At 40.9% G+C, this 130,062-nt stretch overlaps 8 protein-coding genes and 2 long non-coding RNA genes across 24 annotated transcripts in view; 6 read left to right on the forward strand and 4 right to left on the reverse strand.

The window, feature by feature from the left end:
- glb1l (galactosidase, beta 1-like) overlaps positions 1-520 on the reverse strand; it is a 13,154-nt gene extending 12,634 nt beyond the window's left edge. Inside the window, exons 1-2 of one of the 3 annotated variants that reach the window (XM_053626073.1) lie at positions 313-520; positions 1-47 (exon numbers count right to left, since the gene is read on the reverse strand). The exon at positions 1-47 is cut by the window's left edge and continues 117 nt beyond it. In XM_053626073.1, coding sequence (XP_053482048.1) covers positions 1-47; positions 313-477 — 212 coding nt within the window. In that variant the 5' untranslated portion in view covers positions 478-520. The remainder of the gene's footprint in view (positions 48-312) is intronic. The other 2 variants (XM_053626072.1, XM_053626074.1) reach the window with 2 other exon arrangements.
- An 8,682-nt stretch (positions 521-9,202) lies between these two features.
- myo10l3 (myosin X, like 3) lies at positions 9,203-58,420 on the forward strand. Of its 2 annotated transcripts, XM_053626076.1 has the most exons (39): positions 9,211-9,445; positions 21,082-21,192; positions 22,094-22,281; positions 23,100-23,234; positions 23,361-23,499; positions 23,830-23,914; positions 24,571-24,677; positions 25,826-25,955; positions 27,138-27,256; positions 27,381-27,527; positions 27,616-27,716; positions 32,005-32,071; positions 32,274-32,366; positions 32,497-32,565; positions 32,701-32,783; positions 32,867-32,975; positions 33,096-33,176; positions 34,799-34,923; positions 35,355-35,472; positions 40,455-40,561; positions 42,060-42,548; positions 44,371-44,404; positions 44,539-45,471; positions 46,055-46,178; positions 46,286-46,529; positions 46,622-46,717; positions 46,846-46,939; positions 48,746-48,801; positions 49,433-49,575; positions 50,616-50,810; positions 51,443-51,600; positions 52,887-53,001; positions 53,277-53,574; positions 54,614-54,821; positions 54,947-55,083; positions 55,272-55,386; positions 55,711-56,154; positions 56,340-56,531; positions 58,284-58,420. In XM_053626076.1, exons 1-39 carry the CDS (start codon positions 9,425-9,427, stop codon positions 58,386-58,388), a joined length of 6,315 nt encoding a protein of 2,104 aa, XP_053482051.1. In that variant the 5' UTR covers positions 9,211-9,424; the 3' UTR covers positions 58,389-58,420. The 2 variants fall into 2 exon arrangements, with proteins under 2 accessions (XP_053482052.1, XP_053482051.1); XM_053626077.1 differs by lacking the exons at positions 54,614-54,821; positions 54,947-55,083; positions 55,272-55,386; ... (1 more) ...; positions 56,340-56,531; positions 58,284-58,420 and adding an exon at positions 54,192-54,493 and having other exon boundaries at positions 9,203-9,445.
- LOC128608417 (uncharacterized) lies at positions 49,532-58,456 on the reverse strand. The gene is made up of 3 exons (XR_008386067.1): positions 58,317-58,456; positions 50,599-50,807; positions 49,532-49,629 (listed from the first exon to the last, which is right to left on the reverse strand). It is a non-coding gene; the product is annotated as an uncharacterized LOC128608417 (long non-coding RNA).
- Positions 58,457-63,956: 5,500 nt separating this feature from the next.
- pttg1ipb (PTTG1 interacting protein b) lies at positions 63,957-66,699 on the forward strand. 2 transcript variants are annotated; one of them, XM_053626079.1, is made up of 7 exons: positions 63,967-64,206; positions 64,858-64,910; positions 65,222-65,330; positions 65,480-65,582; positions 65,749-65,814; positions 65,975-66,021; positions 66,139-66,699. In XM_053626079.1, exons 1-7 carry the CDS (start codon positions 64,128-64,130, stop codon positions 66,180-66,182), a joined length of 501 nt encoding a protein of 166 aa, XP_053482054.1. In that variant the 5' UTR covers positions 63,967-64,127; the 3' UTR covers positions 66,183-66,699. The 2 variants fall into 2 exon arrangements, with proteins under 2 accessions (XP_053482055.1, XP_053482054.1); XM_053626080.1 differs by lacking the exon at positions 65,480-65,582 and having other exon boundaries at positions 63,957-64,206; positions 65,222-65,349.
- Positions 66,700-70,965: 4,266 nt separating this feature from the next.
- Positions 70,966-92,694, forward strand: tspearb (thrombospondin-type laminin G domain and EAR repeats b). 2 transcript variants are annotated; one of them, XM_053626082.1, is made up of 12 exons: positions 70,966-71,380; positions 84,653-84,873; positions 87,894-88,120; positions 88,230-88,320; positions 88,510-88,666; positions 89,051-89,182; positions 89,271-89,503; positions 89,871-90,060; positions 90,474-90,706; positions 91,409-91,587; positions 91,675-91,776; positions 92,436-92,694. In XM_053626082.1, exons 2-12 carry the CDS (start codon positions 84,721-84,723, stop codon positions 92,596-92,598), a joined length of 1,860 nt encoding a protein of 619 aa, XP_053482057.1. In that variant the 5' UTR covers positions 70,966-71,380; positions 84,653-84,720; the 3' UTR covers positions 92,599-92,694. The 2 variants fall into 2 exon arrangements, with proteins under 2 accessions (XP_053482057.1, XP_053482056.1); XM_053626081.1 differs by lacking the exon at positions 70,966-71,380 and adding an exon at positions 78,461-79,713.
- A 1,794-nt stretch (positions 92,695-94,488) lies between these two features.
- Positions 94,489-99,622, forward strand: tra2b (transformer 2 beta homolog). 7 transcript variants are annotated; one of them, XM_053626091.1, is made up of 9 exons: positions 94,493-94,665; positions 95,927-96,319; positions 96,957-97,081; positions 97,518-97,903; positions 98,034-98,222; positions 98,352-98,467; positions 98,541-98,636; positions 98,753-98,820; positions 99,375-99,622. In XM_053626091.1, exons 4-9 carry the CDS (start codon positions 97,559-97,561, stop codon positions 99,383-99,385), a joined length of 825 nt encoding a protein of 274 aa, XP_053482066.1. In that variant the 5' UTR covers positions 94,493-94,665; positions 95,927-96,319; positions 96,957-97,081; positions 97,518-97,558; the 3' UTR covers positions 99,386-99,622. The 7 variants fall into 7 exon arrangements, with proteins under 7 accessions (XP_053482070.1, XP_053482066.1, XP_053482067.1 ...); XM_053626094.1 differs by having other exon boundaries at positions 94,495-94,665; positions 95,927-96,191; positions 97,738-97,903; positions 99,375-99,620; XM_053626096.1 differs by having other exon boundaries at positions 94,496-94,665; positions 95,927-97,081; positions 97,518-97,589; positions 97,738-97,903; positions 99,375-99,618.
- A 503-nt stretch (positions 99,623-100,125) lies between these two features.
- On the reverse strand, positions 100,126-102,786 carry tmem41aa (transmembrane protein 41aa). 2 transcript variants are annotated; one of them, XM_053626087.1, is made up of 5 exons: positions 102,527-102,786; positions 101,929-102,054; positions 101,635-101,796; positions 101,065-101,203; positions 100,126-100,651 (listed from the first exon to the last, which is right to left on the reverse strand). In XM_053626087.1, exons 1-5 carry the CDS (start codon positions 102,725-102,727, stop codon positions 100,452-100,454), a joined length of 828 nt encoding a protein of 275 aa, XP_053482062.1. In that variant the 5' UTR covers positions 102,728-102,786; the 3' UTR covers positions 100,126-100,451. The 2 variants fall into 2 exon arrangements, with proteins under 2 accessions (XP_053482062.1, XP_053482063.1); XM_053626088.1 differs by having other exon boundaries at positions 101,929-102,079; positions 102,527-102,745.
- Positions 102,758-108,497, forward strand: ehhadh (enoyl-CoA, hydratase/3-hydroxyacyl CoA dehydrogenase). 2 transcript variants are annotated; one of them, XM_053626083.1, is made up of 7 exons: positions 102,758-103,416; positions 103,625-103,728; positions 103,891-104,060; positions 104,184-104,295; positions 104,416-104,520; positions 104,592-104,933; positions 105,047-108,497. In XM_053626083.1, exons 1-7 carry the CDS (start codon positions 103,343-103,345, stop codon positions 106,297-106,299), a joined length of 2,160 nt encoding a protein of 719 aa, XP_053482058.1. In that variant the 5' UTR covers positions 102,758-103,342; the 3' UTR covers positions 106,300-108,497. The 2 variants fall into 2 exon arrangements, with proteins under 2 accessions (XP_053482058.1, XP_053482059.1); XM_053626084.1 differs by having other exon boundaries at positions 103,375-103,416; positions 103,625-103,682.
- Positions 108,498-108,567: 70 nt separating this feature from the next.
- Positions 108,568-114,637, forward strand: nup35 (nucleoporin 35). 2 transcript variants are annotated; one of them, XM_053626085.1, is made up of 9 exons: positions 108,568-108,732; positions 110,586-110,753; positions 110,886-111,022; positions 111,127-111,181; positions 111,500-111,638; positions 111,744-111,813; positions 111,922-112,050; positions 112,185-112,331; positions 113,837-114,637. In XM_053626085.1, the coding sequence occupies exons 1-9, from the start codon at positions 108,720-108,722 to the stop codon at positions 113,912-113,914; spliced, it is 936 nt and encodes a 311-aa protein (XP_053482060.1). In that variant the 5' UTR covers positions 108,568-108,719; the 3' UTR covers positions 113,915-114,637. The 2 variants fall into 2 exon arrangements, with proteins under 2 accessions (XP_053482060.1, XP_053482061.1); XM_053626086.1 differs by having other exon boundaries at positions 111,503-111,638.
- Positions 114,557-115,586, reverse strand: LOC128608424 (uncharacterized). The gene is made up of 4 exons (XR_008386068.1): positions 115,478-115,586; positions 115,276-115,328; positions 114,830-114,934; positions 114,557-114,638 (listed from the first exon to the last, which is right to left on the reverse strand). It is a non-coding gene; the product is annotated as an uncharacterized LOC128608424 (long non-coding RNA).
- Between the last annotated feature and the right edge of the window lie 14,476 nt (positions 115,587-130,062).

Below are 130,062 nucleotides of genomic sequence, written 5' to 3' on the forward strand. Positions count from 1 at the left end.
TTCAGGAAGCAGTCGTTACTGTAGTCTATAGAGAACGAGCGCTCTGCCTAAAACATTCAAAATATATTAAATAAAGTTTAAAAACGACAGGAAAATATTATCTCATAAAACAGTTTAAAATGTTTAACTGCACTTATAATTACAATCATTGATATTAATTTAATAATTAATCATGTGATCTGTAAATATTTAATTGAATATTTAGTCTTTTATACTGGTGTATTTAAAATTTCTATGTTAATTATAACAGTAACATTATAAAAAGTTGTAGTATGATGACTGTGTGTGTGTGTGTGTAAAGTCTGCACTTACCGACACACTGATCATTACCGCGGTGATAAACACACACATGCACACACAAAGTGCCTGTTTCGTCATATCTAAGATAAAGCAGTAAATTAATCCTCTGTGACTGACATTAATTAAACGTGTGTGTGTGTGTGTGTGTGTGTGTGTGTATTCAGAGTTGTGCTGCATAAAGCGCTTCTCTTTCACTGACTAAGCCTCAATGCGCTGATCATATGACTGACCTCAGCCCGCCGTCCGCAAGGTCCTAAAGCCCAAATGTTTCTCTGTATAGATACACGTCTCAGTGTGTATATCTGTGTTAAACACACGGGGGCGCCACAGTACAGAAAATCTGTCCACAGATCGCGAATCAGAATAGCACTCAGTTTGCGTTCCAGACAGTACCAGAGCCTCCATCATTTAGATGGAGATTACTGTGGATGGAACCACATACAAACCATAAAGATGGCTGTGGATGTTGTTCCTTGGACCTTAGGACTGCAGTTGTTACGAGCAGTTTATGCCCAATCACTGAATAGTTAATAACATCAACACAATCGACTTAAAGTCAAAACTATAATAAATTCAGAAATGACTCTGATGCTCATATTCACAAGTTGCTCATAAGTTCCTTTTTACACAATTGCACTTTTTGACCATGTAGCACGCAGTTATAGAAGGGATTTATTTATAATATTTATAATTTATAACTGAAACTAACCTGAACCCTTAAAGTAGTTACGAAACTGACTCAAACATTCAGAGTAGTAGTGAAACCTAATACCTAAGCATACCTAATAATTTCTCTCTCTCCCTCTCTCTCTCTCCCTGTCTCTCTCTGTCGAGCTACACATGCTACTCCTGAGATATTACTGATATTAGATATTACACCCCTTCTGCTCTAGCTTTAGCACTACATTTACCACAAACAGTTCTGCACTCAAGTCTCCATCAGTGACCAGTGGAGAAGTTCAACAAAACAGACTTCATGTAGAAACTGTAGAAACTGAAAAAGTTTTCTTTCTTCTCCCGGGTGCATATGATGATTCCTATTCGAGGATCGATCATTTTTTTATAGACAGCACTCTTGATTCTTGTGTAGTTTCTTCTGACTATTTGGGTATTGTAATTTCTGACCATGCGCCTCTACAATTAGATATTCATCTTTCTATTTATAAACGTAGCCCACTGCCTTGGAGATTTAATTCTCTTCTTTTGGCAGACAGTGAATTCTGTGAGTTCATTTCCACTTCTATTGATGACTTTCTTTTCTTCAATCAGAATGACTCCACCTCTTATTCATTGTTATGGGAGACACTTAAATCCTATATCAGAGGGCAGATTATTTCTTACTCCGCTCTCTGTAATAAAAAGCGCACTGCTAGGGTTAATGAACACATATCTGCGATCATTAACCTCGATCAAAGATATGCATTGAACCCCTCTCCAGAACTTCTTAAACAGCGTCTCGACTTAGAGGCAGAATTTAATCTTACTTCGACTAAAGAGGCGGAACGGTTGTTGTTACGTACTCGTGGTTCATATTATGAACATGGCGACGAGCCGAGTCGTTTACTGGCACGTCAGCTACGGCGACAGGCCACTTCCCGTCTCATACCTAGTGTTAAAAACACTTATAATATTGTCACTACAGAGCCCATGGAAATTAATGCTACTTTTAAATCGTTTTACTCCTCGCTTTATAAATCCGAATTTCCCGCAGACGATACTAAAGTGAATGCATTTCTTCAAAACCTTTGTAACCCTTTTATTGATTCGAATACTGCCAAGCATCTGGACTCCCCTCTCTCTCTTGAAGAAATTTTAATTTAAGTTAAAACTATGCAATCTAACAAAGCTCCTGGCCCGGACGGGTTTCCAATTGAATTTTTTAAAACGTTTATTGGAAAATTAGCTCCACTGCTGTTATCTGTGTTCAACGAATCCTTGGAATGTGGGTCTTTGCCTCCGACTCTGACACAAGCCACTATAGCTCTGCTTCTTAAGGAGGGTAAGGATCCAACCTCCTGTGGTTCTTATAGCCCGCTGTCTCTGCTTAATGCAGATGTAAAGGTGTTGGCGAAAGTAATGGCATCTCGTTTAGAGGACGTTATCCCTTATATTATATCTGAAGAGCAGAATGGTTTTATAAAGGGACATCAGATGTTTTTCAATACCCGTACACTCTTTAATATAATTTATTCAAAGCATTCGGCTGAGCTTCCTGAGATTGTGATTTCTTTAGATGCTGAAAAAGCATTTGATAGGGTTGAGTGGGAGTATTTGTTTGCAGTCTTGAGGAAGTTCGGATTCAGGGATAAGTTTATTTCTTGGATTTGCCTCCTTTACTCATCCCATAAAGCCAGGGTTCAGACAAATGATATTTATTCTGAATATTTTGCTCTCGGACGTGGGTGTCGCCAAGGCTGTCCTTTATCCCCTCTGCGCTGTCTATTGCATTAAGATCTTCTCCCTTGTTTAAAGGAATAGTCTGATACGGTGTAGAATACAAATTGTCGCTATATGCTGATGATTTGTTATTGTATGTAACCGATCCTGTTGCCTCTATGCCTGCTATCTTGGGTGTTCTGGAGACCTTCGGTGTTGTCTCTGGTTATAAATTAAATTTGGACAAAAGCGACTGTTTTCCCATCAATACTGCAGCATTTTCTCTCCAACAGTCAGATCTACCGTTTCGATTTAGTCAGTCAGGGTTTAAATACCTAGCTATCAACGTGACACGTTCTTTATCTAATCTTTCATCAGCTAATTTCACTCCCCTTATCTCAAAGGTTAAATCCAACATTCAGATTTGGGTAACCTCCCCCTTTCTCTATTTGGCAGGATCAATGTCGTCAAAATGAATATATTGCCGAAGTTTCTTTTCTTGTTCCAGCAAGTTCCTCTTTTTCTGCAAAAACCATTCTTCGATTCATTGGATAAGATAATTAGTACTTTTATTTGGGGTGGGAAGCCTCCAAGGGTCCGTAAATCTTTATTGCAGAGATGTAGACTTAGTGGAGGACTTGCATTACCCAATTTTCGATTCTATTACTGGGCAGCACACATCCATAAACTCTGCTACTGGGTTAAATCTCCTGGATTTTCTTGGTGTAAATTGGAACTATCTTCTTGTAGGGAATCCTCTTTACCTGCTTTACTCTATTCCTCTCTACCTACAAAACTCTCCCTATATACTGATAATCAAGTTGTCCTCAACATACTTAAGACTTGGTATCAATTTAGACGGCACTTTAAATTTGTAGGTGCATCCTCTTTGGGTCCTTTAGACAACAACCACCTATTTCCTCCATCGTGTTTGGACTCCACATTTTCAGTGTGGTATGACAAGGGCATTAAACAAGTTAGAAATCTGTATGCCGATGGTGTCTTTGATAGCTTTGCCAATCTGTCATCTACTTATGACATCCCTGTGACGCATTTCTCTCGTTATTTTCAAATTCGGAATTTCGTTTCTAGATGTTTTCCTGATTTCCCCTCTGCGCCTCCTGAACAGGCTTGGGAAAGCTTGTTTTCAAACAATCTGCATCAGAGAGGAATGATTTCTAGGATTTATGATTTTATTCTGCCGCTAGGTAGTGAGGCGAGCACCAAAATTAAGAAGCCATGGGAAACGGATTTAGGAGTACAGATAAGTGAGGAGTGTTGGGAACATGCCATAGGGAGGGTACAGTATACCACTTCTTGTGCTCGTCTTGGACTTATCCAGTTCAAAGTTTTACACAGAGTCCATCTGTCCAAGTCGAGACTTTCTGTGATGTATCCGGACGTAGAGGACAAGTGTGATAAATGCCATGGCTCTCCCTGTCATCTTGGCCATATGTTTTTCTTTTGCCCTGATCTCCATGGTTTTTGGTCTGGTTTCTTTACCATCATGTCCACTATTCTCAGGGTAGATTTTAAACCTTGCCCATTGATTGCTGTATTTGGGATTCCTTATGCTTCAGTTCCATTGAGCTCGATACAAAAGGATGTTATCGCTCTCACATCCCTTATAGCAAGACGTTCCCTACTGTTGCATTGGAAGTCTGCTAAATATCCATCCATCTCCCAACGGCTAAAGGACGTGATGTTTTTTTTAAAACTCGAGAAAACAAGGTATATGATGAGGGGTTGTACTGATAAGTTTTTTAAATTTTTTTTTTAATAAATGGCAGCCCTTTATTGCATAATTTATGGAGTTACAGACACTTCCCACTTAAATTTTTATGCCTGTTGTTGGGTTTTACAATATCTATATAACCAGGGATAGTTATTGGTTAGCCATGATGAGCCGGGGTGGGGGTGGGGGGTGGGTAGGTTTGTTTTCGGTGTTTGTACTTTTTAATTTTGTTTTCCTTTGTTAGTATAAAAAGAAAAAAAACTGTGAATGATTGTTGCTCTGTGTCAGTCGGTTTGTTTTTCTTCTCAATAAAACTTTACTGGGAAAAAAAAGAAACTGTAATGAATTTCCTGGTTACGAAACTGCACTATTTGAGCATGTAGTATTGGCACATTTATAGAAGGGGTGTATTTATTTATAATCGCACTATGCGGCATCACCCAGATGAGGACGGGTTCCCTTCTGAGTCTGGTTCCTCTCGAGGTTTCTTCCTCATATCGTCTCAGGGAGCTTTTCCTCACCACCGTACTCTCTGGCTGCTCATTAGGGATAAATACATACATTTAAATTTCATTTATATCCAGAATTAATATATTTCCATAAAGCTACTTTGTGACAATGTCCATTGTTAAAAGCGCTATACAAATATAGAATATAATAATAAATATTATTTCATTTATATAGGAATTTCAACAAATATGAATTTTCAGAAAGTCCTCATTCACATACTGTATTTTAAAGTTAATTAAAATACTAAACACCTCTTTTGCGTCACCAATGATTTTTAATAATTCACTATGAGACAGATATAAGCCAATGTTCTGTTGATTTGCCACATTTCAAGATGTTGTGTAATCGTGGTGTAGCCGCTCACTGCCCCATTTAGCTCCATAGAGGTCACAATGGGAACTGCAACAAGCATTAACAGAGGCAGTAGGCGGAGTGGTGTTGAGGACCAGAAGGAGGTGGAGTGAAGTTGAGGACCTGCAGAAGGTGGAGTTGGGTTGAGGACCAGTTTACTGTGGTGTGAAGATGAGGATCAGCAGAAGGCAGAGTGAAGTTGAGGACCAGAAGAAGGTGGAGTGGTGTTGAGGACCAGTGGAAGGTCTGAAATACTGTGAGGTTCACTGTGGTGTGGTTCTGAAGGATGTTGCTGGTTTTGGTGGTAACTGTGTGATCGTCAGAGAGGTTCAGAGAATAGGAGATGGTGAAGGACAGTGAACATGATGTGATCAGATGTTCTGGAGACAAGGGCGATGACATGAATCTCCACAGTGAGGAAGAAAGTCATCATGGGGCATGGGGGGAGGGGGGGGGGTTGTTTCAAAATGAAGATTCCTAACACTAACCAGGCATGACTCAACTAACCCAAAATCCACCCCCAAACACACACACACACACACACACACACACACACACACACACACACACACACACACAGAGGGTTCTCACAGGTCTCTTCTGGTAAGAATTTACAGCTCACCAAACTTAAAAGAAACAGGATGTAGCTGCTGGGAGTGTGTGTGTGTGTGTGTGTGTGTGTGTGTGTGTGTGTGAGAGAGAGAGAGAGAGAGCGAGAGAGAGAGAGAGAGAGAGAGAGAGGAATATGGATGTGCTGCAGTTAATGATTCAGTAATGTGTGGTAGTGAAACTGCTAAATGCTGACATAGTATCACTGACTGACAGACAGACAGACAGACAGATAAACAGAGAGACAGACAGTGTGACTCACACTCCAGGCATCATGCTGAATTCCTGAAGTCATTTGGGAATGTTACAGTCTACAATCAGTAAAACAACAATGTTCTGAGAAAAGCAGAGTTCCACTGAGACTCCTTATCCTCTGTAGACACGTAGAACATTACATCACATCCTGTAGCCTTATCTGGTTCAGAACACTTTACCAGCAGGCTTCATGGCGCTGTACCAAACACAGGTATTTAGCTGTACATAGTGTTCTTACTACATTTATTAGTGACCTTTACTGTAAACCCAGAGAACCCCAACAGACATGGGGAGAACGTGTGGAACTCCTCACAGACTCTGGGAGAACGTGTGGAACTCCTCACAGACTCTGGGAGAACGTGAGGAACTCCTCAGAGACTCTGGGAGAACGTGTGGAACTCCTCAGAGACTCAGGAAGAATGTGTGGAACTCCTCACAGACTTGGGGAGAACATGTGGGACTCCACACAGACACAAAGAGAGCGTGTGGAACTCCTCACAGACTCAGGGAGAATGTGTGGAACTCCACACAGACATGGGGAGAACATGTGGGACTCCACACAGACTCTGGGAGAACGTGTGGAACTCCACACAAACATGGGGAGAACGTGTGGAACTCCTCACAGACATGGGGAGAACGTGAGGAACTCCTCACAGACTCGGGGAGAACGTGTGGAACGCCATCTCATTACACAGTAGATGAGTGCTCGTGAATTTTCACCTGATTTAAATGTAATAAACTCCTCTCAGTGAAACACAGATATGGATGTTTATGTAATCATTAAAGACTAGGATTTATAGTGCAGCGGCTGTTTAAAGGAAAAACCACACAGAACATTATTATAGTTTTAATTTAAAGTCTATTGTATCAAACTGAATTATTAACTGTTCAATTTGTTCGACTTGAGTGCAAATTGTTCATAGCAACTGCAGTCCTAAAGTTATCCAAGGAAGAACATCCACAGCCATCTTCAGGGTTTCTATGTGGTATCATCCACAGTAATCTCCTTGTGATCTTTAGGCTGTTCCATAACTGTTGGGCTTTGGCTGTGGGGCAGTGTCTAATGTCTTTTACACATTCCTCAACTTTATTAAGCTGGTGTCTGTGTTCAGCTGAAACATACAGTTGTGTATCATCAGCATAACAGTGGCAGATAATTCCATGTTTATGAATAATTTGACCCAGAGGTAGCATATATAAAGAAAAAAGCAGTGGGCCTAAAAGAGAACCTTGTGGAACACAAATATTCTATGTTTTTCTGTATGTCTTTGTTTGATAACTGCACAACACCAAATCAAGCACCGTGTTAACTAATTTTATTATCACACTATATGGCACTATACACTATACACTACACACACACTAATATAAGAATCTGCTTAATGCTGTTCCTTTTATGTTCATGGACGTGGTAGAAGGTGCCGGTACTTTGTGCAGGGCAGCATAGTGAGAAAAACATTAGCGTGCAGTGTACTGACTGTGTGTGTCTGTGTCCATTAGCACTGACTTCCAGTGTTAATGGTATGTACACTGTGACATTGGGGAGAGCAATTATACTACAGAGATAATGTACAGTGTGTGTGTGTGTGTGTGTGTGTTTGGGTGGGGTGTGGGTGGGTGAGTTAGGGGTGTGTTCCTGCACTTCCGGTGTTAGTTTTCTGGGCTGTGTCCCAAATGCCACCATATTCCATATTCCCTACAGTGGAGATTCCCACATACCATCTGGAGCCCTGAGCAACAATCATGTACATCATGTGGGACAAATCCTCATAGCTTAAAACAGTGTGTGTGTGTGTGTGTGTGTGTGTGTGTGTGTGTGTGTGCAGAAGGAGGACTCATCTCTCAGTGTGTGACCTCAGGGAATCAACTAAAAGGCACTAATGGAGTTGTAATTAACCCATTAGCATGATACAGCTAACAGCTCTGAGACTTTCAGTCATTATTACATGTCGATTAACATAATATAATATAATATAATATAATATAATATAATATAATATATTTATGTGTTTGATAACTGCACAACACTAAATTTAGCACAGTGTTAACTAATTTTATTATTTACACAACTGTATATTTCACCACACAGAATACACACACTGGGGCATTTCAGTAAAAACCTTCACTTTACTGTAGAAATAAAAACATTGTGAATTTCTCAGCTACATCCATTAAGAATTTGTCTGTACAGATCATCTCACAGCAGCTCTACAGACATCATCAGTGTAGAGGAGAAACATCTGAAGAAACATCAACAGAAACCAAAGCTCTGCAGGAGGAAAACCTCTGGATCTGGATCCGGAGATCAGGAATTATACTGATAGCAGAAAACTCATTATTCTGGAGTTTATAGGTGTTTTTTTTGTTTGTTTTTTAAGATGGACAATTTATTCATTCATATATGTTTAATCAGTGTTTAGTTTATTAATGCTTTCAATGGTTTATTTAGCCTTTTATATTATTTTTGTTTATTGATTCATCAATTTCACTTTTATTTTTAATTGATTAATTAATTTGTTGAATTTTGTTTGTTTGTTTGTTTCTTTCTTTCTTTCTTTCTTTGTTCGTGTTACGTACAGATTTCACTCAAAAAGTATTTATACCCCCAAACCTTAGGCTTACAAAATTCAGTGACGAGACATTTCAATTTCAAACCAACAACAATCACGTGACTGTGATGTAAAAGACTTTAATTTTGTTTTCCATTCTGTCTGTTTACCATGAATAATTATTCCAGAAATAAACATAATTTTATGAGTCTAATATAATTTACTTCATGTGGCCGTGTTTGGTTTACAGTAAACAGATTTATATAGTGTTTATATTTATATAAGTATATAAGTATAATGTTATATTTCAGCTGTATATTTCACTGAGACATTTCCGTTGTGTTATTGAGTTATTGTGTAATCACTGAATTTGTAGGAAAGTGAATTAGAAAGTCTTTAATGAAAAGAGTATCTCTACCTTTATATCATACTGTTCTCCATCTGCTCCGTGAACGCGCATTTAAACCCCTAACAGGGGTGCTGGTTTATTATTGTTCATATTGGGCGTGGTCTGCGGGTGATTGATGTGTGGGTAAGCCCCGCCCCTCTGAGTTCGCAGCACAAAGCGGCAGCAGCATCTCGGAGCGGTGAAGCGTTTCAGCTCCGCTCATTCACAAAAACCCAATAAAACACAACAAACTGCACGGAATCACAGCGCGTGCACACCGGAAGGAGTTTTCACGCACTCGCCTTCTTATTTCTGTTCATGTGTGAATGGAAATAAGCTTGAAAACTGAAAATGGACACCTTCTTTGTTGAGGTAAGCAGTAACTTATTCATATTAAATTAAACCTACCGGAGCGCTTTAACACCAACAATCACTGCGCGCGCGCCCGTTAATTCCGGTTTGTCTCCTGAAGTGAGAAAATAAATAAGAATAATAAACACTGATGAAAAAATAATATACAAAACACCGGCGTGGTGCTAAAACTGAATGGTCCGGGTCAGTTTCAGTACTACTCTGAGAGTCCGGGTCAGTTTGGGTCGTTTTCAGTACTGGCCCGGGTCAGTTTCAGTACTACTCTGAGGGTTTGAGTCTCAGTTCAGTTCAGTGTTATTTGTACAGCGTGTTTAACAGTGGACATTGTCCCAGAGCAGCTTTACAGAAATATATAAACTCAGGATATAGATGTTAAATGTATGAATTTATTCCTAATGAGCAGTTGTGTAAGCAGGAAATTCATTACAGTTTCTACATGAAGTCTGTTTTGTTGAACTTCTCCACTGGTCACTGATGGAGACTTGAGTCCAGAACTGTTTGTGGTAATTGTAGTGCTAAAGCTAGAGCAGAAAGGGTCAGGATCACTAATATCTCAGGAGTAGCATGTGTAGCTCCACAGAGAGAGAGAGAGAGGGAGAGATTATTAGGTATGCTTAGGTATTAGGTTTCGGTACTACTCTGAAGGTTTGGGTCAGTTTCGGTACTTTAAGGGTTCAGGTTAGTTTCTGAGAGCTCGGTTTAATTTCAGTACCACATTGAGGGTTTGAGACGCGCACACACACACTCACTTCAAAATGTAATCCTGCAGTGGACAATTACTTTTGGCTACTGAAACATCCAACCTCTAAAAATCTCTCAACAACGCCTGAGGAATATGATATCATGTTCAGTCATGCTGTGTGTGACTCTCCCTCTTTCTGTCTCTTTCTCTCTTCCTCTGTGTCTTTTAAGTCCATACAAGGAAAGTGGGCATGTCATTAAGGCTACAGATACAATAGAAGTGTCTCTGAGTAGGCGTGGCTTGGAATGTATATAGTTATATTTGATCAGCAGGAGGAAGTTTGAACTTGTGATTTGATTCACCAGTCAGTGAGTATTTGGATATTCAGATATCACCCAGTAACATGCATCGTGATTGGCTGGTAGAAAAAGAGATGGTAACAGCACTCCATAGCCACACCCACTCTATGCAGTGAGATAAATGAGTCATGTGATGTGTCAGATGTTAATCAGTGTAGTGTACTACTATTTATGGGTCTTATTCAGAGTAGATTGAAGTGCAGTGAGAATTTAATCCTGAAATTACACACATCAGTATTCAGATCTCATGCGTAACTACAGACTTGAGCACTATTCAGAAGTCATGTGAGAGTTACACGAGGGGTGGAGTTTGTCTAAAACAGAGGCATGTCTCAGTTACAGAGATTCGATATTGAACTTCAGCACATTTTTCTTGCGTGAAAAGTCAGGAGCAGTATTAAGTCCAGCGCAACTGTCCGACAGTTTGATGTAACCACAATATACCACAGCACTGTTAAATTCTGGATTATGATTAGCCAGAAGGTGTTGATTATTTCCCAATGCCTCACCTTGAACCAGGCATTGGTGAATTGAGGTTTGGTTACAGCCTGAATCCACCAAAGAGTGGTATGTACCCTTTTGAATACTCGCTGGTATACGGTACGTCGGAGCTCGATCGGGACAGCCTGCTGTGCCTCAGGGACCCGGACCGGCGCTCAACAACCGGATAGTGCAATTATAAATCATTGCACTTCTATAACCGTGTACTATATAATAAAAATGTGCTAATTGTGTAAACAGGAACTTCTGAATTCATTATTTATTCATTTGAATTCAAATTAATCAATTATAGTTTTAACCTAAAGTCTATTATATCAAATTGAAATGATTAACTGATTGAGACTTGGGTGCAAACTGCAATAAGAAACAAGTCAGAACTTTAATAGTTGACACTAGTTATACTAATAATGCAGAGTAAAGGCAATGGAGCTTTACGCCACATGCACCGGGGACAGAGTGTCCGAATGTAGAGCTGTGGTTTTCAGATTTGGGTTGAGAGCAGTAACGCTGTGTACAGCTGTCCTGCTCTGCCAGGCTGCATGTGGAGTTTATTTTACCCAGCGGTGGTGAGAGTTCTTGGTTTTATGTTTAGAGTCCTGAAGGATTTGAAGCTGGATTTAAATTCCTCACTCTGTAACTAGCACGTGGACGTCAGCAGCTGGACACACAGATCTAACCTTAAATGACTTTTGAGCTGATCATAGCTTGTTGCTCAGGATAGATTTAGCATGTTGGAGGAAATCCTGCTGAGACGTGATTCCGGTATAGTTTCTGTTCTATATTGTATAAGTTTCATCCTTTAGATCAGCTCAGACATTCTTACTGATGTTTAACTTTATCAAGCTTTGCTCCCACAATCAGCTTTATTTACACCGGATTTCTTACTCCACTCTTATTATTCTGTCATGGCAAACTGGGAGACACAACTGGGCGTCTGAGACCATTTCCTGCTTTCTCACTTCCTGTTTCCTGCTGTACAGCACCTGCAGGAAAGGAGTGTGTTTTAGACTGTAAAAACCAGCCCTATTAGCAGATTAATAGGGGCAGTGGTGGCTTAGCAGTTAAGGCTCTGGGTTACTGATCGGAAGGTCGGGGGTTCAAGCCCCAGCACTGCCAAACTGCCACTGTTGGGCTCTTGAGCGGGGCCCTTGGCCCTCTCTGCTCCAGGGGCGCTGTATCATGGCTGACCCTGCGCTCTGACCCCAGCTTCCTGACAGGCTGGGGTATGCGAAGAAAAGAATTTCACTGTGCTTTACTGTATATGTGACCAATAAAGACTCATTATCATTATCATTAATGAACTGAGAACACACCAAAAGGCTATAACACTAACCTGTTTTAGCAAAAGAATGGCTAAAGGCTAGTATACTACTTGGAAAAAGACAAGAAGGATAACACAATCCACTCAAACTGACTTCACGTCCTTCCTGTGAGGACGTGACACACCTGTCATTTACCTTCTTATGATCCGATACACACCCACCAGTGATGTGACCCCTGACCCGGGCTGATTCCACACACACTCATCACCACAATGTCCAAAACCTATCTCAGGTTACTGTCTTATAAAAACTTATTATTATTAAATAAATAATAAAACACTCTTTATTTTGTCTAAACTACAAATAAACAATTCCCTCCCTTCTGTCAGAAGCAAAATAAGTTTTTATTGATTTTATTATAGTGAAGAGGTTCTGTGGACAACATGTTGATCATTTCTGATCATGTGACTGATCATGTGATTACCCATAATCCTCTGTTTGTCAGCATGGCCTTGTTTTTCGCAGCACTAGTTTAATATATTGTTTCATTGTGTCTGTGTGTATTGTCGGGGTTTTCTGTATTGTGATCAAGTTGGGATTTGAGAACAGGGTTAAAGGTCACAGGATACAGACGGAATTCCGAGGCCTCATATTGCAGCCCAAAATAATTTCTAAAATTCCCAGCATTCCAGCCGTGTAAGGCTGTGAAGAGTGTGTGGGTTTGAGAAGCTGCACACAGTTAACACACACACACACACACACACACACAGATGGTATTAGTTTATCTGTTTGCAGTATCTGTCCTTTCCGCGCACTGCTGCTGAATTCTGGATTGTGATTGGGTCAGAAGGTGTTGATTAGTTTTCTATAATAGCAGCTCTGACAGTAGCGCAGGTTTATATTAACGCGCTCGTTCTGATACGTTATTGTTTCTATAGTAACCGCTCATTTACAGGGCCGTGTACAGCGGACAGTCGAAGAACGGATTAAAAACCGTGTGTAGACGTTCCATAAGGAGAAATGTGTTTATGTAGCGTGTAAGGAAGGAGTCTCCAGTGTCAGCACTGTGCAACAGTCAGAGGTAAAGCTGTAACTTTACATTTTCCCACATCTTCATCACAGAGGAGTTTACACTTCTCTACTGTTTCTCACGAACATGACAAGCTGCGATTAATTTTCTCTTATTAAGTTGAAGAGTGAGAATAAAGAGAGAGGATAGAGAGAGAGAATAAAGAGAGACTGGTGAGGGAACGAGTGTTTATAGCTGCTATAACGCAAGTGAGAACAGGAACTAACTCGTTTCACTGATGTTCAACAACATTTAATGTAACTATAAATGGATAAAAAGTATCATGTGTCATTCTTTTAATAAATAAAAATGTGGTTGGTAAACTGCTGTGGTATAAGGGGAATAAAACACTTGGGGATATGCTGTTACAGTAAAATAATAAACTTCAGGGTGATAACAGTAACGCACCACCCGCTCGTTGATTATTTTACTGTAACAGCAGCAAACAGTGCGGCCTATTAGTTATTAATCCCAATATAAACTCTGGTGTTTAATCTCATGGTCATGTGACCCTAATCCCACATACTCACTCATTATATAACACTGACAATACAGAACAGCATGCTGTGTGTGTGTGTGTGTGAGTGTGTGTGTTAATAGTTAATGAGGATTGATACGGCTGAGTCGTGGCCGGGCGTTGGGTTTCCTCTCACACTGATCTCTCAGCTCACACAGACTGCTCTTTCATCACTCCGTTCAGCTCTAGCACATTGATGATTAGCACCGATGATGTGTGTGTGTGTGTGTGTGTGTTTGTGTTTGTGTTTGTCTGACAATACAATAACAGGAAATGACCACGCGCCTCATTCCTGTTTTTTTTTTTTTTTTTTACTTGTGTCTCCGGTTGTGCATTCCCAGCGTGTGTGGTGTGTGTGTGTGTGTGTGTGTGTGTGTGTGTGTGTGTGTGTGTGTGTGTGTGTCATAGACACATTAAGAGAGTATTTATTTTAGAATGACAGGAAACAGTGAGTGTGTGTGTGTGTGTGTGTGTGTGTGAGTGAGAGAGAGAGAGAGAGAGAGAGATCAGTGAAAAATGCCTACAGCACTGATTATTAATTAAACATAATTAAACATTAAATTATTTATTTGAATGGTGTACAGAGTTAATAATTCAGTAGAACGTAACTGAGCTGTTTAATAAAATATTACAGAAGTGATGATCAGCTTCACTTTATTCTCTTTTTCTACATTTCCTATAAAACACACTGCTGACTGGTTACTGATTAGCCATTTTGCATAAAACATTAATTATGTACAATTGACGGGTGCTGATTAGCTAGGCTAATCTAAATAAATAAGCTAAATAATTATTTAAATGTGATTTACATCAGTTATTGTGACATCACTACAGTTTATTTAATTTAATTTTTTTTTGCAAATGCCACACATTATACAATAGGTGAGTTAGCTAAGCTAGTTAGCTAGATATCAGTTACATTCTTAGTAATTGTTTCTGTTTAGCTAGTAACCATGCTGATATTAAATTGCTAAAATGTTAATAAATTGGTCCAGTTGTTAGTAAATATTATTTTATACAATTAAATGATTGTAGATTCTTTTGAATATGTGAATTTAACAAATGGTATTTATTATGGTATTATTTATTTTATTAGAAAAGGCTTTCATTAATTTCTTTTATTTAGTCAGTAACCATAGTGATCTTAAACTTATTTAAAAACTCTTATTCGGGTGCTAGTTAGGATGATTGTTTTAGGATTTTTATTAACATTATGATTTTAAGTCTTTCTGTCCGTGTAACGTCACCAGTGTATCGTCGACATTACTGTTTTATTAAATAGAGGCTCCGTGTGTATGTGTGTGTGTATGTGTGTGTGTATGTGTGTGTGTGTGTATGTGTGTGTGTATGTGTGTGTGTATGTGTGTGTGTATGTGTGTGTGTGTGTGTGTGTGTATGTGTGTGTGTATGTGTGTATGTGTGTGTGTATGTGTGTGTGTATGTGTGTGTGTATGTGTGTGTGTATGTGTGTGTGTGTGTGTGTGTGTGTGTGTGTGTATGTGTGTGTGTATGTGTGTGTGTATGTGTGTGTGTATGTGTGTGTGTATGTGTGTGTGTATGTGTGTGTGTATGTGTGTGTGTATGTGTGTATGTGTGTATGTGTCCTGCCTCCGTCGACACGCCCGCTTCTTCCCCGTCTCCAGGTGTGAGCCGCTATAAAAGTGAAGGATGTTGTGTATGCATTCAGACACTGCAGCGGATGGTGAGACTCATGACCGCATTATACGTGATATAAACAAATTATTAAAACTACATGTATTCATTAATATATAGCAGTAGCGGAGGAACGCCACCAAGTGTAGTGAAGTAAAAGTACATTTCTGTGATTAAAAACAAACCTGAGTAAGAGTATAATTATGGCTAGTTAAACTTACTCTTAAAATAATATTTTTTTTTCCCAAAAAGTTACTCAAGTAAATGTAAGGAAGTAAATGTAGAGCGTTAGCACCCACCTCTGGGTATGGCTCTATAGTCCTCATTGGAATCCTACATAAGGCTCTACAGTCCAGAGTGAAAAGGTTCTAGAGTCCTGTTTGTGTTTCTAGAATCTTCATTGCATCTCTACTGTATTTGTTGTGACACTACAATCTACAATATGAAGAATCTGAGATCCTCAGTGGGGCTAGCATTTGCAGTTCAGTGATGGCACTCTCATGGTGTGCTAGAACCCTAAATTTATATTTACATTTACATTTATTCATTTAGCAGACGCTTTTATCCAAAGCGACTTACAAATGAGAAAATACAAGCAAAGCGATATATCAAGCAGAGAACAATATAAGTAGTGTGTAGTGAGTTCTAGAAGAAGCAAAGTGCGCAGAGTAGAGGTGTAAGTGCCAGAGTAAGGTTTATTTTTTATTTTTTATTTTATTTATTTATTTATTTATTTATTTTATGGGTTGGTTAAGTGTTCATGATAGAGGTGGGTCTTTAGCTGTTTTTTGAATATAGTGACAGATTCTGTGGTCCGGATTGAGGGTGGAAGGTCATTCCACCACTGAGGAACAGTTAGTGTGAAGGTTCTTGAAAGGGACCTCGAGCCTGAGTAGGCACTACTAAGCGTCGGTCGCTAATCGATCGCAGATTGCGTGAGGGAACGTAGGCCTTCAGGAGAGAGTTGAGGTAGGAGGGTGCTGTTCCAGACAAGGTCTTGTAGGTGAGCATCAAGGCCTTGAATTTGATGCGGGCGGCTACAGGAAGCCAGTGGAGGGAGATGAAGAGGGGTGTGACATGGGTTCTCTTGGGCTGGTTGAAGACGAGGCGTGCTGCTGCATTCTGAATCATTTGAACGGGTTTGATGGAGCTGGCTGGGAGGCCTGGGAGTAGTGAGTTGCAGTAGTCCAGTTTTGAGATGACAAGAGCCTGGACTAGTAGCTGTGTAGCCTGTTCTGTGAGATAGGGTCTCATCCTTGCTACAGTTCTAGAATCTTTAATGCAGGTCTAGGTTACTCAGTTTTGTCTTAACATCAACAGTGTGTTCCTAGAATATTCTGTATGGCTCTAAAATCCTTGATTGTCGAGTCCTCACTGTGGTTCTAGAATCCTCAGTGCACCTATCCTTCATCAGTTAATTTCAGTGTGGTTCTACTAAAACTAAAATCCCATTTGCATCTCTTTGAATAATCATTGTGGTTCTGGAATGCTTTGTACTGCTCTCAGTTCAGTGGAACCACAATCCTCAGCACGGTTCTTTGTTGTTGCTGCTGTAGTACTTGTGTTGATGTTGTTAGTTCTGAATTCCGCAGTATTTTCCTGCAGTCAGTAACTCTAGAACTCTAGAACTCTGAGACATGCAGTAGTTGAGAAACAAAGTCTGATCATTTCCTTCTGTGTTTCTGGTCTCTGGTTCTGCAGTCTGTAAAAGAACTGATTAACACAGGATATGAGGTGATTGTTCATGTATTCTGTCTTTAATCTGCTGATGTTCGTGATGCTGTAGATAAAAACTGAGTGACACACGACACTGGAAGATCACAGGTGAATGAGATAGGGAGAAATCTAAATCTGTATCCAGATATCTGACAAGCTGATTTGTGACATCTGTTGTTAAAAAGCGCTATATAAATAAAATTCAGATGCATTGTCTTGGTTAAATGGGTGTTTTATATTGTTCTGCAGGAGATTACTGTATAGTTCTACAAATTGCAGTTCACACATTAACGATAAACATCAGAGCAGGATAAGAACCTCGGCACACTGCTCTATTTATTTATTTCCTGCAATAGTGAGAGTGAGGAGTTTAGAGAGAACACTGGGATGGCATGGGACAGTCTCAGGTTCTCCAGTGGAACCTGAAGTGGAGGTGTAGACAGAGACAGAGGTGATGACCACACAATATCAATCACCCTGACTTCATCTGAGGATGGCAGAAATTACGCTAATACGCTCTAGATTTAGATACTGATCTACAGGAAGTATTGTTATTCATCAGCTATAATCAGTGGATTAATATACATTTATAAACTCTCAGAGTGTGAGAAGTTTTTTAATTTGGTAATAGAGCAGCAAATTTACAAGAGCAGTGTTGCCACTTCTTTAAAAACGGGGCTTAGGTCTGTTAAAGAAATACTATACCCTGAATTACAAATTATCTTTGTAATTAAAGCAAGACCTAGATTTATGTCCAAGATTTATTTGTGTTAAAATGTTAAGCTTTCTTAGATGATAGTGTATTTTCACTTTAGTTAACAGTTTCCTCCATTACCCACAATGCCATTCGATTATCTGCTGATAGTGGTGCAGTGGGATTTAGTGCTCGCTTCATCTCTACTTAAAGAGAATGATGCAGCAGTGCTTTAGTTCTGCATTAACTCGGCTGCATTGCATTCTGGGAATTTGAGTCCAGCATTTGCTCTATTGTCACCACTACTTCTTTGCTGGATTTCTCATTAATATGACATGGAATGTCATTGGAAAATAAAGCTCAGTGAGAACAGAAGCTCTTGCTTTTTTTGTTTTTAGGAGGAGACACTTAGGGGTCGCTGCTCAGAAGTTTCTCAGAAATGTTCTGTAGATGTTGAGATGGTCAGGTTTGGTATTGCTGTGTTCTTCTCCACAAGGCTGCCAGAGGTTCCTGCATAAATTTGTAGTGGAGGGTCATGGCCACTAAAAAACACCCGCTATAGGGAGGGGAATGCCTTCCTAAAATGGACAGCACCTGTTTATACAGGATTGTTCACATTACTGAGAGCTCTGTGTGGATTAATATCATCTGTAATTTCAAGCAGAAATACAGAGCTGCTCAGAGGGGTGTGTGTGTGTGTGTGTGTGTGTGTGTGTGTGTGTGTGTGTGTGTGTGTATTCTGAACAAGCACTGGTGTGTTCTCCCCATTGGTGCAGTTCTTTAGTCAGGTGAGAAGACAGCAATCCCACTTCGGTGTGAGAGCGTCCGAGTGCTGAGTGAGGTGGTCTGGGTCCGCTTCCATGTGAAGGGAGAAAGTGACGGGTTCCTCACTTCACTTGGAAAAACACAGATGACTCTCTTTTTTTGCTTTTTGTTTTAATCATGTGCAGTGACCAAACAAAACAGAGAGAAATGAACCAGAAGAAACAGTTTGCCATGATTCAGATTGCACTACTGGATGTGATAGCACTCTCAGACCTAGGATTTACATTGCATAATTTAGGATCATCAGATTTAAGGAGAAGGTGTGGTGTTCAATAGCTAGAAGATGGGATATGGTGCTAATTTATATAAAAAGTGTGCATTGGCGAAGTTAAAAATCTCTGTATTTCCTCATCTTTGTTAGAGGAATGTATAGAAGTCAGCAGCTGAACAGCAGGAGCTTGGTTACTGACTCAACACCCTAACTGGGGGGGGGGTTCAGAAGTGGGGGGGGGGTGGGGTTCAGAAGTGGGGGGGGGTTCAGCTTTCAGAAGTGTGCTGTGAGAGACAGACTCATCGACTGAGTGATGATCATCATTTACACACTTGTGTGGTGGGTATGGGTGGTAATTACAGGTAGTGAATAGGGGGTAGTGAGTAGGGTATGGTGAGTAGGGGTAGTAATTACAGGTAGTGAATAGGGGGTAGTGAGTAGGGTATGGTGGGTGTGGGTAGTAACTACAGGTAGTGAATAGGGGGTAGTGAGTAGGGTATGGTGGGTATGGGTAGTAATTACAGGTAGTGAATAGGGGGTAGTGAATAGGGTATGGTGAGTAGGGGTAGTAATTACAGGTAGTGAATAGGGGGTAGTGAATAGGGGGTAATGAGTAGGGTATGGTGGGTATGGGTAGTAATTACAGGTAGTGAATAGGGGGTAGTGAGTAGGGTATGGTGAGTAGGGGTAGTAATTACAGGTAGTGAATAGGGGGTAGTGAATAGGGGGTAGTGAGTAGGGTATGGTGAGTAGGGGTAGTAATTACAGGTAGTGAATAGGGGGTAGTGAGTAGGGTATGGTGGGTATGGGTAGTAATTACAGGTAGTGAATAGGGGGTAGTGAGTAGGGTATGGTGAGTAGGGGTAGTAATTACAGGTAGTGAATAGGGGGTAGTGAATAGGGGGTAGTGAGTAGGGTATGGTGAGTAGGGGTAGTAATTACAGGTAGTGAGTAGGGTATGGTGAGTAGGGGTGGTGAGTAGGGGTAGTAATTACGGGTAGTGAATAGGGGGTAGTGAGTAGGGTATGGTGAGTAGGGGTAGTAATTACAGGTAGTGAATAGGGGGTAGTGAATAGGGGGTAGTGAGTAGGGTATGGTGAGTAGGGGTAGTAATTACAGGTAGTGAATAGGGGGTAGTGAGTAGGGTATGGTGAGTAGGGGTAGTAATTACAGGTAGTGAGTAGGGTATGGTGAGTAGGGGTGGTGAGTAGGGGTAGTAATTACGGGTAGTAAGTAGGGGGTAGTAAGTAACGTATGGTGAGTAGGGGTTGTAAGCAGGGAACGATTCTGGACACAACTATGGTGACATATGGCCATGTTTGAACATAGAATGATAGCTAGGAAATGATGGAAGATTATTATAGAGCAGAAACAGCTCGATGGAGGAATCAGGAAGGCTGTAGGTGTGTATTTTAAGCTAGTGGAGTGTTTTTGTGTCTTTGTTTATATAAAGTGTTCATTCTCAATTTCTGTAGAATTTAGGAACATCATACTTTCATAATATATGTTGCAAAATCCAAAATGGCATGTGACTGTAAAGTGTCGACCCTATATAACAGCTCCAGTTCTTCTTGTCACACATTCTACAAGTCTGTGGAGCTGTACAGGAGGAGTGGAGAACCACTCTTCCAAAACACATAGAACCAAACCATGCCAGAAACATAAATAAATGCACCCCTCAGGATAACAGCCAGCCATTCGGAGGATCCGTCAGAGACAGACAGATAATGATGAGGACGTGTGTGTGTGTGTGTGTGTGTGTGTGTGTGTGTGTGTGTGTTATCAGATGATTTCCCGTTTGCTCATAAATTGATCAATACCACTTCCTGTTTAGTATATGATGTCATACACACACACACACACACACACACACACACACACACATTAAGAGCTTGCCTAACCACTGATAGGAGCCATTATCAGTCTAATAAATCAGCACACATACACACACACACACACACACAAACACACTAAATTGTTTAGGGAGTCAAACACACTGTAGGTTTTTTTTAGGTACAAAATTACCTAAATGTTAACAGTGTAATGGTTTATTACTCTTATGGCAGTGTTATTACTACTAATAATAGTAATTTTTAAAATAAAATAAAAAATAAACCTCTACCTGTTTTTTGTCCGTCTCTCTGTAGGTGACGTGTGTAAATGCTGATGGAGTTGAAGACTTGTCAACTCTCACTGAGCTCAACACACAGACCATCATGCACAACCTCTACCTCCGTTACCATAAAGACCTCATCTATGTAAGACACAAGCACACACGCAAACACACACACACACACACACACACACACACACACACAAACACACAAGGAAGCTAATGTGAAAAAACCCAGAAAACTCAGAACTAGGATGAGGAACAGACAGAACTCTGGAGTGTAGAAAGTTATACATTCAGTTTTCTGCAAGGACTTGTTATGTGGGTGAACTGTAGACTGTATTGGAAGAAAATGGGGACTGTGACTGCATCAGTGAGAATTCAGTAATAGTAAAACAGATAACTACCAGACTGGAAACTGAGACTTGGTCTGGGGTGAACTCAAGACTGAGACGTAATCTGGAGGAGAACCCCAAATTGAGACTTGACCTTTGGGGTAACCGTAATACTAGGACTTGTTCTGGGATGAACTCTAGCCTGGGACTTGATCTGCTTGTGAAGATGAGACTGGGATTTGATCTGGTTTTGAACTCTAGGCTTGATCTGGGGATGAACCTAAGACTAAGACTTGATCTCACCAAAGACATAAATCATGACCTGAAACGGGCTGGGATTTGATCAGTGGGAAAACTCAGGACGAGATTCACTGTAGTTGTGATGCCTCGATGCAGATTGGGGGTTTCAATTTCAAATATAGATCTTGTGAAAAGTGAAACCCAAAGCTCAGAACAATAGTTATGTCTATAAATACAATACCTAATGTAGTTTCTGTACATTTTGTGGTCAATTAAAATGATATTGCAATGCAGCATAGATTCACTTGAACACATTACACAGGGAATATCGATTAATAACAAAAATAAAACCAGGACGGGAAAATAAATTAGACTCTGAAAGGCAAATATGCAGACTAAAAGTGAGAGCAACGTTCAGTGTTCGATTAGGAACAAGAATTGATGTGTATATATGTGTGTGTGTGTGTTCAGACAAACATTGGCTCCATCCTGGCTGCAGTAAACCCCTATAAGCAGATCCCTGGCCTGTACGATGGTGAGGCTGTACAGCTCTACAGTAAACATCAGCTTGGTGAACTTCCTCCTCACATCTACGCCCTTGCTAACGAGTGCTACCGTTGTCTGTGGAAGAGAGCTGACAGCCAGTGTGTACTCATTAGGTACTGTACCCTACCCCCTACAGAGTGTCCCTACACCCTACAGAGCGTCCCTACACCCTACAGAGCGTCCCTACACCCTACAGAGTCTCCCTACAGAATGTCCCTATACCATGTCCTACACCCTACAGAGTGTCCCTACACCATACAGAGTCTCCCTACACCCTTCAGAGCGTCCCTACACCCTACAGAGTCTCCATACAGAATGTCCCTACACCCTACAGAGTGTCCCTACAGAATGTCCCTATACCATGTCCTACACCCTACAGAGTGTCCCTACACCCTACAGAGTCTCCCTACACCCTACAGAGCGTCCCTACACCCTACAGAGCGTCCCTACACCCTACAGAGTGTCCCTACACCCTACAGAGTGTCCCTACACCCTACAGAGCCTCCCTACACCCTACAGAGTGTCCCTACACCCTACAGAGTCTCTTTAGACCATACAGAGTCTCCCTACAAACTACAGAGTGTCCCTACACCCTACAAAGTGTCCCTATACCCTACAGCAGTGGTGTCTAATCTTACTCACAAAGAGCTGGTGTGGGTGCAGGTTTTCATTTCAATCAAGCAGGAGCTACATCTAATTCCCCATGTTTACTAAGTTGATCTTGACTTACAGGTGTGGCTTGATTGGAATGTAAACCTGCACCCACACTGGCCCTTTCTGGATAAGATTGGACAGCCCTGCCTTACTGAGTTTCCCTACACCTTACAGAGTCACCTTATACCCTAACAGTCCACCCTACATCTCTTACAATCTCTAATTATTTGTGCATACGTGTGTGTGTGTGTGTGTGTGTGTGTGTGTGTGTACGCAGTGGGGAGAGCGGTGCTGGTAAGACCGAGAGTACGAAGCTGCTGTTGAAGTTCCTCTCTGTAATGAGTCAGGGTTCTACAGGAGCCTCAGTGTATGAGAGAACCAACAGAGTGGAACAGGCCATTATACAGAGCAGGTAATACACACAAACACATACTAACCTTTTATTTAAGATATACTTCTATACTTATTCAGTTCTGCAAATTCTATCTGTGTGTGCGTGTGCGCGTGTGTGCGCGCGCGCATGTGTGTGTTCTCTCAGTCCCATAATGGAGGCGTTTGGGAATGCTAAAACAGTGTACAACAACAACTCAAGTCGCTTTGGGAAGTTCATCCAGTTGCACTTCTCTCAGATTGGAAACATTCAGGGAGGCTGCATCGTCCACTACCTCCTCGAGAAGGTTCTTTCTTTCTTTTATTTATTATAAATATTATTTATTTCTCAGTGTACTTTATTCTTCACAAAGTCTGTTCAGTGCAGTAATTGGGTTCTACACAGTAATAATTCCCTCATTTAATTGATTAATAAAGGAATTGTTTTTCACTCAGATAGAGCTGTCATTAGCCCCCTGTACTAGAACTGGGTTCCTCTGGGTCTGATATAGAAAATGAAGGATTTTATTCTGATAGAGCTGCCTGTTCATTAACAGAAAATAGATGTGTCTATTAGTCTAAACATGTAATATTCTGTGATTACTCATTTCCGATGTTCTGGTGGTGTTGGTTTTCAGAACCGGGTCGTTCGTCAGAACCCAGGAGAGAGAAACTATCACATCTTTTACTCACTGTTGTCTGGAGCTGATAAAGAGCAAGGAGGTGAGACTGTTTTAGTGTATGTCAGTATAGGAACAGATGAGTCTTAAAGTAATTGAAAGTAAATAACATGTAATTTTCGGTTGCATATCTCATACTCGCAGTAACTGCATCACTCCTGTGACTCACTGACAGCAAACTGTTGGTTTCTTCTTCTGTGAAGCTTTCCCAGGTTTTTACTGCAGCTTCTTTCAGTAGTTGTTTTTTTTAGGGGATTTCTCCCTTCAGTCTCCTCTTCAGGAGGTGAGATGCTGATCAGTTGGGTTCAATTCAATTAAATTCAGTTAGAGAATCATCATCTCATATTCATCTTTTGATATCAAATCCAAACTTCAATCTATAGCAAAAATAATAGGATTGTATTGTATTTGGAGACTGTATAGTACACCGAAACTTGTCAATTCAAATGTATTTATAAAGCACATTTAAAGACAACAGCAGTTGATCCAAAGTGCTGTACAAAACATTAAAATACATCACATTAAATAACATTATAACACAAAGAATAAAAATAAGTTTTAAGAGAAGATATAAAAGTAGCTAAAGTTGGAGCGTGCCGGGATCTTATTATTAGAGCAGTGCTGCCATCTTGTGGACAAATCTGCTAACTACCAAAATACAATTCAACCAGTATTTGATGTAAATGTGTGTGTTTGTAGATGTGTATCTTCTGCTAGACTCTCCTGAGGATTATCATTACCTCAGACAGTCAGGCTGTGTTCAGGATGGAAGTCTGGATGATAAACAGCTCTTCCTCAGTGTGATGGTAAGCCACATCTTTCCTTTCCTCCATATTCATAACTAATGATCTAAAACAGAAGGATTATGAGATAAAGCAAAACTGAAATTGATGAAAAATCTAAGATACATGAAGAAACATCTACAAGCTTCTAACACAACATTTACTGTAATTTACACCATCTTATCCAGTAGCTGCAATTCAGGTAGTTTCTCATTATATTTGTGATTTATTCTCGTCTTACTTCCGCAACTGCATTTTATTTGTTCTTACACCATGCTGTTGCTGAGTTCTGGATTGTGATTGGCCAGAAAGTTGATTCGTTTTCTATAACAGCAGCTCTTTCAATAGTGCAGGTTTATACTAATGCACTCGTTCTGATTCGTTATCGTTTCCATAGTAACAGCTCGTTCACAGGTGATGTACCATGTATGGAAGGAGTCTCCAGTGTCAGCGCTGTGTAACAGTCAGAGGTGAAGCTGTAACTTTAAGTTTTTCCACATCACAGAGGAGTTTACACTTCGTTGGGGTTTCTCACTAACACAAGCTGCGATTAATTTCTTATTACCGTGAAGAGAGAGAATAAAGAGATAGAATAAAGAGAGAGAATAAAGAGATAGAATAAAGAGAAGCTGGTGAGGGAACGACGGTTTATAGCTGCTATAACGTAAGTGACAACAAGAACTTGCTTCAGTGATGGTTCACAACATTGAATGTAACTATAAATGGGTAAGAAGTATGACGTGGTGTTTTTCAGTAAATAAAGAATTGTTGTAGTATAAGAGGAATCAAACACTTTGGGACATTCTGTTATAGGAAAATAATTAACTTCACAGTGCTAACAGTAACTTTCAATTAATTTTTTTTTTCCAATTTAATTTATTTATAAAGCAGCTTTACAGAAATCTGGATATAGATTTAAATTTAATGAGCAAGTCAGAGGTGATGGTGGCGTGTATATATAATTTTGAGAATGTGTTTAGTTTAAACTATTATGTTTTTAATCACAGCAGAACTAGACCACAACCGTATCAGTCTCCCTCTGATGCTGCTGTCTCACTGGTAAAGCATACTAGGGGAGGAAGATCTATTCTTTTGTTCTTTGTTGTATAATCATATACAATGGTGTGTGTGTGTGTGTGTGTGTGTGTATGAATGGATGTGTGTGTATGCAGGAGGCTCTGAAGGTGATGGAGTTTACAGAGGAGGAAATCCGTGATGTGTTTAAACTGCTTTCTGGAGTATTACACATCGGGAACATTGAGTTCATGACAGCAGGGGGCGCTCAAATCACCTCTAAAGGAGGTCAGTAAATAGTGTGTGTGTGTGTGTGTGTGTGTGTGTGTGTGCGCGCGCGCACTTAGCACCCAGCTACCATGATCAGATTGCAGTAGCTGGTGTGAGTAAGGAGTAGTGAGGACCAACAGGTGGTGCTGTTCTTAACAGTTCCTCCCAGTCAGGACCCAATGTTCTCTACTATTGACTTTGTGTCTGCAGCCCACCCTGAGTCCTACCCCTGATGATCCTGACTAAACCTAATGTCCCACTAAACACATTCCTTCTAACCAGATAAATTGCTTCACAATCTAAAAACGGCTATGCACCACCACCTACATGGAGAACCGAGAAAGAGCTATCAATCTATCGGTCCTTTCAGTGTTTGGGCCGTGCGAGGTTTTCCAGGCCCCACTTCTTCTATTAATTCATTTTAAGTTTCAGAATGCAACCATACTCTCCCCAGAACCCAAAGACTCGTGGTTTCCCTCTCACTGCCTGGAAGGTCAAGAATGATCTTCTTCAAGTGCTCAAGCCAAGAGCAGTGAGTTACTACCCACCAGGCCATGCTGTAATTGAAGACAGCATGCTTCAATACAGGGAGCTGGAAGCGTTATACTCACTGTGAGACACGTCACAGGGGAATTCCTCAAAGTTTTTAGCCACTTTTTAGGCACCTCTTATTGGGTACACACCAATGGGTGTCCAGGAACCCTGACTTCCTGTTATACCACCTGTCTTTAGGGACCAGTGAATCTTCATCTTCCAATTGGCTCCATATCTCCCTCTGCAAACCTCACCATTTGTGCAATAAAGCTGTGTCCGGTCTCTACATTCTGTGGTTCCTTTACCACAGGCAATAATAGCAGGTAGGAGCAGATACATCAGCAGAGTCCTTGCAGGAAGAGAGAAAGGGTGGGACAAAAATCTGCATTGGTCAGATCCATTGATAATAGACAACCATAAAAGGTGGAGAAGATTGGTGAGGATCCCTTAAGAATACACTGTGTGTCACAACCTGACTATCTGAAGTAGTGATAATCCTCAGGAGAATCCAGCAGGAGATACACACACACACACACACACACATTTTCAAATGAATAAACAGTGCATACAGGATAGCTCCTTAAATCAGGGTTATCATCAAATTGCTGTGGTGGAGGAGGGAGTTCTGATGCTTTTTGACCAGGAACGTTTGTGTGTGTGTTACAGTAATCAGCAATGTGTGTGAGCTGTTGGGATTGGACGTGTTTCAGCTGTGTGAAGTTTTGACTCAGCGATCAATCTTTCTGAGAGGAGAGGAGATCTGCTCACCGCTAACTGTGGAACAGGTGAACGAACACACACACACACACACACACACACACACACACACACAATATTTTGCAGCATCCATGATAATGTAGTGTGTGTTGAATATTGAGAGGCATCATGTGTTCATCATGTACTCCTCAGGCGCTCGACTCACGGGACTCGGTTGCTATGGCACTTTATTCTCAGTGTTTTTATTGGATCATAACTCGGATCAATCAGAAGATCAAAGGAAAGGACGATTTCAAATGCATTGGCATCCTGGACATCTTCGGCTTTGAGAACTTTGAGGTGTGTGTGTGTGTGTGTGTGTGTGTGTGTGTGTGTGTGTGTGTACATTTAACTGGAACATGTATTCTAAAACGCTCGTTATTTTCAGGTGAACCGTTTTGAGCAGTTTAACATTAACTATGCTAATGAGAAGCTTCAGGAGTATTTCAATAAACACATCTTCTCTCTGGAGCAGCTGGAGTACAACAGGTCAGTGCAATAAATAAATACTGAACATGCAGGGCTTGTACTCAGAGTTGAGTTAACTGAAGTGTGAGGATTTAATACTAAACTCAGAACTTAGATGTGACTAGAGACTCGAGCGCTATTCAGTTTCAGTTTCACTTTATTGTCATTCCTCTTAGTATTTACATACATCAAGAAACTAAATACAGTTCCTCACCAGCTTATAGCAGTACATAAAAAATACAATAAAACTAATACTAAACAGTCCAACCACACACTTTAGCAACCAAGCTAAGATAAATAACATTTACAAACACACAATGTTAACAGAAGAAGAGTACATTAAAGTCCTTGTAAAGTGCTTTAAAAAAATCACCTTGACAAATTACTTGCCGTCAATGAGCAGTATCAGTTTGTGTGGGGGGGTTTGAAGTGTGTATGTATGTAGGTTTGTGTGTGTATGTAGGTTTGTGTGTTGGGGGTGTGTGTGTGTGTGTGTGTGTGTGTGTGTGTGTGTGTGTGTGTGTGTGTGTGTGTGTGAAGCGTGTGTGTATGTAGGTTTGTGTGTTGGGGGTGTGTGTGTGTGTGTGAAGCGTGTGTGTATGTAGGTTTGTGTGTTGGGGGGGGTGTGTGTGTGTGAAGCGTGTGTGTATGTAGGTTTGTGTGTGTGGGGGTGTGTGTGTGAAGTGTGTGTTTTGTAGGTTTGAATGTGTGTGTGTGTGTGTGTGTGTGTGAAGCGTGTGTGTGTTTTGTAGGTTTGTGAATGTGTTGGGGTGTGTGTGTGTGAAGTGTGTGTGTGTTTTGTAGGTTTGAATGTGTGTGTGGGGTATGTGTGGGTGTGTGTGTGTGAAGCGTGTGTGGTTGTAGGTTTGTGTATGTGTTGGGGGGTATGCGTGTGTGAAGCGTGTGTGTTTGTAGGTTTGAATGTGGTTGGGGGTGTGTGTGTGTGTGTGTGTGTGTGTGTGAAGCGTGTGTATATGTAGGTTTGTGTGTGTGGGGGGGGGGTGTGAAGCATGTGTGTATGTTGGTTTGTGGGGGGTGTGTGTGTGTGAAGCATGTGTGTATGTTGGTGTGTGTGTGTGAAGTGTGTGTGTTTGTAGGTTTGAATGTGTGTGTGGGGTGTGTGTGTGAAGCGTGTGTGTATGTAGGTTTGTGTATGTGTTGGGGGGGGTATGTGTGTGTGAAGCGTGTGTGTTTGTAGGTTTGTGTATGTGTTGGGGGGGGGTATGCGTGTGTGAAGCGTGTGTGTTTGTAGGTTTGAATGTGGTTTGGGGGGTGTGTGTGTGTGTGTGTGTGAAGCGTGTGTATATGTAGGTTTGTGTGTGTGTGGGGGGGGGGTGTGTGAAGCATGTGTGTATGTTGGTTTGGGGGGGTGGGGGGTAGACAATCTGTTCACCATCCTGACCTCTTGTGGGAAGAAGCTGTTCGTCATCCTACTGGATCTGCAGCCGATGCTCCTGTACTTCTTCCCGGATGGCACGAGGGAGAATGTGTCATGAGAAGGGTGGAGAGGTTTCTTTATGATGGAGGTGGTTCTGAGAATGCAGCGCTGTTCATGTATCTCCATCAGGGAGGAGAGAGGGACACCAATGATTTTTCTCGCTGTCTTTACTATCCTGTCGAGCTGCTGTTGTTCTTGGGCCTTGCAGCTCCCAAACCAGGAAGTTTGGGTATTCAGAAGTCATGTGAGAGTAACACACCTATTAGATTTACTTCAGTGCTCACCATCTTCTCATTCATATGTCTTCATATTCTTCTGCCTCACTTTGCCTCCATCATTCTCACCTCCAAGTGGCGTTGCCCAAACCTTCCTATATCCGAACCGTTACCTGTAGGCTACCTGGTTCTAAGTTCTAACCTCCAGACCTTCCGTATATACACAGAACTGTGCACAGTCTTAGGCACACTATTTTATTTTTGGTACAGATTTTGTTATAGATGTTTATTTTGTGAATTCTACATTGAGTCAGTACAAAAATATACTTTATTTATCTAAACTTACTTTTTCAAGAAAAAATTTAATGTTACAGAAAAATGTTGTAACAAAAACAAAAATAAAACTACTAATATGTAAAGACAGAAAATGTGCTTAGTTATAAATAAATCATTTAATATAAAAAATAGATATTATTATAACTTCATAAAATATAAATAAAACGAGAAATGAAATAATGTTTAATTAATGTGTTGCATTTAATATTAATTTGACATTAAGCTTAGTTCACTATCTCCTTAGAAAGCTATTAGCCTTTTTCCTAATATGGATCATGCTTGTTTTAGTTTTAGTCTACTCTTAATTAGGACTCTCTATTGTTTTTAAGATATTTAAAAATAAATATTTTATGCTTGTTTATTTATCAATTATCCAACAGTATTTTTCATTGCTATTATTTTAACTTATTTTAACAGTGACCATGAGCAGAGAGCTTACATTTAACTGTTTATGATAGACTTCCTGATTAAAGTTTAAATAAAAAAGATTGGTATCTGGATCGGTATCGGCTGTAAAAATCCTGATCGGAGCATCAGTAATGAGCACCATTAAACTAAAGCGCTTTGCATCTGACGGGTAAATGAACTCACCCAATCACATCCTATATGAGATTATTCAGATATCTACACAATATACACAGAGCGGTGCGAGAACTGACTCCAGCCCAGAACCATGACAGTGGAAATGTCTAATAGTGTAGCTTTAAATATATTTAAGAGGAGCAGACTTCAAACACTGAACATTGAGGTTTATTGTATTTGTTTACGAGGTAAACAGGTTAACGGTTGTTTTGTGCATACAGTCTGTAAAATGAACTGAAAATATTAAATTTAGTTTATCAGAAGGTAAATTAATGTGTCATGGCTCACATTATGTTCCTAAATTCTGTCATAATTGATCAGCTCAAGTTTTCTCATGCCTACTTGTGTCTTATATTGTGGCATGAGAAAAGTTTATAAATGTGAAAGTGCAATAAAAATATGTTGTCACTAAAATCAATTAAAAATCGTGATAAATAATCGAGATCTCAATATTGATCAAAATAATCGGGATTATCATTTTGGCCATAATCGTGCAGCCCTAGGGATAGGGTTTAGGGATAGGGAATAGGGTATAGGGTTAGGGCTGGGTTAGGGCTGGTTTAGGGATAGGGTTTAGGGTATAGGGATAGGGCTGGGTTAGGGTTTAGGGATAGGACTTAGGTTTAGGGTATAGTTATAGGGCTGGGTTAGGGTTTAGGGTAGGGTATAGGGCTGGGTTAGGGTATAGGGATAGGGTTTAGGGTATAGGGCTGGGTTAGGGTTTAGGGATAGGGTTTAGGGTATAGGGATAGGGCTGGGTTAGGGTTTAGGGATAGGGATTAGGGATAGGGTTTAGGTTTAGGGTATAGGGCTAGGTTAGGCTATAGGGATAGGGCTAGGTTAGGGTTTAGGGATAGGGCTGGGGTAGGGTTTAGGGATAGGGTTTAGGTTTAGGGTATAGGGATAGGGTTTAGGTTTAGGGTATAGGGATAGGGCTGGGTTAGGGTATAGGGATAGGGCTGGGGTAGGGTTTAGGGATAGGGCTGGGTTAGGGTTTAGGGATAGGGTTTAGGGTATAGGGATAGGGCTGGGTTTAGGTTTAGGGATAGGGTTTAGGGTAGGGTATAGGGCTGGGTTAGGGTATAGGGATAGGGTTTAGGGTATAGAGATAGGGTTTAGGGATAGGGTGTTGGGTTAGGGTTTAGGGATAGGGTTTAGGATATAGGGCTGGGTTAGGTTTAGGGTATAGGGCTGGGTTAGGGTTTAGGGTAGGGTATAGGGCTGGGTTAGGGTATAGGGATAGGGTTCAGGGTATAGAGATAGGGTTGGGTTAGGGTTTAGGGATAGGGTTTAGGTTTAGGATATAGGGCTGGGTTAGGTTTAGGGTATAGGGATAGGGCTGGGTTAGGGTTTAGGTTTAGGGATAGGGTTTAGGTTTAGGGTAGGGTATAGGGCTATGTTAGGGTATAGGGATAGGGTTTAGGGTATAGAGATAGGGTTGGTTTAGGGATAGGGTTTAGGTTCAGGATATAGGGCTGGGTTAGGTTTAGGGATGGTGTTTAGGGTATAGGGATAGGGCTGGGTTAGGGTTTAGGGTTTAGGGCTGAATGCTGTAATGTCTGTATCTCTCTGAGGCAGTGTTCTCATCCGCTCTGCCTCAGCAGGGACTGCAGCATCTCCTCCCCAGTGATTTACTATATTTACTGTATGGGGTGTACTGTTTTAGTGTTTTGTAAAGTGATATATTGTTTAGTTCCAGTCACACATCAGTGTTATTGTGTGTGTGTGTGTACTACAGAGAGGGAATACAGTGGGAGGCCATAGACTGGATGGACAATGCTGAATGTCTGGATCTTATTGAAAAGGTATTTAACTCTCCTTTTATAGACTGCAGTATGAATCAGTCTTCATTCTGTAGCACTTTATCATCCTTAATTTAAGTGGTAATGTCTCTAGTGTCCATCACGCTGGTGTTGATTAGTTTAATATTCATCACTGTGGGGTTGTAAGTTAGTGTGGTTAGTGCAGTGTGAGTGTGTTTAATAATGACACTATTCTCTCTTTTAGAAACTGGGTTTATTGGCTCTGATCAATGAGGAAAGTCGATTCCCCAAAGGCAACGACTACACACTGCTGGAGAAACTACACAGCCGACATGCTGTATGTCGCTCTCTCTTTCTCTCTCTCTCTCTCTCTCTTTCTCTAACCCTAAACACACTAAGGTGCACACTACTGTAACTGCTGGAGTAACACGTCTACATGTTTTCAGAACTGTGTTGTTTGTTTGCAGACGAATCCGTACTATGTCAAACCCAGAGTGACAGATCACCAGTTTGGAATCAAACACTATGCTGGAGAAGTAATCTCACACACACGCACACACAGCAGGAATGAGAGAGATAAGGGAGACAAAGATGAGTGTATTTAAAATTTAAACACCAAGTGTCATGCACCCTTATCTGTGTGTGTGTGTGTGTGTGTGTGTGTGTGTAAGGTTCTCTATGATGTGAGAGGTGTTCTGGAGAAGAACCGAGACACTTTCAGAGATGACATTCTCAACATGTTGAAGGACAGCAGGTAAAGTTCTACACACTTCCTTACACAACACACCATAAAACCCTCAGTGCTGATGTGTGTGTGTGTGTGTGTGTGTGTTGCAGGTTGGACTTTATCTATGATCTGTTTGAGTGTGTGGGCAGCAGGAACGGAGACGACACTCTCAAGATGGGAACAAACCGGCGCAAACCAACCGTTAGCTCTCAGTTCAGGGTGTGTATTAAAAAAAACACACACACACACACTTCTGTTCACTGGACTAGCATTTTCATCAACTTCAGGACTGATATAAATAACATAATTTGTGTGTGTATGTGTGTGTGTGTGTTTCAGGACTCTCTTCATGCACTCATGGCTACTTTAAGTGCCTCAAATCCTTTTTTTGTGCGCTGCATTAAACCCAACATGGAGAAGGTGGGACCTCACTTCATCTCTCTTTCACTTCTCACACACTTCCTTTTACACACTTCACACAGTCTTCATTCTCCGCTCGAGCAGGTGGATGTAGGGTCCTTATGTAGGGTTAGTTTGAGGATCACAGATCTTATTTACAACCTTACTGAACTTGAGGATCTATATATAAAAAAAATCTACGGGAACTAGGACTACAACCTCTTAGAGAAACTAGGACAACCAGGAGAAACTAGAGAACTTCAGGAGGACTGTGATGACTTAAGGACTCTGGGGTAAACTAGTGAAGTTCAGGAGAAACTAGGGAACACTCTACAGGCTCTGGTACCAAACCTCTTGTTTGTGTGAAGAACGTATTCAACCTTCTTGGAGGAGGTGGATCAGGTGCCTGTGACGGAACTCCTACTGACTCCATAGCAGAGCAGATGCTCATGTTGGGAATGATGGAGATACTTGGAGCCATGTGATTGGGAGGAACAGCCTCAACAGATCTGAACCTCCTGAGTGGTGAAATGTTATTAGACTGTTAATAACAATCACTTTGTTCACACACAAGGTTGAGTTGAATGAGAGGAACTACACCAGTAACCTTCTTCTGTTCTAATGACGTTACATCAGAAGACTTTAGAGCAGGCTGTAAATCTGAGTGTGAAGTTGCCCGAGCGATCTGGGCTTTTTAATCCAGAACCGCGGAGCTGCAGGAAGAAAACACAGGAGGACCCTGTTACACACCCTTCAGTCTGATAAACAACACAAAGCTCCAAATGTCAGCATTGTGTGTGTGTGTTTGTGTGTGTGTTACATTCTGATGCATGCGTCAGCGTCTGCATGTGAAATGTTCACAATAGCACTCTGCAGTGTGTGCGCGTGTGTGCGCGTGTGTGCGTGCAACAGAGCCTCAGTGTTTCAGCATGTGTTCCAGATTAGTGCCGAGAATGAAGAGGCTTTGTGTGTGATAGAACATTCTTGTAGCACAAACCAAAGGTCAGAGGTCACAGCCGCCCGCTGCTACCACAGCGAGGAGCAGAAAACTCACAAAATCACACACACACACACACACACACAATTCTCCTAAACCTACTAAACTAAATTCATTAAAATACAAACACAAACAGAGAATATTTAAAATACACATGCGGAAGTACCGAAACGTAAAATATGTTTCAAAAATCATGCCTGAACATTAAAACCGAACCAAAAACAGTATTCAGGAAAATGAGTACAGTACAGTGTGATATAGTGAATATATTATATAATATAGTGTAGTATATACACAGTGCCCTCCACTAATATTGGCACCCTTGGTAAATATGATATAGTAATGTGGAGATATATTATAGTATAGTGTTGTATATTACAGTACAGTATACAACACTGTACTATAATATACCACATTATACCATTTAGTATAGTATAAATATGATATATTGTTTTATGGTGTAATGTGAAGAATTAATAGTATTGTGTTGTAGGGTATAATATGGTGGAGTGTAGTATAGAGTAGTATCGTATATCGTACAGTACAGTGTGGTATAGTATACTGTACAGTATACACACACTGCTTAATGTCGTCTCACACTGATAAACACATTCCCGCTGTGTGTGTGTATGTGTGTGTTCTTCAGCATGCTAATGAGTTTGACCCCGAAGTGGTTCTGAACCAGCTGCGGTACTCCGGTATGTTGGAGACTGTGAAGATCCGCAGAGCTGGGTTCCCTGTACGCAGAACCTTCAGTGATTTCCTCCACCGGTGAGACACACACACACACATACACTTCATTTCCCACCACTTTGAGAAGAGACCGGATGAGTGGATGACCGGATGACTCGATGACCGGACTGGACGACTGGACGACTGGATGAGCTGATGACCGGATGAGTGGATGACCGGATGAGTGGATGACCGGATGAGTGGATGAGCTGATGAGTGGATGACCGGATGAGTGGACGACTGGATGAGCTGATGACTGGATGACCGGATGAGTGGATGAGCTGATGAGTGGATGAGCTGATGAGTGGATGAGCTGATGAGTGGATGACCTGATGAGTGGATGACTGGATGAGTGGAACCATCACCAGGATTAATGACTACCAAAAGTCTCGTACTCTGTGTTCTTGTAATTCCTGATTTCCCATATAACATCTTTTGTGTGTGTGTGTGTGTGTGTGTGTGTTTAACAGCTACACTGTGCTTCTGAGAGCTAAAATGATCACAGATGGAGAAGACTGGAGGAAATGTTATGATCTCCTCAGAACATTTGATGCGTCCAGGAAAGAGTGGCAACTGGGCAAGACAAAGGTCACACATACGCGCGCACACACATTTTAAGCATTTAAGTTACTGATATCACCCCGGAGTTGATTATTTTCCTTTAACAGCATGACCTCGCAAACTGCATGAGTGTAATCTGTCCTGAAGCAGTTGGAAATCTTAAAGTGACAGATCAGTAACAGGTTATAGAAAATTCATCAGCAGAGACTTCTACATTAGCTCTTCTCTCTCTCTCTCTCTCTCTCTCTCTCTTTATTCTTCATTATTCAATTCAATTCAATTCAATTCAATTCAATTTTATTTGTATAGCGCTTTTTACAATAGACATTGTCTCAAAGCAGCTTTACAGAAATATCAACACGGTATACAGATATTAAAGGTGCGAATTTATCCCAACTGAGCAAGCCACTGAGTGGCGACGGTGGCAAGGAAAAACTCCCTAAGATGTTTTAAGAGGAAGAAACCTTGAGAGGAACCCGACTCAGAAGGAAACCCATCCTCATCTGGGTAACAACAGATAGTGTGAAAAAGTTCATTATGGATTTATATGAAGTCTGTATGGCCTTAGGAGCAGCCGTAGTCCAGCAGTCTGGAATTAGAGAAGATTTGAGCTCCATCCAGAGGCAGAAAGGATCTGGATCTCTAGTATCTCCATAAATTCATGTGGGGCTCGGCGAAAGGAGAGAGGGAGAAAAAAGATTATTATGACTGCGAAGTAGTAGAACAGAATCTAGTCAGGGTAGGCTTGAGTAAACAAATACGTTTTAAGCCTAGACTTAAACACTGAGACTGTGTCTGAGTCCCGAACACTAATAGGAAGACTGTTCCATAACTGTTGGGCTCTATAAGAGAAAGCTCTTCCCCCTGCTGTAGCCTTCACTATTCGAGGTACCGTCAAATAGCCTGCATCTTTTGATCTAAGTAGGCGTGGCGGATTATATAAAACCAAAAGGTCGCTTAGATATTGTGGCGCGAGACCGTTTAGTGCTTTATAGGTTAATAAAAGTATTTTATAGTTAATGCGAGATTTTACTGGGAGCCAATGCAGTATTGATAATATCGGTGTGATATGGTCGTACCTTCTAGTTCTAGTTAGGACTCTAGCAGCTGCATTCTGGACTAACTGGAGCTTATTTATATTCCTACTGGAACATCCAGACAGTAAGGCATTACAGTAATCTAATCTAGAGGTGACGAAAGCATGAACTAGTATTTCCGCATCATGTAGTGACAATATGTTTCTTATTTTAGAAATATTTCTGAGATGAAAGAAGGCTATCCTAGTAATATTATCTACATGAGCATCAAATGATAGGCTGGAGTCGATAATCACTCCAAGGTCTTTAACTGCTGCACATGATGAAACAGAAAGACCATCCAGAGTAACCATGTGATCAGAAAGATTACTTCTAGCTACACGTGGGCCTAATAAAAGTATTTCTGTTTTATCAGAATTAAGTAGAAGGAAGTTAGTTAACATCCAATGTCTAATGTCCTTTACACAATCCTCAGCTTTACTAAGCTTCTGTCTGTCCTCTGGCTTCGCTGAAACATACAACTGTGTATCATCAGCATAACAGTGGAAGCTAATTCCATGTTTACGAATAATTTGACCTAGGGGTAGCATATATAAAGTAAAGAGCAGTGGGCCTAAAACAGAACCCTGTGGAACACCAAAAGTAACCTCAGTACGCATGGAGAATTCACCATTTACATCTACGAACTGATAACGATCGGTCAGATAAGACCTGAGCCAGGAGAGGACTGTTCCCTTAATACCAACAACATTTTCTAATCTATCAAGGAGAATAGTGTGATCTATAGTATCAAAAGCTGCACTAAGGTCGAGTAACACAAGCAGAGAGACACAACTCTGATCGTAGGTCAGTAGAAGGTCATTTACTACTTTAACTAATGCTGTCTCTGTGCTATGATGAGGTCTAAACCCTGACTGATACATTTCATGAATGTTGTTCCTATCTACATTATCTTTCTTGTTTCTAGCTGTAATGATTTACAGATTAGCCTCCACCATTTGTTTCTTGTCCTCCTTTCCCACTGTGACTCGCCCTTTCTACTGTGGAATAAGGGATTATGAAGTGAGCTGCATGAACGAAGGATAGTTTCAGAGCTTCAGGAATCTGGAAAGTGTTTTGTGGATGTTAGAAAACATCATCAGACATCACTGATTCTCTTGAGCCTTTTCAGTAAAGTTAAGAGGAGAAAAATAATATTTTTATTTAAACGTTATGTGCTTTTAGTCCTACATGTAGCGGAACGAGTTCTGAATGAGCTCCATTTCTGCTCTTACACAGACACACACACAGTTCATTAAATGCCTGATTGTGTGGCTGTAAAATAGGCTCATTGTTTTTCGGGAGGTTCAGGGTCAGTTGAAGATAATTTATTCCTGTTTTTCAGGGAAGGTCCACAGCTAAAGCCTCTTCCACTGCCAACGCTACACTGAGATATACTGCTAATTTTACACTTATACCTGCTAATGCTAACACCTGACTGAGTGAATGGCCATTCAGGAGTGTGTGTGTGTGTGTGTGTGTGTGTGTGTGTGTGTGTTTTTGAAATGATTTCCACAATAATTTCCATATTCAGTATGTTGTGCACTATTTTGAAAGTCAGTCATTTTTTTGTCATGTGTAAGAGCCCAGTGTAGAGCATCTACCATATTCCTGACCGCCCACAATGGACTGCAATATATTAGTGCACATATACTGTGTATAGTTTACCCATAAGGCACTGTGTTGTTTGAAGAAGGTGTACGGCCTATACATAATGAACAGGTCGTTTGCTAGTGCAGTGATAGATAATTTTATCCAGAGTGACTTACAGTTCCAACTGTAAACATAACCTCATGCTATTATAGATAGGTCAGGGTCAAGAGGAGTAGAAAGAAGGGTATAGGGGGTAGGAGTAGAGAGAAGGGGGTAGGAGTAGAGAGAAGGGAGTAGGAGTAGAGAGAAGGGGGTAGGAGTAGAGAGAAGAGCGTAGAGAGTAGAAGTAGAGAGATGGGTGTAGGGAGTAGGAGTAGAGAGAGAAGGGAGTAGGAGTAGAGAGAGAAGGGAGTAGGAGTAGAGAGAAGGGAGTAGGAGTAGAGCGAGAAGGGAGTAGGAGTAGAGAGAAGGGAGTAGGAGTAGAGAGAAGGGGGTAGGAGTAGAGAGAGAAGGGAGTAGGAGTAGAGAGAAGGGAGTAGGAGTAGAGAGAGAAGGGGGTAGGAGTAGAGAGAAGGGAGTAGGAGTAGAGCGAGAAGGGAGTAGGAGTAGAGAGAAGGGAGTAGGAGTAGAGAGAAGGGTGTAGGAGTAGAGAGAAGGGAGTAGGAGTAGAGAGAAGGGAGTAGGAGTAGAGCGAGAAGGGAGTAGGAGTAGAGAGAAGGGAGTAGGAGTAGAGCGAAGGGAGTAGGAGTAGAGAGAAGGGGGTAGGAGTAGAGAGAAGGGAGTAGGAGTAGAGAGAAGGGAGTAGGAGTAGAGAGAAGGGAGTAGGAGTAGAGAGAGAGAAGGGAGTAGGAGTAGAGAGAAGGGAGTAGGAGTAGAGCGAGAAGGGAGTAGGAGTAGAGCGAAGGGGGTAGGAGTAGAGAGAAGGGAGTAGGAGTAGAGCGAGAAGGGAGTAGGAGTAGAGAGAAGGGAGTAGGAGTAGAGAGAAGGGAGTAGGAGTAGAGAGAGAGAAGGGAGTAGGAGTAGAGAGAAGGGAGTAGGAGTAGAGCGAGAAGGGAGTAGGAGTAGAGAGAAGGGAGTAGGAGTAGAGAGAAGGGAGTAGGAGTAGAGAGAGAGAAGGGTGTAATGAGTATGAGTAGAGATAAGGGGGTAGGAGTAGAGAGATAAGGGGGTAGGAGTAGAGAGAGAAGGGAGTAGGAATAGAGAGAGAAGGGAGTAGGAGTAGAGAGAGAAGGGTGTAGGGAGTAGGAGTAGAGAGAAGGCAGTAGGAGTAGAGAGAGAAGGGAGTAGGAGTAGAGAGAGAAGGGTGTAGGGAGTAGGAGTAGAGAGAAGGCAGTAGGAGTAGAGAGAGAAGGGAGTAGGAGTAGAGAGAGAAGGGTGTAGGGAGTAGGAGTAGAGAGAAGGCAGTAGGAGTAGAGAGAGAAGGGAGTAGGAGTAGAGAGAGAAGGGTGTAGGGAGTAGGAGTAGAGAGAAGGCAGTAGGAGTAGAGAGAGAAGGGGGTAGGAGTAGAGAGAAGGCAGTAGGAGTAGAGAGAAGGGAGTAGGAGTAGAGAGAAGGGAGTAGGAATAGAGAGAGAAGGGTGTAGGAGTAGAGAGAAGGGAGTAGGAGTAGAGAGAGAAGGGTGTATTGAGTATGAGTAGAGATAAGGGGGTAGGAGTAGAGAGAAGAGCGTAGAGAGTAGGAGTAGAGAGATGGGTGTAGGGAGTAGGAGTAGAGAGAGAAGGGTGTAGAGAGTAGGGAGTAGGGTAGGGTGTAGGAGTAGAGAGAGAAGGGTGTAGAGAGTAGGGAGTAGGGTAGGGTGTAGGAGTAGAGAGAAGGGAGTAGGAGTAGAGAAAAGGGTGTAGGGAGTAGGAGTAGGGAGTAGGAGTAGAGAGAGAAGGGTGTAGGGAGTAGGAGTAGAGAGAGAAGGGTGTAGAGAGTAGGGAGTAGGGTAGGGTGTAGGAGTAGAGAGAAGGGAGTAGGAGTATAGAAAAGGGAGTAGGAGTAGAGAGAGAAGGGTGTAGGGAGTAGGAGGCATCTGGGACACAGCCTGTGAGCTCTGTCTTTTTTCATTTGGAAATATGAGGCAGGAAAGGGTTAATGAAAGAGCAGGCCTTTATCATTTTCATGCCTACTGCATTTGAATTGGGGGGAGAGAGAGAGAGAGAGAGAGTGGGCGTGGCCTTGTCTCTGGCCGACAGCCAGTCTTTCTGGTAAAGCAGGAAGTCACACTGCACAATGGAAGTTTAGCTTCTTTCTTCACACAATCTCTCTCTCTCTCTCTCTCTCTCTGTCTGCCTCTCTTTATCTGTCTCTCTCTCATCTGTCTGTTTCTCCATGTGTCTCTCTCTCTTTCTATTTCAGGTCTTTGTGAAGGAAGTGTTGGAGCAGAAGCTGGAGCGAGAGCGTGATGAGGTGCGGAGAGTGGCAGGAATGTTGATCCGAGCTCACATATTGAGCTATGTGGCAAGGTCAGTGTGTGCACATGTTTGTGTGCGTGCGTGTGTGTTTATATTTCTAATGTCTCAGTTTTCTTTTTGAACTCTTTAACTGATGTATAAGATCAGTAGTATTTATGCAAAATCCCGATAAGTTTGACTTCATGCATATAAAGAGTTGTTTTTTTTTAAATTGAGTTTTTCTGAAGTATAGACATGCTGTACTGTATCCCCGGATGAATTTTTAGCTCCATTTGACCTTTTGTGAGTGAGCCAGGATCCACTTCAACACCCATCTGTAGGAATCATTTGATATTTTATGAATATGTGACTGTAACTTTATATTGTTGTTGTAACTCTACGCAGTGGTATACAGTGTGCTTAATATGTGATCCATAGTTTTAAACAATATGGGAAAAAAATAGTGTCATAATTGACATGCTTTTTTTTCGTAAATTTCATGATCTGTATTCAGAGTGCAGTGAGTCTTTAATACTGAAATTACACACATCTGTATTCAGAGCTCAGACATCACTACAGACTTAAACGCTATTCAGAAGTTAAGCTGGGGGCGGAGTTTGTCTAAAACAAAGGTGTGTCTCAGTCACGCTGAAATTTATGTTTTGGTTGTATATACACACACACATTATGGAATGTCATTAGAGGTTAATATTAAGTACACAAATATCACACTATTCATTAATTAATAATATTGTCCTATTAAAGTCTGTGAAGTTGTTTTTTTCTACAGAGGACATCTTAATCAGATCTTAATCAGGTGCCTCACTTATCTGGAGAAGTTAATTTTTTCATGACCTCCATTTAATATCTTAAGTTATGAACGAGAAACTGTAGGATCACAATATAGAAAAATAACATTTTAAATAACTGGATCAAGTGCTATTTTATGCGCTGCAAAAAGCCATTTTGGTAAATTAAACCAAATTTGCAGTGATTATCGTGATAATTACAGCTACAGTGGTGCTTGAAAGTTTGTGAACCCTTTAGAATTTTCTATATTTCTGCATTAATATGACCTAGAACATTATCAGATACGCTTTCCACTCACGAATATGTAATATTGGATCATTTTCCTCAGTAAATAAATGACCAAGTATAAATATTTATTTTTATCTTATTTATTTAATCGGGTTCTCTTTATCTACTTTTAGGACTTCTAGGACATCTGATGATGTTTTAGGTCATATTTATGCAGAAATCTAGAAAATTCTAAAGGGTTCATAAACTTTCAAGCACCAGTGTAAGACCATTCATGCAGAAATACACTGGCAATATACTATAATCTTTGTGCTGTTATTACTAGAACCAATAATAATATTTCTAAATGATAGTTTAAGTCTGGATAAAAGTACAGCTGTCTATAGACCAGGGATGGAGTTTTGAAAGTAGAATCCAATCCATGGATAGAGCTGTTAAAGCAGTATCCAATCTAGTGCTGATTTAATGATCTTTTTAAGGAGTACACGTCGATACACAGTGATTATAATCCTGAGTGGGTTTTTTTCGACAGGAAGCACTACAGGAAGATTCGCATCAGCACCATCATCATTCAGAAGAACTACCGAGCTCACTTCTGGAGAAACGTGTTCCTGCGTATGCGCTCAGCCATCATCGTTCTCCAGAAACACCGCCGAGGACAGCTTGCACGGAGACTATATCAACAGCTCTGGGAGGAGAGAGAGAGGGAGGAAGAGGAGAAGAGGATGAGGGAAGAAGAGGAGAGGAGAATAAGAGAGGAAGAGGAGAGGAAGAAGAAGGAGGAAGAGGAAAGGAAAAAAAGGGAGGAAGAACAGAGAATTCTTGAGGAACAGAAGAGAAGAGATGAAGAGGAGAGGCAGAGGAAAGAGGAACATGAACTGGAACTTTTGCAGAAAAAGCAGGAAGAGGAGGATCTCAGGAGGAACATAGAGCAGGAGCAAGAAAGTTTACAGAAACAACAAGAAGAAGAGGAGCTCAGAAAGAAGCAGGACATTGAGGATATATCGTCAGTGTACAGCAGGTACTCTAATTTTTTCTAACTAAATAAAACCTTCTAAGCTTTTCAAGAATTCCCAAAACATATTAAAACTCTTTAAACCTTAGAAATCTCCTTCCAAGTCAGTCAAACTCTTTTATCCAAGAAAACTTCTTAACATCTCCTAATTCTTCAAAAACCTTACCAAAGTCTCTCAGAAACACCATGAACTCTTCCACACCATTCTGAATCTTCAAAGTCTTGGAACTGCAAGGCCAATTCTATTGTGTTTGCTATACACTGAAGACATTTGGGTTTGAGATCAAATGATAGACCAGAATTTCCGCTTTCATTTCTTGATAAATTGGTAAACTGGCAGACAGAATGTTCCTGAAAACTTCTGAATTCATTCTGCTGCTACCATCATGAGTTCCATCATCAATAAAGATTAGTGAGCCTGGCCCAGAAGCAGCCATGGAAGCCCAAGCCATGACACTACCTCCACCATGTTTCACAGATGAGCTTCTTTAGGGCGGCTGTGGATCAGATGGTAGAGCGGGTTGTCCACTAATCGCAGGGTTGGTGGTCCGATTCCTGGCCCATATGCCTCCACACACTGAAGTATCCAGGGGCAAGACACTGAACCCCAAGTTGCTCCTGATGGCAAGTTAGCACCTCGCATGTGTGTGAATGGGTGAATGAGAAACTGCTGAGGTTAAAAAGCACTATATAATGGCAGACCATTTAGCCTCTATGTTTTGGATCATGAGCAGAATTCCAATCTGGATTTCTGATTCTTACTGCTGATGAGGGGTCCGCGTCTTATGGTACAGCCTCTATATTTCTGCTCTCGAAGTCTTCTTTAAACAGTGGATTGTGATACATTCACCCCTGCCCTGTGGAGGTTGTTGGTGATTGTGGAGCCCTCACAATATTTCTGTCATCAGCTGTTGTTTTTTTCCTTGGCCGACCCGTTCCGTGGTTCCTGTCTTTTTCAGGACATTCCAAATTGTTATATTGGTTATACCCAATGTTTGTGAAATGGCTCTGATTGATTTTCCCTCTTTTCTCAGCTTCAAAATGGCTTGCTTTTCTTCCATAGACATCTCTCTGATCTTCATGTTGGTTTATCCTTTTTAACAACAGATACAGTCTTCACCGGTGAAACTGAAGGCTCAAACCAAGAGTAGATGTTCAGAGCTAGTAATTGTTTAAACAATTAATCTAACAGGACCCACCTGGGGAAACAAGATACACCTGTCAATACCATGTTCCAATATTTTTGATTACTTGAAAAAATAGGTGAGTTCAAACAAAAGCTTCCATGTTCTACGTTGTTTAACACGTCTAGATGTAATTGTCAGGAAATTAAGCTGAAATTCTGATCTGTCGGCTCATATTTATCTTTTGATCTCAAACCCAAATATTTTCAGTGTCTAGGAAAAACAAACAAACAAAAGAACTGTTCCAATACTTTCGGAGGGGACTGTGCCCACTTGAACTTTAACAACTGGTTCCATAATGTCCCTAACTGTCTGACCAGCCAACACTTTGCAAAATTTCTCAACACAAACTCTCCCAAGCTTTTGTGAACCACCTAAAATTTAATAAACTAACTTTGGCAAATTCTTCAAACATTCCTAAAAGTTTGTAAACTTAAACATGCCTACAATCTTAAAACTTTCTTGAAATCTTAAAAACCTATCTTTCTTAAACTCTGACAGCCAAACGTTTTTCTCATTTTTCCATACGTTCCTTGATGTCTAGAACTTCACTAGAACCCTTTCTGCCTGCATTTAGAGCAGAATGTCTGTCCTTAATCTGCTCAGAATAAATGGATTTGTTCTCTTTTTGTTTCTTCCTTCAGGAATCAACTGGAAACCAACCATCATTGCTCCAAGGTAAAGCCAGGACAGGATTTACTAACGATATGACTGCTTTAGAAATCTGAAAAGGGAAATGACGTTATGATTTTTTAAATTCTGGAAGTGATTGCGTTCATTCTTATGAAAGTGGTCTCGTGTTTATGTTGCAGTACTCATCCGAAGAAGAGACTCGTCAGATGGAGGAGATATTGCGTCTGGAGCGAGAAATCGAGCGTCTTCAGCAGCAGCGTGATGAAGGAGTGGCGTTGATGAATGAAGGTTCTCGCGAGGAGCTCCGTCAGCGCCGTGATGCTGAAATCTACCGACTGGAGAAGGAGGCATCACGTGTGGCTACAGAGTTCCTGGAAATGCTGGACTTTGGAGGTCTGGAGCCATCGCTGTCCAGTGAAGAGAATCTAAATGAGAGTGTGGCGCCACCGGCTGAGGATGATGAGGATGAAGGGTTTCAGGCTGAGGATGAAGAAGAATGTGTCCCACTTCTAGACTTGCCATCTCCTTCTGCTGCTGAGTTGCTGGATCTGAACGTGTTCTCCTTAATTCCCCCTCCACCAGCAGCATTTGCTCAGGGACTGCTCGAAAGTTCTCCTCTCAGACACAGCAGAATTTTAGAGACATTACAGATTCCTGCTTCACCTCCACCTCCTCCTGCAGCTTTATTCACTCAGGGATCACTCGACACATACACACCAAAATCTGCCCAGAATCCTACTCTGAGATACAGCAGATATTTAGAGACATCTCCTTCACCGTCTTCAACCTCATTCTTTCAGGAGTCATCCAGGACAAAATCCATCTTGAATCCCAGCCTGAAATCCACTTCCTCCCTCAGAAACAGTGGGATTTTAGAGCAGACTCCTGCTCCACCGTCACCACCTCCTGGAGATTACAGTAATGTGCAGAAGGACTTTAGGAATTGGGAAACAGAATTACCAGAGACAGAGTCTGATTATGACCAGGAGGAGTATGAATTAGAGGAGGCGCTGGAGAACCTTACTGATGGACATGTCACTGATGAGGAGGTGCTGAGGAGATCCTGCTGCACCTACAACAGCATGGACTCCTTCAGAGGAAGTGCAGAGTCGGTGAGGAACTGATGATCCATCTTCTTAACACCTTCTCTTATTGGGCTTGTGTTTACATGTTCAAAACACTTTACCTGGAATTTGAACTTCTAGCTGTTACAGTTGGTTCCATTTGCCATAACTCTGTAATTCATTATCGAGTTATCCAAATTTGTTTAATCATTATCAAAATTGGACTCTGGTGATCCTTGGAAGAAACCAACACATTGCTCAACACGTTCCTCAAGGAAGGGATCAAATAAATTGGAAAGTTGTCAAGGAAATACATGTGAAATTGAAAGCAGATTTCTGTATCTGATTATGTCATTGTGTCAAGACATTTGATGTTCTTTAAGACAGTTAAAACCAGAAACTTGCAGACGGTGTAAATGTAAATAAGTCACGTTTAAGATAATATAGATTTATTACATAATATCTTTATATATTAAAAATAAACAGATCAGGCTACTTTGTAGCTCTCTGCAATCTCACTATATCTGTTTTATACTGAGAATGGAGGCACTCTGACTCTACACACACACACACACACACACACACGTATTTAGAGACTGTACACTGAGCTTCAGATGCTTTTCCTCTCCAGCTTATCGACAGCGATGAGGAGAACGATGATAACGCAGATACTGATGAAGAAGTTTCCAACGGAAGAGTCAATCTGCTGAATGGCAGCAATCCTCCATACTTCCACAGTTACCTTTATATGAAGAGTGAGTACACACATACACACTTAATGAAAACAATTATAGTAAGACAATTACTTAATGAGTGAGTAACTCTCTCTCTCTCTCTCTCTCTCTCTCTCTCTCCCCCCCAGGTGGGTTGATGATCCCGTGGCGTAGGCGTTGGTGTGTGTTAAAGGACGAGACGTTCATGTGGTTCCGCTCGAAGCAGGACTCGGTGAAGAGCGGCTGGCTCTATAAGAAAGGCGGAGGATCGAGCACGCTGTCGAGGCGGAACTGGAAAATGCGCTGGTTTGTCCTGCGTGAGAATAAACTGATGTACTTTGATAATGACAGCGAGGAGAAGCTGAAAGGAACCATCGACATCCGCAAGGCCAGGTGAGATGCTCAGGTTTATACACACTGATTACAGCAGGTTGTGTGTGTGTGAGAGAGAGTGTAACAGAACAATCACTTTGTGTTCTTTACAGGGAGATTGTCGATAATCACGAGAAGGAAAACGCACTAAACATCGTAACTGAAGACAGAACATATCACATTTATGCTGAAACACCAGAAGAAGCCAGGTAAATACACACACACACACACACACACACACGCACGCAGGTACACACTGCATTGTCATAGTGTGTGCAGCATTATTTCAACCATTCACTCTGTGTGTGTGTGTGTGTGTGTGTGTGTGTGTGTGTAGCGGTTGGTTCAGCGTGTTAAGTCGTGTACACAGTGCCTCCCCACAGCAGCTGATGGAAATGCAGAATGAACAAGCCAACCCCAAAAATGCAGTGGTGAGTGTCAGAATTAACCTCACGCTAAACTTGATATATTTAACTAGACCGGTATTTCCTGAAGAAAATGTGAGTGGTGCTTGCGGTGGCGAAATAGGGACGGGTGCCAATACTTTCGAGAGCCGACAGCGTAGGGCGCCAATACTTTCGAGAGCCGGACAGATAGGGCGCCAGCATTGTTAGAGCCGGCCGTGTAGTGCGGCAATACTTTTTAGAGCCAACCGTCAAGGGCGCCAGTACTTTTGAGAGCTGGCCGTGTGGGGTGCCAATACTTTTGAGCGCCGGCCGGATAGGGTGTCAAAACTTCTAAGAGCCGAACAGATCGTGCACCAATACATTTTAGAGCCGAATGTGTACGGAGGCAAAACTTTTAGAGCTTTCTCTTTAGAGGGCCAATGTCGATCTCCGACAAATGGTGCGGGACTAGTTACGCGCCGAAAAAAAGTGGAAGAAGGAGAATAATAATTATAATATTATTATTATTATTATTATTATTATTATTATTAAGTATGCAAGAGAACAATAGTAGTGCTTTTCAAGCGCCACTAATTATATTTAAAGTTATAATATTCATATACATCATTATATATTTAAATGTGTTTAAAATGAAATGTATTCATATTTATCATTATATATTTACATATATTTAAAGTTAATAAGATTCAAATACATCATTATATATTTACAAGTATGTTTAAAGCTACACACCAACCATTCTTTATATTTGTATTGAGAAATTTGTCCAAATATAAGGACACTAGCTGCGTTTACATGGACAACAATAATCCACTCTTAACCCGATTAAGACCGTACTCTAATTAAGAAACTAACATGTAAACAGCAATTTTTACTTACCTTAATCTAATTAAGGTCATACTCGAAGTAAACACTAATCTAATTAAGACAGGTGGAGTACTCCTGTTTTAGTCGCATTATGGACGTGTATTACAGACATGTACACACCTGAATCACATTATGAACGTCGTGTGAGAGTTTTCACCGCATTTTGCGACAGGACACGATCACACACGGCAGTTTTACGTTTACGGCGAACAAGAGAGTTCGGCTGCGTCCCAAATCGCATACTTTCCTACTATAGGCCTGTAGTGGGGAAAAATACATGTATCTCGGCTACTATATAGACAGTAAGTACGCGGTTTGGGACGCAGCCCAGGGCTTCAAGCAGTTGTCTATTAGCACGTACAGCATGACAAATAATTAAACCGTTTGTTTAAAAAAAATTAAATAAAAACACCCAAAACTGTACACGGTACCATAACGAAGACGAACTGTATGTTGATACGTGAAATTCTGGAGGGACGTCGGACGGCGTGGCGCGGTGACGTAATGACGCGGGCTGTTAATCTAATTATGTTCTATAACATGTAAAACGGGAACATGACAGGAGTATTCTAAAAGCGACTCATGTAAACACCTTAATCACATTATTATCTTACTCAGAGTAAGCTCAATAATTAGATTACTGCTGTACATGTAAACGTAGTCATTGTGTTTTCCTCAAATCTGTGTGTGCGCGCGTGTGTGTGTGTGAGAGAGAGCTGCTACCTCTGAGATGCACCATCATCTAGAATCAAAATCAATTTCTTAAATGTTTTATCATTTTTGAGTATCATTAAGGATAATAAAATAAAAGTGGGTGTATTAGAGAACCTTGTGGAACAACATGTAAAAAATATTGCACTTTGACTAACCCTGAATAATTATTGACTCACAAACCAGGTTAGAATTGTTTAACTGTTGAATTCTGTTTATTTGATCTTTACTTTTTTTTGTTGATCTTTTTAGGGAACTCTGGACGTTGGGCTCATCGACTCAGTTTGCGCCTCAGACAATCCTGACAGGTAAAAATAATTTAATGTAATAATTAATAATATAGTAAAATTCTGTAATAAAAACTCTTTATCGGCGCGGATGCTACAGTATTGAGGTTTTGTTAGAACACATTCATGTTTTGGGTTTGTTTTTCTTCTCCAAAAGAAAATAAAGTAGAATGATGGTTAAAGCTTTACTGCGGAATGAAGTTAGTAATAAAGTTTCTTAAGTCTGTGTTTACTATAATCTTAATTACTCTAAGATATAAATAAATACTTTTAAAGGTACATGTCAGTGGAATGGCTTTTACACCAATAATACATGGAAAAGTGAAGTTACACATTTAAAACTCTTTAAAGCACATAACTGGACCGTTATAAGTGATGTTATATTGCAATGCTTTATATTATATTTATATTATATTTACACTCAGAAAAATGGGAACTAAACAGTACTGTTCCTTGTTGCTGGGGTGGAACCCTCAAGCATACACCTTTAGTACCCTTAGTGTCTTTTCATTATGGAATTTCCCCTACAGGAGATCAATAAAGGTCCATCTTATCTTATTCATAGTGTTAACAGTAAACAACATGCCCCTTTCTAGGTAAAGGAGCTAAAGTGTTCTCTCTGATGTCTGTGATGTCCTCTCTGTTGTCTCAGGCCGAACTCGTTCGTGATCATCACAGCCAATCGAGTGATCCACTGTAACGCAGACCTGCCTGAGGAGATGCACCACTGGATCGGACTGTTACACAAACCCAGAGGAGAGGCACGCAGTGACGGGCAGGACTTCATCGTCAGAGGTGAGACAGGACCTAAAGCGGACGAGACAGGACCTAAAGCGGACGAGACAGGAACTAAAGCAGTTATGATTGACAGAACTAAAGCGGGCGAGACAGGACTAAAGCAGGCAACACAGGACCTAAAGTGTTCGACACAGGACCTAAAGCGGCCGAGACAGGACTAAAGCGGGCGAGATAGGACCTAAAGCGGGCGAGACAGGACCTAAAGCAGGCGACACAGGACCTAAAGCGGACGAGACAGGACCTAAAGCGGGCGAGACAGGACCTAAAGCGGGCGAGACAGGACCTAAAGCGGGCGAGACAGGAACTAAAGCGGGCGAGATAGGAACTAAAGCGGGCGAGATAGGACCTAAAGCGGGTGAGACAGGAACTAAAGCAGGCAACACAGGACCTAAAGCGTTCGACACAGGACCTAAAGCGGCCGAGACAGGACTAAAGCGGGCGAGATAGGACCTAAAGCGGGCGAGACAGGACCTAAAGCAGGCGACACAGGACCTAAAGCGGACGAGACAGGACCTAAAGCGGGCGAGACAGGACCTAAAGCGGGCGAGACAGGACCTAAAGCGGGCGAGACAGGAACTAAAGCGGGCGAGATAGGACCTAAAGCGGGTGAGACAGGAACTAAAGCAGGCAACACAGGACCTAAAGCGTTCGACACAGGACCTAAAGCGGACGAGACAGGACCCAAAGCGGGTGAGACAGGAACTAAAGCGGGCGAGATAGGACCTAAAGCGGGCGAGACAGGAACTAAAGCAGTTATGATTGACAGAACTAAAGCAGGCAACACAGGACCTAAATCGGGCGAGACAGTACTAAAGCGGACGAGACAGGACTAAAGCAGGCGACACAGGACCTAAAGCGAGCGAGACAGGACTAAAGCGGGTGAGACAGGACCTAAAGCTGGGGCGAGACAGGACCTAAAGTGGTTATGATTGACAGGACTAACTTCTAAGCATTGTGAGAGTTGTGTTTATTGTGAATGACATAATTACAAGGCAGGTCTCCCTGACCTGTCTGTCTGACCTGTCTGTCTCTTTCAGGCTGGCTGCATAAAGAGATGAGGTCGAGTATGAAGAGCTCGTCTCTGAAGCTGAAGAAGCGTTGGTTTGTTCTGACGGTGAACTCTCTGGATTATTATAAATCATCTGAGCGCAGCTCGTCTCGTCTCGGCACTCTGGTGCTCAACAGCCTGTGTTCAGTGGCACAGCCCGACGACCGAGTCTTCAAAGAGACTGGTATAAGGAGAAAATGTTTTAAAATGTTATTTAATATAAATAATCACTTTTCATTCATTTTACTTGTAAGTTTAATCATACAACATGTGCACTGTGTGGAAAAACAAACAATATTCATTATTATTATTTTACCTAACTTTTATTTTTATTTAGCTAACGGTTATGTCTTGATTGACATTATCTTCTTCTTCTTCTTCCATTTTGTCACTATTTAAACAATTTCCTGTAAATTATTGAGCAACGTGCCCTACTCACAGTGCACTAACTAGGACCTGAGCCACTGAACAAATCTACTACCACTAATGTAAGATAAGGGTTAGTACTAAAATCCAAAACGAACTCTAATCACTTCAAAGTGCACTACGTACACACAGGGGCTAGTGACCAAGTCCTAAATATTACCCAACACACTATAAAGTGCACTACAGAACATGCGCTAGTGGCACAAAAGGTGGAAGGGGTTACTGGTTAAGTCTGAGACAATGTTTTTAACCACTACAAAATGCACTACAATAAATCCAGAATGAGGCTGTTTAGGACACAGAGGCTGTTTAAGAAGTCCTTCATGAAGCTGAAACAGTAGAGTCAGACATGTAGAGTTTTGATAGAATTCCTGATTATTCCGTGTGCAGGTTACTGGAAAGTCGTGGTGCATGGCCGGAAGCACTCATACCGTCTTTACACCAAACTCCTGAATGAGGCCATGAGATGGGCTTCGGCCATTCAGAGCGCCATCGATAATAAAACTCCCATCGAGACGCCCACACAGCAGCTCATCCGAGAGATCAAGGTAAACTGGCTCCGAGTGCACCGCATCACCCCAAAACACACCGTCCCCCTTCCCTCTGTGTCTTACGCACTCTCCCCCTACACACTCTGCCACCAGGGGGAGCTGTGAGAACGTTGGGCTTCATGGGGTGCTGTTTCCTCAGGATTGTTCATGAGAAAAGATGTTTGTGACTTTGTCCTTTTCAGTCAGTGGAGCCACGCCCACTTTCTCTCAGGAGTTAACGCTCCAGGGTGGAATGAGGTACAGCGCTGTGTGTCTTCTGCGTGGAACTCTTTTTGCTTTTCTGCAGTGTTTGCTTTTTCATCTTGTGCTGATGTGACCATGTTGATGTTCTTCATGATGATAGTGTCTGAGCAAACTAAAGGTCACACAATTACAGAAGTCCTGAGAACACGTAGGGCCGTTGAGTGTGCCGCGAGGATTTAATACCGAAATTACACCCATCAGTTTTCAGACCTCAGACATAACTACAGACAAACTGCTGCTGTAACCACAGTGTGTCACGCTGAAGTTTACGCTGTAAATACACTCTAAAACACACATGCAATATCATTCGAGGACATTATTAAATATATAATTATGACTCTATTCAGTAATTAATTATATCTTGCCAGGAAAAGGTGTTTTTTTACGTATCGATTTAAAATAATTTAAGGCTCATCTTAATGAGAGACATTGCTTATCTCGAGAAGTGAATCATTTTATGGATAAAATTATGAATGTATTCTCTTTCAAAACGTGGATACAATTTCTTTACAGGAGAGCGCGTCGAATTAACACAAACACTGGCATTATGTTCTGGCTCACATTAACCCATGCTCAGTTTACATTAAAAGTTTGTGTGCAGCTGCTTTTGTTTAGTTCTTGTTTGTTTATCATGTCGTGTCACACGCAGCCAAGTCAAAGCTTTCAGAAAATTCCCAACTGCTAATTACAAGTTTCATGAAGACGTGAATGCTAGCTGTTGTACACACTGTTATTTAGATGACTGGCTGTGTCTCATTCTCTACTGTCCTTTCAGTGTGGACAAACAGCAGTGGGCTAGTCTTTCATTCATACAGCTGTTTGTTTGTTTGTTTGTTTGTTTGTTGTTGATCTGTGTGGAACACACTCACTGTCCTCAATATCACCTGTAAGTTTCTTTACTTCTGTATTTGTGTCTCAAACTCTATAGCATTTGGGATGGAGCCTTAATTCCACAGGTGATGATGTCATTGTATTACTGAAATGTGATTGGTTAAATGTGTGTGTGTGTGTGTGTGTGTGTGTGTGTGTGTGTGTTTCAGGAGAACAGTATGAATCTGGAGGCGGTGGAGCAGATGTACTGGAGAAACCCGATACTGCGATACACACAGCATCCCTTACACTCTCCACTACTGCCTCTGCCCTACGGAGACAGCCGTGAGTCCTCTACACACACACACACACACACACACACACACACACACACACACACACACACACACACACCCTTTATACGTCCTCATAGATGGATTGATAGTGATATTTTAGTGTACTTTACACTTGTAGCATTTGTTAAGGCAGTGTTTGATATCATTAAAATTCCATTTGGAACACAGCCAGTCAGGTGTTCAGAGATGGATGCAGGTGCTTTTTAGGACGTTCTAAAAATGGGTTATACAGTTCTTCCTCTCTGTCTCTCTCTCTGTCTCTAGTCCATAAGGAGAAAGGTTACTCTAGTCTTCAGGATGAAGCGGTGAAGATCTTTAACTCTCTGCAGGAGATGGAGGTCGTGGCTGACCCCATCCCCATCATCCAGGGAATCCTGCAGACCTGTCACGACCTGCGGCCAATCAGAGATGAAGTCTACTGCCAGCTCATCAAACAAACCAATCACGTGCCTCAGCCACACAGCTCTGCAAGCCATGCCCACTGGCACCTCCTCACGTGCATGAGCTGCACCTTCCTTCCAAGCCGAGGCATACTGAGATACCTGAAATTCCACCTGAAGAGGTGATTACTCGGTCTACACACAGACAAACACTCAGGGTGAAGTCTGGGTCATGAGCACCGGTGCTGATGTTGAGGCTGGGTGGATGGGGGTCTGGGCTGTAGGAGAAACAACTTCATTTGACTTTATTTATTCTGTAGGGCTTAGGGTTGCTCCTAAATGATTATTGCCAGAAGGGTCTGTACATGAGGTCCATCTTGGTTTTCCTGGTGAAAGTCATGAGGTAAAGATCAGTATGTCCGTGTGTCCTGATGTTGGTGGGTTTAAAGCTCCAAGCATTTGTTTACTCATAGCAGAACCAAGAGAGCCTTACCTTTATTGGGTTTGGGCAAGGTGCTATATGCTCTCTGGAATCACCAGGTCATCAGGAGCTTGCTCTGACTTTGAGGTCAGGACTGTGGTTGTGGTCCAAGTTGAAGCTGGTGAGGAATGCTTACACGCCACACTGTAGTTCTTGCCTCCACCTTTAACAGATGGTAGAAATGTTGTGGTGCTCAGCAGCGTGTTTTGGGTGAGGTCTCCTCCTCTTCAGACCCATTGTGTCCAGGAAACACTGGAAGAAATGCTATAGCACAGTGGCTGATTTGTTCAGTGTATTTTTGTCTCCTTCTTTTCCCAGCATGCAGCTCTGTTGTCTGACCCAGTGAGCAGTGAGACATGGACCCAGGTGTCACAGGTGCAGATTGGAATTTATTGGAGTGAAACACAAAAACAAAGATTATGACCATGAAACAAAAGAAATGAACTAGATACGCATGGCAAGAAGATGAACACAACGTGGATGAAGCAACATTCGACAACAACAAAAGCTAGACAAAGAGACACACAGAAGCCAGAACTGAAATAGTGGCACTAAGGAGGTGAAACGGGTGCAGGTGATCAGAGAGGCAGTGGCTGGTCATGTGATGTCCTGGGGCTGATGGGTAGTGTAGTTCTGTACTGTATTCGGTGCTGCCATGACAGTCAGATGTGTGTGACACACACTGAATTACTATATAGTTAGTGTAAATATAATGCTGTAAACCTTTCCATTCGTTTCAGGATCAGAGAAAGGTTTCCCAGCACGGAGGTGGAGCGTTACGCTGTCTTCATTACCGACTCACTAAAGAAGACGAAGATGCGTGAGTGTGTACCATCGCAGGAGGAAATCATTGCGCTGAGGACCCGACAGGAAATTACATATACCGTTTACTGTCACGGGGGCGGAGCCTGTAAAATCTCCATTAACTCACACACTACTGCAGGAGAGGTGAGAACAAATACGCACTGAGTACAGATTTGAATCAGTAATGAGTACACTACGTAAACATTGTGTAATTCTGGTAATTGTATGTGTGTGTGTGTGTGTGTGTGTGTGTGTGTGTGTGTGTGTAGGTGGTGGAGAAGCTGATCCGGGGCTTGGCCATGGAGGACAGCAGGAACATGTTTGCTCTGTTTGAACACAGTGGGAGTGTGTATCGCGCTATAGAAAGCCGAGTCATTGTTGCTGATGTTCTGGCCAAGTTTGAGCGGTAAACACACGTGCACGCACGCGCGCGCACACACACACACACACACACGCAAAAGCACACACAGACACACCCACTACATACAATTAGACACGTACTTCATATTACAATCTGATGAATTCATGTGATGGATCATGTTATGTTAGACAGTTCATTCTGAATTGTGTGTGTGTTGTGTGTGCGTTGTCCAGCTTGGCGTCATCAGAGCCCGAGTCCCAGTGGAAGCTGTACTTTAAGCTCTACTGTTTCCTGGATGTAGAGAGCACGCCTAAAGAGGGAGTCGAGTTTGTCTTCATGTTTGAGCAGGTCCGTGATTCTGTATTAGAAAAGTGATAACTCCACCTTTACAACTCCATGTTTACAACTCCAGGTTCACGAATCCCTCTTTACTACTCTGCATTTATGACTCCTGCTTTACAAATCCAGTATTCATGACTCTGTGTTTACAAGTGCACATTTACAACTTCTCTTTAATGACTCCATCTTTCCATGTTTACAGCTCCATGTTTATGATGCCACAATTATGACTCATGTTTATGATTCCATATTTATGACTCTGTTTACGACTCCGTGTTTACGGCTCCGTGTTTATGATGTGGAATGCAAGTGTCTCGTGTTGCTCCTCCTCAGGCTCACGAGTCATTAATCAGCGGTCACTTCCCAGCTCATGAGGACACACTGCGGCATCTGGCTGCTCTTCGTCTGCAGTATCTGCATGGAGACGCGACAGCAGTGATCTGGAGCCTGGAGAGTGTTTACCCTCTGAACCACATCCACAAACGCATCCTTCACTTCACCCGAGGACGAGGAGGAGCAGGAGGAACACTGGAGAAGCACCGTAGCAGCTTTCTGGAGGGCCTGAAGGCAGGAGGATCACTGAGGAAGCAGCGCAACATTCAGGATGAACAGACGATGATGGACATGTGGGTGAAGGAGGAGACGGAGGGGACGCGAGCGAGTATCAGGGAAAAATGGAGCCGGCTGAAGGGACTGGATCAGCAGCAGGCCATGATCAAGTACATGGACATCATCACACAGTGGAGCGGGTACGGATCGGCTCTGTTCGATGTCGAGGTGAGCTACATCATCATCTTTAACCTAGTGTATTAGAATTTGCGGTTTGCTAAGACACTAGAAAACAAACTGACAAGAAAATCTGGAAACTATGATGTTAGGGAAGTAAAAAACAATTGGAGTTATCCAACACCACTATAACTGTGTGTGTGTGTGTGTGTGTGCGTGTGTGTGTGTGTGCACAGTCAAAGTGTGGTGGTTTTCCCTGTGAGCTATGGTTAGGTGTGAGTGCGGAGAGTGTGTCGGTGTATAAGAGAGGAGAAGCGAGGCCACTAGAGACGTTTCCGTATGAACACATTGTGTTTTTCGGAGCGCCGCTACCGAGCACATATAAAATCAGCGTAGACGGACGAGACCTGCTGTTCGAAACACCACAGGTAATACACACAACAGACACTTAACATATGTTTAACACACTAAACACACCATGCACACACCTATACAGTGCTGTGAAAGTATTTGATTTCTTCTGTGTTTGTGTAGATCTCATACTAAATTGTTTCAGAAATTATAAATTGAAGATAAAACAAAGGCAGTCTGGGTAAACAGAAAATGCAGTTTTTAAATGATAATGTTATTTGTTGAAGCAAGAAAGTTATCCAGTACCAACTGGGCCTGTGTGAAAATGTATTTCCCCCCGTAGTTACTAAAATCTATGAAAGTGAATTGATAATGGGGTTCAGCTAGACGAGACACAACCAGGCCTGATTACTGCAAACCCTGTTCAATCAAAACAACACTTTAGAACTTTTTCATCAGCATGGAGTTGGTTAAAAGGTCTTACTCAGTAACACACTACACCAAAGTTGAAAGAAATTCCAGAAATGATGAGGAAGAAGGTGATTGAAATACATCAGTCTGGGAAGGGTTACAAAGCTATTTCAAAGGCTCTGGGACTCCAGAGAACCACAGCGAGAACCATCCATCCATCCATCCATCTTCTATACCGCTTATCCTTTTCAGGGTCACGGTGAACCTGGAGTCTATCCCAGGGAGCATCGGGCACAAGGCGGGGTACACCCTGGACAGGGTGCCAATCCATCGCAGGATTGGCACATTCACACACACACTCACACACCCATTCATACACTGTGGACACTTTGGACACGCCAATCAGCCTACCATGCATGTCTTTGGACTGGGGGAGGAAACCTGAGTACCCGGAGGAAACCCCCACAGCACGGGGAGAACATGCAACGCGCACACACACAGGGCCACGTTGGGAATCGAACCCCGGACCCTGGAGGTGTGAGGCGAACGTGCTAACCGCTAAGCCACCGTGCGCCCAACAGCGAGAACCGTTATCTCCAAATGGAAAAACTCAGTACGGTAGCGAACCTTCCCAGAAGTGTCCGACCTTCCAAAATTCCTTCAAGAGCACAGCGACGACTCATCCAGGAATTCACAAAAGCGCCAAGGACAACATCAAAGGACCTACAAGCCTCTCTTGCATCAGACTATCAGAAAGACACTGGGGGAAAATGGCTCCATGGAAGAGAGGTGAGGTGAAAACCACTGCTAACCCAGAAGAACATTAAAACTCGTCTGAATTTTGCCAAAACACACCTTGATGATCCTCAAACCTTTTGGGAGAATGTTCTGTGGACTGATGAGTGGAAAGTGGAACTGTTTGGAAGACAGGACTCCCTTTACATCTGGCGTAAACCAAACACATAATTCCACAAAATAACATCATACAGTCAAGCATGGTGGAGGAAGTGTGATGGTCTGGGGATGCTCTGCTGCTTCAGGGTCTGGGCATGCTCTGCTGCTTCAGGGTCTGGGCAACTTGCAGTAATTGAGGGAAACATGAATTCTGCTCTCTACCAGAAAATCCTAAAGGAGAATGTCCGGTCTTCAGTCCGTAAATTTAAACTCAAGTGCAGCTGGATTATGCAGCAAGACAACGATCCAAAGCATAGCAGTAAATCCTAGTCCTAGAAGTAAGTGAGAGACTGATCTCCAGGTATCGGAAGAGTTTGGTTGTAGTTATTACTGCTAATGGCGGCACAACCAGATTTTAAGTTTAAAGGGGCAATTAGTTTTTCACATGGGTAATAGGTGTTGGATTTTTTTTTTGCTTCAATAAAATAATAAAAATAATAAAACTGTATTGTGTGTTTATTCAGGTTGGTGAGATCACTAAGATCATGAAGGCTTACATCAACATGATCGTGAAGAAGCGCTGCAGTGTTCGTTCCGCCTCCAGTTATGGGCGGGGCTGGGTCAGGTGACCTCCACTGGCCAATCACAGCCACAGGAAGTCCCAGTGAGGAAAAGCAGGAAGACGTCACACTGGCACACTGTGGGAGACATGTTAGATTAGATTACATTAGATTAGACACATGATAAACTGGACTGGAACACAGCCTGAGGTTAATGATCATGTTCAGGACAAACACTGATGCCTTACTGTCCTGCTGTTTCTCAACACTAATGCTAATGCTAACTTTATTCAGTAGAGTGTGTGAACTGTTTATTTATAATTATTATTATTATTATTATTACTGTGTCAATAATGAAAGTAGCATCAATGCTAATCATCACTGTAACAGATAAACCTGGTCATTAGTCTGCTCAGCTGCTGGCAGCTGCGCTAAAACACACACATTTAGCATGTAGCATTCATGTTAAATCACTTTTTCTTCTTTATGTTAATAAATTATTGTGTTTTATAACAAGTATTGAAAGTGTGTTTTCAAAAGACCGTGAGGTTTAGTTCTGTTACAAAAACAATAAAGTCACACTTTACCTCAGAAAACCTGCTAATTAACTATTAGCATCATCCCTACATCATTATGTTTATTTAATAAGTAATGTAATGGCGTTTATGTGACTGTACGATTAGCATAGCTTATTACTCAAGTAGGGACATGACACCACTCCAGGTTAGCATAGCTTATATATGTCATTGCTAATCACTTAGCTAGCCAGATAAAAGTCAACATTTCCCTTTTAGCATATTTATATATTGACACTAATATTTATTTGTTGTTGTTTTTTTTTTGTTTATAAATGGAAGCTACATTGTGATGTTCCATTATTTGTTGGCATAGTGCATATATTTTATTGCTACTCACAATGATAGAAAACATCTGTATTTTATCAATTTTTACATAAATATTTATTGATTTATTTATTCAGTGTCAGTCAGCAGAAACAGCAATAGTTAAAGTGAATGGACAAACAGGTATTCAGAGGATGAGGCTAAGATCAGATATCCAGAAAACAAACTAGGGTCAAAACCAAGATTAGCAGGTATACACAGTGCTCTCCATTAATATTGGCACCCTTGTAAATATGAGCAAAGAAGGCTGTGAAAAATTGTCTTTATTGTTTGATCTTTTGTTAAAAATAAATTCACAAAAATACTCTGCTCTCATTGACATCAAACAATTGCAAACACAACATGGGTTCATTAAAAGAAAAATCTTCGTTAAATGTAGGTGTGCAACAATTATTGGCACCCTTTTAGTCAATACTTTGCGCTAGCTTCTCCTATAATGCCTGATGAGGTTGGAGAATGCATGGCAAAGGATCTGCTTCATTTTAATATTTTTAACGGACATTGTGTCTGACAGTTTTTGATTTTATCTGAATTTTGAATGTTCAAAAACCAGTATTTACCAGTTAACGGACACTCCGATATCTATATATATACACCACCGTGCTGTAGAATTCTCAATTCTGATTGGCTGACATACGTTCTGAGGGGTGTAATTATTTCCAGTAAATACACAGCTAAAGTAGTTCCAGTCAGGTCTTGACCGCATTACAGTTCCATATCACTTCGCCGGGTTAAATGAGATAACGTGTGTCCATCGCAGCACACACACACCCGCTACAGACAATTTTCCAGAAATAAGTAATAATTGATGACAGGACATTGTTTTTTTGTAATTATGATTGCTCGTCTTTATTATTGTTTAATATTTTTATCTGGCCTTTATTAGATAATTCACTTTTATCCTGTAATTTAACATATTTTATCCTTCTTTTTTCAATTATTCTGTATATATTGAATTTTTGTCCTTGTACATTTATGTATATTATTTGCACTAGTTTATATTTATTCAGTCTAATAGAATTTTATTCAGTTTTATTTTGTTGTCTTTAATTTTTCTTGTTTTTCACGACCCTTCCTTTGTACTTGCGTTAGCAATGCAAATGTACAATTATTGTCATGCTAATAAAGAACATGAGAGAGAGATTGCAGTAACGAGACAGAAAAGCCAGTGAACAAGTATCAATATTTATTTATTTATTCATGCAATAATAAAAAATGTAAAACCCTGTTCACAAGTATCGAAATTTATTTATTTTTATATTATCAGCATGAAACTCTCTCTCACTGCGCATCAGTGGCTCGAACCTCCTTTACTAGCTCTAAAATGGCGGGGCCTTTTATTTACTTTTCTTTTATTAAGCATAAACAAAAGTAAACACACGTTTACAGCTGGAGGTTTGGGATTAGCGGAGGTTTGAGATGGGATGCGCAAATTAGTTCCATACACAAGAGCGTTTAAAGGACAAAAACCTGACAAATAAAAGTTTAGAACAATATATTGAAGTGGTAACTGTGGTATAAACTGAATAATTGACTCCGGTCCATTGTATTAATTTGACTTTTACTTCTAAATTATAAATATAAACTATGCTAACATATAAGGCTAGTTGTTACTATAAAACAAGTTAAAACATGCTAACAAAGCTAATAATGGGTCTGCTGTGGTTTCGCTACGCACCTTCTTCTTCTTCTTGTTTTAATGGCAGTTGGCAAACCAACTAAAGGTGCATTACCGCCACCTATTGGACTGGAGTGTAGGCAGTAGATTGGCAGAAAAATAAAATAAAATGGAAAATAATAATAATAATAATAATAATAATAATAATAATACATAAATAAAAGAAAATAAAGAGATAAATAACTATATACTAGATATTCCTACTAGATTACTAAAGTCTTTCACTTATCCCAGTATTTTTAGATAGTTTATTAGGGGCGGTGCATTTTCCCAGATGTTTTCCCCAGCAAGTTCTCTAGTGTCATGTTTTGTTTTCCAATCTGCATCTCTAGCTGAGTTCTTTCCTCCTCATACCCTTTGCAGTCTAACAGAATGTGTTTCACTGTCTCTTGTGTACTGCAGTGTGTGCAGAGTCCAGTGGGGTGTTTTCCTATTCTGTTTAATGCTAGATTTAAGCCAGCATGACCTATTCTAAGACGCGTAACTATCATCTCTTCCTTTGGGTTTCTGCCCTGCCTCACACTCATGCCCACTTGTTTTTGTATGGTATATAGGTGTCGTCCGGTGTCAGCTGTGTCCCAGTATTCCTGCCGTATTTTATGTGTGTGTCCCTTTATAATGGTTCTGATCTCTGCTCTACTTAATGGTACTTGAATATCAACTGTTTCATTTTTTATCTTTTTTTTTTTTTTGCCAGTACATCCACAGTTTAATTTCCTTACATGTGCATTACCCCTACATGTGCAGGAACCCAGAAGAAGGAAACATTCAGTCCCTTAGCATGGAGTATGAGAAGCAGATAAAGTATTTGGTAAACAATGTCTTGTCTGCATGATGTTTTCCCAGACTGTATGCTTGATAGTGCTGATAGACTGTCATCTTGGTGCTGATGATTTTTTTCCAACCACTACAGTGCCAATAGGACTCCTAATAATTCTACGGTGTACACTGATAAATGATCGGTCGCCCTTTTTTTTTACTGCTGCTTCATACCGAGGAATGAAAAAAGCCGCACCGTTGCGGCCAGTCTCAGGCTGTTTTGACCCGTCTGTATATATGAGTAATTTATCCTGATACTGGTCCATATAGTTTTGAATTATTATCCCTTGTGGTGCTATTTTAGAATTCTCTTTTAATATTTGTTGTAATCTTGTATCTACAGATGGTTTTATGAATCTCCAGGGCGGTACAGTTGGTATCTCCACAATGGGGCTTACTTGTAGCTGACTGAGACCTGCGTTTTGTGCCTTTGCATTTCCTAACCATCCAAAGCTATTAAAGTTGGTCCTATAAAACTCTGAGCATTCTTGTAAGATGGCTTTTGTGGGGTGCACCCTGCTATGCCCTTGTAGATTTACCCAATATGCCAGCATGATCTTAACCCTCCTGATACACAGCGGCATCTCTCCTGTCTCCACCTGTAATGCAGTCACTGGTGATGATTTAAATGCTCTAGTACAGATCCGGAGTGCTTGTTCCACATCAAGCTTTTTAAGATTTGATTGTGTTGAACACATATAAGCTAGGCAGCCATAATCAAAGGCGGCCCTCATAAGAGCCTGATAGATATTTATGAGCGATGCCCTACTTGCTCCCCAGTCTCGCCCTGACAGACATCTCAGAACATTACTAATCTTTTTACATTTGTTCATAATTTTATCAATATGCGGACCCCAGGTCAGCTTCTCATCAAAAATCACTCCTAAAAATCTCACAGCCTTGACCTGTTCAAGATCTAGCCCATATCATTTAAGTGGTACTGTTTTACGACGTTTAGAGAAACATATACCTTGTGATTGTGAAATTGATAGTTTAAATCCACATTCATTTGCCCACTGTTCTACTTTCCCTATTGCATGTTGCATTTTCTTTCTTAAATATTCTATATTCCGACCCCTAACCCAGAGTGCCCCATCATCCGCATAAAGCGACTTACCTGTATTTTCTCTGACCTGATTAAATATGACATTAATCATAATATTAAACAATATTGGGCTACATACACTGCCTTGTGGGGTACCATTTTCGACTGCATACCTCTTTGAGTACTCTGCACCTACTCTAACTTCTATTGCTCATCATGTTCAGGAAGTCTACCCAATACCCAATTATACATCTTACCATTTACTCCTAATTTGTAGAGTTTAATTAGAAGTCCATCCTTCCAAAGCATATCATACGCTTTTTCAACATAAAAAAATACAGCAATTACACTTTCTGTGTTAGTCTGAGCTTTCTTAACTTCTGACTCTAGGCATAATACAGAATCCATTGTCCCCCTCCCTTTATGAAATCCTGACTGATACGGTGAGAGAAGCCCTCTACTTTCTATATAGTGATCTAATCTATCTGTTACCATCCTCTCCATAGTTTTGCCTAGCTGTGACGTTAATGCTATGGGTCTGTAGCTTGCTGGATCTGACGGGTCTTTGCCAGGTTTGAGTATTGGAACTATAACTGCCTGTTTCCATGTTAGTAGGATTTTTCCTGTACTCCATACCATATTGAACATTCTTAATACTACATCAAGTGTGGTGTCTCTCATGTGATCTAACATGCTATAGCATATACCGTCTTTCCCTGGTGTCGTTTGCCGTGCATTTGATATGGCCCTTTTTAATTCAAATAGAGTAAATGGCAAGTCCAACTCTCCCCCTGATGTAGTCCTTCTTTCCACTATCCCTGGATTTTGGGCAAGTGTCTGATCTCTACACTGCTTAGCTGTTGAGGATAGGTTTTCAGTACTGTGTATCTTCACAAAGGTTTTTACCAAAAGTTCTGCTTTTTCTGCATTGCTAATCGCATTTTTATTATTGCTACTGAACACTGGTATTTCTACACTTTCTTATTCTGCTCATTTTCCTAATTGTTCTCCATATGTCTGATAGCTGGGTTTCTCTTCCAATTTTATTGCAGAATTGTCTCCAATATACACGTTTGGCTGATCGAATTTTTTTCCTAACTACTGCTTGTGCCTTTTTATAGTTAATCAAAGTTACCAGTGTATGGTGAGCTTTGAGTTGCCTAAAAGCTTTATTTCTCTTTTTAATTACTATACTACAGCTCTCATTCCACCATGGAACGCTTCGCTACACACCTCCACTTCCTGGAGTGATGTTGTTTCATTGTAGCCAATCACAGTCGAAGGGGGCGTGGTCTAAACTCTGAGGCGGGTTTTCCACACTACAGGCTGTAGTTAGCATGTTAACACCGTTATCCTAGCGCACCATGGGGTCGGTTGGGGTTGTGTTTATGTTTTCTGCGCTGTGTATGGCTTTCAGATGGACGGATATTTCAGCACAGATCAGTAAGAAATGATTCTTTTATTTTTAAATAAGCTATTTGAAGTTAGTTCTTTTTTAATAAGCAAAACACAGCAACAGGTTACACTTTATTTATTTACATAAACTTTTAAACGGTACCAGTCACTGTTCGCTAAATACTTGAAAACTTTTAAACTATAATAATCAGTCACAGTGTATATTTTAGCTGTTATGTCTTTAAAATGATTCATTAAAAATGTTTCATTTCTTAACTTAAACAATCGTTTTTTAGCTTAAAAGCGGTGCATGTATGTTAGCTTAGATAACAAGCTAGCTGTTTAAATTCTGAAGCTGTTTTATATAACATATTAAAGGTGTTGTGTAAGATAATAAACCCAGAGGTTCATGTGAGGTTTTCAGCACTGTAACAGGTTTACAGAACCTGTAAAGGCTTCAGAGGGTGTTAAACTAACATAATTATTATTAATAATAAGTGTTTTATACATGTTTCTGTATTATTACAATGATTAAGATGTTTTAAAGTTTTATGAGAGCGTAATAATCTCTGCGCCTGAGACACACGGGTTTAATCTCGTGATTATCATACGTGTGTCACGTGACTGCCACACGCGCTTATTATGGGAAAAACTAGCAGTGATAATTAATGCTAATCCACATTCTCTGTTTTTTTTTAGATTGCATTATGAAGTCGAACACCAGCTGTGCGGAGTGTGTGTCCAATATCACAGTGAGTCACACACACACACACCTAATACACTGTAACTATAAGAAAACAGGTGAGCTAGCTAGCCAGTATCCTACGTTAACATGTCCGCCATATTGGAAAAGGCCATAATGGTAATGCACGTTTATAGAGATAACTCGTGTGTGTGTGTGTGTGTGTGTGTGTGTGTGTGTGTGTGTGTGTGTGTTCTCAACCAGCTTTCACAAAATGTCAAATTGAAAGACCACATGAGCACTGAACATGAAGTGTGTACTGATTATCACTGTGTGTGTGTGTGTGTGTGTGTGTGTGTGTGTGTGTGTGTGTACACACAGTGTTTATGGTGCAGCAGGACTCAGCAGTGTTTGGATTACCCGGTGCGAACTCTCCTCCCTCCGCACAGTCTGTGTTCCCTTAATGATGCGCGCTGGGGCAACTGCTGGGGTAACAGATACAGACACAGGTTTATCACACTGATAATCTTATTTGCCTTCAGTATCAGACAACTGATCTCTCACTCGCACTGTATGTATAGCAATAGTAAGTATAGACTGTGAATGGGGTGTGTGTATGTATACATATGTGTGTGTTAGTGAACTTCCAGACTCTGATCATTACGATGTGTGTGATTGGTGGTGTGATCATCATCTCTGTGTTCATCTGTTGCTTCTGCTGCTGCAAGTGTGAGAACTTTGGGTGAGTTTAACACACACCCCCCCGTGATAATGCTGATTCGGAGAGAGAGAGAGTGTGTGTGTGTGTGTGTGTGTGTGTGTGTTATATTAACACAGTGTTATTGTGTTAATGCCCACATGCTGTCAGTTTGTTACAGATATTAATATTTGTGTGTGCATGTGCTCAGATCTAAGCGTACAAATGAACATGTGGAGAGAGAGGCTGAGATCAGACGAGTCCGACACGAGGAGAGGTCAGACCCTTACACACTCTCATAGTCCTGATGTTTGTGTGTGTGTCAGGGTTAGTCTGTTTACTACAGACTAACCCTGCTATTATTATTATTATTAGTAGTAGTAGAACAGGGGTTATGTAGAGTGTGATCGCGTTATTGTGTGTTTATGTGACTGCAGGAAAGCAGAGATGAGATCGAGACATGATGAGATCAGGAAGAAATACGGTGAGTCTCTGTCACGTCTCTCTCTCTCTCACTCACTCACTCTCACTCACTCACTCACTCACTCACTCTCACTATCCCCCCCCCCCCCCCGTTCACATGTTTGTTGTCGTGTTCTAGGTCTGATGAAGGAGAACCCGTACTCCAGATTCGAGAACAACTAACACAAACTCACGTGCTTACACACACCTCTACTACTGGCGTGCTAGTGCTAGTGTAAACTCTCTCATATTATTCTATTTAATTTTTCTTGTTGTTGTTATTACAGTTATTGTTTATTATTGTTATTTATGCCATGCAATGTTGCTGCAGTTTGTCTCCTGTACCGTGAAGGTGCCACATTTCTGTCTATATGAGAAATCCTTCTCTCATATTTCAGGACTGAAAGATTATTGAATTAATGATTGAATTAATGATTATTAAAACTAATTATTTTAATTTAGTTTTATCACACACAAAGTGCCATCAAACTGAGGAGCTATTTCATGGGCAATCTGTACACTGAAGCTTTATAAAAGGAGGAAGTTAAATAAGTACATTTCTACAGGCAGTGTGTACTGTCTTTACTGTACTTTAGATCACTTCACTCACCTCACTCCTGCATTTCACTTTAATTTTGTACATAGTTTTGCTGAAAGATTCTTTGATTACTATATGTATTAATATATATTTCTAAATAAACTGAACAGTGTGCTCTGTTTTTATTATTGTTTTGGACAGATAAAAATGAATTGTCAAGATATTCTATTAAAGATAAATATAAAATAAATAAATATATATAGACTATATAAATAAATAGAATATATAATAGTTACATATATAATGCAGACTGAATGATTAAGAAAGATGACTGGATTAAACATTTTATTTATTTAATATTTTTATGCAGAACCATTTCATAGTGTGTATTGGCATCAGATATTATATATATATATATATATATATATATATATATATATATATATATATATATATATATATATATAATGATATAAACCATTTTTATTAAATAAGTAAAAAGAATAAATAATGTAAATAGAGATGATTGGTTTACACTTTTCTATTCTGTTTATTACGTTAGAAATAAAAAATCAAAAAGCTCAAAATGATCAAAGTTAATGTTTATCTTAAGTGCATGAACGTGCATTTTACCACGTGATTTTATTGCGCCCGATCACGGAGCTGCGCATGCGCGTGCCGGTCTGCGCGGAGTAAGGGAAGGTAGTGGAGCGGTTTTGTTTTAAAAATGTCCGACGAGAAGGCCACGGTCAAGTTTAATAAGTTTGATAAATATAAGTGATAAATCCTTATTTTTCTGCCGTAAGATGGATTTTAATGGAAAGTTAAAGAGTCAGTAAAAAAACCTCTAACGGCTTGCTATAACACTACATTAGGACCTGTGCTAAGCTAATTCTATACAATCACTTTGTGTTAGAGAAATTAAACAAAGTTGTGTGGAATTATTATCAATAAAATATTAATCTTTCTATGGTTATACGTTCTAAGTGCTCCAAACAGCGTACTGTGCCGTTTATTAGCCTGAGTTAGCTTACACAGAAGAGGTTTGAGGTAGTGAAATAACCATAGTAACCAAGTATGTGAGAACCTGGCCAACGTTCCATGGCCAGGTTCTCACATACTCCGTTTGCGGTGCGCGTTTTTCCCCGTGTCCATGTTAACACTCACCTGTTAACATGGAGACGGGGAAAAACCCGTAGGAACGGCACAACACCTGGTTCACACATCGTCCAGGTGCAGTGTGAATGCTCTAACCGTTAGAGCATTCAGATGTGTGAACCAGGTGTTATGCAGTTCCTACTAAAATCAAAATGCATTGTGGGTAATCAGTGCCTTTCACAGTGCATAGTGGAGTTTGATATTCTCCACTACAGCCTAACCAGTGCTCGGTGTGGTGTAGGACACTGACAGTGTGGTGTGTCATAGGAGAGTGAGCACATTAACCTGAAGGTGGCGGGGCAGGATGGCTCTGTAGTGCAATTTAAAATAAAGAGACACACACCACTCGCTAAACTGATGAAGGCCTACTGTGACAGACAGGTAAATGGAGGATGAAGACACGATCGATGTGTTCCAGCAGCAGACGGGCGGAGTGTGTTAAACACACACACACACACACACACACACACACACACACACACACACACACACACAGGAGGTTCAGGGACAAACTGATGTATTTAAGTAAATGCAAATGTTACACTTTTTTTAAGTTTATGATGTGTATACTTTATACATGTTGTTGTTATTATTATTATTATTATTATTAACTGAGTTTTATGTATATTTTTGGTGTATTGTAAATATTAATCTTAATCTCTCATGTTCATTACAACCACAAAGTGGAGATTGTGGTGTGTGTGAGAGATGTCTACTAGGTGGTGCTGTTTAAAAACTCTAATCTGATCTCTCCTGACCGTAGCCAGCTTCACAGTTCCAGACTTATAAAAGACTTTATAAAATGTGTAGTTTTTAAAGATTCCAAAAAACAGATATGATATTTTTGGGTGGCTGTGGATCTGGTGGTAGAGCGGGGTGTCCACTCAATCTTTCTCAATCTCAATTCTCAATCTCAAGGGGGTTGTGGGTGAATGAGAAACAGTGTAAAGCGCTTTGTAGAACTGCTAAGGTTTAAAAGCATTATACATGCAGACCATTTACCATATTGTACTCTGTGTGTGTGTGTGTGTGTGTGTGTGTGTGTGTGTTTGTATGTGTTTTCATTAATTTGTTTTTTATTAGAAGTCATTTACACCCCACACACTAACCACACTAAGATTAAAAAAACCTTTTGTGTTTCAGAGATATGGATCAGTTACCATGGCAACTTATTCTCAGAAATGATGTGGGATAAAGTCAGGTTTTAGTGGAGTTAAAGCCGAATCTGTGGTGTTTACACACAGCTCAGTGTTTATTCCATATCAGAAACCTAGTGCTGTTTTTACTAAACATCTCACTCTAGTGATTTATATAAAATAGTTTTATATGGATAATCTAAACATGTAATATTTTACTCCTTTTTTAAATGTCCAGTATTGTAAGTTTTTTTTTAAATATAGCAATATATTTCAGTAAAAATGTAATACTGATTTATAGCTGCAGGTGAAGGACTAATTAACTGCTGTTAGTTGAATTATTAGAAAATAACACACCCCTCGAGGTTTGTCCGTTATCTCAGTTAACCCGGTGAAGTGATATGAAACTAATGCGATCAAGACCTGACTGGAACTACTTTAGCTGTGTATTTACTGGAAATAATTACACACCTCAGGATGTCTGTCAGCCAATCAGAATCGAGAATTCTACAGCGCGGTGGTGTAAATTAGTATAAAGTTATGTGTACAGAAACATTTAACATCTGGACAGTTTAAATAAGTTAAACATAAGAATGTTTTATCAAAATTACATTTACAAAAGTGAATAATGTGGTTTATACTGTTATTTAGCTTTCTACTCCTTACACATGTTTTCCCAGAGCATAAATCAGCCTTTATTCAGTCATTATTTACTGTTTTTAAAGTCATGAAGCGTAGCAGCTCTGAAATAAATACCCTGCTTCAAAATGTGTATATAACTGATATATGTATATAACTATCCAGGAGGACTGGCTTCATTTAGTGCTGTGTACTGTTGTGAAATAAACATGAGGGAGACCGAGTATGAGTAATATGTAATTTTATTGATAATTCACAGGACTGGTGGGTGCGTAATCTTGAGGAGAGCGGTAGGGGGAAGAAAATGGGGTGTGTCCTGGGGACATGGGATAGTCAGCAAAGGTGAAATAAGGAGACCACTGAGAGTACGGCGGACTGACAGGTGAGAAGAGGGAAGAATGGTCAGAGCCCAGATCAGAGAAGGTGACATCTTCCTCAGACTGAAAGCTGGAGGGAGGGTCTGTCTGTGTAGAGGCATCAATACACACATTCACGGGGTGGATTCTGTATCTGAGAGGGGGGGAAAGAAGAGAAGGAAAAATGACGACGGGCTCCTAGACACACAGAAGCGATATTAGGCGGATATTGACGAATTGGATTCACACTTTAAGATCTTTTAAGAGTAACACACTATGGTTTATTAGTCAAAAAGAAGTATAAGAGCTGAGGAGTGCAAACACACACACACACACACACACACACTCTTGTACAGTCAAGGACGGGCATGTAGACATAACACACACACACACACTCTGTCTCTCTCTCTCACACACACATAACATTATAACTTTATAAGAATAATAAAAAGGAGTATTAAGATATTATAAGGGTAATATCTTATAATAATAAAATATATACTCTTTATAAAAAACTCTTTATAAAAATAAAGAGTAGTAGGATATGCAGGATAGTAGAAGGGTAATATAATGATATTATGAAGTAGGAAGTACAGTAAGCCATTTTGCAAGCAGTATAACTATATATAAAATAGAGATATAGAGGAAATATGAAAATAAATTATAAACCAGAAATACAGAAAAATGTAACTTACTCATAATTCAGATGGTGAAGATTCTTGTCTCGCAAGGAAGGCCTTAATTTTAAGAGAAAACCATGAGGAGCCATTTATAAGGGTAGCTGAGTCAAGCTCCCCCCCCCCCCCCCCCCCCGCGAGATAACAGTGAGACCAAGGTCTCTCTAAATTGTTTTGTCTCTCTCCACTTTTGAACCTAATGGTAAATTGGAAAGGTCTCTTTCAGAACCTAATGGTAATGTAGATGAGCTCTTTTTTAACCCTATTGGTATTGATATCATGTAAATACAGTATAAATACTGGAGCTTGAGCTCCGGGTGTCAGATCACTTCTGAGAATTCTCATCGGTGTGGAACTCGTGTGGTGGAACGGAACCAATAAATCTGGACCCTTGCTTCTTCTCACTCACGGCTGGCGTCTTTTTTGTATCTCCAACTGGGTTCGGAGATGTGAGTATTTGCTTCTATGTTGAATTTTAAGTGTTTTTGGGTAATAGGCTAAATTTGGGCCAGCAGTACTCATTTGGTTTAATCCATATTTCTGTTAAACACATTATATTAAACTCCTGATCAGTAATGGTTTCATTAACAATAAGTGCTTTAGATGTAAGAGATCTAATATTTAATAGTGCTAGTTTCAGAAGGTGCCGGCTGTGCATTCAGTATGATCTCATTTTATGTTTATTAGGTTACTAAAACAAATTTTTCTGAAAATTCTACATTTTTGTATTATTCCAATTATCTATAAAGCCCACATTGTTTTCACCACCTGGACATCCAGCAGTTCAGTGACCATAACCTGCTGTAAGCTACATCCCCACACCGCGTTGGGCCGAGTGACTGATTGTTTTGTTAAAACTTTCTGCAGCTGTTAACAGGTCAGTAGTTGAAGTGTGTGCTGGAGATTTACCTGTACAAGTAAGTGTGTGAAGAAACAATGTTTATCTTACAGGTGTGCTTTATGATGTCATGGATCTTGAGGTGACTTCAGTGTGTACTTTGTTGTGTTGAAAGCTCTTTATTATGTGTGTGTGTGTGTGTGTGTGTGTGTGTGTATAATGGCGTTGTAGACTGTGTTTGACTGTAGTTACTGTAATTGTAGTGCTGAAGTCTACAATTTCTGTTTTAGGAATTATGTGTGTGTGTGTGTGTGTGTGTGTGAGAGAGAGAGAGAGCATGAGTGTGAGTTTGTGTATTTTAGGAATTGTATATTCAGGTCACAATGAAATAATAGTGACATTACACACAAAGGATAGGCTTACACAGGTGAGCATAAGAATAAAGGGGCGGAGTCATGACATGAGCTAGACAAACCAGGGAAATTAAATTTCATTTAATAAACGTCACCGTTCCTCTGTATTTGATTGGTCATGTGACACCGTTCCTCTGTATTTGATTGGTCATGTGACACCGTTCCTCTGTATTTGATTGGTCATGTGACACCGTTTTTCTGTATTTGATTGGTCATGTGACACCATTTCTCTTTATTTGGTTGGCCATGTGACACCCTTTCTCTGTATTTGATTGGTCATGTGACACCATTTCTCTTTATTTGGTTGGCCATGTGACACCCTTTCTCTGTATTTGATTGGTCATGTGACACCCTTTCTCTGTATTTGGTTGGTCATGTGACACCCTTTCTCTGTATTTGGTTGGTCATGTGACACCCTTTCTCTGTATTTGATGGGTCATGTGACACCGTTTCGCTGTATTTGATTGGTCATGTGACACCGTTCCTCTGTATTTGATTGGTCATGTGACACCGTTCCTCTGTATTTGATTGGTCACGTGACACCGTTTTTCTGTATTTGATTGGTCATGTGACACCATTTCTCTGTATTTGATGGGTCATGTGACACCGTTTCGCTGTATTTGATTGGTCATGTGACACCGTTCCTCTGTATTTGATTGGTCATGTGACACCATTTCTCTGTATTTGATGGGTCATGTGACACCGTTTCTCTGTATTTGATTGGTCATGTGACACCCTTTCTCTGTATTTGATGGGTCATGTGACACCCTTTCTCTGTATTTGATGGGTCATGTGACACCGTTTCGCTGTATTTTATTGGTCATGTGACACTGTTTCTCTGTATTTGATTGGTCATGTGACACCGTTTCTCTGTACTTGGTTGGTCATGTGACACCATTTCTCTTTATTTGGTTGGCCATGTGACACCCTTTCTCTGTATTTGATTGGTCATGTGACAGCCTTTCTCTGTATTTGGTTGGTCATGTGACACCCTTTCTCTGTATTTGATGGGTCATGTGACACCGTTTCTCTGTATTTGATTGGTCATGTGATACCGTTTCTCTGTATGTGATGGGTCATGTGACCTGTTTCTCTGTAATTGATTGGTCACGTGACACCGTTTCTCTGTATTTGATTGGTCATGTGACACCGTTTCGCTGTATTTTATTGGTCATGTGACACCGTTTCTCTGTATTTGATTGGTCATGTGACAGTTTCTCTGTATTTGATTGGTCATGTGACACCGTTTCTCTGTATTTGATTGGTCATGTGACACTGTTTCTCTGTATTTGATTGATCACGTGTTGTCTTTTCTCAGTAGTTGGTTAGTTCACACAAGCTGTACTTTGACTAGTTACAAGTTATCTTGTTAACATGCTACAGTATTGTTGTGATTAACCTGTTTAGCTCTAGTTTATTGGTTACCATGTTTATTGTAATGCTAGTCATAAATAGATGTGTAAATTTACCCGTATATATATATTTAATGTCACGCAGCATGAGGAATTTGATTATCGTCCCAGCAGGTTATCTGTGTAATGGTGCATAGCAAGTTTGTGACATTGGGGAGTGTAGGAGATGATAAGATACTATAAAACAAGGAAAAGGTTTTTAAGGAAATAAGATGGCACCACTGATTGGGCACTAGTCTGTGTGTGTGTGTGTGTGTGTGTGTGTGTGTGTGTGTGTGTGTGTGTGTGTGTGTGTGTGTGTGTGTGTTCTGGCTCTTTAGAATCCCCTCAAATTTACTGCTCAACATGTCTGTACATGTACCCTGCGTGTGTGTGTGTGTGTGTCTGTGTTCTCAAAAGCATGTTTGATGCTAAAACAGCGAACACACACACACACACACACACACATAGATATAAACAAGACTGTACGTACACATGATATATAAAGATAGTTGCAAGTTCATAAGTTCCTGGTTACACAATATATATATAGTGTATAGACTCTTTATGTACTAACTCTTATAGTATACATAGTTATATTTATAATCGCTCTATCCGGTGTCACCCAGATGAGGATGGGTTCCTTCTGAGTCTGGTTCCTCTCAAGGTTTCTTCCTCATATCGTCTCAGGGAGTTTTTCCTCACCACCGTCACCTCTGGCTGCTCATTAGAGATAAATTCATACATTTAACATCTATATCCTGAATTTATATATTTCTGTAAAGCTGCTTTGTGATGATGTCCACTGTTAAAAGCGCTGTACAAATAAAACTGAATTGAATTGAGATAGTAAGAATTGCAAGAGTATGTAACATATGTGTATATGTATATATAAAGTTTATCATATATAAACACTTAGCTAGCTATCCAAAGCACACTGCATGTTAAATAACAGGTAGAATATCTGGTGTATTATTTTGCCTGATGGTTCTTTTTGTAAATTCATCTTTTAATTAGAGAAATGTTGGCACGGTTGTGTTGTTGAGACGCCTCGTACAGAGCCAGTGTTTGTGGTGAACCACTGAGGTTCTGTCGGGCCGGAGATCAGAGCATGTGGAGGTACTTTAGAGTTCACACCCTGTCTCTGTGAGGAGATGTAAAGAGCGGAAGTGTTGGTCCTTAATGCAGCAGGTGTAAATATGTGAGAGCCCACATCAATCCCAACACTACACACACATGAGCACACACACCCACACTGGGGGGGAGCTGAAATTCCCCTGAGCCATTATTTTCACTAACCTAGTGGTAAACACGGCCAAGCTGTAAAGTGTCCCACCTCGCCAAACTGAGTGCACACAAAAAAACAGAGTGACAAAAAAACAAAACAAAAACAGAACACCTACATGTTTACACAGCTTCAGAGACTGAAAGTGTAAGAGTTAAAAATAAGAGTTTCAGAATGATGACAGTATGACTCGCTTTATTATTCAGTACCTACATTGACAATAATAATAATCAGGGATTGGCTATAAAATATACCAAACATTAAACATAATGTAAAATGATTAAATCCATTATTTACTCACCTCTTTACGTATCCTCTTTACTCGCCCACCAACACAGTGAGTGACTAACGAGGGGATTAGTCAAAGAAACAACCAAGAGGCCAAGGGGAACTCTCAACATGACACTACCACAACCATGCTTCACTCTAAGGATGGTGGTCTGAGGGTGATTAGTGTATAGGGAATGGAGGGCATGTAAACTCAGTAAAGGAGTTCCTCAAAGTGCTCCTTCTATCACTCAACAGTATCTTCAGTAGAGGTCAACACTCCCCACAGTCATCCCCCCCCCTTGAGGTGCTTAATGGTTCGTCAGAACATCTTTGAGGCCATCCCAAAGTCGTTTCTATGTCCTATCCAAACTCCTCCCATTCCCAAGATTTCTGTCCTTCAGCTGCTTTTGAAGTAGCCTTTATGAAACGATCACAAAATTGATCATTATCCATTGACCTAATGTGCTCTGGTACCAAGTACACTTGTGACCAACCTTGTGTTTGAACTGTGCCCCCTAGTGCACAATTTGTTTTGTTATCTCTTTTTGAAGATTTTGCTTCCCCTATATCAATAGGGGTATTAAACTTTATTTATATGGAATTATATTTGTACAGAGACTTTTCAGAATCAGCACCAGTAGTGATGAAGAATTTACAGCTATAACATGCATTTCATCTCACATACTTAGACCTGTTGGCTAAGTTGAGCTGACTACTCTGGAAACGTGGCTGATAAATACACTTCCTGTGTGGGCATGAGAGAGACTTATCAGAGTGAGCTAAAGCTGGAAGGGCCATCAGATACACATGTCTCTTTCTCTCTCTCTTTCAGATAACATCTCATGGCTGAAGGTTGAAGGTGATTAAAAGTGTTTGAAGGCTTTGATGTGTCTAGCTGAGGCGATATTGCTTCCTCTGAATAAAAACACACACATACACACAGATGCAATAGTGAAGATCCTTCTGTATTTTTTCTCTAAAAGATATCCATTTTGTCTCATGCTAAAGAATACAGATTTGGTATGATTACGAGTGTTGCTGAATGATGAGGTGAGCCCATGAGGTTGTGGGTAACAAATCCTCAGTCAGACAACGGAGATCTGGGTGTGTGAACATACAGATAAAATTTCCATCACAGTTTTCCGTGAGACTTCCTCTGGGCATAGGTGTGTGTGTGTGTGAGACTGTCTTTCAACATTAATACAGTCTACATCACACTCACAGTCACCAGCTACATCCAAAACCATATACATCTGCACTAAATAGCTGGCTGAAGCAAAATAGAATGATCGCTGCAGCTGCCTTCCAACCTCCCTACCTCCTTATGGCTCTTAACTAACCCCTAACTTGCCCCCACTCAAAAAAAAAAATCTGCACTTACACAGGCTCTTACACATCTACTCTGCGCACTTTGCTTCTCTAGAACTCAATTATAAATCGTGTACAGTAGCACTACTTGTATTGTTCCCCGCTTGATATATCGCTTTGCTTGTATTTCCTCATGGGTAAGTTGCTTTGGATAAAAGTGTCTGCTAAATGAATAAATGTAAATATATGGCTCTGTCCCAACCTCCATACTTCCCTAGACCTATATCCCAACTTGCCTACTTTCCTGTGGCTCTGTCCTAACCTCCTTGCCTCCATGAGGCTATGTCCCAACCTCCCTGCCACCTCTGTATGACCCTGTCCCAACCTCCCTACCTCCATGTGGCGCTGTCTCAACCTCAACCTCCCTACCCCTCTACGGGTCTTTCTCAACCTCTCTACCTCTCTATGGCTATATCCCAACCTCCCTACCTTCCTTTCATGCTGTCCCAACCTCCCTACCTACCTGTGGCTATGTCCCAATCTCCCTACCTCCCAGTGGCTCTGTCTGTCATCTGGCTCCACTGAAACATACAGTGGTGTGTTATCAGTGTAGCAGTGGAAACTAATACTGTATTTACAAATGTACCCAGAGGTAGTGTATATAGAGAAAAGAGTAGTGGGTCTAGAACAGAGCCTTGTTTATGTGTTAAACTTTACATGTTACCCTGTGGGCATAATCTGTTCATACACTTCTAATTTCAAAGGAACTGAAGTGCAGGTAAATGTGTGTTCGCGTGTGGAGGTCAGATCAGTGGGGTGTGTGTGTGTGTGTGTGTGTGTGTGTGTGTGTTAATGACTGGGTGTAATAGTCAGTAAAGACTGGGGCTGTGTGATTACAGGCCTGCAATGAGAAATAACACAGCCACCTTGGTGTTACAGACAATCTTTGGCTCATTGCACACATTAGCAGTGCAGGGTAACTGAAATTCCTATCGTGTTCCCAACATTGTTTATTAATCTTTGTGTCTTTCAGTTTCCTAAATGTTCTGCTATCAATGTGCGATGTGATTTTTTATTATTTTGGAACCCTAGTACCTAATTGAATGCTAGAAAGCAGAATTAATTATAATTTTTTTTGAGGGAATTTAGTTTAAATTATTGATTATTTTTGATTATTGAGGGAGTTTTCCCCCAATAAAGCTCAGATAGATTCCTCTGTCTTGAAGACTTTTCCTTCAAAAAATGTAAAGCTACAGCTTTAATTCTAACTGATACAAAGCTGACACTGAAGACTCAAGTGAAATCAAGTCAAGTGTTTTTTTTTATTGTTATTCCTCTAAAAATTGGCACAATATGTGTAATGTAAATTGTAATGTACAATGTAAACTATTGTGTAATGTAGCAGCAAAAGTATAGCAGCAATACTGTCAGCAAAACGAGTTCCATAGTATAAAGTGACTGATGCAGTTGTGTAAAGTGCAGGTGTGCTGAGTCTGACTGGGTTAGGTGTGAGCTAGCTCAGGTGAGCTCTGGGAGGCAGCAGGGTGTTGAGTAATCTGACTGCCTCAGGGAAGAAACTGTTGTGGAGTCTGCTGGTGGTGGCACGGATGCTCCTGTACCTTCTGTCAGATGACCGGAGGATGAATAGTCCTTGAGAGGGGTGAGAATGTCATCCACAGTACTGGTGGTTTTGCGGCTGCAGCGGTTGTTGAATGAGGTGTTGATGGTGGGTAGAGACCCTGATGATCTTTTTAGATCCCGTACCACACGGTGAGACAGCTGGTCAGTTTGGCTCTCTTCAGTCTCCGCAGGAAGTGGAAACGCTGCTCTGCCTTCATGGCTGGCAGGTGGTGTTGAGAGTCCAGGAGAGGTACACAGTCAAGTGTACAGCAAGAAACTTGAAGCTTTTGACTCTCTCCACAATTGTTCTGTTGATGTGCAGTGGTGAGTGGTCCACTCGGGTTCTCCTGAAGTTGACAATCATCTCTTTAGTCTTTTCAACATTAAGAGCTGGATTGTTGTCTCTACACCATTCTGCGAGCTGGTTCACCTCCTCCCTGTATGCTGACGCCTCATTGTTGATGATGAAGCCCACGACTGTAGTGTCCTCAGCAAACCTGATGTGATTAGAACTGAACTTTGCAGCACAGTCACAGAACAGCAGAACAGCAGTGGACCAAACACACAGCCCTGGGGTGGGGGGGGGGGGGTGCAACAGAAGTGAGTACACCCCGCTGGCAACAGAAGTGAGTACACCCCTAAGTGAAAATGTCCAAACTGGGCCAAAGTGTCAATATTTTGTAAATATTTTTTCACTTAGGGGTGTACTCACATTTGTTGCCAGCGGTTTAGACATTAATGGCTGTGTGTTGAGTTATTTTGAGGGGACAGCAAATTTACACTGATACACAAGCTGTACACTCACTACTTTACATTGTAGCAAAGTGTCATTTCTTCAGTGCTGTCACATGAAAAGATATAATCAAATATTTACAAAAATGTGAGGGGTGTACTCACTTTTGTGAGATACTGTACATACAGTATAGACACACAAACACTGGGGAATTCCTGCCCACTTCTAAGAGAAAACCATTATAGTTGACAAAGATTGAAGTCCTCTCTCTCTCTCTCTCTCTCTCTCTCTCTCTCTCTGTCTTTCCCTCACTTTCTGATTACTTTCTGATTCAGCGATCTCTCTGTCTCTCTCTCTCTCTCTCACTCTCACTCTCTCTCTCTCTCTAACCCCTCCTATCCACAGCTGTCTTATTCTCAGTGTTAATGCCTCTCACAGGTGAGTTCCTCTCTCTCTCTCTCTCTCTCTCTCTCTCTCTCTCTCACACACACACACAAGATAGACTGAGAGAGAGAGAGTGGTGAGGAAACACCTCCTTCTGCTCTTAGTTGTCTAAATGTCTCTCAGACGTAATGGAACTCGGTGCTGAAACTCTGTTCTATCACAGGGTTCTCCTGACTGGATATTTTTTATGCTACACATTAAGAATCGTAACCTCTGATATGGAGTTCTTCACTAAGGAATGCACATTTTCTCCTCTACATGGACATTTTGTATCTGTATTGTTCTTCTGAATGTTCCTGAAATCTGTGGATGCCACTGAATTTTTCTGAAGATATGGTACCTTGTCTCATGTAGAGTTTCTCCTGGATGTTCGAAATTTCTGAAGATTTCCCAAGATCCTCGATGATTCTGAAATCTATAGGTTCTCTTGGATAATTAATTAGTGTGAAAGTTCTCTTGGATTATGACACAAGAACCACAATGCTCATAAATTTTTAGGAAATCTGAACATGATATGTTCCTGGATGTTCCTCAAATGTGAAGGCATATATGCTTCAGAAATAATAATGATCATTTAGATCATTTAAGATATAAAGCCTCAGCTGGATGTATTTAGCACTCTGGTAATTAATCCAGAATATTGATTAAATCTCAAGAGAACGCTGGACGTAAATGAAATCTGAAAACTCAACCGTAAAAAAGTCCTCCAGATGTTTCTGAAGTGTGGAAGATCTTGTCTTGGAGAAGCTCCACTGTAGTGCAGTGGGCTGTTATGAGGAGACTCAAAGAGGAGTTTAAGACTTGACCTGACTGATTGCGTATGAACGCAGCTCTGATGCTGCTGAAGTTTGTCATCCTTCTCTGCTGTTTCATCAGCAGCTGGTCAGCGCCATGGAGACCATGCACAGGTACACTTCCACACCTAGAACGGCGTAAGTACATCTCCTCACCTAGCACTAGTAAAACGTGCCAGCTAGCACAGATACACCTCTACACCTAGCTCAGGTAAAGCATGTCAGCTAGCACAGATACATCTCTAGGCCTAACTCAGGTAAACCATTTTACCTAGCACAAGGGAAACCTATCAATTACAGAGGTACACCTTCACATCTATCTCAGATACGCCTCACCTCACTATCTCATACGCCTTTCTTAATTACCTCAGGTGAAACTCCTCAACTAGAGCAGGTACAACTTCTCACCTAGCTCAGAAACGCTTCCTCACCCAGAACAGGTACACCTCCACATCTCACTCAGGTATCTACACCTAGAACCACCTAGCTCATGTACATTGTCTTACCTAGCACAGGTGAAACCCTTCACCTAAAGCAGGTACATGTCCACACCCAGCACACGTGAGACCCATCAACTAGGGAAAGAACACAGGTTCTTTTCTCTACACAGGTACTCATCACTCTGCACATATTCACCCATGCACCTAGTACATGTACACCAAATTACCGAAGCTTTCGTAACACAGAAACACCTGCTCACCTAGCACAGGTGCACCTTTTATGTAGAACTTATTCACTGAGTACAGGTGAATCTCCATAGTTAAACAGGTACACCTATTTTCCTGGCTGTACACCAGTTCACCTAGCACAGGTACACTTCCCTACCTGTCCACATCATGTCCTCTGTTTCTAATGCAGTAATTCTGATTTACTACCTGGAGCAGGTAGGAGTGCAGGTGATGGTGATCCTCTAAAGAGTGCTGTTTCATGGCAGCTTCAGTAAGAGCGAGCTGTAACTTGTCCTTTTCATGTCAGCTGTTAGAGGTGGTTTCTCTTTGCACTGTGTCGCTCAAGCTCTGTAATTACTGCAGATTTTCTAGCAGATTGCCAGGAGATTATGAGCTTCAGGTTCTCTAAACCATTTAAGGTGACTAATTATGATATCATTCAAAGGACTGAAAGGAAGGGGAGGAGGACATGGGTGCTTCTGTTCACCTGTATGATCTTTATACCGACTCGCTTTCTGAACAGAATTGACAGCAGCTCCTGAGCTGAGTTCAGTGAGGACTCACTTCAAAACCACGTCAATGGGCCAGACGGAAATACACACTCCTGTGGTTGTCTCTGTAGATGAGATGCATGATTAGATGTGGTCTCCAGGTCTCCAGGTGTTTTGATCAAACATTTAGGCCTTGAGATTTGCACAATGAGAGCAGTTATATGCAACAAGAAGACACTGGAAGACATTTATCTTCATCAATATACATGTTTTATAGGGGATGTATCAGCACAAATTTTTACTAGTCAAACAATAATTCAAAAAAAGTCAACTAATTGTCTTTTCCATAATTAAAGTAAAAACTGTTTCAGGACATCACTAACTGTAGGCTCTTAAATTGTGTAGCAAAGAACACATCAAACCACACTTCAGTTAACATTGTTTAATAAGTAACCAAATAAATAAATAGAAATACATTAAGTTTTTTTAATAACAATTCATATGTTTTATAATAAAATAAGAGTTATATTACTTAAGCATGTCCAAGTTCTTAAAATGCACTCAGGTGGACAAACTGTCAGCTCAGTTGATTCAGGAACATGGCATTTGGCATTTTGACACCCTCATCCAGAGCAACTTCCATTTATCTAATTTCATTCAACTGAGCACTTGAGTGTTAAGGGCCTTGCTCAAGGGCCCAGTAGTAGCAGCTAAGCAGTGCTAGAATTTGAACTCACAACCTTCTGACCAGAAGGTCAATGCCTTAACCACTGGGCTACTACTGTACCACCAGACTCAGCAACATCAACAGCAGGGTCTGGGAGGTTTCATCATGTTCAGTCCTGGCCCAGGAAGCATCCGACAAAACTAGTCTGTATTGAACTCTTTGAACCAGGAAATGCTGCTCAGCTACTCTACATTAGCTGAGTGAGATTGGATACTGATCTTTGGTGACATGTTTTTTTTTTTTAAATCCTTAATGGTTTAAGTAATTGTGCATATGCAGTTTGCTTTGTATTGGTGTTTGTAGGTCTTTAGTTATTTGTGGATCTCTGTGGAGGTAATATGGGTCTCTACAGAACTTTATATATTTCTTTGGGTCTATGGAACTGTTTGAGGTCTCTGTCTGTCTCTGTGGGTGTCCCTATAGAGACTCTGTTCGCTTTCGAGCTGTAGTGATTTTGTGAAATCACCGTGTGGTTCCTGCAACTGTAGGTACATCTGTAGGTACGTACGGGTTCTTCTGGGTGTGAGTGATACTCTTGTGGGTTATTCTGTTAATTTATGTACTTTATTTTTTATCATATGGTTATATACACATTAGTTTCAGTCAGTCTTGTACATTATTTCAGAAATATTTGTTGTATCTGGGTCAGGTTCAGATGTTTGAGTTTCTCATATCATGATGTTTTTAGCTAGTTAAGATGGGCGTACACTGCACGACGTATCTGTTTTCACTTTGTGACAATGTTCATAATGGAAGGTGAATGTCCAGGTGGGAGCTAGGTGGGAGCTAGATGGGAGGCGAGTGTGACCACAGATGATCCGGTGGTGTAAGTAATAATAATACTGTTCCCTTTAGCTGTGTGTACTTATAGATTAAACCTCCTTCCAGGTCTCTCTATGCTCATATGACCTGCATTATATCTCCAATAATGCATTTGTTTTATAACAATAGGAGACCCCGGAGTGCCTCTGTGTGTGCCGTGTGAACCGGCAGCATTCTGAAAAGTGCTGTTTGCTCTCTGAAAAGCTTATTTAGTCTTTGAAATGTGATCTAGTCCATTCTATTACACACGTTTTCTCCATTGCTCTTGTTTTCCTCTTTGATTTTGCCAGGTGAATCCAAACACAGGTAGAAGTCTTGCCCTTTAAAACGGAAGCATTTATTTTAAGCAAACACTATTTTTTTCATAGACATCTGACTGAACCTGTCATCATTTCACAGGACACATAAGTGCAACATAAAACACAAACATGTATGTGAAACTGCCTTATACACTTGGCAGAAGAGAGACCTCCTACACCCCAAAACGTTAAAAAAGATTAATAAATCTCGACAATATTTCTTAGAGCCTCAGTACAGATAACCTGTTTCTTTCTTAAATTTGACCACATGTCCACACGTTTTTGAAATCAGAAATATTTCCTAATTTAGCCAAGTATATTCAATTAAATGCAGTATTATTTGTATAGTACTTTTAACAATGGGCATAGTCATAAAGCAGTTTTACAGAAATCCGGATATAAATTTCAAATTTATAAATTTAACCCTAATGAGCCAGAGGTAATGGTGACATTGAAAAAACTCCCTGAGACATCGGAATGATTTTCAGGTGGCAAAAACTCCAAACAGAAGTAGGACATCAGGATGGATCTGGCAGGTCCAGAGAGAAGAAGGAGTCAGGATCACTGGTAACTGAGAGAGAGAGAGAGAGAGAGAGAGAGATAGATAGATAGATAGATTGATTGATGAACTGGCTCTTCCTGCTCTCAGATATGACTCCTAGATGATCTCCACTGATCCTCTCATGTCTGCTGCTTTGCATCGGCTTTAATTTGCCTCTGTGGATGGATAAAGTTTTTTCCCCCACTGAGCAGAGAAGTAAGAGATGACAGGCACTAATGGGTAATTCCTTCTCATTATGTTAGCCAATGGGAGCTGTGACCTGTTTGGCGTCTTGAGCAAAATGTAACTTTTTGCCTCACTTACAGTGCTGTGAAAAAGTACTTGATTGAAGTACTGATTTATGCACTAAATAGTTTTACATCTTCAACCGAAATACAACATAAAACAAAGGCAACTTGAGTAAACGCACAATACAGTTTTATTATTTTATTTATTTTATTGAAGCAAAAAAGTTATCCAACACCTATCACCCATGTGAAAAACTAATTGCCCCCTTAAACTTAAAATCTGGTTGTGCCGCCTTTAGCAGCAATAACTGCAACCAAACTCTTCCGATAACAGAGATCAGTCTCTCACTTACTTCTAGGACTAGGATTTACTGCTATGCTTTGGATCGTTGTCTTGCTGCATAATCCAGTTGCACTTGAGTTTAAACTTATGGACTGAAGACCGGACATTCTCATTTAGGATTTTCTGGTAGAGAGCAGAATTCATGTTTCCCTCAATTACTGCAAGTTGCCCAGACCCTGAAGCAGCAGAGCATCCCCACACCATCACACTTCCTCCACCATGCTTGACTGTAGGTATGATGTTTATGCCAGATGTAAAGGGAGTCCTGTCTTCCAAACAGTTCCAATTTCAGCTCATCAGTCCACAGAACATTCTCCCAAACGGTTTGAGGATCATCAAGGTGTGTTTTGGCAAAATTCAGATGAACCTAATGTTTTCACCTCACCACTCTTCCATGGATGCCACTTTTGCCCAGTGTCTTTCTGATAGTGGAGTCATGAACACTGACCTTTATTGATGCATGAGAGACCCGTAGTTCCTTTGATGTTGTCCTTGGCTCTTTTGTGACTTCTTGGATAAGTTCTTACTCTTGCTCTTTTGATCTCCAGCACATCAGCTCATATACGTAGATTCATTAGGCTTCTGAAAATGCATATGCTGTTATAAAGACTGGTTCAGATTGATATGGTTAATTTGAAACTTTGTCAAATGATGGCAAGAAAAACATTTCTCCAAAACTTTCCCAATTAAGGGAATATTGTTTGCATCTCCAATTAAGGAAAGTATTCCTGAAATAGGCTCCAGATTTACCTCCACCCTGACCAGGATAAAGTGGTTAACTTGGTGTGCATCCCTCTTTAATGCACCATAGGTCATTGCCAAATATTGTATTAGTTTTGCACTGGACCTATGAGGCTAACTACACACTAAATATCGTGGTTTGATCCTCATTCTGGAGTGAATTTTGTCCACAGATCTGTTACCACTGGACCTGCTGCATCGTGTCCTTCCTGTTGTAGGCAGTCACCAGACTCGGGTCCGGATGGTTCAGTCTCAGGGTTCAAGAGGACTGAAGCTCTCTGGACCTCCACAGTCTCTGAGTTTCCCATCATCACAGATCTTCACCAACTGCAACTTCTTCCCTGCTGAGTTCTCCATCGTGGTCACACTGAAGATCCCCAAACTAAATCCTAATGTAAGAAACACATAAAGAACAGGTTCTCATATTCTGAACACACTCCCCAAACCATCATTCAATGTAAACATGGTGTCATCTTTTATTATAACTTTTACACCTCAGACAAACATATCAAAATGTACAATACCTAGGGTACCGTCTTTTCAGCTACTGGTATTAACAGCGACAACAAAATCTTCTTTATTCTACTGTAAGTTTTAACATCCCTATCTCCCTGTGACTATTCCCAAACCTCTCTACCTCCCTACGGCTCTGTACCAACCTCTCTACCTCCCTACGGCTCTTTACCAACCTCTCTACCTCCCTACGGCTCTGTACCAACCTCTCTACCTCCCTACGGCTCTGTACCAACCTCTCTACCTCCCTACGGCTCTTTACCAACCTCTCTACCTCCCTACGGCTCTGTACCAACCTCTCTACCTCCCTACGGCTCTGTACCAACCTCTCTACCTCCCTACGGCTCTGTACCAACCTCTCTACCTCCCTACGGCTCTGTACCAACCTCTCTACCTCCCTACGGCTCTTTACCAACCTCTCTACCTCCCTACGGCTCTGTACCAACCTCTCTACCTCCCTACGGCTCTGTACCAACCTCTCTACCTCCCTACGGCTCTTTACCAACCTCTCTACCTCCCTACGGCTCTGTACCAACCTCTCTACCTCCCTACGGCTCTGTACCAACCTCTCTACCTCCCTACGGCTCTGTACCAACCTCTCTACCTCCCTACGGCTCTGTACCAACCTCTCTACCTCCCTACGGCTCTGTACCAACCTCTCTACCTCCCTACGGCTCTTTACCAACCTCTCTACCTCCCTACGGCTCTGTACCAACCTCTCTACCTCCCTATGGCTCTTTGCCAACCTCTCTACCTCCCTGTTGCTTTGTTCTAACCTCCCTATGACGTTGTCCTACTTCCCTATCTCCCTCTAGTTCATTGTGTAAAGGAATATGTAAAGGACATTAGACACTGGATGCTTATTAACGTCCTTCTACTTTTTTCTGACAAGACAGAAGTACATGAACTAGGACCAAAAACCTCGTTGTGATTATTGACTGTGTGCTTTCATCTCAGAAATATTGCTAAGATAAGAAATGGGTAATTCCGCTCTAATGGGAGATTACACGTTGCTCAACCATTTTTAATTGTCCTATTTTGTTTTGAGTGATTATTGCTATGTATTGGCATTGCAATACTACCAGTTTTTTATTGTACTTTTAACTATGACTGCCATCTTTGTGTCAAGGCACACAACAAATTTTGGTTATACAGCTCTCTACGGAAACCTCAGTATCTCGGCTCAGGATGGTCCTAGCTCATTGGAGAAAAAAAAACTGATCTCTAGAGCACATTACTAGGTACATGAACATATATAAACATCTTAAACATAGACTTAGAACTTAAGTCCAAACGTAATGCTCAAGATTACTCACAGTTCCTGGGTAAGTATAGTGTGCATGCAGAAAATTTTAACCTTCCTATGGCTATGTCTCAGTTCAATTCAATTAAATTTTATTTGTCTAAAGCTTTTAACACTGGACATTGTCATAAAGCATTTTTCAGAAATCAGGATATACAATTTTCATTTCAATTTATCTCAAGGCAACAGCAAGGAAAACTGTCCCGATGCAAAAAAAGAGAAAGCTTGAGAAGAACCAAACTCAAAAGGGAACTTATCCTCATCTGGGTGACAATGGATATTTATAAATCATTCCACTTCCATAACTGTATAATATAAAATCAAGCAGTGCATTATGTGTGTCAAAAGGACTTGAGTATGAGCATCATTAGAGTTTTAAGTTAAAGTTTCTTGTATCAAACTAAAGTTAGCAACTGTTCAGTAATGGAGACTTGAATGTAAACTGTTCTTAGCAATTGCAGAAAGAACATCCACAACCATTTGAAGGTTGTCTGTGTGGTACCATCCACAGTAAACACAATGTGATCTGTAGACTATCCATGTGGGGCCTTCAGCAGCAGTGTGTGGTTTTCAAGTAAGCCAGGCTCCAAGCAGAAGTGGGGCATCAGTATGGATCAGGCAGATCCAGAGGACGGGAGGAGTCAGATGGGCAGAAGGAGTCAGGATCATTGGTATCTCAGGAGTAACATGTGTGTGTGAGAGAGAGAGTTTGAGAGACAGTGTGAGAGAGATAGAGTGTGTGTGTGAGAGAGAGAGAAAGAGTGTGTGTGTGAGAGAGAGAGAGACTGTGAGAGAGAGAGAGAGAGAGTGAGAGAGAGAGAGAGAGAGAGTGTGAGAGAGAGAGAGAGAGAGAGAGTGTGAGAGCGAGAGAGTGAGAGAGAAAGAGTGTGTGTGTGAGAGAGAGAGAGACTGTGAGAGAGAGAGAGAGTGAGAGAGAGAGAGAGAGAGAGAGAGAGAGAGTGTGAGAGAGAGAGAGAGAGAGTGTGAGAGCGAGAGAGTGAGAGAGAAAGAGTGTGTGTGTGAGAGAGAGAGAGACTGTGAGAGAGAGAGAGAGTGAGAGAGAGAGAGAGAGAGAGAGAGAGTGTGAGAGAGAGAGAGAGAGAGTGTGAGAGCGAGAGAGTGAGAGAGAGAGAGAGAGAGAGAGAGAGAGTGTGAGAGAGAGAGAGAGAGAGTGTGAGAGAGAGAGAGAGAGTGAGAGAGAGAGAGAGAGAGTGTGAGAGAGAGAGAGTGTGAGAGCGAGAGAGTGAGAGAGAGAGAGAGAGAGAGAGAGAGAGAGTGTGAGAGAGAGAGAGAGAGAGTGTGAGAGAGAGAGAGAGAGAGAGAGAGTGTGTGAGAGCGAGAGAGTGAGAGAGAGAGAGAGAGACTCATTATTCTGCCTGCTTGTACATCCTCACCAGTTTAACTCTGTATACTTCTGTCCCAACCTCCCTAACTCTTGGTAGCCACATCCTAACCTCCCCATCTCACAACGACTACATTCTACCCACCCATATTCTCATTGGTGATGTCCCAAATTTTGGGATTCAGCCATAGCAGAAATGGAACAAACTTCTAATGTGTGCTAATGGGCTAATGTGAGTGTTGATTATTTCATGCAGAAAGATGAGTACATATTCACTCTTTTGGATGGAGATTCGGATGAGCTGCTTGTTGGTCTTCGTCTCGCTCATGATAAAGTGCACTTCCTGAGGCGGATAGATGAGAGGACGGAGCGTGTGACCTTCAGACAGGTGAACATGGCGGATGGACACTGGCATACAATGGTGCTTGCACTCAGTGGCCACTATGCTGTACTCACTCTGGACTGTGGCATCCCAGTCGAGCTGTAGGTGAAAAGTTACTCGTTAACAATCTTTTTCCCCATTGATCCTCTCTATCTGTCTGCCTCTCTGTCTGTCTGTTTTTAACTCTCTGAGTGTTATGCTAAACCGTAGGCAGCTGGAGAAGCCATTTCCTGAGCAGTTGTACACAGGTGGCTCCACATTCTTCATTGGGAGCAGGAGGAGATGGAGTGGCCTGTTCTCTGTAAGGAACTCCACCTGTCTCGCTCACCTGTCTCACACTCACTTGTCTCTCACCAGCACGCACCTGTCTCACACCAGTATATTTGTATGTTTGTATGTTTTGCATTCTGTCTTACACTCTGCCTCTCTGTGTGTGTGTCTCTCTCTGTCTCACTTTCTTTCTCATTTTTGCTGTCTTACACTCATTCAGGGTTTGATTAGACAGCTCGTCCTCATGCCTGGATCAGATGCGTCCTCTCATCTGTGTCCCTCGTCTGATCCCACAATGTCTATTCTGTCAGTCCCTCAGATTCTCTTACACCTGCCAGGCAAACCTCCAACCAATCAGCTTCCACTTTACCCCTATGGTGAGAATGAGCACATGCTTACCCCGGCCTCTCCTCAATGCACGTACGCAGTGAAGTGTATAAAGCTACTATGGAGGGTTGTTTTTGGAAATTTGAGACCAACACATGTGTATTTCTTTGAAGTGAAGTATTAAGAGAGTACAGGTAGATTAATACACACACACACACGTTGGCAGAAGCGTGAATGTTATTGTGTTGATGTTGGCATGAAACCAAATCCCTTGATGACAAAACTAGCAAAGGAATGTGTGTGTGATATATTTACATTACTATTCTCTTTTGTCTCTCTCACTCTCATGTCTTTCTCTCCTGTCTCTCTCCACCTCTCCCTGTCTCTGTCTGTCCCCCTCTCTTCCTCTCTCTCCTGCCTCTCTCTCTCTGTAGAGGCGGAGTTGCGTGTTACTCAGCGTGTTCCTCCGGTGTGTGTCAGTGCTGTAGTGGGCCAGGTGTGGTTCAGCATTGAGAAGAGATCGCTGTTCCTGTGTAATGGCACTACATGGATCACCATGCTACATGGTACACACACACACACACACACACACACACACACACACAGAACAATAAAACTCTGCTTTTAATCCTCCACTCTCACTGTTCTACACAGAGAAAGAGAAGTTGGATTATGTTGAAGATCATCAGGATCTCTTCACAGACTCGGAGACATTTGATATTGAGGTTTTTCATCTCCCGTCTCTTGGTGTGTTCATCGCTACGGCGAATCGTGACTCCAGCCAAGGTTCGGTCATTTATAGGTGGACCAATGGCAGATTCGAGCGATTTCAGAACATCAACACATATGATGCACAAGCATGGAAATTCTTCACTGTAGGAAAAAAGGTTTGAGTCTCCACCATCTGTTTCTTGTATAGATTCATTCATTGGGAGGTTGTGACAGATCCATAGGGAGCCAGGGGATATAGGGAACTTGTGACAGATCAAGGTGATGACATCCCATTCCAATGTCTGACCAACCCCCCCATCCCCCCCATCCCCCCCCCCATCCCCCCCATCCCCCCCCCCACACACACACACAGACACACACACACAGACACACACACACATAACATATGTTGTGATGGTCAAGTGTCCCATCACATTTTATCTCAGCTTACAGTGACTCCGTGATGTTTCCCTCTTACTGAACTGGCTGTGTGTGTGTGTGTGTGTGTGTGTGTGTGTGTGTGTGTGTGTGTGTGTGTTTTAGAGGTTCTTGGTCGTAGCAAACTCCAGAAGAATTGATGGTAAAAAATTTGAGCTCTCAGTGATTTATAAATGGAGAATGAAGAAGCAGCGCTTTGTCGAGTATCAGAAGATTCAAACGCACAGTGCTCGTGACTGGGAGGCCTTCTGTATCCAAGACGACAACTTCCTCGCTGTGGCGAATCACAGAGAAGGTGGATTTTTATTCTCTGTATCCCTTAAACTCATACACTATATATATACAGTATCTCACAAAAATGAGTACACCCCTCACATTGTTGTAAATATTTGATTATAACTTTTCATGTGACAACACTGAAGAAATGACACTTTGCTACAATGTAAAGTAGTGAGTGTACAGCTTGTGTAACAGTGTAAATTTGCCGTCCCCTCAAAATAACTCAACATACAGCCATTAATGTCTAAACCGCTGGCAACAAAAGTGAGTACACTTATATACACTTATATATATATATATATATATATATACATACACAAATACACATTGGGACTTATAATTACACAGGCCACTCCTCCTTCACTGGTACTGACAAGTCCAAAGGACCTGATCTTGCTCTCATTCTCACTCCATCACACTTGTGCACAGGTGAGATGAACCACAACATAGACAGCGTGATCTACAGGTGGAACCGACAGACCAGGAAGTTCGAGATTAATCAGACCATCTCAACATCTGGAGCCTATGACTGGGAGTTCTTTACCATCGGACCGTACCACTTCCTGGTGGTAGCCAACACGTTTAATGGCAAATCCACTGACATTAGCTCCACCATCTACATCTGGATAGGGGGAAAGTTCCAGCCATTCCAGTACATCACGGTACACCAGGATACATGGAATACATATAGAAAGCACATTTATATTTTTCAAATATAAGTCTTAAATTGCCAGATGAGTCCTGACTGAGGATCTGTGGACTGTAACTCTACCCTTTAATTAGTGACAGCAGTAATTAGTAATGAGATATAGGTTACTATGTGTGTGTGTGTGTGTGTGTGTGTGTGTGTGTGTGTGTGTGTGTAAGTTTTAGGGACTTTCCAAGGTTTCTGTCTCAGCTATATCAAGACAGAGCGTCACGTAGGGGTTCTAAAAATAGATGTAAAGGTAGGCAGACATATAGTAAGTAGATAGATATTAACAGAATGTTCATAATCCAGAGAGAAAGTTCAAAACAGCTCCAAAAACACACTGAAAGTATCAAGTATTTGACCTCGGCTGGGGACAATTTTAAAGAAATCAAGTGAGAAGAAGTCATCTGCTTGCTTGACAACCTAGGTTGTCTGGTCTAGGGGTCTCTGTAAAGGAGGTCAGTGAGGTCCTGACAAAGTTGTGAAAGTAGCTGGCCAAACTCAGTAAATGTTGCAGTCCCTTAATGTTATTGGTTCTGCCCAGTAGGTTCCTGCATCCACCTTGTGTTTATTTATTTTGTAACCCCCTCACTGCTAATTATATACCTGAGAAAGGAGACACTGGTCTGATGGACAGATGTCTCTGAATGTGACTGAACATTTCTCATTTCAGACATTTGGAGCAATTGATTGGGAGATGTTTCAGATTGATAACAGGTTCTTTCTGGCTGTAGCGAACTCTCAGAAACTCAGTGACTCCAGCACAGTTCTCTACAACATCAACTCCACCATCTATGAACTTAACATGACCTCACAGAGTTTCATTAAGTTCCAGGATATAGCAACAAGCAGGTGAGTAAACGCTGAAGCTCATCGGTTCCTTCATCAACGGCCTGTGATGTGCATTAACACTGAGCATTGTGTTCAATGTGTTCACAGTGCTTTAGATTGGGAATTCTTCACTGTGGGTGACGATAAGTTCCTCGTGGTGGCAAACTCATATGATGGAGCTTCATACTCATTAAACAGTGTTATATATAGGTGAGTGGATCATACCATACTAGTCCACTGCAAGAGCTTTGAAGCTTCTCTGTTGTTCCTTGAGTTTGGACTCACATGAGCTTGAACATCACTGGATCAGTCTTTTAGATTTTAGGATATATTTGTGTGCATTAAAAGTTTACATTTTTTCAAACAAAAATATACCATTTGTAGTTCTCGTTAACTATATACCCACTGTGAAGATGTGGAACATCAACTATCAGTCACTGTAATCACCATAACAATGAAGAAAACATCATAAAAATGAGGAGAAACTGTTGAGAAACAGAACAATGAAATAGCTTTTTAGTTAACAAAGATTGGCTTTTGCTATTGGCTAGCAAATCTTTGAAAAGGAATTGAAAAGCTGTGGGGTTGGGTTAGACCCATCCTCAGTTTCCATGTAACTGGCTCCTTTATGGCTCTCCTAGTGGCACACAAATGAAAATATTACAGCATGTAAAATATTACTGATGTGACCCAGTGACCCGACACTGCCAACACTGAGAATGTGTGCTAGTGTGATAGTTGCTATCTATACTTTATTTATGTATGTCCTCTGCACTGATTAACACTAATCAAGCCACTAAAGATACCTTTAAAATGTCTCAGTGCCCACACCACAGGCCAACCGTGTGTGTGTGTGTGTGTCCCCTCAGGTGGCAGGGTTATGAAGGATTTGTGCCTGTGCACAGACTGAACACACACGGATGCAGAGATTGGGAATTCTTCACTTCCTCTGATGGATCTTACCTCATTTCCTCCAGCGCCAGAGCTCCGTACTCCAAAGTGCTCAAACTGAAAACCTACTTCCAGCGTTGAGTCCTCAAATCCACAACATCAGGACAAACAAATCATTCACAGCACAGCATATATACAGCATTATATCATGTCCTGCTTCCAACACTGACCTGTGTGTGTGAAGTTTGCATGTTCTCCCCGTGCTTCGGGGGTTTCCTCCGGGTAATCTGGTTTCCTCCCCCAGTCCAAAGACATGCATTGTAGGCTGATTGGCATGTCTAAAAGTGTCCGTAGTGTATGTGATTGTGCTCTGTGATGGATTGGCACCCTGTCACCTGCGTCATATGTTCTCGAGCTCGAGCATGACTTTATGGTCTTCTAGTAACTTAAGGTGTAACTTAAACCCCGCCTTCTCTGTGTTTTTATTGGTGGCTGTATTTAACCGATCAGGATTTCTCTGATTGGCTGCTGGCAGCCAGAAAAAAAGAGAGAAACACATTTTTAATGTAGATCAGTTTAGTAAAATAATGATTAGCATAATAAAATTCAGTATGATAAAGTTCCATAAAATTATGTTCTGTGAATAGTTCCATAAAAAGATGCAAAATAAAGTTTGGTCAAATAAAACTGAAGATCATAAAAAAAAATCATTCGCTAAAATAAAGTTAGATAAAGTTTGGTAAGATAATAAAAAAAGATAATAGAGATAGATAATAAAAAATATAATAAAAAGATTAATAAAATAGTGTTTAGTAGAATAAAGAATTATCTGCACTGGAACATTACTGATGCAGTTGATGCTAAACTCTCATCAATATTTAATTTTCAGAATAGTGTTCATAAAACAAATGTTCAAACGTTAAAGCTATAAACGTGTTACAACAGGCAATTATAACCTTAAAAATATTTCATTTATTTTGTAGAGCGAATATTTTTCTTGTGGTAGCTGCAGCGCCCTCTGTTGGACACACAGTATACAGCGTTAAGAATTAATCTTCAAGAACTGTTTTTTTTAAAAAACATGTATTTATATCTAATTTACTCAGCGTTCTATTAAGAACACTTGTTTATCTCATTAACAATTTCACGACTGTTTACAACCACAATTTATCTGTAATTCATTTGCACACAGTGGAGCAGAAAGTCATATTATTATTATTATTATTATTATTATTATTATTATTATTATTGTAGTAATAGTAGTTGTTCTTTGATTCTTAGTTAATGCAAATGAAACTGGCAGCTATCAGAGAAAAGCGTTATGTAGGCCTATATGTATGAAAACAATAACTGTTCATTAAGTACTACATTTGATACTATTTTAATTATATTTTCTAGGATTGTTTGTTATTTAGAATATAGTAAATGTTAACCGTGTTTCAGACATTTATTCTATATAAATAAATTTATTATTATTATTATTATTATTATTATTATTATTGTTGTTTTTACTGTGACGCTGATGTTTTCAGGTTTGGTTGAATCAAATCTGCAGCTGCAATCAACATGGTGCTTTGGGGCTTTTTTAAATTAACTGTTTTATTGACGTTTACTAAAAGTCTAAGAGTTCTCTCTCTCTCTCTCTCTCTCTCACACACACACACACACACACACACACACACACACACACACACACACACACACACACTCTCTCGCTCTCTCAGGCCGGTGTTATAGTTTTAGATGTGAGAAATAAACACTTTAGTAAACATTAAATAATAGAAAAAAGACCATGGTAGTGCTGTGCTGAGTGTTGTAGTGGACTGTGTCTCCCTCTGGTGGCTAACACAGTGCTTTAAATTTAAATTTAGATTTATTGTTACATGTCAGTTCACACAGGGATAAAAGTATGAACTATGAAAGATTCTTAATTTGCATCAACAACGCAGTCAGTTTAATAAAAATAAGTAGAGATATATTTATGTCTGGATCGTCTCCTCGTCGCTGATGGTTCCGCTTGTGTATAATTAGCCACGCCCACCTTCTAGCACTAGCAGGCGCTCGCGCTGCTGAAACACAGGTGAAGCTTTATGCTATGTGCTGTCTCTCTCTCGCTATATAGATATCGAGATATATATATCTATATCACACCATAATAGCTCAGATTTCCACATAATGAGCGACACGGAGAAGAATTTCACCGAGCGGGTGAGTAAGTAAATGTGTCATTTTAATGATTTTTATTTGTGAACTAACCTGACCGCTTTGATGTGACGAGTTAGAAATAAGTTTGTTTTTCTAAACTCATACCTGCTTAAATTCTAATGTTTATATGAAATAGTTTGTTTGGTAAACACTATAGAGATGTAGTTAAAGGCTACGTCTGAAATCGCGTGACAGTGTGTATTAATCAGTTTGTGTTTATTATGATTACAATCCCGGATATACCATATCCGCCATATTGGCATTGTCATGTGACCTTCGACGTTATCATAAACACAAATCTTAAACAAGTTAACAATTTATTCGGGTATTATTAAAAAAAGTCTCGTTTAACAAAGGTTTAATACTTAAAAAGAGCCGACGCTGTTTGTTTCCTGAGCTCGAGCACCAGTCCCGTTGCATTATGGGATGTTTGACCCGCATCCGGGTATTTCTCTCATACTGAGAATTCAGATATACAATTCATACTGCTTTTCTCCTACTATATGGTAGATAAATATGCGGTTTCGGACGCAGCCAATTTTTTTATTTTTATTTTTTTTAAGCGATGATGGCGGCCTAGTTTAGAATCTGCGCATGCGCAGAGCTGACTCCTCTTTACCAGCGTGTTTGTTTATGAATAGTTTGAAAAAAAATTCTAATTTGAAATAAAATTTCTGTACACGGCTCGGGTGAGAAAACACTTATTAAAATGAACCTGATCTAAATTAACAACTAGCTTAAAATTAGGACGCAAAACATTTTTTATTAATGACTTGTATTGAATGTAATATTATATTAAGTCATGCTATAAACTTATAAAAATGAGATGATGAGTTATAAGATTAAAAATGGGATAAGTAATGTGTAAAGTTATACCCAGTGGTTATTCGAGCGTAATACTCTAAAGGTGCAGTTGTGGATTATAAAACACCAGACAAACCATAACTCCATGTCCTTTTATGGTAATGTTTACTATAAAAACAATGCGTCCAAAAATGTAAATGTACACAACATTCTACTTTATCCAAATGTATTCCTTCAGCTGGGGCATGTTTGGAGTCTGAAGTTGTGGTCAGATGCTCAGACTAATCACGAGACTCTGCTACCTGCGCCTGTAGAATAATAATAATAATAATAATAATAATAAGCGATCTTCATACGCCGAACATGTCCCAGCTGACGGAGTGCGTTTGTGTTAAAGATGGCTGGTGTGTGATGGTTGTAATGTGATGCCCACTCCTCACACTGTTCTTCTTTTGTTAAGGAGAAGAAGAGAAGTCAGAAGATGAAGTCAGATGACATTTATAATGACCGTTTAAAAAACAAAACAAAAGCAGAGTTGCTTGCTAATGCTAATGGTGATGTGTGAAGCTCCCGTGATGATGTGTAGCATTTATGGGCAGAGGGACAGGATGAGGGGAAGAAGGAAGCAGTTGAAGGCAGACACACATGAAGTGGAAGAAAGAAGAACAGAGGGGGTTGAAGTAATGACGTTAACGTGAAGTTGTCCACTCTCAGTAAATATGATTGTATGTGTCTGTCCTTCACGTGCATGCTCTCTACACACATACACGTACTGATCATCAGCAGGCATGTGCCCATCATCTACACACTACTGCACCACCACCATGATCCCTTCAGGAAGTAGGCTGCTCAGGTAGGAGTTAGCTTCCTCTACTCGCTAGGCTTTGACCATGTTGGAGTCCCTTTCCATGAATGGACAGATTGTGTAACAGGTGGAGTTGATAAACTGGTGTTGGGAGGTGGATGTTTACATTTAACATACAGCTGAGTCAGGATACCATTGAGCAGTCCAGGGTCAGGAACCCAAAAGCTTAGGTGTGGTGTAAATATGAACTCAAAACCTTCTGATGGGATTTGATGCAACACCTTCAGGGGAGACTGCGGCCTGAACTTAGCTGTAGATCATGCTTTACTGTTATCATCAGCATGCTGTTAATAATGAGCACATAGTAACCCATTTTATTCAGAACCAGAGGGGGTATTTAGGTTTGGTTCTCTAAGGTTCCTCACTTTAGGCATCCAGTCCCATGATCCTGCTCCCCAGACAACAGTGTGAGTAATGATGGTGGACAGAACTCTCCAGCGCAGCAGGAATACACATTTACATCTGATCCTGTAGCTTGTACATCAACACATGCCTTACGTAAACAACATGGTCACAGTGAAGACTGATTTCAGAGCCACATTGATACCTATTAGGTTTCATCCTACACACCTGTATGTACAACTAACTGTGTGTGTGTGTGTGTGTGTGTGTGTGATTGGTTTAGGAGTCTCGCTCGGAGTCGAGGAGTGTGAGTCCACGAGGTTCACACAAATCCCTGGCACACTCGCCCGCTCGCTCCAAACGTGACTCGCGCTCCAAATCACACTCCCGGTCGTGCTCCAAATCAGAGTAAGTCCTCACATTAGCACATCATCATCAAGAATGTTTATTAGAAGTGTGCAGTGGTATGGAGAACACTTCTGTCCTGTATCTCCAGTCGTGGGGACGCACTGCCTTGCACAGGTTGAAGTTTTCACTGCACTCAGAGTGCTTGGCTTAAAGGTGCAATACTCAGTTTATTTCTTATACAAAATACCTGCAAGATGCAAAAAAAAAATCATGCAAATGTGAAAACCCACCTACTTCTCTGTTAGAGAGCGAATCTTGAAATAAATTGGCTAATCTTACCTAATGCGCCTTGAATAATTACAGTCCTGTCTGAAAGTATTGGAACAGCAAGGCCAGTTCATTATTTTTCCTATATACTGAAGACATTTGGGTTTGAGATAAAAAGATGAGATGATGGATCAGAATTTCAGCTTCATTTCCTGATATTTACATCTAGACGTTTTAAACGACTTGGAACATGGCACCTTTTGTGTTCCCATGACTGGAATTGAGAACATGCAGCTTCCAGGTAATTTTATTTCTTCTGGATTTTACCCTGTGAGCCTTTCCCCTGGTTCCCTGTACCTCGCTCCGTTTGTGGAGTTCAGGGCTGTTATCAGACTGAACGGCACTACCTGCCTGATCCCTGAGGTCTCGTACTTCATCTCTCTCTACAGCTCTCGTTCTCATCGCAGTTCTCGGAGGCGCTACAGTCACTCGCGCTCTTGCTCTCGGCGCCGTCGCTCACGCAGCCGCTGCTACAGCAGGGATTCGCGGCGCCGTCGCTCTCGCAGCTCCTCACACTCCCCCATGAGCAACCGCCGGCGACATGTAGGCAACAGGGTGAGTCTTCAACACGTGATTATTGGTGATTGGTCAGTAAGCCGTAGCCCCTACCGCTCGTCAGCCAGGGCTTGTTGGAGAAATGCTTCAGCTGTGGTTTCACGCCGTGGTCTATTGTGATGTTTTGTAGGCGAACCCTGATCCAAACACGTGTTTAGGAGTGTTTGGGTTGAGTTTGTACACCACAGAGCGAGATCTGCGGGAGGTCTTCTCAAAGTACGGCCCTCTTACGGACGTGTGCATCGTCTACGATCAGCAGTCGCACCGCTCGCGAGGGTTCGCCTTTGTTTACTTTGAGAACAAAGAGGACTCGCAGGAGGTGGTTCACTTTCTGTTAAAACAACCAAACACGGGACATACCAAAGTCCATTGCTGTTTACACCATACGCCACCATACTAACCTTAACACGGACACTTCATTGCCACCATGTTCGTTCTGTACGTGTAGGCTAAAGAGAGGGCAAACGGGATGGAGCTGGATGGCCGCAGGATCCGAGTGGACTTCTCCATCACCAAGAGACCACACACCCCTACTCCGGGGATCTACATGGGCCGACCCACATAGTGAGTGTGTCAGGTGTGTCATTCGAGTACAGGTGTATTAGTGGGTGGTGTTAACCGTGTGTGCGTGTTACAGTGGAGGTGGAGGTCACAGTCTGAGTCGGCGTCATGATTATTACGATCGAGGCTATGATCGCTATGACGACCGTGATTACTACAGCAGATCGTACAGGTGAGACTGAGCATGCTCAGAACAACACATCACACAACACATTTTACTCAGATTATTAATACTTTAACAGATTACACTAATGTGTGTGTGTGTGTGTGTGTGTGTGTGTGTTACAGGAGGAGGTCTCCGTCTCCGTACTACAGCCGTGGTGGATATCGCTCACGCTCTCGCTCCTACTCCCCCCGTGAGTCTCTCACACACACACACACTCGGGTGTTATTCTGTATACTTCTGTCTAGTGTTTACATTTTTATAAAGACCACAATGAAATAAATGTATACAATATTTTTAAGAAATGAAAAAAATGTAGTGAAAAGTAACAACGGTGTTAAACGGTAAACAATAAATAAATAAAACCTAGAATTTTTCAAATTTATTTATAACTATTGTCCTGAATGAGAGTATCAGAAACAGATAACTATCTTGCTTAATATGTTTATTTATGTTTATATCTTTATACATTTTTGAAGATTTATATATATATATATATATATATATATATATATATATATATAATATATAAAATCTTTTTTTCTCTTAAATGAGAATTTTGTTAGATGTTTTTGCTTTTTTTAAAAAAAAAAATGAATTTCTTTAAAAATATTTTCTCTCCTGAATCTCATCTACATTCAATCATTTCCCCTCAAAAGCTGATTTTATTATAATTCATGTTTATTATTGATTATCCAGTATGTGTAGTTTAGATGTGATAAAAAGCATCCTGGTTTTCTCCCTCAGGTCACTACTAATCCCCGTCCCGTCTGTGATGATGAGGATGATGTGTTTCATGGAGCTGAGAGTGTGGAGTTCAGACGGCTGCAGCCGTGCTGTCTTTGTGTGTGTGTGTGTTCTGTTATAGTGATGAAGCTCCGTGTGTGTGTGTGTGTGTGTGTGTGTGTGTGTGTGTGTGTGTGTGTGTGTTAAAGCTGATGGTTTTCTCCTAATAAATCAGTTTATGCCACACCACTGGGTCTGTTCCTCACTGTGTCTCTGATACAAAATACACACTAATTCACCAACATCTTTCTTTCTTGAAGTTAATAAGAAAAAACAAACACAGTTTGTTATGCGTGTTCGTAAGAAACAAAGAAGTGTAAACTCCTCTGTGATGAAGATGTGGGAAAACTTAATTACAGCTTTACCTCTGAGTGTTACACAGCACTGACACTGGAGACTCCTTCCATACAGAACACTTCATATCAACAATTACACACGTTTGTACTGTTTATGAGGAGCGTCCGCTGTACACGCCTATACACACGTGTACACGTCTAAAACACAAACCTGCACTGAAATAATATTAGTATTAACGCTGGCTTTTCATTGTTTTGTTCCACTTTTATTAAAGTGCACACTTAACATTATCTAAACAATTTTATTCTCTAACATGTGAAGAGTACACGCTGGTTAGAGATGTAGACCTGATCATGTGACCTAATCAGGAACGAGTAACTTCCATATTTGCAGAAATATTTACAAACCAAAAGGGTTAAAAAATCTCCACTTTTAATCACTTCCAGAACAAAGACTTCCTCTCATATCATTTTATTAATAAACTGAATCTTCGCTGATCATTCAACAGATAAACAGGATTTTATTACAAGTTGATTTGAAGTGTTTCTGTTCGTCCATTTATCATGAGGTGATCACATGACATTAAAAAAATAAAACAAAAACAAAACTATACAAACACACCATATTATAATGTAACATTGCATGACGTATACAAACCCACACATTTAAAAGTGCGTTGTAAACTGCGTTGTAAACTGCGTCTGCATGCACGAGTGTGTGTGTGCAAGAGTGTAGTGTACATCAGCGATCTTTGTGCTCCGGGTGTGTGTATGCTGTGTGTGTGTTTCTATAGCGATGGATGAGTGCGGATGGCAGCAGGGCAGCGCAGGCGATGAGCAGCAGCTTCAGCACCACACTCCATGACAACACGTCATCCAGAGACGACAGGTCAGACAGGACCACGCCTGTCTGTACACACACCAGGTTATATGGCATCAGACCTACACACACACACAAACACACACACACACAGCAGGATATATGGCATCAGACCTGAAAAAATCTGAAAACTTTCTTCTTTCTGAAATATCATCTCTCACCTGGTCTCTGATTTACAGAAATGCATGTGATTGGCTGAAACAAGGCCATATGGAGGATTTATAGAGTATTTAATCAGCTCGGTCGGCTGGAACACTTCACCGAGTCCGTATTCCGAGCGCGCTTCACCTGCTCCTCCGCTCCACAGTCTACAGTCTAGCTCTAATTACTAGCTTTACTGGTTTCACTAACTCCACGTCCACAGAGCTGATACAGGAGAACCGAGCGACTTTACTGGACTGTTTCACTGCTGTACACATGTGCTATGTGTGAGTGTGTGTGTGTGTGTGTGTGTGTGTGAGAGAGAGAATGGTACCGATGAGAACAGAGAGGGAGAAGTATGCAAGCGGGATGTTGACGATCGGAGAACTCATGTTGAGGAACCAGTTTGGACTCATGGGGAACAAACGCAGGAACAACAGGAAGAAGAACAAACTGCTCTGGTTCTCCTCCACCTACACACACACACACACACACACACACACACACACACACAGTTTGTACACAGCAGATTGTATATGTGTGGAACACTTCTCTCCTAGGTTCCAGTTCCTAGCTCTGGGTACTAGTTCTTAGATCTGCTTACATAGTTCCTCTAGTTCACTAGTTCCAGTTCCTGAAGGGATTTTAGATCCTACTTCCCAGGTTCTAGTTTGTACTCCTAGATCTCCTGCTTTACTACTTCTCCATTTTTAGATCCAACAGTTCCTCGATACCGAGTTCTAGTACTAGTTCCCCATAGCTCCTAGTTCTCCTTCTCGTTTATCCACTTCATAATTTCCTTAGTTTACTAGTTTTTAGTGAGAGTTCCTGCAGTTCCTGTTTACTATTCCAAAGTTTATCATTTCCAAAATTGAACAGTACCCTAAGATCCAGTGTGACACACCTTTCTCTGCAGCTGGGCGACTCTGTCTGGGAAAAAGCGGACGATGTGCTGCTTGCCGAAAAACTGTGACAGCAGGAAACACATTGAGGCTCCTACAGTGGTGAGAACACAGCACAGCACCAGACCCAGCCAGGGTCCAAACAGCGCCCCTGCCAGTATGTTCTGCGCACACACACACACCACGCAGAAACAACCGTGAAGTCAGGGAATCAGTGGATTATATCACATAAGCATGTAGTTTAACACTGCTATCTCTGTCTGTGTGTGTGTGTGTGTGTGTGTACGTGTGTGTACCAGTAGCGATGACCCTGGGATGGCGAAGGCCTGTTTGTACAGGTAAGCACTGGAGAAAAGGAGCAGGACGAAGCCACCGTGTTGCAGCTTATAGAACCGTAACAACCTGGCCATCTGCTTTAACTCCTGCAGATCGGACGGGAACTTCAAGCTGACACACACACACAGTATCAGGATATACTAGGGGTATGTTAATGAAGCCTCATTTAACTTGTTAATCTCCTTTCTGCAGTTCCTGTACCTTCACCTCACTAGTATGTAGTGTTTACTTCTAATTCCCAGAATATTCTCATATTAACTGGTTCTAGTTCCCATAATTCCAGATCCTATACACTAGGATAAATCTAAACTATTAGAAGTTCTGATATTAAAACCAGGAAACCAACAGAAGCCCGGTGTTATGATGATGTGTCAGGTGTCAGAGCTACAGGAACATCAACAGGGCATTACTCTGAACCCCGTGTAGGATACAGGATTTGGGACACAGCCGGACAAGCAGAAGAATTAATCCACATTATTTCCCTTACATGAATATATATCTGATTTACTGAGATTATTTGAATGAAACGACAGTGTGTAGGTTTGAGTGCTAACTGACCCGATAATTTCCCTCTCTCCTCCGGGGTCTCCCTCCCCTTCCACTCGGTTTTGTTTGATGAGCCGCGGTACAGGAGGGAGATAAGAGGCCAGACAATACAGATATAAAGTAGAAATTAAAACGACACCTCCTAAACCCAGAACGGAGCGCATGGTTCCGGCAACACTCAACCAGGAAGTGTGAAACAAGGGGGCGAGCCATGAACAGGTCACGTGACTGTGTGCAGCCAGTTGGAATTCGTGCTCACTTTCAACGTTGAAAAAGTTTGTAAATGTTTCAGAACATCTGTCGAGAACATCATTATTGCGCTGATTAAACAAATAAACTGTAAACCTAATTAAAATTTATATTTAAACTAAAATAAATAAAATAAAAACTAACACAAGCGAGGGAAAATGAACAAAAATAATAGGTTTTAAAATATATTTTACTAATATAAAGTAAAAAAATGCACTTGTTTGGATATATTAATACTTTTGATTCTCGAGGTTATGGACGCCACTTGCTGGAGAGCGACACAGTTCTGCGCAGATTGATTTCTTCATGCTCGTCTGTGTAACTGTATGCGCAGATTGTGCGCAGTGCTGCAGCGCCTGAACTTCACCTTCACCTCTTCACTAGTTGGCCCAGAGTAACACTACCTGCGGACTTTTACCTGCTGCTGTGCTTCTATTAAAGAAGGAAAACATGATATCAGTGTGAAGTTTGTGAACGGACCAAAGTCCAGTTCTTTTAAAACTAGGTACAAGTTCCACAGACAGCAGTGTGTCAGTCAAACCGAGGTAGAGTTTATTCTTTAACTGCAGTTTGGACGCAATGGCTCGGTACACGCGCGTGAAGGGATCAATCGCTTTGATCACTCTGACTAACCCACCTGTGAACGCGCTCAGGTGAGTAACCCAACCAGCTGAGAGAGAGAGAGAGCGCACGCGAGCGAGCGCGCGCGCTGTCAGACAGTAATGTTTAAACTAACGCGCACTCACCCTTATTAAAAGTGTGTTAATAAATATGCTGATGAGTGCACTCAGGTGTGTTAGAGCAGGTAAAATCTCTGCACTGTTTACAGTCAGTCTCTCTCTCTCTCTGTCTGTCTGTCAGTGCTGCAGTAAGGAGGGGAATAGTGGAGTCGGTGAGCCGGGCGCTGAAGGACGAGCAGGTGAAGGCTGTGGTGTTCTGTGGAGAGAATGAGAAGTTTTGTGGAGGTTAGAGAACACTGATGTAGCATATACAGAGCGGATTTAGTGATTTGGGGATCTATGCAAAATATAGGAATGGGGCCCTCATTTCAATGTTTTAACATCAATATTTAAATTTTTGTTGTACACTATATAGTACTTATAGTTTGTGTGTGTGTGAACTTGTAGGAGCAGACATTAAGGAGTTTTCGGGCTCCGTGTCCGGTCCTCCTCTGGTTCCAATGATCCACTCTGTGGAGGCTGGAGAGAAGCCGATGGTGGCAGCCATAGAGGGCGTGGCTCTGGGGGGAGGACTGGAGCTAGCGCTCGGCTGTCATTATCGTGTCGCTAACACTAAAGTAAAACGCATACTCACATACACGGGATTTTACAGGGTGGTATGACGGTGAGTTGTTGCAGTGTGTGTGTGTGTGTGTGTGTGTGTGTGTGTGTGTGTGTGTGTGTGTGTGTGTGTTTTTCAGGCCCGTTTGGGTCTCCCTGAAGTGACCCTCGGTTTACTTCCTGCTGCTGGAGGAACTCAGCGTCTTCCTCGACTCATTGGCATCCCTGCAGCCCTGGAGCTAATCACCACAGGTCTCTCCCCCGCCCCCCCCCTCTCTCTCTCTCTCTCTCTCTCTCTCTCTCTCTCCCTCTCACACACACACACACACACACACGCGTGGCGTAATCATTGTAATGTGTGTGTTTCATCAGGTCGCCACGTTTCGGCTCAGGAAGCTCTGCAACTCGGCATGGTGGATCAAGTGACTGAGGGGAACGCCGTGCAGGCTGCCATGGAGCTCGCTCTCAGTGTAATAGGTGTGTGTGTGTTGTGTATATGTTGTGTGTGCATATTGTGTGTGTGTGTATTTATTGTGTGTGTGTTACAGGTCAGCCATTAAACCCTTGCAGGTTGAGTCTGCGAGCCCCTGTGTGGGCGCCGGATGTGGACGGTGTGTGTGATGCGGCATTAGCACAGGTGAAGCAGCGTTCTCGTGGAGCGATGGCTCCGGTGGCGTGCGTTCAGGCCGTCAGAGCAGCGGCCATGTTGCCCTATGGTAAAGGAATGGAGAGAGAGAGGCAGCTGATGGACACGCTCTTTAGGTCTGGCCAGGCTCAAGCCATGCAGTACGCCTTCTTTGCTCAGAGGAATGCTGGGAAATGGAGTCTTCCTAACGGGGCGCAGTGGAACAACACCAAGGCCAGGGAAGTCCAACGAGCCGGAGTCATAGGCACGTATCTAGAAAGTGCCATTCAGATAGTCCATCATTCAAATAAACCTTATCTTATTTGAGTTTAGCAGTTTCCCCGAAGTGACTAAATGTTGGTATCTGTTCCTCCTTAGGTCTGGGCACCATGGGTCAGGGCATCGCTGTATCCCTCGTTAAAGCAGGAATCTCTGTAGTTGCCATAGAGACGGATACAAAGCAGTTGGAGTCAGGTAAGAAGGCGGTGACGGCCATGCTGCAGAGAGATGCTCAAAGACGAGGAGTCAGTCCTCCGTTACACCTCCTGACGTTCACTCTCTCCTTCCACCAGCTGAGGGATGTGGACCTGGTCATCGAGGCTGTGTTTGAGGACATGAACCTTAAAAAGCGTGTTTTTAGCGATTTGTGCAAAGTGCTGAGGGAGAACGCGCTAATCTGCACCAACACGTCGGGGCTGAACGTGGACGAGCTCGCGGCGGTCACCGATCGACAGCCCCTGGTGGTCGGGATGCATTTTTTTGCTCCAGCTCATGTCATGAAGCTTCTCGAAGTTGTTTATGGATCCAGGTCGTCTCCTGAAGCTGTTGCTACGGCAATGGCACTTGGAAAGAGAATAGGAAAGGTGTGTGTCACTGTAGGCAACTGTTCTGGGTTTGTGGGTAATCGCATGCTGAAGCTTTATCTGGATCAGTCTGTCTACCTGCTGGAGGAAGGAGCCACACCTGAGCAAGTGGACCAAGCTCTCGAGGAGTTTGGATTTGCCATGGGAATCTTCAAAGTGGGCGATCTTTCTGGTTTGGATGTTGGATGGAGGGTTCGGAAGGCTTCTGGTTTGATCGGGCCTGACGTCGACCCAGTAAAGCCTTCACGATGGCGGCTTGGACGGAGATACTGCCCACTTCCTGACATGCTGTGCCAACAGGGACGCTTCGGACAGAAAACGGGCCGTGGATGGTACCTCTACGACTCTCCTGGGTCAAAAGAAGCAAAGTCTGATCCGGAGATCCGAAACTTCCTGGAGGATTACAGGCGTAAATATGGGATCATACCACGTCGCATCACCTCACAGGAAGTGATCGAGCGATGTGCTTTCGTTTTGGCCAACGAGGGATTCCGTATCCTGGAGGACGGGATAGCAGCAGGTCCAGAACACATAGACGTGATCTACTTGTTCGGTTACGGATGGCCAAGACATCGCGGAGGTCCGATGTTTTACGCTTCTCAGGTCGGTTTGTCTGTAGTGCTGGAGAAACTGGAGTATTATCACCGCGTTCACCCGGACGTGCCGAGTCTGGAGCCGAGCCGCTTACTGAGGAGGCTGGTGGCTGAAGGAAGTCCACCGATACAACAGTGGAAGAGTCATATCAAGAACCTGCGCAGTCACCTGTAAAGAGTCATATCAAGAACCTGCGCAGTCACCTGTAAAGAGTCATATCAAGAACCTGCGCAGTCACCTGTAAAGAGTCATATCAAGAACCTGCGCAGTCACCTGTAAAGAGTCATATCAAGAACCTGCGCAGTCACCTGTAAAGAGTCATATCAAGAACCTGCGCAGTCACCTGTAAACCAGATGATAAATGCTCTTTTATGATGATTAATGCTGATCTTTTTAGGGCTGTTTTGTTTCACTGTGTTCCGTTCTATATGGTTCTGTTCCCTCCTTCCTGAGGAGGAAAAGTTTATGGTGGACATTTAAAATAGTAAATTCAGTCATTTGTATAAAAATGTAAGTCATTCAGTTTGGTTCTGTTTCTATTTTGTTCTGTTTCTAGTTGGTTCTGGTGTGTCAGTGGTGTGAGGTAGCGTGTGCTGATCTGCAGTCTCTGTTGAGTGTAAAGCATTAGTATGTGAGACGGTACTGCGCTATAATCATCAGGTACTCCATAGTCCACTACACTGGACAGTACAAGTGCGTAGTGTCTGATTAGAGACAGAGGGAGGATCGCTGACTGACAGACCTTTATTTTTATTTTATTTTTTTTAATTTTAAACACCGAGCATTAACCATAAGCCCTATTCAGATGGGATTAAATGTACATGAGGTCCTGGGGTAATTTCCTATTTTACTGGAGCTCCTCTGTGATTTTATTTCTGTCAGGATCAATTCTTTGTCCTCCTCTGAGAAAATTACAAGCTGAATAACCTGCTGTTTTTCACCAATCTCGGTGCTGGTCTGATCATTTCAGATCAGATACACACGTGTGATTTCCTTTGCAGATGTCGTTTCATGTTTGAAAAAAAGATATTTGACTGAGTCACTGCTCTGGTCCTCGGTTCCTCCAGGATTTTGTGATTGCATGAATTAATGCAAAAATAAAGGAAACTCTGCAATATTCGGAGGAGCTTGTGATTTTTCAAAATTACCGCAGATTTTCCACAGATTTGGGCCAAGATACGTCATGTGACGTCATCACAACGCACGTTCAGCTAAATTGTAACCCTAGCCCTAACCCTAGTGCTGCTGTTTATCAGTTATTAAACACGTCCCAAGTCATCAAACGAAAAATAGATGATTTTTGAATATTTTGTGATTTGAATTGTGTGAATTAGTGCTGGAAATGTGGTTCAACCACAAACTGAAATATGAGGCAGCGTCTGATCTCTACTCCGGCTCCTCTTCGACCACTTGGATGCTGTGAACCTATGATCATATGACAGCGTGACGCAAACATACGAGTTCGTAGAAAATACGAAGGGAGAGTTTTACCCCTGAGGGTACCTGCAAAAAATGTATTACTGACGTCTCCCTGATAAACTAATCCAATCAGAATAGGGGCTAGGACTAAGATTCTGGACTGTGATTGGTCAGACAGAGAGAATAGATTTCAGAAAACATTGACTGAATAGGAATAATGATGCAGGAATAATGATGAATGATTAAGATAAATAATACTTATTGATTTATTACTAGATTATATTCTGTTTAAATGCTTTTGTTAATTTTTTTAAATAAAGAGAAATGAAATATTTTTCAGTAATTAATATGTTTATCTTGCATGCTGAATAATAAGATGAATATAAGACGTGAAGATGTGGTTCTGCTGTGTGTAATGTGAACATATCTACTACATGTTAAATCATTGCATAAGTGTGAGAAATCACGCAGGTACATGATGATTTACTGTATCGAGATTAAATACAGATAAATATTAATATTGTATATTAAAATCATTACTACAGTAAACTGTGAATTTATACTTATAAAAATTAATTATAAGGACAATAAAATTCTGAAATAAATAATTTTGTGTGTGTAAGTTGTGTGGTTTAGCCATGTTCTAAAATGCTAGATAACCTAGAATAGCTATTGGATTCTCTGAAACTCTCCATCACAGCCAATCAGTATCAGCCAGTTTTAATCAGTTTTATTATTATTTTTTATTAAGATGATCTTAAAGTATTTATGTACGTTTACTTTTCTTCATGGTGTCTATATTTATTTATTTAAAGTCTAAAGTGAATTTATTTTAATTGTTTGGAATTTGTAAGAGTGAATTAATTGTATGTTGTCGCTTATAGAGGTAATATGTTTCCCTGAATTGTTCCCCCAAATAACACAAAAATAATAAAATATAACAAAAAGATGTAGTTTATTTTATTAGCGATATTACTGCAGCGTTTCTTTATAGTACTGCGCGCTGTCTTTCCTGCGCATGCGCAAAATTAATTCCACGAGGCTTCCGGAACGCGTCACTTCCGGCTACGTTTTTGAAATTTCTGCGTTACCCGGTGCACAAACGTGTTAGTTTTTTTTTTTTTACATTTAAAATAGAATATACTATTATTAGTTGGTACAGTGTGAGTGGTGCGATGGACATTCAAGGTGAGTGAGATGTGTTTCTGAGTTTAATTCACCGCTAAATGTGATTAAATATGTTTGTCTTTACTAATGTGTAGCTGGGTGATGTTAGCATTAGCATGGCGCTAGCTGCTTAGCCAGCTTGCTAGCTGATAAGGTTGTTCTATTATTGAGTCGTCATTATTAAAGTTATTTATTTCTAATACATGTTTATTATTTAATACATGTACATGATTAGAGAGATAGCAAAAGTAGCTGTAGCTGTAGGTGTAGTGCTGTACGGTGTGTGTGTGTGTGTGTGTGTGTGTGTGTGTGTGTGTGTGTGTGTACGTACCTGTACCTGTACCTGTACCCCCCCCGCCCCCCCCGTGGGTAAATGTCCTCACCGTCACATCCCTACAGTGTAACTTCTGCGATTAATGTCAACATTTTATTCAAATATTTTCTCAATTAAACGAATATACAAATAATAGTTTCCAACATGAAATATAAAGCCTTATACAGGGCATATGGAAACCCTGACTGCCCACAATAGAAGGGGTCAGGGTTAGAAAGGGGTCTTGTATCCCTGATGGTGATGTTGAGAATGCGGTCAGTAACCCAGACGCCATGTCGGGGTGCACACATTGGCATCCTTTTTATGTAAACAATTCAGACACACGGCTTTGCCTCTTCCTGAGAAACAAAACAATATAAACCATAATATCTCTCTCTCTCTCTCTCTCTCTCTCTCTCTCTGTCTCTAATATACATATACACACACTATATATACATACATATGTGTATATGTGTGTATATATATATATATATATATGTGTGTGTATGTATATATATTAATCAGTGACATATTTCAACATGAAATCTATGTGTGAACTATTAACTGCTGATAACTATTGTCACAAAAGTTAAGATTTATGCAGTGTAGGCCTTATTAGGAAAGGTGTTTACTACGGCTGCATTCACAATAACTGTTTGAGACAACAGCAGCTGCTTACAGATTCGAGCCCTGTTATGTTTTGTCCATTCAGCAGGTTAAAGTAACTCCTTGAACACATCCGTATGAACAAACTTCTGGAGTCACAACAATATTCTAACCATGGAGACAGTATCAAAGATTAAATGAAATAAACAGTGTTTTTCAATGCAAAAATGTAACTAAAGTAGTAAAGGGGAAAAGTATTTAGTTTTAAATATTTTAGTTAAATATACAATGATTCTTATTAAAGCGAACGTTAGAGCAGTGAAGGATTTTCTCTCTTTCGTCTGTTGTTTAAGAAACAGGTTTATTATGCTGCTGTGACTTAACCCTTCAGAGAAGCACGGCAGGAATACCTGACGAGACGAGCAGCTGATGTACCTGTGCACAGCCACAAAAGAGAAGTTAGTTCGGTACTCCGCGCTGCTTATAAACCCTGTCGCCTCTCAGCGTGCGAGTAACGGATTGACTTCTCTTTCAATGATATTACACGCAGCAGCTCATAAAAACAACAGGATGCTGTATGAACAGAACCGCATTAAACACAGAATATGGCGTGTGTTCTAGTGTTGTGTGAAAACTTACTCTAAAAGTAAAAAAATTTACGCTGTGGTCTCATCATTGTGAGGTCGGTGAGCCCCAGGATGTGTTCTTTAGAGATGTTCATGCGTAGCTGTTGTGCTGCTGTGGTGCAGCATTTCAGTTTTGCACAGTGTGCAGAGCAGCATTTTATTCAGTCTGTGTTTAAAAATTCCCACACTTTTGATCGAGTTCTGGATGTTTGGCATAACGCCTGATTGTCAGCATGACGCTGAAGCCTCCATCGTTCGGAATGAATATACACGTCGTTCCAGTCGTGGTGGGATTACTGACCAACTCTCCCTTTGTCCTTTTGTGTCAGCTATGGAGCCGATGTCTCTGGGTTCTCCTTCGTCCCCAAAGCCTGTGGGTGGAGCTCAGTTCCTCCCCGGATTCCTGATGGGTGACCTGCCTGCTCCTGCTACACCACAGCCCAGACCCCTAACCCTGAGTATGGGTGGAGCCGAGACCAGAGCCCTGCCTTTCACAGGTCTCTTACATATTATTATTATTATTATTATTATTATTATTATTATTATAATAGTAGCAACATTATTTATTATAATTGGCATTATTATTATTATTATTATTATTATTATTATTATTATAATCGTTGCTGTAGGTGTATCAGGTGGTTCTCCTCCTCAGCCGGTGGTTCCTACTCCTAAAGATAAAAGCGGTGCTCCACCTGTGAGGAGTATCTATGACGACCTGTCCAGTCCTGTGGTGGGGTTCTCCCCGCTCACATCACGCAAACAGGTAAAAACACACCATTTATACTCTTACCCTCACACAGTACTGTTTATTATTACACAGTACACTACAGTATTCAGACGTGTGTGTGTGTGTGTGTGTGTGTATAGGCGTTCTCCGTGATGCACACTCCTCTGTCCGGTGTGGCTGGAACTCCAGGATCCGGTGAGAAATGGTCACATGACCCTCCAGCTTTAGCTAATAGGGTTTATTGCAGGATCACAGCTCTGGGTGGGAGTGGCTTAACAGTTTAGATTTTAATGTGGGTCTTTGAATCCATATATGGAGCCATAATACAGGAGGCGTAGCTTGACGTTTTAGATTGGAATGTGGGTGTGTCTGTTTTAAAGGCAGGGTTACTCAAATATGCCATAATTTCTGTACATGAACATGAGTATATGGATTCAAATGCAAAGGATCAAACGTTGAAGTTCTTGTCAGAGTTCAAAGACATGCCCATTTATGTTTTGTGTATGTGTGTAGTAGGCAGTGTGTTCAGCCCCGCCTCTTTAGGGCAGGTGAAGAGCACCCTGTCACCTGCACAGGTAGACCCATTCTTCACCCAGGGAGATGCCCTGTCCTCTGAGGACCAACTCGATGAAACCTGGATCACTGTCTTCGGGTAAGTATGTGAAGCCCTGCCTTTACTCGGGTGACGTGTGAGATTGTGGGTGTGGTTATGCAAATAATAATAATAATTTTAAAAAGTGCACGTAACATGCTGCAGGTTTCCCCCAGTCTCCGCCTCCTACATCCTGCTGCAGTTCGCTCAGTATGGGAACATCCTCAAACATGTGGTGAGTAATAAGGGTATAGATCAGCTCCTATATCACACTGTAACACTCCTCTTTCTCTAACTGTGTGTGTGTGTGTGTGTGTGTGTGTGTGTGTGTGTGTGTATACAGATGTCTAACTCAGGAAACTGGATGCACATTCAATATCAGTCCAAACTGCAGGCCAGGAAAGCGCTTAGTAAAGATGGCAAGATATTCGGAGAAGCCATCATGATTGGAGTCAAGCCTTGCATCGATAAGGTACTGACCTGTGTTACACACACACACACACACACACACACACACACACAAACACAAGCAACTTAAACGTGTGTATGTGAGTACTGACGTGTGTGTGTGTGTGTGTGTGTGTGTGTGTGTGTGTGTGTGTGTAGAGTGTGATGGAGTGCTCAGACAGGAGCAGTGCTGCAGTGTTCACTCCTCCGGTGAAGAACAGTAACAGTGTGGCCTCCATCTCCACACCACGATCATCCATGAGACCCCTCAGCACACCACTCGCACACAGCAACGCCGACTATCAGGTACACGCGGTGTCCAATACCGTGCTCGTTTACTCGGTGTTCATGCATGATATTAATGAAGAATGTCCGTGTGGAAGAATGGTGGTGTACTACGACTGTGTGTAGTTTTACATACATGACCCATACGTACATATCCGTGACCTGCGCAGAGGCTCACGCTACACTTGCACTAACCCATACCACATGATCTCTCATTGTGTACACGTGCAACACGGAGCCACAGTTTCAGGTTCAAGCGCATCTCAACCGAGATTTTCTCAATTCTGTGTAAATTAGTTATGACCCTGTGTATACAGAGCCCTCCACTAATGTTCCAGTACTTTTGTGAGGGACTGTATTAGATCTGCAACAACTAATCGATGTTAATCGATTATGAAAATCATTGTAATGAATCTCATTATGGATTAATTGGTCTGCGCGGCACGGGGGAGATTTACTCATTACGTTACTTCTCTTCAAAAAACACGCCTCGGAGAGTAAATATTAAAGTTGTGTCCCAAATGAAGTACTGTACACTTACACTACACACTCTACCATCTAGTGTGTGCATTTTAGAAAGGTAATATCATCTAAAATGGAACACTCGCTGTTTTGTTTTTTTACTGACCGGAAATATATGCCGCTGCCTACATGACGTCATATGCGCGTAATGCGACGGCGCTAGTTTTAGCCTAATACCCAGAGTCACTGTACATGACTTTCTTTTCTCTCAGTGACCATCAGACTGAGGCGAAATCGTCACGTGACTGAGGAAGAAAATGTGCGCCCTCCAAGTCTTCTTAAGGCAGTGAAGCATTTTATATTAAACACCGCGGAGAAGATTTATAAACTTTATAAAGCGGAGTTTGTGGAGCACAGAAGCATGACAGTGATGCGGTCGCGAGTTTCTTAAAAGGTTTAGTTTAATTTAAGTTTATTGAGATTATATGCTGTATCAGTGTAACTTCTGTAGTTTATTATAACGGAAGTGATGTGTTAGTAACGAGGCCGCGTTGCTGATCACGCGCTGCTGCAGAGTGTAGCACGAGTAAGATCTGTAATGTATAATTTTTTATTCATGTCTAACTTTTTATGGCACTGAATAACACTACAGTCCTAAATGAATAATATATATTCTGGTGTGTGTGTATTGGGTTCTTTTCAGTCTTATATAATTAGACAAACAGTTGTGTAAAGTTTTAGTCTGAAGTTTATATTTGTAACACTCAGTTTGTGTATTTAATTTTAAATAAGTGAAAAAAAATGGCACTGAAAGCTTGCCCCGCCCCATCCGATTAATCAATCAATCGAAAACTGAGTATGACTATAATCGTTAGTTGCAGCCCTAGACTGTATACACTAATGTTTCTGATCTACTGAAATTTCTGTACAGGCCAGGCTCGCAAGGTTTTGCTGTTTGCTCCTAAAAACAGGGGTTTTTTTTTTTTTTTTTTTGCTAATTGTACAGTGTAATTTGCATATCGTTGGTGTAGATGTACTTTTAGTCTTACTGTGTGTGTGTGTAGGTGGTGTCTGACAAAGGGACCCCGCGGAAAGATGACAGCTTTGTGTCCAAAGCCATGGAGTACATGTTCGGTTGGTGATGGAGGTGTGAGTTCGGTCACATAGAGCACTTTATTGTACGCTGGATCCCGATAAACAAGGACGGACACACACACACACACACACACACACACACACACACACACACACACAGAGAAGGGTGTGATAGCTTAATCCTGGTGCTCAGAGACACTCAGAGATATCTCTAATCACAGTTGTAATGACCTCATCACCGATCCTTTTAATCCTCTGTAATAGTGTTTTTTAACCACATGTGCATTCAGAACTTTATCATTACATTCACACTGTTTTGTATTTTGTATCCTCTCTCTCTTCTGTACCGATGTTGTGTAAATAAATATCTCTTTATCTAGCCAGTTTGTGAGAGAATTCAGTGAGAGGAAGTTAAGAGACTGCTGTTGCTTGTAGCAGAACTTCAGTGTTTCAGGCAGGAATGCTTTGTTAAAAATTTCACAGAGTAGTTGTGTGTTTGCTGAAATGATTTTATTTCTGCAGCACATCACTTTCAGAGTTATACACTGCACATTGTGAATAATCCCATGCACAGATAGTGCTGCTGAATACAAGATCGAGAGGAAAACCACATTATTGTAAATCAAGAGAAAATTATCGTTCCTCAGATATTTTCAGGAAATTGCAATTTTCATGGATTTACGTTATTGCAAAGATCCGAACCACAGCATACGGCTTTCTGGTACTTCAAACACTCAGCCCGAGTTCCACATTTCTTTTGAACGAATAAAGCTGAGGAGGTAAAGAGAACAAACCTTTTAGTAGTCATTATATTTCCCAGTACACCAGTTCAAAAATATAATATTAGAAAAAATCAGGAAGACTTTTATTTTTAAGTATGTTGAATTTTTGGCATGTTGAAAGGTGACAGTTCTGGCAAAAATAAGAAAGAATCAAATATTTCACTAGAATGTTAGACGTACCTAAACCGGTTGCCATCCTTGCGGCGATGCAGGTGTCTTGACCAGTGCTGCAGGTTTGAATAGTACATTTTCCCATGAAACACTTGTGGCATTGAAGGGCAGAACCTGTGGAGACCAGACACAATAAATGTTCTAGAGATATAAAGGTATTTCTGACAAATATGGTGGGTGTTTCCTGAATTTTGAACATTGAACTTTGTTTCTAAGCCCGAGATCCCACGTTAGAAATCTGTTTAGTGAATTGTCTTAGATGTGAATAGGAATATTCTTCACAAAACTCACTTGAATTCAGGTTTTCAGAAGCACTTTGACTAGATTTGCAGAATGTTTTATAAAAGTAAGATTGATGTATAACGATTGAAGTTTGCAAGTATTAGTCTGAAGCAGTTTCAGGAGCAAGATAATAGGTCTTGACTCGAAATGGAATTGAAGCTGAAATCACTCACCACTGGTCAGTAGAAGGACAAGAGCCAGACTCACAAGCAGCATCTTCATCATTCTGAAATATAATTCAGCAGCTCCATCAGCTGGAAAACTGTGAAAGCTTTCCTGGTGCTGCTCATACCTAGACTTATACTGTTTTATTTAAGTAAGAACTAAAAACACAATCTGTCTTATCCACTGCGAGTGTATGCCAAAAGAACTTACCTTGAGTGTTACACACTACAGTATGAAATTAGTCTCTGAGCTTGAACTGTGCACCTGTTCTAAATCCCACCGGTTCATATTTCCCCTTTAAATAAGCCTCTTGTACACGTTCCCGCCCTCCTGGTCACGTGTTTCTCTACTCACATGAATTATAAAGTAAAGTAAATGGAAATGGAGAATAAATATAAGATGTATATATTTGTTCAGAAAGGGTTTGCACACTGAAGATTAGCCTGAGGCTATGTAGATAGAATAGCGCTAATCATGACTGTACCTGTCATTACCGGCACACCTATTCGACAATCACTTCATTTTTTCATTTTTCAATACCCGATCGTAAAAGAGCTGCACTGCTTACCAAAATCTTCCAGGATATATTTTTCAATTCTTTTACTTGTTTTTAAAACTATAAAAGGCTTAACACCTCTGATCCATCCTAATGGCCAACTCTGCTTGGAGGTTCCTTCACCGGAGTATCACTCACTACTGCTGAGGATTGCCATTAGATTGCTGTGGATTTTTACCACATGGAAATCAAAAATTGCTATGGATTGTTTCACTTAAATCATAAGGTTTCCATTTTTGACTGCGCACTTTGCCCAGATCTTTCTCATTGGGCATCATTTATCAATCTTTTAGTAAAGTTGTGTGTAAATGTCTGCATAAGCCATCAGGAACTAAACATTTCCAGAAGAAAGACTGGAATTTTCTTCATATTCACGTGCATATGTTGATAAATGGCAATCAGCATTAAATTATCAGTGGGATGCATGGCACAGGTGATTTTTATTTGGTGATGTCCACAAAACTCCATAACAACAAAACTGATATAGTGGAAACTGAAATCTGCCAAAAAATAATAATTTCTCAGAGGGTTCTTTTGACTCACTGAAAAATATTATTTAGCAGCATACAGTAGGTGTGCCGGTAATGATAGGTACAGTCATAATTAGCGTTATGCTATCTACATAGCCTCAGGCTAATCTTTAGTGTGCAAACCCTTTCTGAACAAATATATACGGTGCCCTCCATTAATATTGACACCTTAAATATTAGCAAAGAAGGCTGTGAAAATTTGTCTTTATTGTTTAACCTTTTGATCTTTTGTTCAAAGAATTCACAAAAACACTCTGCTCTCATAGATATCAAACAATTACAAACACAACACAGGTTTATCCAAAAAATACCTTTGTTAAAAGTACAGTACTGTGCACAAGTCTTAGGCACCCTTTTTTTCAGTACAAACTTTGTTATAGATTTTTATTTTATGACGTCTACATTATCGAGTCAGTACAAAAACAAACATTACCAAACATTAGATTTCCAGCACAAAATTAAATGTTACAGAAAAATGTTTTGTAACATAATGAAAAAAACCCCATAATGAACACTGCTGGGTTTCACTGCGGGTATAAGAAACGAGTGCGACAGGCAAAGTCTCCAGAAGAACCGAGTCTGGTTCTTCAACATGCTCAGTAACACTTACAGCTCATTTCTTTATAAAACTTCTTAAATTCTGTCTGAGACTACTTTTTTCTTTTTAAAAGCAAAGGGTCGTCACACCAAATATTGCCTTTGTTTCATTTATTAATGTTTACTGCTCTTTATAATATTTTTTAAATGAAGAAACATTTAATTTCATGATTTATGAAGGCATCTTTGCTCTACAGCATTTCATTGCATATGCCTAAAACTTTTGCAAAGTACTGTAGGTGTGCAATAATTACTGGCACCCTGTTAGTCAGTACTCTGTGCTAGCTCCCTTTGCCAAGATAACAGCTCTGAGTCTTCTCCTATAACGCCTGGTGAGGTTGGAGAATACATGGTGAGGGATCTGAGAGCGTTCCTCCATACAGAACCTCTCCAGATCCTTCACATTTGGAGGTCCACGCTGGTGGACTCTCCTCTTCAGTTCACCCCACAGGTTTTCTATGGGGTTCAGGTCAGGGGACTGGGAGGGTCATGGCAGGACCTTGATTTTGTGGTCAGTAAACCATTTCTGTGTTGATTTTGATGATGTTTTGGATCATTGTTCTGCTGGAAGATCCAACCACGGCCCATTTGAAGCTTTCTGGCAGAGGCAGTCAGGTTTTCATTTAATATCTGTTGATATTTGATCGAGTCCATGATGCCATGTATCCTAACAAAATGTCCAGGTCCTCTGGCAGAAAAACAGCCCCAAAACATTAAAGATCCACCTCCATATTTAACCGTGGCCATGAGGGACTTTTCCATACGGCTACCTCTCTGTGTGCTCCAAAACCACCTCTGGTGTTTATTACCAAAAAGCTCTATTCTGGTTTCATCTGACCATAGACCCCGATCCCATTTGAAGTTCCAGTAGTGTCTGCACACTGAAGACGCTCGAGTTTGTTTTTGGATGAGAGTAGAGGCTTTTTACTTCAAACCCTTCCAAACAGCTTGTGGTGATGTAGGTGACTTCAGATTGTAGTTTTGGAGACTTTCTGACCCCAAGACACAACTAACTTCTGCAATTCTCCAGCTGTGATCCTTGGAGATTTTTGTGCCACTCAGTTGCAGTTACAGGTGCAATCAAAATGATTCAACCCCCATTGCAAATCAGGTTTATTATCAAAATTGACAGAACATTGTTTAAAACCCTTTCCAATAAAGATCTGTAAAGATTATTTGGATTTTACAAAATTAACTTTAAAATACACTCTTTATACTCTTTATTAAAATGCACTAGTTTATATATGTATATGCACACACACAGTATCTCACAAAAGTGAGTACACCCCTCACATTTGTGTAAATATTTGATGATATCTTTTCATGTGACAGCACTGAAGAAATGACACTTTGCTACAATGTAAAGTAGTGAGTGTACAGCTTGTGTAACAGTGTAAATTTCAGATGGTGTCAAGCGTGTGAGGAGGCAACCAGGTGAGGAGTACAAAGACATATGCTAACCACATATATATATATATATAAGTATTTGGGATGGGGTGCACGGTGGCTTAGTGGTTAGCACGTTTGCCTCACACCTCCAGCGGGGTTCGATTCCCCAGTGGGGATTTTGCATGTTCTCCTGGTGCTGCGGGGGTACTCCGGGGGTACTCTGCTGGGTACTCTGGCTTCCTCCCCCAGTCCAAAGACATGCATGGTAGTCTGATTGGCGTGTCTGTAGTGTATGAATGGGTGTGTGAGTGTGTATGTGATTGTGCCCTGTGATGGACTGGCACCCTGTCCAGGGTGTACCCCGCCCTGTGCCTGATATTCACTGGGATAGGCTCCAGGTTCCCCCGTGACCCTGAAGAAGGAGTAAGCGGTAGAAGATGGATGGATGGATGGTATTTGGAATGACGAGGCATATTATCTTTCCTACATACTGAAGACTTTGGGGTTGGAGATCAGAATTTCAGCTTTCATTTCCTGATATTTACATCTAGATGTGTTAACGAACTTAGAACATGGCACCATTTGTTTGAACCCAATGTGTGACTGGCAGGTGCATCTTGTTGCCCAGGTGTGTCCTGTTAGATTGATTGTTTGAACAATTAATATCTCTGAATGTCTACTCTTGGTTTGAGCCCTGGGTTTTGCCTGTGAACTAACAACAGCAGCTGATGACGGAAACATTGTGAGAGCTGTGAAGAAAAACCCAAAAACAACAGTCTGTGACATCACCAACGACCTCCACAGAGCAGGGGTGAAGGTCTCACAATCCACTGCTCGAAGAAGACTTTGAGAGCAGAAATATAGAACCCATACCACAAGATGTAAACCACTCATCAGCAGTAAGAATCAGAAAACCAGACTGGAATTCACAAAGAAATACAGAGATGATCCACAAAAGTTCTGGAACCGAGATGAACCTCTACCAAAGTGATGGAAAGACCAAAGTGTGGAGAAAGAAAGGATCTGCTCATGATCCAGAACATACAAGCTGATCTGTGAAACATGATGAAGGTATTGTCATGGCTTGGGCTTGCATGGCTGCTTCTGGAACGTTCTCACTAATCTTTATTGATGATGAACTCATGACAGTAGCAGCAGATTGAATTCAGAAGTTTACAGGAACATTTTATCTGACAATTTACAGAGAAATACATCCGAATGAATCAGGAGGAACTTCATCACGCAGCAAGACAACGATCCAAAACACACTTCCACCTCAACACAGGACTTCATCAGGGGGAAAAGTGGAAGGTTTTAGACTGGACACGTCAATCACCAGACCTTCACCCAACTGATCAGCATCTCACCTCCTGAAGAGGAGACTGAAGGGAGAAACCCCCCGAAACAAACAACTACTGAAAGAAGCTGCAGGAAAAACCTGGAGAAGCTTCACAGAAGAAGAATCCAGCAGTTTGGTGTCAGTGAGTCACAGGAGTGATGCAGTTATTTGGATGCAAGAGCTACTGTATGTAACCAAATATTACGTGTTATCTACTTTAATTTACTGACTGTTCCTATACTTTTGCTTGACTAGTTTCTCTTGATTTAAATGAAAGATGAAATTCTGATCTATTGTCTCATATTCATCAATAACCTGCATTTATGTCAATTACTCCAGTCATGTCCCTCTATGCATGTATCTGTCCCTATAATGTGATAATTACAAGTGTGTGTGTGTGTGTGTGTGTGTGTGTGTGTGTGTGTGTGCGTGTGTGTGTGTGCGCGTGTGAGTGAATGATCATGTATTATCTGTGTAAAATCTTGTATAATGTGTGTCCTCTCTGTATCCACTAGGGGGCTCCAGTGACTCATTTTGTGAAAATATAAAAAGTAGAAATGAAGAGTAGCTGCACATTTCTCTATTTCTGCTTCAGTGTATAATCTGTATTATTTACTCATGACTGTCAATGCAACCCAGACTTGATCGAAACACACACACACACACACACACACACACACACACACACACACACACACTTAATATGCTCTTTTCTACATGGTGGAGCATTATCTGTGTTTATTTATTATTTGTAGTATTTTTAGGTTTAACACTAAATCCAGGGTTTATATCCTCTCTGCTATGTGTGAATAAATGTTTATGAATAGAAATGAAAATCGGAACAAGCCTCAAAGGGACTGTGATCAGTGTGTGTGTGTGTGTGTGTGTGTGTGTGTGAGGGATCTCAGCATTTCTAATCAATCACAATATTGATTCCATTATGAGGAACACAGCCTCCTCTTTCTGTTTTCTCCCTGATTGTTAGACATCGATTTCTTTATTTTCTAATTTTACCTCGACTCTCAGCAATGAAGGTTGATGTAAATCACACACACACACACACACACACACACACACACACACACACCATCATTAATTGAAACTTTTATTTTTGAAACATGTTATTTTCAGTAATAGAGTCTTAAGGTCAGTGTTATGAAGCCATATATATATATATATATATATATATATATATATATATATATATATATATATATATATATATATTCCTTAAATATGTTAGATTTGTAAAAATGTGCTGGTACCATATCGTCATTCCCCAAACACTTTCAGATCAGGTTTATATATTATTGTTCTTGTCTCAAAGAAACCCTACTTAAAAAAATTAAATAAATTGTAATAAAAACTCTTGCTCTTTGTACTTTTTGACAAAATGGACATCAGGGAGCGCTCTCTCTCTCTCTCTCTCCCTCCCTCTCTCTCTCTCCCTCTCCCTCTCTCTGTGAGTGTGTGTGTGTGTGTGTCCAGTTGAATTGCCTTGGTGCTGATGCTGCGCTTTAATATTTCACACACTGCACACCATATGTCTCTCTCTCTCTCTCTCTCTCTCTCTCTCTCTCTCTCACACACACACACACACACACACACACACACACACACACTTCCTCTCATCCCTCTCACTTTTCCCTCTCTTTTCTTATATCCCTCACTCTTTTTTCTTCTCTTATAATACAATGACATTAATACATTCATACTATGTTATGATCTATACACACATTCATAAAATATTGTACTGACCAATAAATACACTCATCACATGTTATAATAACCTGTACGTTATTCTGGGTGCATGCTAGTGGCCTGTTGCTGCAGCTCTGTGTATTTATTTCTTTTCTGTATCATATTCCTTACACTTGACTCTAGTCTTTTAAATGAATCATTTTTATTGTGGCTCAGTCTTGTTGTGTTTATGTTTAGTGTTATTTTTAACTTTTCTTTACTACTAAACAATTGTGGAACTCCAAATATGGAGGGTGCATTGTTTACAGTTTACATTGTTTACAGTTTACATTTTTTACAGTTTACATTGTTTACAGTTTACATTGTTTACAGTTTACATTGTTTTGCTTCAGATCCCGGAGGAGCTCGAGAGGTGATGTCACAGATGCAGGACCATAGCGAATCAGAGCAATGAAACAGAGGTTTAAACTGTTCCTGGAGCATCGGGAAAATAACAAAAAGAATTTTGGGAATGTAGTATAATGTGCTTCACTACAACATGACTACAGGTGTATATCTCCAATGCTAATGCCGTGAGTGCTGGCTTTAAGAAGATATGGGTTGATTATGACATCAAACAGAGAGTAAAGGGAAAGGCATTGCTGTGCTGTGGAATCCTGGACATATTAATGTTACGGGTGCTTCCGTAGCCCAGACATTGAATTGTTGGTGGTGTGTTTGCATCCATTCTATCTGCCAAGAAAATTCCTAGATACCATTGTTGTTGTTGTTGTTTACATTCCTCCCTTCCCTGCTGATTGAAGCAACGTGTGGCATCATCCATATCATCACTGCTAGAATTCGAACACAACACTCTGGTGCGTTTCTGGCGATCTCTACAGACTTCCATCATGTCTCGCTCTCCTCCAGTCTGCCTACCTTTCAGCAGTTTGTTAAATGTTTGACCAGAAGAAAACAAAATACTGGAAATGTTAGAAATATGTACAATTCTGCTGCTCTTCAAAATCCTGCAAACAAAAGAACAGTTAGGAAATACAATCCTGAAGCTGTGGAGACCTTGTAGGGCTGTTTGGAGATGACTGAATGGGATGCATTTTGTGATCCACATGGGGAGGACATCCTGATCATTGAGATGACTGAGGATGGCACCACTTAAAACCCATAAGATGGCTTTGGACCTCATTACATATGAACAATTATGCTACGGAGGCTAGGACTACAATAGCTGTAATCCAGTCAGGCCAATGGTACCACAATCGTTCGAGAAACAAGTCAAGAAACAAGGGTACAAGAGCACAACTTGAGATCAAATGCCCATACAAGATGTGCAAGAGAGGATCATGGTACGAACCAAGAAAAATTTTCTCAGACTTGTGAGTGTGGTAGGTAGTGTGTCAGTCTCATAATCTGAAGGTTCAATCCCCAAACGGGAGCCTTGGATCCCGCTACCTGTCGCATGTAAAGCAGGCGCTCTACCATTTGAGCTAATTCACCTTAATTAACTCCTTTTTGGATCTCGTAGAATATGAGGAGGTGATCTTTAAGGCTTCTGTCTCTGGCCTGTTTCTCTCTCTTCAGAGGCTTGCCTCAGGAAGCATTTGTTGTTTGTCCAGTTAGAGCCGTTGCTTAGAGGTTGGTGGGTGATCTTCAAGGCTTCTATCCATTAAAGCTCCCTAACGTCCTTGTTTTGAAGTGTTTTTTAGACTGGATGGTGGGATTTTGACCCTTGTATGTAAGACTATGAGTAGATATTCAAGGCTTCAATTGGGTAAAGAGAAACAAGTTTAAAGAAATCCGGTAAAGCTACTCTGGCCAACTTGTCGCTCGTTAGCATTGGCTGGTTTGCTCAGCTGGTTAGAGTGTGGTGCTAATAACAGCATGGTCGTGGGTTTGACCCCTGTACTGGCCATTTACAAGGATTGTGCTCTGTGAAGTTCCTGCTGTGTGCGGATTTTAAGGTCAAGGGATGCAAATTGTTGCGGCCCAGGACAGTAAAACCTCAGGGTGATTCCCAGTGATGTGGGAATAACTAAACAGCATGCACATAGACTATTGTTGCATTGGAGAATGCGGTTATCGATGCTAATCAAGCGCTCTACCATTTGAACTAATTGCCCTCAATTAGCTCCTTTTTGAACCCCATGTGTAAGAATATGAGGAGGTGATCTTTAAGGCCAAACAATAAATCAAAACATCAAACAATCAAAAGGATCAACAATAACAACAGTTTTTCACAGCCTTCTTTGCTCATATTTATCAAGGGTGCCAATATTAGTGGAATGTAAAGAATTTAAAAATGATATATGTCCTGGGTCAGTGTGACAGAAGTGAACACAACAGGTGTGTAAAGAATCCGAGCCAGAAAGTGAGGCTCCAGCAGGAAGCTACTACTGAGCCGTGTCAGAGTTTCATGTTTGAGCAGCAGGAGTGTGTGTGTGTGTGTGTGTGTGTGTGTGTGTGTGTGTGTGTGTGTGTGTGTGTGTGTGTGTGTTGTGTTGTGTTGTGTTGTGTTCCTGGACACGCTGAGTGAGAAACACTACATCCGCTCCAGAAACCTGCTGGTCCGAGGCCGAGGTGATGACTCACAGTGTGTGTGAGTGAGTGAGTGAGTGTGTGAGTGTGTGTGTGTGTGTGTGTGTGTGTGTTCCGCTTAGAGACACTACATCTATCAACTAAGCAATCACTAATGTGATGAAGCACATGATCTAACATGCACAGTACTGCTCTTACAGGAAAGTCACATAATCTACAAATGTGTGATTTTATTTTTGGTTTTTACACAATTTTTTTTTCTTTTTTTAATACATATTTTTAGACATGACACATTTATTTATGTGAATTTTTTTACACAGTGAATTTGCTGTCATATGATTTTTTTTCCCCGCAATTAATTTTTAACACAAAAAACATGATCGTTTATTTTCAAGTGTTTTTTTTACACAATTTATTTATTTATATGCGACTTTTCAATGATTCATTTATTTTACATGATTTACTAATATTTTACCCAATTGTTCTTTGTCACTGTCATGTGATATATTTAAATGTGATGCTTTTGTTATATTTTATTTAATTGGCTTTTCACATGTGATTGTTTTACACACAATTTCTTTATATTTGTGATTTTTTTACATGATTAATTTATTTTCACAAAAATGTTTCATGTTTTTATTTATCACACACACACACACACACACACACACACACACACACACATATATATATATATGTTAGATAGATAGATATACACATGATGTCAAGTGTTTACTTGAGTTCACATTTTAGGGTATAATGTTAAAATGCACTTTCACCCGTGATGAGATCGTTCCCATAATCTCATGTACAACATAAGTACATATTTTATCCACTCGAACCGTCCTCTTCACAGTGCGTTGAGACGATATAGACACACGTCTGATTCCAGGTCGATTCATAACATTTCCAGTCGACTGGAACTTCTTCATTATTGCCCGGATGGTGGAAATGGGCATTTTCAATGCTTGTGCTATTTTCTTATAGCCACGCCCCATTGTGTGAAGCTCAACAACCTTTTGCCGCACATCACAGCTTTATTCCTCGCTCTTACCCATTGTTATGAATGACTAGGGGAATTTGGCCTGTGTGTTACCTCATATTTATACCCCTGTGAAACAGGATGTCAGGATGTCACAATTTCCTGTTCCTAGTCACCCAGGTGTACTAAAAAAGTTTTAAATATTAATATACTTCAAATATATTTTTCTCATACAAATTCATAGGGGTGCCAATAATTGTTGCACACCTATATTTAACAAAGATATTTTTTTGATAAACCTGTGTTTTGTTTGCAATTGTTTATTTATTTATTTAGAGTGTATATCTGCTTTGACTAAATTAAGACTGAATCCACGTAAAAGAAAAGAATTAAACACATTTTCGTGGTTTGTCTATTTTATTAGATATGTCTGAACATCATTTGTTTGGCAAAGTAGCGTAAAAAACATAGTCGCTTTGTCTTATCTAAATATTTCATACACACTTGATACCTCACACGATAAAAACAGGAACATATTTACATCTTGATTAAATATTACATGATTTATAAACATTGTTCATTTACATATTCAGAAAAAAAAGCAAACACATTGTGTCTATAAACAAAATATTTCAGTGCAGTTGGGATCACACACAGACAGGATGCTTCAACATCGTAAAAAAATAAAGTCATTACACCACAAAAGCCTAAATATTAGATTACAGTCGATGGATTCTAATTTTAATTTCACACTCTCTTCACTGCAGAAAACAAACCCAGTTAAATCATTTCTGGAAAATTTTTGAGAGTTTTCTCGTAGTAGTGAGTCAAGCTGACGATTTGTGTTTTAATTCTATTCGCATTTCAGGCTCGTCATCAGTTAATTCCCCAACTTGTGTCACGTCTTAACCCATGACGTCATTACGATTTGAGGAAATCTCTCTAAATGTATCATGTGTTTATTTATCATAAATGTTCACAGTCTCCAGTCACTTTAATAGGAACACCTGTAGACCGACCAATTTATGCAGTTTTCCAATCAGCCAATGGTGTGTCAGCAGCACGATGCATAAAATCATGCAAATACAAGTTAAGAGCTTCAGTTAATGTTCACATCACACATCATAATGGAGAAGAAGTGGGATCTCTGTAACTTTAACTGGTGGTAGCAGATGGTTTGAGTTTTTCAGAAACTGCTGGGATTTTCACACACAACAGTGTCTAGTGTCTTCAGTGACTCAGAACATCCTGTGGGAGGAGGTTTTGCACAGACTCACCTAAACTGGACAGCTGAAGATTGGACAAAGACCAGGTGATTTTCCCCTCTAATCTTCATCTGTCCAGTTTGGGTGAATCTGTGCCCATGATAGCCTCAAATTCCTGTCTTTGGCTGGCAGGAGAGGAACCTGATGTGGTAATCTGCTGTTGAAACCCATCCACCGCAAGGTTTGATGTGTTCTGCATACTGAGATGCTTTTCTGCTCACCACGATTGTAAAGAGTGATTATATGGGTTACTATATCCTTCCTGTTAGCTTGAACCTACCTGCCCATTTTCCTCAGACCTCTCTTATCAACAAGGCGTTTCCACCCACAGAACTGTCACTCACTCGGTGTTTTTTGTTTTTCGCACCATTCTCTATGAACTCTAGAGACTGTTGTGTGTGAAGTCTCACAGTTTATGAAATACTCACACCAGCCCATCTGGTACCAACATCCATGCCATGATCAAAATCACTGAGATCGCACTTCCCCCCCCCATTCTGATGTAAACATTAACTGAAGCTCTTGACCTGTACCGGCAGGATTTTTTTTGCATGTTTGGCTTAATAGATAACTACATGAATGCACAGTTGTACAGGTGTTCCTAATAAAGTGGACAGTAAGTGTAGATGGCTTACTTCATTCCTAATACTGGATTGTGATTGGTCAGAAGGTGTTGATTTATTTTCTGACTCAAATCACAGGATTATATTAACGCGCGCGTTCTAATACGCATAATATCGTTTCTATAGTAACAGCCCATTCACAGGTTTACATTTATGACAGTCCATCATCCGTTATGATCCTGTCACGGTTCTCAAGTTCAAGATTAACTTCCACTGACACATCTTTCCAAAAGCTGCTCATAGACTCTTGTGCGCATAAAAAACAACCATCAGCATTACCTGTGGCAGTTTCAGACCCGGTGATGAGGAGATGACGGCTCGGGGACATCCTCTGATTTCAACCCTACTTTCACACCGGATGTGACAAAGCGAGAAGTGAGCATTCATTTTCTGTGTGCACGAGTGACCCGGACTTCACATCGGCCATAATGACCATTTCAGCAACAACTTGAAGTGAGATTTTCTCTCTTTGATGCAAATTAGAAATGTTAAATAGATAAAATGACAATACAAACGATTCCACGGATCAAATCCTATCGCATCTCTTCAGTTCCCTGCTCACAACGTTAGTTCCTACCTGCAAGTCGTTCCCCTTTATTGCGTAATGCACAAAAATAGAAGAACGACAGTTTACATCATAGGGTCTAGATCAGTGGTGTCCAATCTTATCCGGAAAGGGCCGGTGTGGTGCAGGTTTTCATTCCAACCGAACAGAAGCCACACCTGAGTCTACTGAAAGCCAAGATCAACTGATTAAACAGGTGGAATCAGGTGTGACTTCTGCTTGGTTGGAATGAAAACCTGCACACACACCAGACCTTTCTGGATAAGATTGGACGCCACTGATCTAGAGGTTAAACACTGTGGCTAACTAACCAAACATTCTCCTAAGGTGAGCCTCCTCTACTCATTTTTACCTCTCTATTATCTTCTGAAGTCAGCAATAGAAGATGTTTCTACAGCTCTTGCGGCCACCAGAGGGCACCCCAGGCTCAGGAGAGTGAGAGGTTGGACTCAACCTGAAAAACAAGCTGAAATGTTGAAAATCTTATCCAGGAACCTTTTGAGGATTGGTTTTGGTCATCTCAATGCTCAGGGTCTTGGTTACCTCAGCAAAGTTTGAGTTTTGGTGAGCAAGTATGTTTAAATAAAGTCATCTTAATTTAACTTCCTAGCACCCTGTAAGTGAGAAGCATCCCAAAACATGTACCAAAACCGTGAACTGAAACCTTACAGGTCTGCACGCATCTACTGAAATATATTTACAGACTGGGGTGGAAAGTACTTGACTAATCTTACTTTGTTATTGTACTATTTTGGAAGGTTTGTAGTTTATTCAAGTAGCATTGAAAATAAATTTTTGTACTGAAGTAAATGTACACGATTCAGAAGAACAAAAACCTGAGACCTGAGATAACCGTTTAACGATCTCACATGGCATGAGATATTTCTGAAGCCCTGCTGCTAAGCTAAACAGTTTTTTTTAGGGCATCTAATCAAATTCACATCAATGTCAATTAAACCAGGACACAGCTGCGAAGGCCGGCACCGCCCATTAATCAATGCAGCACACATGACCGATTTCTTTTTAATTATACTTCCAGCAAAAATGCACAAGTCGATATTGAGACAATCAATAGATTGAACATCCGAGCCTGTTCGAGCCTGCATCAGTCTTATCCAAATCTAACAAAGCATGTTGATAAGCATGTAAGTTAGCTTTAAGTTGGTGGATTTGCTAGTTTATAAATTTTTTGTCCTTAATGCAACCTTATTAGTGTTTGTTGTGATTAAATGTTGACATTTTCTCACTTTCAGTGAGGTAGATTTTTGGCTCCTGCTTTTAACTGAGTAAGATTTTGACACAGTTCCCATATTTCTACTTAAAGACTGTTTCTCTGTATTTTTGCACCATTGAATATTGAAGGGTGTTCATGCCCTGAATGAGGAAATCATCTACTTGTTTCAGAAGATTTATTTTTCTCCTCACGTTGCATCTCCAGTTGTCAAGTTCGACTTGGAAACAGCAAAGTCTTGATTATGTCATGGCAGAACATAACCTACTATATGGAAAAATCTGCATTCTAAGACCATCAGCAGTGATGATCGGTTCTCAAGACTTAATCTCATGAGCTCACTACTCTATCAGACTCTAACGTCTTTTAGAGAGATATGCGATGCACGCCGGACATAGCTAGGGTATAATTATTTGAGTTTATGTGGGCAGTCGGTGGTTTGTAAAACGCAAACTACTCATAACATTGTTAGCCAAATCAGCTTGCTATTATCTGATTGCAGTAACATTAGCTGATGTAACCCGTGGTAGCTGCAGAGTATTTTTCAGTAATTAGTGAGAAGAAATAAGAGAGAAAATGAGAACAATGAGAGAGAGAGAGAGCGCGAGCGAGCTTTAAACTATGTAATGGGTCACATTTCTGCAATGTGGATCTCACTAAAATGTTGATCTTGGTATAGGTAGACTGATGAGTATGGACCTGAGGAATTTTTTCAAAGACAACAATGTTTACATCGTCTCAAGAGAAGGTCTTAGTGACTAAATGCTGCTTCTGAATATTTTACAAGCAGGACTTCTACAGAACTTCAGATGAACAAATGATCATCTCAAGGAATAAAACACAAGTCCATTCTACCTAGATTCACTACTACGAGACACCTAGCATGACCAGGATGATCAAAAACCTCCACGTTACACTTTCCCTTTATTGTGAATGAATTTGGCATTAACAGGACGTTCATCCTCAGATTTAGGACTTCTTAAATGTGCATATTTTATTTAAATGGGTGGATTTTCCATGAACCATTTCTGATCTTTATAGTCAAATAATTCATACATAAAAATAAACACAAACAACAAATATTAACCATTCTAGCAACTTCTAACAAGACATATCTACTGAAATCACAGTTGTTTTATAACTGGCTTAATCCCAACCTGCTTCATACTCCCTAAAAGGAGACAAAACCATGCTAATTTATACCTTAAGTAGTGTGTTTATATATGGAGTACGGAGATGCATGGAGCTAATTATGTCTTAGTGGTTTGTATTGTATATCACATCAGGAGTCACGTTTGTATTCCTGTATAAATATCTCGCACATTTTGGACAGATCAGTGGCTACAGTGGTCCCTTTGCACTCTGTCCAGCTTTAGCATGTAGCATATGCTAACTGCTAATTAGCCAATTATCTTGCTATTCATACTATTAATGTGTTTTCTAGTTAGTTTTTATACTAGTAAAATAATTCTAATTGGGAGTAAA

This window comes from Ictalurus furcatus, chromosome 6, assembly GCF_023375685.1.
Source record: "Ictalurus furcatus strain D&B chromosome 6, Billie_1.0, whole genome shotgun sequence".
NCBI classification, from domain to species: domain Eukaryota; kingdom Metazoa; phylum Chordata; class Actinopteri; order Siluriformes; family Ictaluridae; genus Ictalurus; species Ictalurus furcatus.

Coding starts and splice junctions, on each gene's coding strand:
- nup35 (XM_053626085.1), top strand. Junction 111,182..111,499: donor GGCTGGAACTCCAGGATCCG/GTGAGAAATGGT, acceptor GTATGTGTGTAG/TAGGCAGTGTGTTCAGCCCC. Junction 111,814..111,921: donor GGAACATCCTCAAACATGTG/GTGAGTAATAAG, acceptor GTGTGTATACAG/ATGTCTAACTCAGGAAACTG.
- tspearb (XM_053626081.1), top strand. CDS start 79,626: ATGAACGCAGCTCTGATGCTGCTGAAGTTTGTCATCCTTCTCTGCTGT. Junction 79,714..84,652: donor GCCATGGAGACCATGCACAG/GTACACTTCCAC, acceptor TTTTGTCCACAG/ATCTGTTACCACTGGACCTG. Junction 89,504..89,870: donor TCTTCACTGTAGGAAAAAAG/GTTTGAGTCTCC, acceptor TGTGTGTTTTAG/AGGTTCTTGGTCGTAGCAAA.
- myo10l3 (XM_053626076.1), top strand. CDS start 9,425: ATGGACACCTTCTTTGTTGAG. Junction 27,528..27,615: donor TCGGCTTTGAGAACTTTGAG/GTGTGTGTGTGT, acceptor CGTTATTTTCAG/GTGAACCGTTTTGAGCAGTT. Junction 44,405..44,538: donor CCAACCATCATTGCTCCAAG/GTAAAGCCAGGA, acceptor TTTATGTTGCAG/TACTCATCCGAAGAAGAGAC.
- tmem41aa (XM_053626087.1), bottom strand. CDS start 102,727: ATGGCTCGCCCCCTTGTTTCACACTTCCTGGTTGAGTGTTGCCGGAAC. Junction 101,797..101,928: donor TCCCAGGGTCATCGCTACTG/GTACACACACGT, acceptor GTGTGTGCGCAG/AACATACTGGCAGGGGCGCT. Junction 100,652..101,064: donor CTCCCTCTCTGTTCTCATCG/GTACCATTCTCT, acceptor GTGTGTGTGTAG/GTCTGATGCCATATAACCTG.
- ehhadh (XM_053626083.1), top strand. CDS start 103,343: ATGGCTCGGTACACGCGCGTGAAGGGATCAATCGCTTTGATCACTCTG. Junction 103,417..103,624: donor CCACCTGTGAACGCGCTCAG/GTGAGTAACCCA, acceptor TCTGTCTGTCAG/TGCTGCAGTAAGGAGGGGAA. Junction 104,934..105,046: donor CCAACGAGCCGGAGTCATAG/GCACGTATCTAG, acceptor GTTCCTCCTTAG/GTCTGGGCACCATGGGTCAG.
- pttg1ipb (XM_053626079.1), top strand. CDS start 64,128: ATGGGGTCGGTTGGGGTTGTGTTTATGTTTTCTGCGCTGTGTATGGCT. Junction 64,207..64,857: donor GGATATTTCAGCACAGATCA/GTAAGAAATGAT, acceptor GTTTTTTTTTAG/ATTGCATTATGAAGTCGAAC. Junction 65,331..65,479: donor GCGCTGGGGCAACTGCTGGG/GTAACAGATACA, acceptor TGTGTGTGTTAG/TGAACTTCCAGACTCTGATC.
- tra2b (XM_053626092.1), top strand. CDS start 97,559: ATGACTGGAATTGAGAACATGCAGCTTCCAGGTAATTTTATTTCTTCT. Junction 98,223..98,351: donor ACAAAGAGGACTCGCAGGAG/GTGGTTCACTTT, acceptor CTGTACGTGTAG/GCTAAAGAGAGGGCAAACGG. Junction 98,637..98,752: donor TACTACAGCAGATCGTACAG/GTGAGACTGAGC, acceptor TGTGTGTTACAG/GAGGAGGTCTCCGTCTCCGT.